Source organism: Colias philodice, chromosome 29 (genome assembly GCF_061535455.1).
Source record: "Colias philodice isolate Cphi_HAF_F1 chromosome 29, ilColPhil1 Martin Lab GWU primary, whole genome shotgun sequence".
NCBI classification, from domain to species: domain Eukaryota; kingdom Metazoa; phylum Arthropoda; class Insecta; order Lepidoptera; family Pieridae; genus Colias; species Colias philodice.
Window position 1 is genome coordinate 7,354,810 of NC_143114.1, and position 144,179 is coordinate 7,498,988.

The 144,179-nt window shown below is 37.2% G+C and overlaps 8 protein-coding genes across 11 annotated transcripts in view; 5 read left to right on the top strand and 3 right to left on the bottom strand.

Moving 5' to 3' along the window:
- Window positions 1-1,721: 1,721 nt before the first annotated feature.
- LOC149476096 (sorting nexin-7-like) lies at window positions 1,722-9,549 on the top strand. The gene is made up of 9 exons (XM_089712666.1): window positions 1,722-1,856; window positions 2,867-2,986; window positions 3,906-4,047; window positions 4,529-4,611; window positions 5,057-5,148; window positions 5,544-5,672; window positions 6,919-7,118; window positions 8,495-8,540; window positions 8,803-9,549. The coding sequence occupies exons 1-9, from the start codon at window positions 1,722-1,724 to the stop codon at window positions 9,332-9,334; spliced, it is 1,479 nt and encodes a 492-aa protein (XP_089568792.1). The 3' UTR covers window positions 9,335-9,549.
- Window positions 9,550-15,177: 5,628 nt separating this feature from the next.
- LOC149476097 (pyridoxal phosphate phosphatase PHOSPHO2-like) lies at window positions 15,178-25,066 on the bottom strand. The gene is made up of 4 exons (XM_089712684.1): window positions 24,722-25,066; window positions 18,573-18,761; window positions 16,919-17,137; window positions 15,178-16,246 (listed from the first exon to the last, which is right to left on the bottom strand). The coding sequence occupies exons 1-4, from the start codon at window positions 24,863-24,865 to the stop codon at window positions 16,103-16,105; spliced, it is 696 nt and encodes a 231-aa protein (XP_089568810.1). The 5' UTR covers window positions 24,866-25,066; the 3' UTR covers window positions 15,178-16,102.
- Window positions 25,067-25,486: 420 nt separating this feature from the next.
- On the top strand, window positions 25,487-40,522 carry Roe1 (grpE protein homolog, mitochondrial Roe1). The gene is made up of 6 exons (XM_089712687.1): window positions 25,487-25,653; window positions 26,331-26,496; window positions 27,075-27,188; window positions 28,651-28,779; window positions 37,779-37,862; window positions 38,208-40,522. Exons 1-6 carry the CDS (start codon window positions 25,565-25,567, stop codon window positions 38,310-38,312), a joined length of 687 nt encoding a protein of 228 aa, XP_089568813.1. The 5' UTR covers window positions 25,487-25,564; the 3' UTR covers window positions 38,313-40,522.
- On the bottom strand, window positions 29,845-35,265 carry LOC149476099 (uncharacterized). Its single transcript, XM_089712477.1, has 2 exons — window positions 32,071-35,265; window positions 29,845-31,983 (listed from the first exon to the last, which is right to left on the bottom strand). The coding sequence occupies exons 1-2, from the start codon at window positions 35,263-35,265 to the stop codon at window positions 29,845-29,847; spliced, it is 5,334 nt and encodes a 1,777-aa protein (XP_089568603.1).
- Window positions 40,523-44,064: 3,542 nt separating the features above from the next.
- Window positions 44,065-57,239, bottom strand: Dhx15 (DEAH-box helicase 15). Of its 2 annotated transcripts, none has more exons than XM_089713124.1 (10): window positions 56,928-57,049; window positions 55,910-56,037; window positions 53,402-54,554; window positions 52,868-53,004; window positions 51,950-52,087; window positions 50,484-50,606; window positions 49,672-49,771; window positions 48,926-49,016; window positions 45,086-45,248; window positions 44,065-44,234 (listed from the first exon to the last, which is right to left on the bottom strand). In XM_089713124.1, the coding sequence occupies exons 1-10, from the start codon at window positions 57,020-57,022 to the stop codon at window positions 44,107-44,109; spliced, it is 2,256 nt and encodes a 751-aa protein (XP_089569250.1). In that variant the 5' UTR covers window positions 57,023-57,049; the 3' UTR covers window positions 44,065-44,106. The 2 variants fall into 2 exon arrangements, with proteins under 2 accessions (XP_089569250.1, XP_089569251.1); XM_089713125.1 differs by lacking the exon at window positions 56,928-57,049 and adding an exon at window positions 57,068-57,239 and having other exon boundaries at window positions 44,066-44,234.
- A 7,764-nt stretch (window positions 57,240-65,003) lies between these two features.
- Window positions 65,004-77,554, top strand: LOC149476101 (suppressor of cytokine signaling 5-like). 3 transcript variants are annotated; one of them, XR_016317915.1, is made up of 13 exons: window positions 65,004-65,298; window positions 67,345-67,418; window positions 68,977-69,073; window positions 69,420-69,521; window positions 70,136-70,206; window positions 72,399-72,468; window positions 73,145-73,220; window positions 73,467-73,562; window positions 74,349-74,463; window positions 75,059-75,237; window positions 75,855-75,972; window positions 76,603-76,785; window positions 76,889-77,554. XR_016317915.1 is itself a non-coding variant. In XM_089712676.1 (12 exons), the coding sequence occupies exons 2-12, from the start codon at window positions 67,394-67,396 to the stop codon at window positions 76,707-76,709; spliced, it is 1,056 nt and encodes a 351-aa protein (XP_089568802.1). In that variant the 5' UTR covers window positions 65,004-65,298; window positions 67,345-67,393; the 3' UTR covers window positions 76,710-77,554. The 3 variants fall into 3 exon arrangements, 2 of the variants coding, with proteins under 2 accessions (XP_089568802.1, XP_089568804.1); XM_089712676.1 differs by having other exon boundaries at window positions 76,603-77,554; XM_089712678.1 differs by lacking the exon at window positions 65,004-65,298 and adding an exon at window positions 65,434-65,621 and having other exon boundaries at window positions 76,603-77,554.
- A 3,376-nt stretch (window positions 77,555-80,930) lies between these two features.
- On the top strand, window positions 80,931-105,468 carry Ide (Insulin degrading metalloproteinase). The gene is made up of 26 exons (XM_089712698.1): window positions 80,931-81,222; window positions 82,694-82,912; window positions 83,079-83,167; window positions 83,574-83,659; window positions 84,258-84,379; window positions 84,868-85,037; window positions 86,317-86,439; window positions 88,339-88,541; window positions 88,922-89,007; window positions 89,488-89,602; window positions 90,506-90,643; window positions 91,463-91,584; window positions 93,118-93,202; window positions 93,759-93,887; window positions 94,785-94,867; window positions 95,948-96,092; window positions 97,946-98,101; window positions 98,541-98,616; window positions 99,585-99,711; window positions 100,270-100,340; window positions 101,034-101,191; window positions 101,600-101,734; window positions 102,517-102,645; window positions 103,522-103,602; window positions 104,491-104,658; window positions 105,321-105,468. Exons 2-26 carry the CDS (start codon window positions 82,716-82,718, stop codon window positions 105,426-105,428), a joined length of 3,102 nt encoding a protein of 1,033 aa, XP_089568824.1. The 5' UTR covers window positions 80,931-81,222; window positions 82,694-82,715; the 3' UTR covers window positions 105,429-105,468.
- Window positions 105,469-131,564: 26,096 nt separating this feature from the next.
- The window catches only part of sli (slit guidance ligand), a 159,231-nt gene continuing 146,616 nt past the window's right edge, over window positions 131,565-144,179 (top strand). The window contains exon 1 of the mRNA XM_089712697.1: window positions 131,565-131,686. The gene's annotated coding sequence lies outside the window, so the exon portion shown is untranslated. The remainder of the gene's footprint in view (window positions 131,687-144,179) is intronic.

The following is a 144,179-nucleotide window of genomic DNA, read 5'->3' on the forward strand; positions in this document are numbered from 1 at the left end:
CAGGGACCACTGCTTTTTCAAAATCTGAGATGTAACTGTGAATATCCACGTTAAAATTAAGTCAGTTCCGCACACAATGCAGGAAGTGAAAACTTTTAATAAATTTTGATCACCAACGTAAAGTGTGTGTAAATTGTAGAAAAAATATAAAAATGCCATGATAAATTAAATTATTAGGACCTAAATGAATGTTAAGATGACCTTAATAAGACAACATTTAAAAAAAGTTAATAATCTTTTTGTAATCTATTTTTTTTCATAGGGGTACACTTGTACCCCTGGGTACCGTTAATGAAATTTTAATATGGGTACGGTTCTAGGGTTAAGAGATACTCTCTTAACATATTATAACCCCAACAGCCTTGGGGGTACAAATTACAACTACTGAACGAATTATTACGATCACGGACTGTCCGCTTGTGTCATTAGCATTTGTCAAATGTCAACTCAAATTGAGAATCGGATTTTGCATAAAAATGTACTTTGTTGCAAATTAATTCGTGTATTTTTACCAATTAATTAATAAGTTACGCGATAGCTTATCAAAATTAGTGTGTAAATAAGTAAGAGTGAGGTTTTTTGTCCGATAGTTTCAGTGTGGAAGTGTAACGCAATGCAAGTTGCAGTTATTGATCGAAAAATTTGCAAATTAGGTTGATCTACTTTTAATTTAGTGTGTTTTCCTTATCGGTGTAAATGATAACTGTTTAAATAAACTAGATAAACGGCTACGCCTCCTTTAAAGCAGTCGCTGCATTTGTACTTTCATTTCTACAACACTTTAAAAAGTAATCGTAAGTATTTTCTTTTTTGCTAATTAGAAATTGTACACTCCACCTTGACCATTAATACTTAAAACAGAAATATTTTTATTCTAAATACCCGTTTTTTTTCATGAGAAGTATTTGAAGTTTATAACATTTGATTCGAAAATAGTTTCACAAACTTAATTCAAAATTTATGATTTCATTTCCTGTAGTTAATTGTTAAGTATAATCAGTAGGTGTACCATGAATCATATTTAATCAGGCAATCATCCTTATAGTAATTATTAATGGAATGGCTTTACATCAATTTTAAACACTGTTTTTCTTTATACATTAGGGGTTACATACAGGAGGGTTTATTTGTGTGAACTCTATCAGTCATTGACTTCTAAATATGCCATTAGAGCAGTCATACACGGACTGCTTCAAGCAGTTGAAACAGCTTGAAGTTGCGACCGCGCGGTGACCTATAGTCATTCATTCACTTTCATACACATGACTGCTCAAGCAGTCGCGACCGTTTCAAGCTGTCAACTGTGTGGTTGGTAGCAACAGCTCTAGCCATAGTTTGTTGACCGCTGACAGCAGTCCGTCTATTGCTCAGCTGTTAATAGCTTGAGCTGCCCGTGTACGGCCACTCTTAATTCTAACAAATATCAACCACTTCATAAGCAAGCATTCCTTTCAAATCATAATATATCACATCAACCAACCCAAAATTTACACAAATTCAAATTAATCCATCAGTCCCCGGAATCACAGACACAATAGAAAATCTATTGTGTCGTGGCCCGATCGGGGCGCTCGGTGGTCAATGGGTTAAATAAATAATTCAATTAGACTTTTTTTAGAAGATTTTATCTGCTATTGTCACATATTATACTATATATTATAAGAATATATCATACCATTTACCACCAAATTTATTCCTTCCACTGCACATTTAACAGTAAAATGGCGAGCGAGACTAGTTCAGCAGTACTGGATCTCAACGATGTGGACACTACAGACACTGAGGTGTGCAGCGTGGCGGACGACAGGGAGGGGTCGCCGCTCATCATGGAACCGGGACTGGATATTGCTGTTAAGGTAAGGATTATTATTTCTTGAAGACTAGCGACGAGCAACAGTGTTAATATATTATGCTGTGCCACACAGTTTCACACACGGAAAAAGTCAAATTTTTCTTGTTTATGTGTTATTCTGATGTGACCTATGTTACTGTAGAGTTTCATCTAAGTTCATTCAATAATTTTTGAGTAACCAACATCCATCCATATTCACAAACTTTTGTATTTATAATATTAGCAGGATTCTGTGAAACATTTATTTATTCAATAATTAGATATATTGTTTTAGACACACTTTTGAATCATAGTATAAACAATTTAAATTAAATGATGATATGAAATTGTAGAAGATACATGTTGACCAAACTGGTGATAATATTAAATTGTAAGTATTTTGACAATGATTTGACACACACTCACACTCTATCACGAACACGCGTGCTGCAAACCGCAAAATAACGTACTTTGTTTTTCTTTTATTTTTTATTAATTGTATTAACTTCCATTACATTAGATTATTTACCTACTTGTTAACTTTTTACTGTCCATAACATAATATGTAATATTTATATAGTTAACCAAGAAACGCAACTCAGGGTCCCAAGACACAAGTATTTCATTTAGTTTGGGACCCACTGTCGTACATTAATTGTAAAACATATAATGGACAAATAAATTTATTTCATTTCATTTTATTTCTTCGTACATAAATGATAAAAATCTATTCACATTATTGATATTTAACTAAAAATTTCCGGAGCATTTAGCCTATAATAATTGATTATTATCCCTACTCCACGGTCGAACGTCACGCAACGTTTATTTTTGAAGTGAAACTTCTTTAGGCGTGTTGAGAGTAAAATTTCAAGTACGCGTCATGGTAATACCGTCACGTCATGGAGTAAGGCGACGATTCTGGTATCTTTGAATCTTGCCGAAGAAGTTTCACTTCTGACACGTATGCTCGGCTCACATGCTCTTTTTTAACTCGAAACATGTTTATTAAAGTATGTATAAACATATTTACAGGTCGACGCGCCCATGAAGCAGCTCTCAACACTAGAGACGTATGTGACTTATCGAGTGCGTTGCGTGTGCGCACGGTGGCCCACGCCGCCGTATGTCAGACGGAGGTTTAACCATTTTAAGGTTAGTTTGTATGTTTGTAAGTTGTTTTAGTATAAACATGCATAAAATACTAGTGAATTATGAACTTCATCAGGTTTTCATTCGTCAGGTTTTCATATAAAAAGTAGTTTATACAAACAAACAAAAAATGTTGCAAAAATTTTGAGGGGTACCCAACAAAATATTTTATCAGCATTCTTAAAAAACTTCTAGCTTATTTCAAATCAATTTATTCTACAAAATATTGTATGAAATCAATCAATCAATACATGAAAAATTAAATAATTTATCAATTGCGATATACAGGATGGATTTTTGAGACGGGTGATGGGAGATTTTTTTACGCATTAATTGAAATGCGAAAAAAAAAATGTTGCCCATTTTAGGTTTGAGTACTAGAAATGACAGGAATTGCCAAAATTTTTATTTGCCATACTATATTATAATACTTACTGCGGACGCCACGTGTTCTTGACATACAAAAAATCCCTTATAACAAGTCCCTTAACAAAAAAAAGTTCCCTTAACCAAAAAAAAAATATATTTTTGTTGTCAAATGCAAAATTACTAATTGGCTACCTAAAGTTTTGATTTGTCCTTTGCCTGAAGGTTGCCTGGCAGAGATGACTTTGAGCCATAAGGCCGCCATTTGTACATTTTGAATGGTTTTGTTGTACTTTTTATTTTATAAGACTTTTGTACAATTAAGAGTAAATAAATAAATCCATACTAATATTATAAATGCGAAAGTAACTCTGTCTGTCTGTTACTCAATCACGCCTAAACTACTGAACCAATTTGCATGAAATTTGGTATGGAGATATTTTGATACCCGAGAAAGGACATAGGCTACCTTTTTATTACGAAATATGTACCACGGGCGAAGCCGGGGCGGACCGCTAGTAAATAAATAAAGACAAAAAATGAGGGTACTCTCTAGCTGCTCCACAAGCGGCTGAGCGCGTGCCAGCCGCTCGTGACCACGCCGCCACTCCCGCCGCTGCACTCCGCGCGGCAACAACTCGATAGATACTCGCCGACATTCGTCGCAGTGCGGTCGCTGGCGTTGGACGCGTTTATGGGTGAGATTTGCGTTTTTTTATCGTTTTGTTATATTTTAATCGTTGTATTATGATTAATTGGAAAAAGATTCATATTAGGCGGGTAAAAACAGAGCCAGCAGCCTCGCGAAGCAATTTTTGTGCGAGGAAGCAAAGCTGCTCGCTCTGTATGTACCCGCGTATATAACATTTAATTTGTTATTCAAAAAAATCAAATTTGTTATTCAAAAAAATCAAATTTGTTATTCAAAAAAATCGTATTTGTAATTCAAACTTGGAACTTTTTTTTATTCGTGCGAATTTCAGTATTTTTTTTTAGTTAGTGTAAACTTCAACATGAATTGATAAAATGTCATTTCTTAAAACTATAAATGATTATTATTATTTCATTTATTGGTAATGTTATTGGTAATAATTGGTATTAAATTTATTGGTTATTTGTCACTGCGTCTAATATCCTGTATATTATGATTCATAAACGACTTTCTTAAACGATTTTCAGACCGAATCGCAAAACATCCGATACTGACACACTGTGAGGATTTTAAACTTTTCCTCATCACGCCTGACGAAGATTTTGATAAGGTAAGTGTCTAGCGTACTGCGAAAAAGAATTATAAATTTTGACATATCTGTTTGTTGATTTGTGGTAAATTATATGTCTTATAAATACAGGGTGTCCCACCGTCGGTGTACTTAACTCAAGAGGAATTATGTAGTAGTTTAGTAAAAAAAATTCCAGACGCATTTTTTAAATTAGATCTACTCGGGACACCCTGTATACACATCACTAGTCAAAGATTTTATCAAAAAGTTTATTTTTTCGGCTAATTTTCAGACACGGCAAGACCTGATCCCATACTAAGCTTTCGCTTGTATTATGGAAACCAGATGGCTGATAAACATACATATATATAATTTTAAATAAATACTTATATAGATAATCAACACCCAGACACAGAGCAAACATCTATGTTCATGTACCTATTATTAAACTCGCTATTCAATTTATTTTTTGTTAATTTTGCAGGTATTTAAAAGTGAAAACAGCGCATTGAATTTATGGGGCCTCAGCAGCGCCCTCTACGGGAATAATGAAGCGAAGAGTAACAATGGTGCCAGGTAAATATATTTCCCATAATTTTCGTTAGTATGTAGAATTTGAGGGTAGTTTTAAATTTTTCTTAAACGAAACTAAATATTTTTTTTTTGTATTTACACCAGCTACAACTATAATGTCACGTATCTAAGTATGTTTTATGAGTTGTAATGTAGGGTAGTTTAATATTTGCCAAAACTATAAATATGTCTATACCTAAACTATTTGTATAAAGACATTTTATATGTTATCTAACCGTTGTATCTTAGACCGTGCCTATATATCTAGAACGGCTAAGCTGATTTTTACGAAACACTCACTAGAAAGGAGAAGAATATTATACGACAACATTTAACACTACACAAATGTACCTCACAAATCATAAAAAAAATTAAACCCACGGCTCGTGGCTCCACAGAGTAAAAGACCCAGAGTTCACCGCGGCAGCGGACTACATGCAGTCTCTACAACAGAAGCTAACTACTCTGTGCACGCTCACCAACAAACTGTACAAGGGCTCTGTGTCGCTCAGCGGCGAATATGCTAGGTGAGTTTGATTATATTATACGTTTTTTTAGGAAAAACCACAGAAGAAAAATTGTTTTCCTTATACTTATAGGTCACATTGTTGTTCGTCTATCTGTAAAGGCCCTTTTTCTCAAGATCGCGTGGTATCAAGTTGAAATTTAAATTTATATTTTCGAATGGATATTGTTGTAATTGTCTGCAATGGTTGGTGGTAATGAAACACTTTACTCGACTGTAGGCTGTCCATACTTAAAATGACATTTCGATTTCATAAGTGTTACTAAAGACAGATCTAGTGTGTGAGTAAAGACGGAATGATAGAATAGTGCCACCATTTTAGATTCGTTTCTTTATTAACGCGTGTTATAATTGGGATTTACTCTCGCTCGAACCGCGCGTGCGATGCATGCATGGTGCCTACAGGTATTTTAAAAAGCAAATATGTTTGCATCTTTTTAGTAGTTTTTTTTTTAACCGACTTCCAAAAAAGGAGGAGGTTATCAATTCGGCCGGTATGTTTTTTTTTTTTTTTAATGTATGTACACCGATTACTCCGTGGTTTCTGAACCGATTTACGTGATTCTTTTTTTGTTCGATGCGGGATGGTGTCGAATTGGTCCCATAAAAATTTTATTCGGATAGGCCCAGTAGTTTTTATTTTATGAGCATTTTTATCTGTATTTGTAAATGTTGCAAGTGCAAGTTTGAAGTCGGTTGTTTTTAATACAGTTATTGACTTGTTCATATATAAGTAAGCGTATATTTTAAGCGCAGGGCAATCTTAACCTTATGTAAACCTTAGTTTGGTCCAAAGAAACTGAGTAGCTAATAATTGGGATTTACTATTTTTTAGCTTGCGTCGCGCATGCGATGCGTTGGTGGTGTGCACGAGTTGGGTATTTGGACCCGTATATAATAGAGCGGGGATTTAGTGTAGCGAGCCTGTTTGTTAATTAATAAATTACTAGCTGATACGATAGTCGTCAAATAATAGAAATAATAATTTGCAATAAAATAATTTTGGGACTATAAATTGAGATCTTACCTATCCTATCTTTCAAGTTAGATCAAACTGCACACGTGGGGCGAATCAAATTTAAAATCGATTCAGCAGTTTTGGAGTCTATCGCGGACAAACAAAGTGAGACGTACTTTTTATGTATAAAGATTTATTATTTTTACTAGTTTGCGTCGGGCGTGCATAATATCTTTGGATGGAGGGTTGTAAACTTTATTATTAAATAGGATTTTACTCTCATTATTAGTCTACGTCGCGCGTGTGACGCATGGGCAGTATGCGCGGGGGGGCGCTGCGCACGAGCCGCGGGGGCGCTGGGGGCGGGCGGGGGCTCCGCAGCCGCAGCCCGAGCGCGCGCCCCGCTGCGGCACCGCGCCGCACTGCCGCTGCTCGCCGCGTACGCGCGTGCGCACCTGGATAAGATCCGCGCGAGGGACGCGCTGCACGGTGAGTGGGGTTGGGGCACTGGGCCGGACTTGCTATTGATTGTGGACATTTCAAATGGGAAATGGGCCGGGGGGACACCTTCTTATAGTGGGGAGGGCTTTAAAAAGAAAAGGACCCGATACATAGTGAAATATCGGGAACGGAGAGGACAGAAATGGTCGCACTGCATGGTGAGTGGGGCTGGGCAATGGGCCGGACTTAGTAATAAATCTATACTTAATACAGTGAAACTTGGTTAAGTGGGACCTGGATAAGTAAGAAACCTCCATAACTGGAACTCATGCTGAGGTCCCAACACTTTGGCACTGAATTACCTCTGTTAGTGGGACGAGGTAAACCTCTATATCTGGGATTTGTTCTTTCGATTTATCATCATAGTTACCTCTATAACTGAGACAGCGAGTAAACTTTATATGCATAAACCTCTGTAACTGAGATAACATTGTTTGTTTACTCATTCTTATTCAACCCACAAATTCCACACGTAATTCCAAGTACGTAAGTACAAATTTTGAGCTTCAATTAACTTCAGTTTTAGTTTCGCTTTACTATCATACAGATGTTTATTTGAAAAATGTCAAAACGAAAGCTACAATCGTTTATGTAAATGAGACAGATATTTATTTATACCTGTATATCTGAGACACTGGGTAAGTGGAATACCTCTATAAGTAAAACGACATTGCAGGTCCCTTGATGTCTCACTTAACCAGGTTTCACTGTATTATAAAGCTGAAGAGTTTGTTTGATTGAACGCGCTAATCTCAAGAACTACTGGTCTGATTTGAAAAATTCTTTCAGTGTTAGATAGCCCATTTAACGAGGAAGGCTATAGGCTATATATCATCACGCTAAGATCAACAGGAGCGGAGCCACGCGGGTAAAATTATTCCGGCGCGGTTATTTCACCTTTAGATTATACAAAATTAAATATGAGGCTCTGGCTCTCTTGCTTGGCATAGCCTGTGTTAAGGCTATATTAAGGCTTAGTATTGAACGTGGGCGTTTCAAAAGGGAAATGGGCCGGGGGGGGCACCCACTTAGTGGGGATTTTGGACTTTAAAAAGGAAAGGGCCCGATACATAGTGAAATAAATATCGGGAACAGAAAGAGGGTCGTGCTGCACGGTGAGTGGGACTGGCCGGGGGGGGGGGGGGGGTTGGGCACTGGGCCAGTAATTATTCTGTTGTTTTACAACGTAGAATTCAGAGATGTGTTATAAAAATGACCACCCTCTGATGATGTTAAAAAAATTGTATTCAATCATATAATGCAATTCAAATTCATCTCAATTGTGAGAAATTAAATTTTAACATCTAATCGTTAGCAAAATTTATATAATTGTTCAAACAATTAATTAAAAAAATTGATTTCAGCTGCGTACGTCTCTGGCACCAACCAGTCGGATGAATGTCATAACAGGTATTTATTAGTTTTTACCATAATATCATCATCAACATATATTTGTTATGATTAGATATCATTGTAACCTCAATTAAATTAAAAAAATACAATCGACCATACCACAATTATTAAGGTATTTATTTATTTAAATTTTTCAATCATTTGTCATTTATTTCCTCTGTAAGTTTTAGTTGTAGAAATCAAATGTAATTTATTTATTTCTTTCTGATACCTTTCCTAAATTTACAATCAAATTCAAAATCACACAATGTCCTTACAGACTAGAGCAAGCCTCAGAAGCGTTAAGATCTGAACTATCAGATTGGATACCGAAAACGCGGTCAGAAATCAAATCTCTCCTACTAGACCTCGCTGACAGACAAGTGGCGATACATTCCCAATCTCTCATGGGCTGGGAAGCGGCTTTAAAACTATCAAATGAAACAGACATAAGCGAACTATTCAAAACAGTATCGAAAACGGCAGTACAAAATCTATCACCTTCAAAATGTCCTACAGACAACGATTTTGACAACAGTGAAATTGACAGCGACCTAGATACGGATAAAAAAGAAAGCTTCAACGGTTACGAGCAAGATCTGGGCATTAATGATGAAAATAATGATTCGGAAACGTATTCCAATTTTAATGATGTTAATGATAAAGATGAGGATAATGTCATTAATGATAATCATGAACAAAGTAATGATAATAAAAGCAATGAAGAAAGAAGTAATGAAGAAAGAAGTAATGATAAATCGACAGAATTTTCCGACCCATTGCAAAGTTTCACAGATGTGGAATTGTCCTGATTGTGCGATACGCTATTCTGTGATGTCTTCAGACAGATTACACATTGAACTGTATATATTGAATAAATTATTTTGAGTGTACAATAATTTATTTTTGTAGTGTAGTTATTTGACTGTAACGTCTTTAATTTTTAACCGACTTCAAAAAAAGAGGATATTCAATTCGGTAGGTATTTTTTTTTATTTGGTCTTTTTAATGTTGACGTAATAAGTATGCATAATAATAAAATAGAATTATTATTTTCTGAATCAGTTAAAATTTTATATTAGAAATCATACTCAAGTGAGAACAATTTTACATAAAGAATTTTCGATTAATATACTATGGGCATATAAACAAGACAATTTTAGAATTAAATCTATTACGAACTTGATGAAAATACCTTGTACATATAATAATTTATCACACAAATCTAATAGCAAATTTAAACAATAATATTAAAGGTTATAAAAATTAATAAATATTTTCCAATTAGGGGTTCCGCAAAGATCAATTCTCGGACCGATTTCATTTCTTATATAAACAATAAACAACTTATATACGTGTTAACATGGACGTATAAAAAAAGACGGACGGTATATCGCCTAAACATTGAGTGAAGCCTAGTAATGGCGGCGAAACATCCATGTGTGTATGCCATGTTGCCATGGCAACAGCTGTCCTGATGGCAATGGCGGCTGTATTTTTTTCTATAAATTTTGCCGTAATAATTTTGTCATTAAAACATAAAAGAAATAACTTGCTTCCCTGTGGAATGTAATCCCTTGTGTTTTGTTATTTAAAATTGTACTGTTGCGACACCATTTAACCACGCAAGACGGCATTTTAAATATTTTTTGTGAAACAGTGACGCAGTTAATCAGTCGGTAGTTCACGACGTAATGGCGGCCGACTAGCTTACTATTGTGAGAGTGTGTGCGTGTTTATTGTCTTTACACGATCGCTAGCTTACTATGGTGGCTTCACGTTGTTTGTTCGTAATACGGCGTCCGTCTTTTTTTATACGTCCATGCGTGTTAATATAATTTGTGAAACTTTAGCGTAGATTTTTTTATGAAACCAGCACCAATATTTAATTTAAATTTTGACCAAAAAAAGTGCCCGCTTTTAGTATGACGTACTAAAAAATATTTAATTCTCTATATTTCGAATGAAAGGTCATGGAATGCATTATAATAATACGCATTGTGAAGTTAACTTTGTGACCATCAAATACCTAGCTTTCGATTTTCGTAGTTACCATGGCAACGAGGTATATATCCCGCGCTTTTTGACAATATATTTGTTGACATTTGGACAGATAAAAAAAAACATTTTTTTATTTAAGTAACATATAAGCTCTTATCCATTAATTTTTCTTATTGTTTAAATAAAAGTACCTACTTACTGTAAAATAAATAGCAATAATCATAAATGTGAAAGAAATCCTTAAGTATGTACATGTTTTGTTGAAGCCGAACTGCTAGACCGATTGTAATAAATTTACATTTGATATTTTTGTGTATATATTGTTTTTGTAAATATCTTCCAGCAATAATAAATTCGTACTTAACTATATAATAAATTCACGAAACAAATAATCTTCTGCATAATTTATTTTAAGGCATATAACATAAGGTAAACATAAAGCATAATTGACAATATAAAAAACGTTTTCTAATATTTAAGACAATAAAAGTATAATGGGAATTAGAAAATGTACTGTAATATCATAAAATATAGATATCAATATAATAAATGGAAGTTGCCAAAAATCTAGTTGCAGTATTAAAATAATAAAATATGTTCTTTGTATAAAGTCTTCTAATAAAAAATGTATCCAACTTTTATCGTATTTAATGTAAGTTTTAAACATGTTTTTAAATATATATTTGAGTCATGGACGTATAAAAAAAGACGGACGCCGTATTACGAACAAACAACGTGAAGCCACCATAGTAAGCTAGCGATCGTGTAAAGACAATAAACACGCACACACTCTCACCATAGTAAGCTAGTCGGCCGCCATTACGTCGTGAACTACCGACTGATTAACTGCGTCACTGTTTCACAAAAAATATTTAAAATGCCGTCTTGCGTGGTTAAATGGTGTCGCAACAGTACAATTTTAAATAACAAAACACAAGGGATTACATTCCACAGGGAAGCAAGTTATTTCTTTTATGTTTTATTGACAAAATTATTACGGCAAAATTTATAGAAAAAAATACAGCCGCCATTGTCATCAACACAGCTGTTGCCATGGCAACATGGCACACACACATGGATGTTTCGCCGCCATTACTAAGCTTCACTCAATGTTTAGGCGATATACCGTCCGTCTTTTTTTATACGTCCATGATTTGAGTTATATTTTTTGGCGGTTGGTTTTTCATATCATAATAATTAAGTACCTTATTGTATAATTGTACAAAGCGTATTTATTTAAATAAAATTTCAACCTGTAATTTTGTTTTATTTTCATGCAAAGGAACACTTGCGGCCTCGCCCTATTTTCCAAAACCTAATCCATACTAATATTATAAATGTGAAAGTAACTCTGTCTGTCTGTCTGTTACTCAATCACGCCTTAACTACGGAACCAATTTGCATGAAATTTGGTATATAGAGATATTTTGATACCCGAGAAAGGACATAGGCTACTTTTTACCCCGGGAAATAGGTTAGGTCTTATCCCGGAAATCCCACGGGAACGGGAACTATACGGGTTTTTCTTTGACTGCGCGGGCGAAGCTGCGGGTGGAAAGCTATACTAAAACCTTCTCCTTGAATAAGCCTATCTATTAAAACATAGCATCAAAATCTGTTGCATTGCTTTTAAAGATTTAAGCATACATAGGGATAGAGAAAGCAACTTTGCTTCATACTTTGTAATGATAACATAAAATTACTCTAATTTCATGATACTAAAATTATACAGGTGAAAAGGAAAACCCGCATAGTTCCCGTTCCCGTTGGATTTCCGGGATAAAACCTATTCTATATGTTAACCCAAGTTTCCCTCTATATGTGTGCTAAATTTCATTGTAGGTAATCGGTTCAGTAGAATTTGCGTGAAAGAGTAACAAACACACACACATCCTCACAAACTTTCGCATTTATAATATTAGTAGGATAGGATGGTGTAGGCTTTTTCTTGAAGGTTCCCATGTCGGTTGGGGAACTCGGAAGGTAGGTTGATCTACAATACTGTGGGTCGAGGCAAGAAATGACAAGGATTTTGAAGATACCTGACATTGATGAAGCTTATGTACCAGAATTACATAGGCTACAGAAATATATATACTTGTTTTTGCCCGCGGTTGAAGCCGCGTTGTGCAGTTAGTATTTCAAAACAGGATTAAAACAAAACGACATTTATGAACATTATCTTTTTATTTAAAATAACATCACAATAATTAGACACAGTGTATTATTTTGTGCGTAATGGACTGTAAACAAATGTATAATTTTTTATTTATAAAAAAAAAATAGCACATAATTCGCACGTAATGGTAAAAATAATTTGGAAGACATAACTAGGTACATATAAATTAATTGAATATTATTTTTCATTGCGGTTCTTTGTTTGAATTTTGTTAAACGATTGATACAGCGCTTCCAGCGGTCTTTCAAGGAACTAAAAAAATAACTTTTTATTACAATACATTGTTTTTGTAAGCTCTGAATCGGTGGTAAATGTAAAAAAATATGTAATGACGATTCAAAAGTGCTTCTAGAAGAAGTCTAAATTGAATAAATAAATATTTGAGTTTAAGTAAGTACATGAATTCTTGTTGCTTTTTTCTAATAAAATACCATGGATAAAAACTAATCGTAGAAACTATGGCCGTTCATAAGATCTTTTAAAGTGAAAATTTTATTACATCGTCTCAAACTTTTTGGTCTGTGTAGCGCATGTCGCGTGTATGGCGGCTGCCGAGTAGGTATACCTACTCGGCAGCCGACCGACACGCGACATGCGCTACACAAAGCAGTGTTCGGAACCGTTCGAACAGTTTCACTTTTACCGTGGTTTCATAAAACCACACAACATTTTTTTTGCATTTTTTTACTTAAATAATACTGTTAGTAGGTAAACTGGGCGGAACGCGATAATAATAAACCTAACGATATATTTTCAAACAACGCGACGTAAGGATTTGTGCTATACAGGGTGTCCCAAAACTCAACGTCAAGCCAAAACAGGGCGATAGGATTGATTGTAACCATCATGAGAAAAATCTGAAAAAAAATCTATTCCATGCAGTTTGAAAAATATGGGCATTTAAGAAAAACCTAAAAATTTGGTCAACCTGTAACTATTTTTCGGTTATTTTGGTTAATTTTTATTATTTTTGTTCATTTAAACTTTGGAACCGTAACCCTAAATAACATTTCTAGAACCACAGTCAAAAATAATGACACAATTGCCCCAAGTTTCCTTGAATTGAAGACTATTTGTTAAACTATGAATTTAAAATTTTCAAAATTTGTCGACTTTGACGGCCCCTCCTTTAAAAAAAATGTACTAGAGTATCTTGGCAAGTGCCATTAAAAGTTGGCGCATTTAATCAGGATTGTAAAAAAGTACAATACTTGTTAGTTTCATACTAAAAAAAATGAATGAAAAAATAAAAACCTCAAGTAACCCGATTTTTGCTAACCCATTTTATTCAGTTAAAATGTTTTTTATTCGCACAAACTCTTGGTAGGTTCTTAGTTTTACGGCAAAATGATAAGAGAGATGGATAGTGGACATGTTTGCCATGAGTGAGCGAGACAGATAGTGACGCCACTTTTACCAAAGTCAACAAAAGTAAGTAAAATTAAAAAAATAATTAAAAATCTTGACCTAGTTTACTTTAGGTTTATTGAAATAAAAGTCAGATAGGGAAATAACATTTTTTATTACAATAAATGTTCAAATTGTTTACCATCAGCCTCAATACACGCCCTACATCTTCTTAAAAAAGATTTACTTATTAGCCGGGCATATCCTCGAGAGTTGGTGTCCTCAGCAGCTTGAGAAATTCGTTCACGCAGCTCGGCTACTCGCTCAATGGGCTTTGAATAAACTTTTTCTTGGAGAACGCCCCAATAAAAAAATCCAGGGGATTTAAATCTGGGGAACGGGCTGGCCACGAGATAGTGCCTGAACGTCCAATCCACCTTCCCGGATATTCCTGGTCAAGGAAATCTCTTACTTGCACTAAACACGATCGGAACGAAACGGCGTCACTATCTGTCTCGCTCACTCATGGCAAACATGTCCACTATCCATCTCTCTCATCATTTTGCCGTAAAACTAAGAACCTACAAAGAGTTTGTGCGAATGAAAAACATTTTAACTAAATAAAATGGGTTAGCAAAAATCGGGTTACTTGAGGTTTTTATTTTTTCATTCATTTTTTTTAGTATGAAACTAACAAGTATTGTACTATTTTACAATCCTGATTAAATGCGCCAACTTTTAATGGCACTTGCCAAGATACTCTAGTACATTTTTTTTAAAGGAGGGGCCGTCAAAGTCGACAAATTTTGAAAATTTTAAATTCATAGTTTAACAAATAGTCTTCAATTCAAGGAAACTTGGGGCAATTGTGTCATTATTTTTGACTGTGGTTCTAGAAATGTTATTTAGGGTTACGGTTCCAAAGTTTAAATGAACAAAAATAATAAAAATTAACCAAAATAACCGAAAAATAGTTACAGGTTGACCAAATTTTTAGGTTTTTCTTAAATGCCCATATTTTTCAAACTGCATGGAATAGATTTTTTTTCAGATTTTTCTCATGATGGTTACAATCAATCCTATCGCCCTGTTTTGGCTTGACGTTGAGTTTTGGGACACCCTGTATAACTACATAAATAATTATTATTTACTACATCCACAAGAATGATTCGTCGTTCGCAGCGGGAAAAATTACAGCTGGCAAAATTGACATAAATATCATAATTTATACTTAACTACTATTTTTTTATAGTTATATAAAAAAAATTGAATCAGACATATTTTTTTTTTAATGTGCCCCCTTTTTGTTTTGTGTAGACCGAATGGAACTTAAATAATAAAAAGTGGCATTTTTTAAGTTAGAATTGACTTTGTTACATTTTTTCACTGTGATTAATAAAATTGAAGACATTTCTTATTAAATAAAACTATTACACTAGCACATTCATGCAACATAATGAAGACACAGCCCACTTTATGGCAACGTTCCGATAAGAAAAAAAAAATTGCGTGTATTAGTCATTAGTGTACACACGTAAGAAGTGAAACTTCTTTATGACCTTATTTTTCAAAAAATAATTTACTATATGCAACTTTACAGAAATACGTCGAATCACGCGTGGTAGGGATAAGAAAAAGATGGCGCGTAACGGAAAAATGTCACGCGTAACGAAAAAATGTTACACTATTTTTTTTTCCAAACCCGATAAAGAAGTTTCACTTCAAAAATCATAACTCTTAGATTTTTTCAAATTATTTGAATTTTTACATGCATTGATTTACAACCACAATAGTTATTGCTATGAAACCATTTAAAACTTTTCACCTTACTGACATTGTGGTGAAAATTAAGTACTAAAGCAAATCATTTAAAAAAAGGACATTTCTGTATATCGTACTAAATGCATTTATATCATTTTAATTCTGTAAAAACAGTCATTTAATTTGATTATTTAAAATATAAGAAAAAAAAAATCAAACATCATCAAAAACGTTGCCATACACAAAAAATAAATAACAAAAAAACATATAAAACGTATATTTAATCTATAATTTAGCTAGTTGGGAATAATTCTGACAATATTGTGAACGCATCGACCCACGGGACCACTCTTGCTTTCACTTTTGGATCTGGTGTTGCCAGCGTCTTCCTGATTAGGTCATCGAGCGGGTAACCCTTGCGCGGGAACACTATTGCCTGTTAAAAAATATCACAATTAGTTATTTTTTTTTTATGGTAGAAGAAGGCAATTAATTATGTATCGTAAATTCGGGTGGAAATTGGAAATTAAAATGAAAGTTTCTTTGAATTTAGAGTTAATGCATTTTTTAGTTCGATCAATCCAAATTCTAGACATTCAAAGTTAAAAAATACGTATTTCAAAAATATTTTAGTACAATTAAGGTACTTTTCTTAAATTCTTGATAACATTTGGAACAAGGGAGGTGAAATTTCAGAAATATCGTGATTTTCACCTAAGTATATTGCAGTTTTTATCATACAACCTGGTAGCATCATATACTAGAACTAGCTTACCACCCGCGGCTTCGCCCGCTTTGTCTAAAACCTAATAAATTATATAGTATACATAAAGAGGAAGGCTCTTGAATCACTCTATCTATTAAAACAAACCACATCAAAATCCGTTGCGTAGTGTTAAAGATTTAAGCATACAAAGGGACATAGGGACAGAGAAAGCGACTTTCCCCCCTAGTCAAGTGGCTTTCTGTTAGCGTAGCGTTCAATAGAATAGACTACGAATGTATGAGATTGACGTAGGCTGTAGATACGTTTATCTTGACTAGGGGGGCTTGTTTTATACTATGTAGTGATAAGATAAAGAATACTCTATATACACTAAGAACTCACATCTTCCGACAGACTGCTAGCAGGACAGAAGTCGTTCCTTCCATCACCCGCGTATATAACCCTATTATACTGTTTCCCCGCACACCATTGCGCAAGCGCACGTGACTTGCACAAGTTGGACGGACAAGAACGACACGTGTTCTGGCGCATACACGGCTCGATGTATAGCCGCCCGTGCTGCCAGAACGCGCGGTTCGTGATCACGGTCGTGACCGCGTCCTGGTCGGGAAAACGTGGGCGGTAAAGTTGACATTCAATTTATAAAAGAAAAGAGCGTATGTGCCGAGCACAAGTGTCAGAAGTGAAACTTCTTTGGCAAGATTCAAAGATACCGAAATCGTCGCCTTACTCCATGACGTGTATTGCCATGACGCGACATTGAAATTTTAGTCTCAACGCGCCTAAAGAAGTTTCACTTCAAAAAAAAACACAAATTACAGATTTGAGCACTATATTGATATCTATGTGTATACTGTATAATAATCTAAAACTAAAACTTTCAAAGTCGTTTACGCTATAGAACGTGCCAAACAAATCAATTTATTATTATTTATTAAAACAATCCTTCACTATAACGCCGTCACATCAAATTGCGTCAGCAAATTAAAAATATCAAAAATCACGCCATTTTCTTTACCAGAAGCGTCATCAAAGTTTAAACCGGATAAATCTGGTCTCTAATTTTCGCCCACACGACCTTACGCTCTGTTTCAAATAGCATTTATTTCGATTTAGCAATTCCATGTTAATAGATCTATTAACAGATACATGCAAATTTTTGTTTTGTTTCGCGTATTGCACGAATGAATACAACACGCGTAATGCCCGTGTCCCTTTATGGGGACACAAATGATTTATTTTTATTGAATATATTATTAAAAAAAATAGATTAATTATTATCAGCTATGTAGTTAAAGCAGTCTGTTAAAGTTAAAAGTGGAAGAATTTGTTTTTTGTATGTAGATATATTGGCAATGTTTTCACACACACAAATACTTTTGAACCGAATTATTTTTTTCTTATTTTAATAGGTAACAGGAGGACTAAATATGACTTCATGTTTTTTAGGTAAAAGTTATTCACAAAAACGTTCATTTTTTCTAGTTAGCTGGTATTCAAGATGTTCGAGGATTTTTCGATACTATTTTTGGCACGCTTTCTAGCGTAGACGTCTTCGTGCATGTTAGTTTGAGGCGTGGTGCACAAAATAGCTCATTTTGTGGGTGGTGAGTGAGTGACACTTGATAAGAATAGGTACCACGTAAAACGGTGCATTTTTTATTTAAAATTTAGATTCATTCAATTCTTAAGGCCAAACCGGCCTTAAGAATTGAATGAATTGGAATTTATTTATGCCAGGTACAAGAAAATATTTTAGCAGCATTTAAGGATGGTTTGAGAAGTTTTTAACGACAAAAATACTCAATTCAGAAACCGGCCGTATGCTTTTTATATTTACTGTGTTCTATTCTTATGTGGTCACAAAAAAAATTGTGACATTAATTATTATTAAATAATAAAAAAGGTATTTTTTTCATACTTTTCTTCACAATTGACACAGATAATAATTAACTGGTATTTATATTACGTAAAAATAATTCTTCTATCGTATTTTTAATTTTTATACATTACCAAATAACCATTTTCTACATACCTCCAACCCATGCGTCTTGAGCCAATGTCCCACGAACACTGTATTGGCATCTGTTAACAACACTACGTCCCAGCCCCTATCCGATAGTGTTCTGATAAGCTGAGGCATGCCCCTCGTGGGGGGCATGGACGCTATGCTGTCTAGTATGTCATTGGGATGGAAACCCGCGGAGTACGCGTGTTCGAATACCTGGCAATATTAGAAATATATGTAGTTTATTTTCCACTAGCTGTGCCATGCGGTTTCACCCGCATTACTCTTCTCCTGTTGGTCTTAGCATGATGATATATGTATATTATATAGCCTATATTACTCGTGGATAATGTAGCTTTCGAATGGTGAAAGAATTTTTAAAATCGGTCCAGTAGTTTATGAGCCTATTCATTACAATGAAACAAACAAACAAAGTTTTTCTCTTTATAATATTAGTGTAGATTTCTAGTGTATATTCTTCCAAATTAGGAATCAAGTATTCAAGTATTTTTGCTGATGCGTATACACCTGCCAAATATCAACAAGGTCAAGTCCCTCTATTATGTGGGCTATAAACAAAGAAGAAGAAGAAACATTATAATGCACCGCCTTTGCCTTGGATATACTTTTTTGGATGCTACAATGACTGAAGCTAATTTTGAAGATCTTTACAAAACAGATAGATAAGACTTAGCTATTTGACCATGTTTACCGTACCAACTTCAACTACCCTCCAGTTTTTCAAAAAAAGACGGTACTAATCAATTTGTAGCCCATTTTTAAATAGTTAAAGTAACGTAACCCAGATAAAGTAATCTCTTATCACAAAGATCCCTTCCACACATACTCTCATCATTTCCAAACCAGTTAACTACCTTCAAATTTAACAAAAAATGACGGTAGTTTTGTATTATATTTTTTTACTTCATGGTCAACGTGAACCACTATTCACACAATTTTTACATTCATTTTGATAAACCCCCCCAATATAAATATTTCAGGACGATTTTCACACACGGCACGATCTGATCCTATAGGTACTAAGCTTTCGCTTGTGTTATGGAAACCAGATAGCTGATAAACGTACTTATATTATTTTAAATAAATACATACATAGACAATTAACATCCAGACACAGAACAAACATCTATATTCATCACACAAATATTTGCCCTGTGTGGGAATCGAACCCACATTGATTTTGATCAATATCACGCCATTCTTACTTATTGTGTAAATGCATCATCAAATACACTGTGAAAGTATTCACAAATCACTTCCACACATCACTTGAACATCTCTCCATGCTACGTGCCTTGGCACAGCACCAAGTGACCTTGGCCCCGACCATTGCCGCGGGACGATATCCGCACACTTACGTCATGGCCATGTAATCGGTGAACATGTGAGCTATATAAGTACATATCTATACTAATATTATAAAGCTGAAGCTGTTTGTTTGTTTGAACACGCTAATCTCAGGAACTACTGGTCCGATTTGAAAAATTATCTCGGTGTTAGATGGCTCATATGTCGAGGAAGGTTATAGGCTATCATCACGCTAAGCAGGAGCGGAGCAATGCGGGTGAAACCGCGGAACACAGCTAGTTATGTATACGAAGGAAAATCGTGAGATGATCGATCTCATCTCAGAATCTCGGAATCCAATTATTGGATCAAAAAGTAAGTCGGCAACGCATCTGCAGAGGCAGTGGACTCGCTTACAATCAGGCACTCCACAAACCTGTTTGCTCACTCTATAATATATATAAAAAATACTGGACGGATTTGGATGAAACTTTATAGCAATATAGGTCATCCGAATAACACGAGAGCTATATAAATTATAAATACATGGTTTTTTTCCCGCAGTTTTGACCGAGGGTGAAACCGCGCGGTACAGCTAGTAAATATGATGTAATGGAGAAGCGAATGCAGGTACTTGAGTAAATAAAAGATGTAATTATTATTGAAAAAAAATTAATGCATTGTCATGTTATTAATGATAAACACGTGATCTATATATAATGGTTAAGCGGAAAATGTATTTGAACAATTAATCCATCAAGACCATTTGTATAAGGTTCTACCAGGAAAAGTTCTATGCTGAAGCTGAAAAAAATCGTCTCCTATCCGAAAATAAAAATTTGTGAACATACATTCTAGCCTGAAACTTTCCTTTTTTGTGAAGTCGGTAAAAAACCGTAACTTGAATATTACTTAAGGAAATCGAAAATTAATTGTCGAGAAGTAATGAGATTGCTTTTCATAATGAGATACTGGTTTCAATTTGATCGCTCCAATAGCGATTTCAGCGGCTTATCAGTGAAACGGTAGTTGTTGATATAATCTAAATCTGATAAGAATTTAGTTATTAACGGCTTAGTGTTTAACACTTCTGACTCAAATAAAAAAGTTAAAATTTCAAGTAGACATGCATTTTTTCACTATATGTAAAGTGTTGCAATCAAGTAGTCAAAAATTGAAAAAAACACCTTATTTTATGCAATTTAAATTAAACATAAAAAATCATGCTACCCATTAAATTATATAAGGAAAAGTTAAATGTTTTTAATATCTAAAATTTTTATGGGAGGCAATATTAATTTTATTAATTATTTAATTTATAAATATTAAATGTCTGAACCAACAAAGGAAAATTTCTATTAAGGAAGAACAAATTCAAATTATGCAATGTTTGCTAATTGGAAAAACACAAAATAATACTCAATAATAAGTAAAACTATCCTCAATTGATACATCTATGACTTAATAATTATGTTTCTACAAGTCATTGCTGATGTAATATTTTAAAATAATAACTTTTATCACCTCTAAAATCATAAGGTGAAGAGTTATTAATATTTGTATTTAAACTTCGAATTTTTATTATATTGGCTATAACGAATAATTACATATATGTATTGGGCAAAAAAGGTGAAATGAAAATAAGATTTTCCGAGATGTTCAGCAGGGCTATTGCGTATCTCATTTGACATTTCATAGTGATGATAACTTTGCACGGTGCTCAACGATTTCTTGTCAAACCATGTTTTTCGTATTGGCTATTTTAGTTATCAACTGAAATGACGTCATGAGCACCAAATCAACTTGAAAGCCACCGTAACACATTTGACAGGTGTTTTTGTATCGATAGTTTATAAAGTGGTATTCCGTAAGCCAAGTGACCATCAAAAGGTTGATCACTATATTACTGTGAAAGGAACTAGTATTGAGCAGTGTTTTGTAAATTCTCAGTGATCGACACTATAATCCGGATAAGTTAAATATTAAAAATATATGAACAAAATATAGGAAGAATAGCACGTATATGATTTAACGTCTTATTTCAAGTGTTTCTATACTATAATCAACAAAAAATATAAAGATAACATTGAGTTAATATGTACTATCAACTATGATAGATAATAATTTTTTAAGTATAAATATATAGCCATTTTCTTTTTTCCAAAAGGTTTTTACTGAGCAATAGAAGCGTAGGTATCCATATAATTTATAAAGTATGGCCCGTGCTTTTTTACTTGGATTTGCGGAAGAAGAAAGAAAAGAGGAAAGCATTAAGAATTGAAAGGCGACGCTTACGTGATGCTAGTGATCCTGTGGTGATACTTTATAGCTGCCTGAAAGAGAATTTATAGCGAATTTTCGTTTGACAAAGGCTGGTTTTCAACTGGTGGTGGAGATGTTGAAATAGGAAACATTTTCCTTCATTGAATGTATTAATAGTAAGTCTAAAAATATCCATATCTTTTGTTTTTCCTTTTTTATGTGTAATTTATTACTGGTGACTTACAAATCAATAAAATTACTATTCAACATTCAACATTAATAATTATCTGTATTAGGTTTAAAAGACATTAATAACTCATTTATAAATACTTAGATATACCTACATAGAAAATAATACAATAATTAATGTATATCTTTTCAGTTATGTGATTCCAAATTAAACATAATGTATGTGGAACAATTATCATTAAATACTAAATCTTCATTTAATTTCTGTGAGCATCATATGAAGTATGCATAGAGTATAAAATATTATACCTGTTTTTAGGTGACTCAGGATATGCGCAATGGCCCTGGATGATGACAACAATATTAGGACCTGGGGACACCTGAAGAATACTATACCAACCTTCATTGCCTTGTCAGGAATACTGTTGAACGGTGTTTAGTGTTATTCAAAGCACGTTGGAGTTGTTTGTTGGCCCATAGAATACTTCATTATGATCCAGTTACTGCTGGTAAAATAGTGAATGCATGTGTTGTCCTGCACAACATTGCAAATATGCAGAATGCCAAAATACCCGAAATACAGGCATGTCTCAGGATTTAGAGGAGAGGATGCTATAGTTGAGGTTATACAAGATCTTACCAGAGAACAATATTAGTACAGAGACTATGTAATTCAAGAAGATGTTATGTTAAATAAATATTTATTGTGCTTATAAATGTATTAGTTTTAACTGAAAATTATTTATACTTGTATTTGTGATTAAACATATTTTCTTACTTAGATAATATTATAGCTTCTAATCGAATATGACAATATTTCTTGTATAATTTATAAATTATAATACATTGTTAATGCTCTGATATAAATGTGATGTAGTTGTCAATTAGGTAATAGTTAAGACAAGGTATTTAAGTAATTAAACTTTTGATATCTAAAAAAATATTTTTTATTTATTTTTAAAGAAATTTACACCATAAGGATTGTGTTAACTCAATAATTGTTATTTTTAGTTAAATCTAAACAGTTATTTATGAAAAACTCAGAATGGAGTTATAAATAATTAATAATAATAAATTACACTATTTAAAATCATTTTAATTTACTAATATATATATGTATATATCTTCCTGTATCTTGGTAACTAGGTAAGTGATGCAGCTAATTTTTCTATAGCAGCTGTATGCCTTTCCTCAACAGCCAATCGCTTGCTTTCCAACTCATAGGCCCAACGAGGCACTCTCTCATCTTGGCTTACTGAAATTACAATATAGCATAATAATTCACTTACATTTTCAAAATTAAATGTACTCAGTAGTTTCTTTGAGCAACTAGAGCAACTATTTTCGATTTCAATACATTAAAAAAAATTGTCACAATTAATTATATAAACTTGTTACTCAACTAACTATCTATAGTTTATAGAAAGGTAAAACACATTATTACAATAACAAGTATATTTAAAAATAATGGATAATTTAATGGGAATTAAATAATATTTACCTAATTCTCCTCAAGTACTGTTTTCCGACAAATCTATCTAATTTAGAAGCTCTCATGAATAGTCATTTTCAAAGAGATTAGTTAAAGATATAAAGACAATATAATTGTGCTTGAAATAAATAACTTACATTTTATTAGATGTAAGTACTATAAAATAGATTTTTGTTAAACATTTCATAAATCATACAAAGCAATATAAAGGATACAAATATTAAAAATTTTCAAATTTATATTTAAATTAATGTTAATATTGCTCTCAAAACAAGGGTTATAAGACTTACCTCAGTTTTATTCATTTGTTACTGTTTCTAACTTTCAAATACACTTGTGTACACAAGACGATGACCAAAATTGTAATTGTAGACAGACCAAAATTCAAAAGTGTTATGAATTTAGCGCCATATAAGAGTAAACATTTCAAATCCCAAGTGTTCCGGTTAATATAACACGTAAGATTTAAATATGCTCACGTATTTATGGAATATACGACCAAATGTATATATTTTTAATTTTGCTGCATAATGTCGATAAAAAATAGTGACGTTCGGTGTCATCGTTGATAAGCACCGTAATACACCGTGACATGATGTCCACTTATTAAGATACGCAATACCAAATCTTTAAATTTTTAGTGGACATCAAAGTTCAGTGATCATCAAAACTATGTTGATCACTTAATGTGTCAAAATTAGACAATAGCCCTGCTGGCTATGCATATGATTTTTTTAATAATCAACAAAAATATCAAGTTCTACAAAAAATCATTTATTAAATATATATTTTCTGATAATATTATAACAGAAGTATAGATAGAATTTCACAGGATAAATAAAAAAAAATATGATGCGGTCAAATGCATGAATAGTTTGAAAAATAAAACTTTAAACACAAGGTAAAAATATAAGCTTACACTTACATCACTCATATACGGAGTCCAGTCACAGTTACCCGAATCCCATTCGGGCGGAGGTTTCTTTTCTCTCAATCTATTGATAATAGTAGCATCAGAATCTTCATCAACTATTGTGCGATCAAAATCGAAAACCGCTAAATTTGCCATTTTTTTTTAAATCTCGCGCGCACATTCACACACTGGCACTCGATTGATACTGACTAGATGCTAGATGAATCTGACTGATCTGACTGAGTAATGCTATTTAAACATTTTCGCTTCGCGGAATTTTTCAGGTATTTTCCGCAAGCTCGCATTGTAAAAAAAATCGTGAGGGTGAGGAAGTTTCAAGTTGAGATTTTTGACAGTACGAGCAGATGAAGATGACAATGACAATGTCAATGACCCCATAATAAATCAATGTGAATTAATTTTAGGGCCGATTTTTCAATGCTTGGATAAAACTTATCCGTCCAATAAAGTATTACATGATAATATTAAAATATCACGTAAACTGTCAAATACGGGCAATTAGAATACGTTTTTAAAATGGTAGTTTTATACATTATTGGACGAATAAGTTTTAACCCAGGATTGAAAAATCAGCCCTTAGTCGGAAAAATTTGGAATTTGGTTTGTTAGTAATTTAGTGTATGATGTTAATGTTAAATCAAGTATAATAAATGCTACTCAATTAAATTATTCTCATTAGAGACAACTTTTTTAACACAAATATTTATATTATCTGTGTAAAATGACAAAAAATTAAAAGTGATAAACATTGACATATGTCATTTAAGAATTCCGAATTCCGATATAACCTATTACGTGCCGTTTAATTTCTCGTAATTTAGAAATAATTATATTATGGCGTCGCTAAAAGTGTATTCAGTGGGTAGATTAGCGAAATGCATAACAGATTCTACGTTAAGAAATTTACGAACGACTTATTACAGGTAAACGTTGCGCAACTTTTGCTCCAACCTCAAACTTGGTTATCGGCAGTTCTAAGCGAACTTTTTTAAATATTTCATTAGAAATATTATGAATTTTCCAAATTCGCATAATGTATTTTATATTTTCCCCCTCTTAACGTATTAAAATATGATTTTTATTCCTATAAGAAATTTCATCATCCACTTGTAGAAAGTAAATAAAACAGAAATCATTTAATAAATTGTGTTTATTCCTATAAAATTAATGTATAAAACATGATTTTCCGATTGAAAGTAACTGTACTATGAGTCTATAATGTTAAATACTTATGTGTAATTTTGAAATTATCCTTAAAATGTTAAAAGACCTATTACATAAAACAAAAAGAGTTAGAGTTCAAATCCTGACTCATTATCAATACATATTATCTATTCTATCCCATTCTTTAATCTTCAAATAAAAAATCGTGTTTACAATGATCTAGACTAATATTATAAAGCTGAACAGTTTGTTAGAACGCGCTAATCTCAGGAACTACTGGTCCGATTTGAAAAATTCTTTTGGTGCTAGATAGCTCATTTATCTATAAGCTATAGGCAATATATCAACATGCTAAGACCAACAGCAGTGGAGCCACGTGGGTGAAACCGCAGGGTGCAGCTAGTTATTAATAAAACTTATTTTCATGCACTTTCAGGAGTTCAGTCCGCTGCTACGGCACAGAAGAGAAGCCAATAGAGAAGGAGGCACTAGTTGACAAGGACGGCAAGCAGCTACCAAGCTCAGTGGAGGACTGTCATAAACAGATTGAGGCACTAAGCTCAGAGTTGAAGACCTTGAAGGATCAGGCAAAGGACTATGAAGTTAGTTTTTGTAGAAAAATTACTGCTCATATGCTTACTTCTAAGTACATAGGGAATGCTTAAAATTAAGATGGCGACTGCTTAAAGCCTACATGTGAAGATATTTTCTTTACTATATTATATCATGTGATAGTTATTGCATTACAACTATATTGTATACTAGCTGCGGTACGCGGTTTCACCCGCGTGGCTCTGCTCCTGTTAGCCTAAACATGATGATAATACATCCTATAGCCTTCCTTGATGAATGGGCTATCTAACACCGAAAGAATTTTTCAAATCGGTCCAGTAGTTCCCGAGATTAGAGCGTTCAAACAAACAAACATCAACTTGGTTGTTGTTTGTATTTTTGAACGCGAGGTGTTTTTTGAAGTGAAACATTTTTATTTTTTAGGCACGTTGAGATTTAAATTTCAAGGTCGCGTCATGTCAATAACACGTCATGATGTGACGGTACTTACTCCATAGAGTAAAGCGTCGATTTTGGCTTTACTTTAAAAGGCTTTGAATCTTGCCAAAGAAGTTTCACTTCTGACCCGTGTGCTTGTTCTTTTCTTAAAGTTATCATTTCTTTCCAGGACAAATATAAGAGAGCGCTCGCCGACGGTGAGAACGTGCGGCGCCGGATGATGAAGCAAGTTGAGGACGCCAAGTCGTTCGCTATTCAGAGCTTCTGTAAAGACCTGCTTGATGTGAGTTAGATTTGATATTTGTACCAATATGATGAAAAAATATTTTTGTTTTGTATTTTTAGTCATAGTTTTATGCTATGTTTTATCAGATTATTTGCTATTGTTTATACTTTTTAGTAGGGATGTAACGATACCGATACCGATACCGATATATCGGCCGATATAATCGGCAAGCCGATATATCGGTATCGCCGATTATAAAACAACCGATACCAATATCAAACAATTAAAAAAACCGCGCCCAATGAACGATGCGGGAGGCCGCCCGCGCGTGCGCACTTTGTTTTTTGAAAAAACTCTACCAATAGTAAACTTTTATTAGGAACTGATTGTATGTGTATAACTTAAAGTTTAACTGACTGCAAAATAATAATACTAAAATAAATGGTTTTCTTGTTTTTTGATTTGGCATTGTTATTTAAAAGAATACGATTTACAGTTGAGTCTCTGTTAAATGTTGGTAACTTTTATGCATAATTCACTATTTATTTTTCTACCAAGCCATCGATATCGGTATTGGTATCGGTATCGCCGATATTTGATTACAAATATCGGTATCGGTATCGTATCGGCAAAATCATGTATCGTTACATCCCTACTTTTTAGGTTGTATATTATTGTATTTTTAGCCATAATTTTGTATTTCGTGGGCTATCTATAGTCCTTTCCACCTAAGATGATTTCTGTGACACATCGATTTTTGACACGTGTAGAGATGTCGGTTACTGAAATCGTATCAATTGTTTCCGATAATCGATAATATTCTATATGGAAATGAAATCGATTTGAATAAAGCACCAAAATTAGTTTTTTCGGCATTTCGCCAACAATTAACTAAGGAAACTTAGCAAACAACAGCAACAAAAAGTCAACAATAACAATTAGTAAAAATAACAGAATACCACGTAAAGTATCAATATAAAAATGCAACTTGTATACAAGGCTGACGCTCTCGTACAGACGATTGACTCGATTGACAAACGATCACAAGATGGGCGCCGATTATATGATTTTCCAACTCTATGATTTTTCAACGATCCATTTCATGTACACGAATTGCGTAGATATTATATTTTTGTGTTATTTTATTTTATTTTTCATTATATTAAACTAAACAATACTGTTTTTGATTTATAAGCTTAAGATGCTTCATTTTTATATTTTTGGTAATAATGCCGCCATAAAATAAAAATATTATGCACTGAAATTATTTTGACTTTTTAAACATAAAATACGTAATTCGGAACACGATGAAGTGTCACAGGAATCATCCTAAATGAAAAGGACTATAGTTAGCGGACGGCGGCGAATTTTTACTACTACTGTTATCAATTTAAGTCGAAAATTACTGAACCGATTTGAAAAATTGTTTCACTATCAGAAAGCTACATTATTCCCTCATGTCATTAGCTATATTTTATTGTACTTCTAGCCATATTTCCTTATTTTGTGGGGTATCTAGGTAGCGGATACCCTCTCAGTGGCCGCTGAGAGCGTGCCGGCGGAGGGCGCGGGGAGCGGGGCGGAGGGCGGCGCCGCGCTGCGCTCGCTCGCCGACGGGCTGCGGCTCACACGCGCGCAGCTGCAGCAGGTGAGCGGGGGGAGGGGGGTTAATTATTTATTATTGAAGTGAAACTTCTTTATCGGGGTTTGGAAAAAAATTCAGTGTAACATTTTTCCGTTACGCGCCATCTTTTTCTTATCCCTACCACGCGTGATTCGGCGTATTTCTGTAAAGTTGAATATAGTAAATTATTTTTTGAAAAAAAAAGGTCATAAAGAAGTTTCACTTCTTACGTGTGTACACTAGTACACGCACAATTTTTTTTTATTTAACTCTTTAATAGTTGTACAAATAAGAAACCTTAGAACTACTTACAGATAGAACAGAGTACAACTCTTAATTCACCCATAGTCGGGTATAGGCCTCCTCATGTTTTTTCCATTTTTTGCGTTCTTTGGCCAGACGCATCCAAGATTTACCCGCTGTTTTAGAGATATCGTCGGACCACCGCGCTTTCGGTTTGCCTGGCTTACGAGTATAACTATTATGGCGGCCTTATCACTTCGTTTTGATCGGGGTTAGTGTGTGGGGGGGGGTACGTTGGGTCGTTCCATCACGTTGCGAAGGTTATGGAAATAGTTGTGGACTGTATAATTTTTGGGGGTTCGTGGTCGAAATAAAACCCTTCCTTCGACACACATAAGTACATATATTTTCTCTTTACAATTACAATTCCTAATCACTATTACTTATTAACTACTTGTCTGTAATAAGGACTTGCTCTAACTGATCACTATTAGAAAATTCGGGCTATTTATATGCGTCGCCGGCGGGGAGATTCAAAGCGGCGGCGGCATCCAAAAGGCGGCGAGACTCAAAGCGGCGGCGGCATCCAAAAGGCGGCGAGACTCAAAGCGGCGGCGGCATCCAAAAGCGGCGGCGGCTGTCTTGTATGTGCCGCCTAGGCCACGCCTCCTCCACGTGTAAACGCAATGCACGTGGCGTACTGAGTACAGCGCGATAGGCGAAACCGCGGTGCGCCTCGTCGAAACCGCGGTGCGCCTCTCTTCCACGTGCAGCGTTAATATTCCGCCCCATACACGTGGAGCCGCTGCGCGGGGAGCCCCGTTACCGCCTGCGTGTGCTCGTCCTTTACAGTCCTCCCCCCGGCGTAGCTTGCGTAGCCTCCTTCATCACGACGAGCTTGCTGACGGGGCGTCTGAAGATCCCGCTCTTTGTCTTCACTTCGGCTACCCGCACAGCGTCGTCCGGCCCGGCGTGAACGCGCACCACGACCCCCATGGGCCATGTGTTGCGCGGCAAGACGTGGTCCACGATGATGACCACGTCACCTTCCTCGAGGCGTCGCGTGTCCTTTCGCGCCTCCCCCCGTGGCACGAGCGTCGGTAGGTACTCCTTGATCCATCTGCGCCAGAAGTGGTCGGCGAGCGCCTGGCTGGCGCGCCAGGTCCGTCGGTCTGCTTCGTCGCACGGCCCCGTCGTCGGCAGTCCCGTTGAGGAGCCCAACAGGAAGTGGTTGGGCGTGAGGGCTTCGGGGTCGTCTGGGCTCACGCTTACGTGAGTCAGCGGCCTCGCGTTCACCGCGAACTCCGCCTCGGTGAGTAGAGTTCGCAGCACCTCTTCTGGCGGCGCCTTCTCCCGTAGTGTCGCGCCGAGCGCGGTTTTCACCGACCGCACCAGCCGCTCCCATGCACCGCCTTGATGCGGCGCACCCGGCGGTATGTAGCGCCACTCCATCCGATGGCGCAGAGCTTCTTCTTGTAGCGCCGGCGCCCACTCGTTGTACGCCTTCTTCAGTTCTTGATCAGCACCCCTGAAGTTTGTTCCGTTGTCCGAATACATCAGACGAGGCCACCCTCTGCGCGCTGCCATCCTTCTCAGCGCCATGATGGCTGAGTCCGTTGACAGAGATGCGACGAGCTCCAGGTGCACGGCGCGCGATGTCAGGCATGTGAACAGCGCGCCCCATCTCTTCTCTCTTCTTCGTCCGATCTTGACCATCATTGGCCCGAAGTAGTCGACCCCGCAGTTGGTGAAGGGTCGGTGGAACGGGTCGAGGCGAGCGCGCGGCAAGTCCCCTTTGGCTGGGACCTGCGGCATTGCTCGGCGTACTCGGCACAGCGCGCAGTTCTTCTCCACGGCGCGCACTGTAGGCCGCAGGTGGATGACCCAGTAGCGCTGCCTCAGGTCGTTGGTGATGCGCTCGCGGTTGGCGTGTCCGGCGGCACAATGTTCCTGTAACACTATTAGTCTGGTTATTCTGTGCCGGCCGTCGAGGATTACCGGCTTCTTCATTGTGTCGGGTGCCGTGGCTGCGTTTATGCGGCCCCTTACTCTCAGCACGCCGTCTTCCATTACCGGGTCCAATTTGTACAGTCTACTGGATCTGTTGATGGGGCGCGCGTCCTTGATTCGCTTTATGTCTTCTCCAAAGCTGTCGTTCTGTGCGCGCTGTACCAGCAGTCGTTCGGCTTGCTCCAGGTGGCGACATTCTAGTCTCGTCGCCGTGTGTCTGATGCGTATGTCAATGAATGCGAGCACCCTTGCTGTTGCTCCCACCAGTGTGCGGAATTTGGAGAAGCGCTCTGGATCCGGCAGCCATTCCATCTTCCGTGGCAGCTCGCTTACATGCAGTACATCAGCCTCGTCCGTAGTTTCTCGTAGTTCCTTCTCCGTGGGCCACTGGTCCTCCGTCTTTGTCAGGAATTCTGGACCCTGGAACCATCGATCATGTCCCGTGGTGAAACTTAGGCGGGTGGCGTCGTCGGCAACGTTTTCATGAGTCGGCAGCCACCGCCACTCTTCCCTTTGTGTTAGTTCTCCAATCTCACCGAGGCGATGCGCGACGAACGGCGTGTATCTCTTTGCATCGTTGCGCACCCAGTGCACCACCGTCGATGAGTCTGTCCAAAACCAAGTACGAGATATGTCATACCTGTGCTCTCTTCTTATCTGATCAGCGAGTCTGGCGCCGATCACCGCCGCCTGCAGCTCTAGGCGCGGGATTGTCTGCGCGCGCCGTGGTGCCACCTTTGCTTTCGCCGAGACGAGTTTCACTTGTATGCTGCCGTCCGTTCGCCGCATACGCCAGTACGCCACGGCTGCATACGCTTGTTCACTGGCGTCGCATAGCACGTGCAGCTCGATGTCTTCGACGTTGTTCGTTGCGTAGCATCGCGGCAAACGTAGCGCGCCGACTGCTTCCAGCTGCGCCAGCCAGCCCGCAAACTGCTCGCCCTCTTCCTCAGGTATTGGTTCGTCCCATGAAATCTGGAGGCGCCACAGGCTCTGCAATATGATTTTAGCACGGATGGTGAAATAACTTAAGAGGCCTAGTGGGTCATAAATTGACATTACCGCACTTAATGCTTCGCGCTTGGTCGGTGGGCGCTTGCGATCTCGCACCTCCACCGGTACCCTGTTCATTGCTGTGTTGAATCCTAGCGCGTCTTGCTCGGCGTCCCAAATTAGCCCGAGGATCTTCGGGGCTGGCTGCGCTCCTCCCAGCTGCGTTGGTGTGCTGGCGTGCAGTTCCCGTGGCACGTCCCTCAGCACGCTCCTGTGGTTGGCGTTCCATCCTCGTAGCTTGAAGCCTGCCGCCGCGTGCACCGTCCGTATTTCTTCGATTGCTTGTCTGGCTTCCTCTGCGTCGGCGTAGCTCACCACCAGATCGTCCATGTAGTGGCTCTTCGTTATCGCTTCCAACGCCATTGGATACTGTTCTGCGTGCTGCTGCGCATTATGATTACGGATGTAATGCGCCATAAACGGAGAGCTCGCTGCACCGAATATCATGGACGTCATCTTGTAGTGCTGTGGCGGCGTGTCGCGTCGGCTCCCCCTCCATAAAAACTGCTGCGCTGGCTGGTCTTCGGGTCTTATTTTTACTTGTAGGAACATCTCCTCTATATCTGCCGTGACTGCCACTGCCTTTTCCCTGAATCGAAATAATATACCCGGCAGTGATAGTAGCAAGTCTGGGCCCTCAAGCAGTTCGTCATTTAAACAAGTCCCGTGGCTTTTGGCTGCCGCATCGAAAACCAATCGCTGCTTCCCTGGCTTGTTGGGATTGGTCACAGCGAAATGTGGCAGGTACCAGCACACGCTGCTCTCGCCTTCACTGCCATCGCATGGAACCGCATACCTTTTCTCAAATAAGTTGTTCATCTGCTTGGTGTACTCGGCTGCGAATTCCGGCGCGGCGTCCATCTTGGCTTCAATCTTCAGAAGTCTCCGCAGCGCGGCATTGTAGCTCGGCGGCATGCGGACATTATCTCTCTTCCATGGCAGGCCGATTTCATACCCGCCCGGCGTCTTCTTCGTAGTCATCTCGACGATTGACGTTGCTCGTCGGTCGGCTTCACCTATGCGCGGTCTACTGGCTATGTTCAATGATTCTATCTTGAAGTGTTCTTCCACCAGGTTGTGTAGCCGTAGGTCCGCTTGCTGCTGTTCTCGGACGTGAAGCACGCAGTCCCTTTCGACGATCATTTGACGCGGCGTTGTTCCATGTATCACCCAGCCGAGATTTGTCTTGGAGGCGGCAGGTTCGTCGGCGCCGCCCGTCCGAAGTTCTCTTGTCACGATATGCTCCCAGTGGTCGGTACCCACCAGGACACCCGCGCGTGCTTGTTCGTAACATACCTCATGTTCCGGTATGTCGCGCAGGTGTCTGTACCGAAGCAGGGAACCCGGGATGGACTGCTGATGCAACTGTAGCTTCTTCATCGTGCGGGCGCGCAGGTCGTGTAGTGTCCCGTCGCTCTGCCCCCGCAGCTGCACATTCACCAGTCGACTTCCTTCTTCAATCTGCTCCATGTTCGCCCCGTGGATGCGGAGCGGCGTGGCGGGACCTTCGGCGCCGATCTGTCGCGCCAGGTCCTCATCAATGAGGGTGATGGTGGAGCCCTCATCGAGCAGTGCGTGCGTCGATACCTCCCCCCGTGGGCCGACGACGGTAACTGGACACATCTTCAGCAGGACGGCGCGGGGCGGTGCGGTTGCGCGGTCAGCAACCGCCATGACGGTTTCTTCGGTCGACGCAGCAGGCTCTTCTCTTCTTACGTCGTGCAGTGATGAATGATGCGGGCGGCGGCACTGGTTCACGCCGCATGGTTTCGCTCGACAGTAGATGCGCCGATGTCTCTTCGCGGCGCACTTGAAGCAGGCGCCCTTTTCCCTCACCAGCGCCCACCGCTCATCCACCGACAGCTTGGCGTAGCGCGGGCAGGCAACCATGGTGTGGTCGCGCCCGCAGCACAGGCAGAAGTCTTCTTTCTTCTCTTCTTTCTTCTCTTCTTTCTTCTCTTCTTTCTTCTCTTCTTTCTTCTCCTCTTCATCACCACTGCTGGAAACTATGGCGTATACTGCCGACTTCCTTCTTGGTGGAGCAGGTCGCACTGCCGCTGCTGCCGCTGCTGCCGTGGTGTCTCTGCGCGCTGGCGCAGTGCTGCTCGTCGGCGCGTATGTGTAGCGGAGCGCCTGGTCCGCCTCTCTCATCAGGAAGCGGGACAGCACCACAATTTCCGGATCTGCCGTACCTTCCTGTGAATATGCATAGTCGCACCATCTGGACCGCAGGTGCGGACTTAGTTTGTCCAATATCTCCCTTGCTAGCATAGGATTGTATAAATACCCTTTCCTATCTATGGTTTGAAGTATGCATACCACGTTCTGTACCTTCACAGCGAAGCTGTTGATGTCCTTGGCCGCTGCTCCAGGTCGCGGCAGCTTCCTCAGGTCCTCCATGGCCCTGTCGATAATTATCTCGGGCCTCCCGAAGCACTGCTCCAAGGTTTTCATGACTGCTTCAGGCGATGAAGCAGTGTGAAGCAGCGCTGCCACGGCGTCCCTTGCTTCCCCCTTCAGGCATGTACGCAGCCGCTGGATGTTTTCTGCGTCGGACACTTGGTACATGCTGCTTGTGTCCCGGTAGGCTGCTCGGAACGGCAGCCACTCTTCGATCGCACCTGAAAATATAGGAAGGTCCGCGTGGCGTAGGCGCGGTCGCGCCATCTTCTCTAGGGACGCCGCCAGCTGCTCTATTCCTGTTCGTCTGGTCGGCGTCGGCGATCTTCCTCTTCTCAGTTCGGATCTCTGGTGTCTGTCATCCTTCGGCACAGGATGTGACTGGAGCCACTCGTCCACCTTGTTTCGTTCTTCTGTCGCGGTGACGATATCTTCCGGCAGGTCCTCGTCTTCCTGTATGGCGGACACCTCGAACTGTAAGCGTTTATTTATTAGTTCTTTCTCAATTTGTAGTTCTTTTCTCTGGATAGCGGCGAGTCGCTCTGCCGCTTCTAATTCCGCCGCCTTAATCCGCCGCGCCGTACTCGCCGACGACCGCACCGATCTAGCGGATCTCGCTGGCGAATGCCGTCGCGGTTGCGGCGGGATCTCCATTGTTTCTGTGGCTGACGTCAAGCGTGCGTCAGACGGCGATGCTAACGGGTCCAGCACCAGCCGCCGCATTCGTTCTTGCCGCACACGCTCTGTCTCCTGGCTCCGGTCTTCAACTTCCACAGCGTCACCCTGGCTGCGGGTTACCACCATGCCTAAAGAGGTGACGCACCGCAGGCTTATACTGGCAGACTCGTTCCGCTGACCAGCACCCCTGATTCCCGGCGCGTACCACTAGGTCACCACTGGCGGCCCGTGTCTGCCCGTAAAAAACCTTACGACTCACCTTATTGGACTAGTACCAACAGCGCGGCCCCGTCGGTAGGTACCTGACTCGCCTGGTGACGATCAAAAACACCAGCAGGCTAGTACCAACGTTACCGGTTTGCCGATATTCGTCCCTCGAAGGTGAGCTCGTTGCCGATGTGTACCTCTCTTCGGCAGGATCTGGTCTTCCACGTGCAGCGTTTCTTCCTTGAAGTATCCGGCGCTCGTTGGATCACACGTTGTTATCCGGCGATCGAAGGGTCACACGTTGTTATCCGGCGATCGAAGGACCACACGTTGTTGTGGACTGTATAATTTTTGGGGGTTCGTGGTCGAAATAAAACCCTTCCTTCGACACACATAAGTACATATATTTTCTCTTTACAATTACAATTCCTAATCACTATTACTTATTAACTACTTGTCTGTAATAAGGACTTGCTCTAACTGATCACTATTAGAAAATTCGGGCTATTTATATGCGTCGCCGGCGGGGAGATTCAAAGCGGCGGCGGCATCCAAAAGGCGGCGAGACTCAAAGCGGCGGCGGCATCCAAAAGGCGGCGAGACTCAAAGCGGCGGCGGCATCCAAAAGCGGCGGCGGCTGTCTTGTATGTGCCGCCTAGGCCACGCCTCCTCCACGTGTAAACGCAATGCACGTGGCGTACTGAGTACAGCGCGATAGGCGAAACCGCGGTGCGCCTCGTCGAAACCGCGGTGCGCCTCTCTTCCACGTGCAGCGTTAATATTCCGCCCCATACACGTGGAGCCGCTGCGCGGGGAGCCCCGTTACCGCCTGCGTGTGCTCGTCCTTTACAATAGTCATGGTTATAGCGAGTATAGAAATGAGTTTTAAAATTGTTGTGAGTTTTGGAAATTAGGAGGCATTTTTTATAAAATGATTTATTGGCACATAATAATATGGAAACTGTTTTTTTTTTCTTATTTATTTATTTATTTATTTATTTAACACTTTATTGTGCAATAAACCAGATACATAAAATAAAAGTTTACAATAAACAAAAGCACAAAGGGCGGCCTTATCACTATGCAGTGATTTCTGCCAGGCAACCACGGGGAGAAGGCAAAGAAGCGAGATAATAAATTGAGAAACAGAAGAAAAAAAAAAAAAAAAATTATTGGATTGAGTAGAAGTAATTATATAATACAATAAAATGCATATACAAGATACACACAACATACTATACATTATAATAAACTAATTATATTAATACAACTAAAGACACACATACATACATATTATATAATATACTATATACAAATACATACAAAATAGTAGTAACTATATAATTAAAAATATATATAAATATACTAATACTAGGTACATAAATATAATATACTAATCCGAATTAAAAGCAGTTGAGAGATAATGGTTACGAACTTGATATTTAAAAGAGGATAGGGAAGGAGCAAGTCTAATTTTTAAAGGTAAAGAGTTCCATAACTTGACAGCAGAGACAGCGAACGAACCCGCGTAGAAATGAGTGCGTTGAGAGGGGATAGACAGAATACGTCTATCCACTGATCGAAGAGAGTAGTTTTCACAGTGTAGAAAAATGAAGTAGTTTTTAAGGTAGGAAGGAGAGGAGGGATCAAAGAGGATACGGTAGAGTAATTGAAGGCAGTGGAGGTTACGTCGGAGGCGAATAGGGAGCCACTTGAGCCGTTTGCGGTAGTCAGAGACGTGGTCGAATTTTCGAAGGCCAAATACAAAGCGAATTAAAAGATTTTGTAGACGCTCAAGTTTCTCCATATTCTCAACCGTAAGGACAGGAGAACACACATCCGCATAGTCGAGGATAGGGAAAAGAAGGGATTTAGCTAACATAATTTTAGTTGGGACAGGCAAAAAGTTACGTAGTCGCCGGAGAGTGCCAGAAGCCGCATACACCTTTCGACTGATATCTTGCAGGTGATGAGACCATGATAGCGTTTGGTCGAGTGAAATACCTAAATTTTTAACCACCTTACAATACGGAATTGTGACGCCACCAAGACAGACACTGGGCAACGCACCCCAGTCAATTTCAGAGACGAGATAAGGACTACCAATTATAATCGCATGACTCTTTGCGGGATTGATTTTAAGCCCGAATTCGTCACTCCAATTGACTAAGGTTGCTAGTTCGACATTGATATGGTGGATAGCACTGGGTAAGTTATTGAGTGATGCCTGGGTGTAGATCTGTAAGTCGTCCGCATACATATGGTAGAGAGAAGTGAGGCGCGAGGTTATTTGAAGGCTTATTTGAATTTTTAATGGCTATTCATAGCTTTAAATGAGATAGGATGAAATAGTGTCATACAATTAGAAAAAATATACAATTAAACGCAAAAAAAAAGAATCATACTCATCAACTGTATCAATTTGTGTTTAGGTGTTCGCGAGACACGGTCTGGTAGCGGTGTCGCCGCTCCGGGAGAAATTCGACCCCAACTTGCACGAAGCTTTATTCCAACAGGTAATATTACTTCAGCTTCCTTTTAGACCATTATTAACTAGACGACAACAAGAAACAAAAATATCTCATCAACCTAACCATTTCTTTAAATAGCCCTACTTAATATGATTATGATAACAAACATTAATTTTCTTTTCTATCAGTTTTTTTTAAACACTTGAAACTACCAGAGATCGACGATATGGAACTAAACAATAATAAAGAACATACCAATTTATTTTATTATATTTATTGTTTCCACAGATTTTGTATAAAACAAATAAATATATATTTCATCGTAAAATTTTGATAACTTTGCCACATGCAATATACTTTGACCTAACCTTTTTTTTCACTTCAATACAGGAAGTAGAAGGTGCGGAACCCGGCACAGTAGTAACAGTAAGCAAAGTGGGCTACAAGTTACACGAGCGCTGTGTTCGGCCCGCACTAGTCGGCGTGGCCAAGTGAGGGGTCCCTCGGGGCCCTGCGCTGGGACCGGTGCTGTTCCTTAGCTATAAAAATGGAAAAACAGCAGACACGCGACGAAAAAAACACGATTTTATATCTATAACGCTCCGGGATTTAGATTATATAAGATTTGAAGTTAAAGAAGGTATTTTAACGAGTTTAAGAGAGAAAAAAAGTTTTTTGGTGAATGGTCAGACCGTTTTGGTACTTTCTTTAATTTTAAAGTTGTAATAATGTTATATTATGTTTATTAAGTCCTTAAGTTTTCTATACTTCATAGTACATTCGGTGTGTTTGGTTTTAGTTTTTGTTCGTGTATCTGTATAATATCTTTACAATGTATTCACCACAATATATTTGCAATGTTTTATATAAAATAATAAAAATTTACGGTCTTACTAATAAAATGTTACCCATTCGCTTTGCAATGGATTAGTTATTGCAATAACCTGTCTTGTTTTTATGATTGACGTTTCATGTGAGCAAGAGCAGGACACAGCTTTGGTAGAAATTTATCCATTGTTTAACTTTTTATTAGTAAGGCCGTAAAAATATAGAAATTGCAATGCATTTATATCAAATATAGAATTGTATAAATTTGTAAAATTGTATATTCTTCTAAAGAAACATTTCGATTCATTAATTTCCTTTTTTTAGTTAAAATATGTTAAAAATAATTATTTGTGAACAATTTTAAAATACCAAAAGTAAAGAAACAATAAGACCAACAACAAAACAATAAATAACAAATACAATTATTAATTCTATAATATTATGTATTTATTGTTTCTCAAGATTTTGTATATAAAACATATAAATGTTTATTTTTACACATAAAATTTCATATCATCAGTAAATTTTAGAAAGCCTCACCTAATTTATGAGACCTTAAGTTTAGGCACAAGCCTGGAACCTCATTCGTACTGCATAATAATTTATAATGGCAAATACTTAATATTATTATTTTATATTTTAAAAATATTACAAAATAAATTTAGCTCAAGGGAAGTGGTTTTGTGCCTAGTCTGCCTAAAGCAGGTCTATAAATTTGTGATCACGAATATAAAGCCTCGTATACATGGTAAACATTTGTTGAGCAACAGTTGATCAACAATGTTGCTGGAAACTTTAATATTGTTGCTTATTAATTCTGCAACATACAATGAAGCTAGCAACACTGCAACATTAATCTTTGAAGAAATATCTTGTACATAGAGCTTTTGAGATTTAAGTACATATTGTGTTTGATTTAACGAGAGTATTGTTCATTTGGAAATAATAGGTTTTAACGGATATTAAACGCGATTTATTCGTTGCTAGCTGCTCCCCGCGGTTTCACTCCCGTGGCTCCACTCCTGTTGGTCGTAGCGTGATGATATATAGCCTATAACCTTCCTCGATAAATGGGCTATCTAACACCGAAAGAATTTTTCAAATCGGACCAGTGGTTCCCGAGATTAGCGCGTTCAAACAAACAAACTCTTCAGCTTTATAATATTAGTATAGATATTTAACCCGACGTTTCGAAAACTTACCCTGTGTTTAAGCTTGCTATAAAGTGTTCGAAACGTCAGTTAAAATAATGTAAAAGTCGCATTTAACATCCGTTCAAGGATGTTTTATCTCAAAAATTTTAAGGACATTTTTCTTACCAAGAGAAACACGCTAAAGAATGGGTATATCATGAATGTTGTATTAACTACACGCACAGTTTACAGAACAACAACTGCAAAATTTTGATCAACGTTGTTGCTAAATGTTAACTATAAAAACCATTGAGATAATATTAATATGGAGACGACACCGCCTACATCACTTATGTTCCACTCAACATACGTCATGTGACGTATGTTGAGCGGTATTTTTTAATGGTTTTAAAGTGAAACGCATCAAACATGCCTTCGTGTATGTTACGATATTGCACAAATAATACGGAAAAGTGCAAAGGAATAACTTTCACCGTTAAGTACCTAACTAGATAATAATTTTTAAAACTTAGTTAGAGCAAAAAAATGGCTCACAGATTTTGTTCGTGGTGTCTCCTCCATACGTAGTAATATTATCTCAATGATAAAAACGGGGTTTTGAACCCGCACATGTTGTGTAGGAAACTAATATTTTGTTTTATTCCAAATGAGTTAGATGTAGTTTAGTTTAGACTGTAATTGTGAGGGTGCGTGGATAATTGTTGAATAAAATATTGTTATGTATTTTTGTGTTTCATTTTCTACTAGCTCTCCGCCCGCGGTTTCGTCCGCTTTGTCTTAAACGTAATAAATTATATCCTATACCTTCCTCTTGAATCACTCCTGTCTATAAAAAACGGCATCAAAATCTACTGCCATCCGTTGTAGTTTTAAAGATTTAAGCATCCTGTATAAAGTATACAGGTGAGACCGACTCCTTGACAGTGGTTGACGCGTGAGCGTAGAACCGAGGGGTCCTGGGTTCGATTCCCGGTGGAGACGAAGAAAAAAAATGTCTCGGTCTAGCAGGACATAGAAGGCTGATCACCTATTTGTCCCTAAAGAAAATCGATCAGTGAAACAGATGTATGCATAATGCATCTACCCCTTACCCAAATTGGGGACATGAGACTTCACTTTATAAAGTACTAGAGGTCCGCCCCGGCTTCGCCCGTGGTACATATTTCGCAATAAAAGGTAGCCTATGTCCTTTCTCGGGTATCAAAATATCTCGATACCAAATTTCAAGCAAATTGGTTCAGTAATTTAGGCGTGATTGAGTAACAGACAGACAGACAGAGTTACTTTCGCATTTATAATATTAGTATGGATATCTCACTAATCTGTTTACCCGCATTGTTCCGCTCCTATTGGTCTTAGCGTGATAGCCTATTGCCTTCCTAGATAAATAGGCTATCTAACAGTGCATTTAGGTACACCAAATGAACTTAGAGCAAGAGATTTTTTCGTGATTTTTTGTGTTAACGAAAACTTGTATTCAGTGTTGTGCAGTATTAGAACATTGCATAGAATCTTTTCGAACGTAATAAGAACAACGAAAGAATGTTTTACCCCTGTTTACAGTAAAATAATTTGACACTATGTCATGCATACTTGGGGGTGATTCGGTTAGCCCTCTAGGTCCTCTACCTCCTGGCTTCATTATATCCATACTTCTTGGGACAGCCAATAATATATCGATATTTATGTATTTCATCGCCAAAAAGTAACAACTTTTACACTATTGCGCGTGCATGCTTATGCTAGTAAGTAGGTGGTGTTTTAACTTTTTTTGCATTTTATTAAAGTTATTACAAAAAACATAACTGGACAAGCTATGTGAATAAAAATAGTTATTAAAACAATAATATGCTTTTTGTGTTCGGAACGGCTCATGTAGGTATGGAATTTTTGTATTTACGCCGAGTAGTATTATTTCACAGAGTTGTTACTCTTCGTAACAAGATAAATAATGATCAAATAAAATGTTATTCCTAAGTTATCAGGGCCCTAAAAATTTAAGCTTCCATTGTGTTCTTTACACTTTATTATTAGTTTCCTTCCAATTGGATTTTGACAAAAATTTGAACACATTTTTAACAGACGGATTGTGTTACATCTAGATCTCTAGATGTTGTGCCAACCGGGAATCGAACCCTCTACATCCATTCTTAACCTAGAATTATATTATCTGTATCGTTACTTAATATTATAAATGCGAAAATGTTTTCATAAGTTCTATAATTATGTCTTTCTTTCACATCGAAGAGATTTTGTGGTGTGAAGGTAATATGTATTCGAGTTTCTTGACGATTTTTCTCGGTGATCGGTGTTTTAAAAATTACTTTTCTGTACTTGTAAAGGTTTACAAAAATAAACATTTTTGAGAGTAGATGCTCCTTTTAAGTGCAGTCAATCGGATTTTATAAATACAGAAATAGGACGCTAATAGATTCTGTTTTAGATAAAACATAATCTTTTAGCACCACCAGAGAGTAAGTATTTTTAGAGGGTGATTTTTAAAAATGTGGCATATGGTTAGTAACTCTGCAGTTACTGTTATTTAATTAACGACTAATTAGCTATATAGTTCTAGTTTTTTTTGTGTACGTTTTATTAACCAATAAACCTAAAATTAAAATCTGTTCAGTCGTTCTTGATCTATATATGGCGTTACTTTTAATTTTCTTTAAAATATAAAGCCAATCAGATAACAAGTAACATGCATATTTTGGAGAGAAATTTACTACTACAGTAGTTCAAGCAAGATCTACCATAGTAAATAATAAACATACAAATTTCAGTTCTTTTCTATACTAATATTATAAAGCTGAAGAGTTTGTTTGTTTGTTTGTTTGAACGTGCTAATCTCAGGTCTAACTACTGGTCCGATTTTAAAAATTCTTTCGGTGTTGGATAGCCCATTCATCGAGGAAGGCTATAGGCTATATATCACCACGCTAAGACCAACAGGAGCGGAGCACTGCGGGTGAAGCCGCGGAGCACAGCTAGTAATTAATAAAAAAGGAGGAGGATATAATAAAACACAGAAATTTCAATATTAAAGTATATTACGCACAATTTGTGTAACATTATTTCAGCTCTTACACAGATACACAAGTCACTGTCTGTTCACTTCACTTTTATCAAATATTTAACATTGGGGCCCCGTTTCGGGCCTCTTTTACCATTTAGAGCCTAAGTCGGGCCTTACCCTTATAGGGTATCGAAATACTGGGGCCTCTAACATCGCAATTTGGGGCCTCAATCTTATAGGGCCCTGCACTTCTCTTAAGAAAACGGTTTAAAACGAAGGCTTTATTTTTAAAAATCACATTATTTATACATTTTATTTTGTATATTTATACTAGCATATCCGTACCGCAAGTACTAGTAATTAGAATTAAATTAAAACTACACTCTGAGGCCCCATATATCTTCAATTACTCAAAACTCGACCATACTATAAACATCAGTTCCAATTAGCACAGTTATTCGACACAATAGAAAGCGGCACAGTCATTACACACAGCAGTCACAGTTCACAGCGGAAATTGGGGGCCCGGGCTCTAGTAAATATCAGTTTGGGGCCCCGAGGCGTTGTTACTCGAACAAGGGTGGAAAATATCACACTGTTAAGGATCATACATTCTCTTCTTTGTTATAACATATCTAGCTTCATATAAGTCATAATATTGCGAGTCCCGCAAGCCTCAGGATTCCCACACCTTCGAATCCTGCTGTACATTGCTTTGCACCCCCATTTCACTGTTTGTCAATCTAGAACCCCAATAGCCCACTGTTTGTATGTAGGGCCACAAACACATAATTCTCTTGAACTCCAATTACTCGCTATTTCCTAAATGGTCCATTTACAGGGTCACAACAACGCCAATACATGCATCATGGTTGCTGCCCTTGAAGGCCCACTGTCATATGTAGGGCCACAAACACATTCCTCATTTAATCGCTATTTGCAGAGCCCTAAACACACACTGCTTGTCACTTAGAGCCCTCATTGTCCGCTGTAGTCCCCACTCTTGCCACTTTACCCGCCACTATTCGCTTTTTTTTAGCCCCAATTATTTGCAGGGCCCCAAACACCACTGCTTGCCACTTTTCAAGCCCTTTTGGTTTTCTTCAAGGCCCGTCGTATGTAGGGCCCCAAACAGCACTTGCTGCTTGCCCGCTCTGGGGCTCGTACTCAACGCTCCGGCCCCCCGAAGCCCCAGGGCCCTAGAAGCCCTCCTGGTAGGGCCGAAGCCCCCGGGGCCCCCGGAGCCCTCCTGGTAGGGCCGAAGCCCCCGGAGCCCTACCCCATTGGGGCCCTAGAAGCCCTCCTGGTAGGGCTTGGAGTCGAGGCGGGCCTGCAGCAGCTCGAGTTGTCGCCGAGCTTCACACACGGGGAAATTGTTCAGCTCGTAGTACTGCGGGGCTATGCGCAGCAGCCACTCCGCTGCAAACATACAAATATATACTTTATATTGGGAAATAAACAATAAATAAAACGAAATAAACAATTAAACGGGCATTATAAATTATGTACACTTTATATCACTACATAGTATAAAACAAAGTCGCTTTTCTGTCCCTATGTCCCTATGTATGCTTAAATCTTTAAAACTACGCAACGGATTTTGATGCGATTTTGGAATAGATAGAGTGATTCAAGAGGAAGGTTTTAGTATATAATTTATTAGGTTTTAGACAAAGCGGGCGAAGCCGCAGGCGGTAAGCTAATAAACAATAAATAACGAAATAAACAATTAAACGGACATTAAAAATTGTGTACACTTTATATTAGAAATAAATGTAAAAAATTAATCCTACTAATATAATAAATTCGAAAGTTTATGAGGTTGTGTATGTGTGAAAATACTACTGAACCGATTACAATGAAATTTAGCACACTTATAGTTAAGTTCTATAAGTGTGCTGGATTTCATTGTAATCGGTTCAGAAGTATTTGCGTGAAAAAGTAACAAACACATACACATTCATCCATCCTCACAAACTTTCGCATTTATAATATTAGTAGGGTAAACTCGCTTTCGCCCACTTTATCTAAAGCCTAATAAGTTATAAATGTACTACAACTATACTCTTGAATCACTATCTATTAGAAAAGACCGAATCAAAATATGTTGCGTTATTTTAAAGATCTAATCATACAGACACACAAATAGCGACTATGTAATAAATTATATGTAGTAATACTGAAGTATGGACCATTTCTTCATACTGAGCGCAAACTCATCAACCCACCCACTCACTCACTCACTCACTCGCTCACTAAAACCAACTCACGCTTGATATCCGTGACGGTGCGTATATAATTCTTGGTGGTTAGCACAAACTCGTTGTATATGACCCAGTCGGGCTTGTGGTCTAAGCACGTGGACGGGTGCAGTTGTACTATCTGATTGTCTTTAACCGTTAGATAGTGACCGCTTCGCTCTAAGTGGGCCACCTGCAAGTTGTAGATACGAGTAGATTAATATTTATTTGAATTTATATTTTTGGTTTTATGGCATTCAAATGCTTTATAAATATAAATTTATAAAGAATAGAAAAAATTCGATCACGAGGCGGGACTCGAACCCGCATCCTTCGCGCCATTCCGGGGCGGATGCCTCACCAACTCAGCCACTCGTGACCCGCCCGAGTGATCGAATTTATTCTATTCTTTCAGTTTTATGTGTCTGAAGGGACACACCGCGCGCCATCTATTGAGATGATTAACAACCATTTCAACCAATATGAAGCACTTTTCAGTGAATACAATATTGTAACGATGGAACACGACCTTTTTTGTTGAATTTATATTTTTGGTTTTATGGCATTCAAATGCTTTATAAATATAAATTTATAAAGAATAGAAAAAATTCGATCACGAGGCGGGACTCGAACCCGCATCCTTCGCGCCATTCCGGGGCGGATGCCTCACCAACTCAGCCACTCGTGACCCGCCCGAGTGATCGAATTTATTCTATTCTTTCAGTTTTATGTGTCTGAAGGGACACACCGCGCGCCATCTATTGAGATGATTAACAACCATTTCAACCAATATGAAGCACTTTTCAGTGAATACAATATTGTAACGATGGAACACGACCTTTTTTGTTGAATTTATATTTTTGGTTTTATGGCATTCAAATGCTTTATAAATATAAATTTATAAAGAATAGAAAAAATTCGATCACGAGGCGGGACTCGAACCCGCATCCTTCGCGCCATTCCGGGGCGGATGCCTCACCAACTCAGCCACTCGTGACCCGCCCGAGTGATCGAATTTATTCTATTCTTTCAGTTTTATGTGTCTGAAGGGACACACCGCGCGCCATCTATTGAGATGATTAACAACCATTTCAACCAATATGAAGCACTTTTCAGTGAATACAATATTGTAACGATGGAACACGACCTTTTTTGTTGAATTTATATTTTTGGTTTTATGGCATTCAAATGCTTTATAAATATAAATTTATAAAGAATAGAAAAAATTCGATCACGAGGCGGGACTCGAACCCGCATCCTTCGCGCCATTCCGGGGCGGATGCCTCACCAACTCAGCCACTCGTGACCCGCCCGAGTGATCGAATTTATTCTATTCTTTCAGTTTTATGTGTCTGAAGGGACACACCGCGCGCCATCTATTGAGATGATTAACAACCATTTCAACCAATATGAAGCACTTTTCAGTGAATACAATATTGTAACGATGGAACACGACCTTTTTTGTTGAATTTATATTTTTGGTTTTATGGCATTCAAATGCTTTATAAATATAAATTTATAAAGAATAGAAAAAATTCGATCACGAGGCGGGACTCGAACCCGCATCCTTCGCGCCATTCCGGGGCGGATGCCTCACCAACTCAGCCACTCGTGACCCGCCCGAGTGATCGAATTTATTCTATTCTTTCAGTTTTATGTGTCTGAAGGGACACACCGCGCGCCATCTATTGAGATGATTAACAACCATTTCAACCAATATGAAGCACTTTTCAGTGAATACAATATTGTAACGATGGAACACGACCTTTTTTGTTGAATTTATATTTTTGGTTTTATGGCATTCAAATGCTTTATAAATATAAATTTATAAAGAATAGAAAAAATTCGATCACGAGGCGGGACTCGAACCCCCATTCCGGGGCGGATGCCTCACCAACTCAGCCACTCGTGACCCGCCCGAGTGATCGAATTTATTCTATTCTTTCAGTTTTATGTGTCTGAAGGGACACACCGCGCGCCATCTATTGAGATGATTAACAACCATTTCAACCAATATGAAGCACTTTTCAGTGAATACAATATTGTAACGATGGAACACGACCTTTTTTGTTGAATTTATATTTTTGGTTTTATGGCATTCAAATGCTTTATAAATATAAATTTATAAAGAATAGAAAAAATTCGATCACGAGGCGGGACTCGAATGGCGCGAAGGATGCGGGTTCGAGTCCCGCCTCGTGATCGAATTTTTTCTATTCTTTATAAATTTATATTTATAAAGCATTTGAATGCCATAAAACCAAAAATATAAATTCAACAAAAAAGGTCGTGTTCCATCGTTACAATATTGTATTCACTGAAAAGTGCTTCATATTGGTTGAAATGGTTGTTAATCATCTCAATAGATGGCGCGCGGTGTGTCCCTTCAGACACATAAAACTGAAAGAATAGAATAAATTCGATCACTCGGGCGGGTCACGAGTGGCTGAGTTGGTGAGGCATCCGCCCCGGAATGGCGCGAAGGATGCGGGTTCGAGTCCCGCCTCGTGATCGAATTTTTTCTATTCTTTATAAATTTATATTTATAAAGCATTTGAATGCCATAAAACCAAAAATATAAATTCAACAAAAAAGGTCGTGTTCCATCGTTACAATATTGTATTCACTGAAAAGTGCTTCATATTGGTTGAAATGGTTGTTAATCATCTCAATAGATGGCGCGCGGTGTGTCCCTTCAGACACATAAAACTGAAAGAATAGAATAAATTCGATCACTCGGGCGGGTCACGAGTGGCTGAGTTGGTGAGGCATCCGCCCCGGAATGGCGCGAAGGATGCGGGTTCGAGTCCCGCCTCGTGATCGAATTTTTTCTATTCTTTATAAATTTATATTTATAAAGCATTTGAATGCCATAAAACCAAAAATATAAATTCAACAAAAAAGGTCGTGTTCCATCGTTACAATATTGTATTCACTGAAAAGTGCTTCATATTGGTTGAAATGGTTGTTAATCATCTCAATAGATGGCGCGCGGTGTGTCCCTTCAGACACATAAAACTGAAAGAATAGAATAAATTCGATCACTCGGGCGGGTCACGAGTGGCTGAGTTGGTGAGGCATCCGCCCCGGAATGGCGCGAAGGATGCGGGTTCGAGTCCCGCCTCGTGATCGAATTTTTTCTATTCTTTATAAATTTATATTTATAAAGCATTTGAATGCCATAAAACCAAAAATATAAATTCAACAAAAAAGGTCGTGTTCCATCGTTACAATATTGTATTCACTGAAAAGTGCTTCATATTGGTTGAAATGGTTGTTAATCATCTCAATAGATGGCGCGCGGTGTGTCCCTTCAGACACATAAAACTGAAAGAATAGAATAAATTCGATCACTCGGGCGGGTCACGAGTGGCTGAGTTGGTGAGGCATCCGCCCCGGAATGGCGCGAAGGATGCGGGTTCGAGTCCCGCCTCGTGATCGAATTTTTTCTATTCTTTATAAATTTATATAATATTTATTTGACAAATAAATAAAAAATATAGTAATAGACGAGAAGCAGATGAGAATGAAGACAAGGAAGTATAAATGTTCAAAATATCAGCAAGTAAAAAAAAGTGTTTCCAAAGAGATTTCTTGAGAATTTACATTTGTCTAGTTTGATATGCTCATATTTAAAAATAAAACTGTATATTTGTGTATGCAAGGAATATAAAAACCTCCACATTTTGTTGGTTAAAAAGCAAAAACATACAGTATAAGGGTGGTTTTCCATCAACAATGTGCGAGGATGTGTTAGCGAGGAATGTTTGTTAAGAACCAATAGTATCGCTTCAAACTTCAAACTAAATGAAAATCCTCGCACATTATTGGTGGAAAAGCACTAAAAATTAAAATAAAAACAAACATCACCTGCATAAAGAATCCATTGACGAGCGCTTTCCTTATATTAATGTAATAGTCTTTACTCGTAAACTCCGTACTTGTCCTCTTCAAGCCGAATCTGGAAAATGAAACCATTCTATATTAATTAAAGTAAATAATAAAAAACGACTAGAGCATTTTTAACGGGACTTTTATCAATAAACAACTCAAAAAGTGTTTAAAACCACCCAAAACCTCCCCTCCTTTTAGCTTATCGCTAGTAAGCTTATTGGGACGCCAAAACAAAAGATAGATAGCATTTTCTATCTTTAGTAGGGTCAAACCGAAGATAGATACGATATTGAGGCCATAACTAAAATTAAATTGTATATTGACATGATTTTAAAAGAGCAACTATGGAGTTTCTTGCCGGTTCTTCTCCATAGATATTACTGCTTTACGAATCGGTGGTAAATGTTAAAAATATGCAATGACGATTCAAAAGTGCTTCTAGAAGAAGTCTTAGTCCATACTAATATTATAAATGCGAAAGTAACTCTGTCTGTCTGTCTGTTACTCAATCATGCCTTAACTACTGAACCAATTTGAAATTTGGTATAGAGATATTTTGATACCCGAGAAAGGACATAGGATAGGTTTTATCCCGGAAATCCCACGGGAACGGGTTTTTCTTTGAAAACGCGGGCGAAGCCGCGGGCGGAAAGCTAGTTATTGAATAAATAAATGTTTGAGTTTGTGTTCAAATGAATCTTTTTCTTTCTTTCTTATAATACCTGTCCATAATCCTACTGAGCTGTTGCCGCACGTTGTCGCCCGATTTCAGTGATCTGTAGTTGATGAAGTTGTCGTAGCACCAGTGTGGGTCCTCCATATCTGCGAATATTATATAAAAAATATTAACTAGTGGTCCACCCCGGCTTCGCCCGTCGTACATGTTAACGTTTTCTCTCCATAAGAACCATCCCCGTACTTCAAGGAATATTATAAAGAAAGAATTATCGAAATTGTTGCAATCGCACGTCTTGTTATAGTCAGACGTCTTGTTATAGTTACACGTCTTGTTACAGTTACGCGTCTTGTTACAATCACACGTCTTGTTATAGTTACACGTCTTGTTACAATCGCACGTCACGTGAAACTTAAATGTTACACGCCTACGTTTCCGTGGAAAAATCTTGCTTGCCTGAAGGAGCCGTGGGTTATGTTGCATAATGCATTCTCACCACAAAAACTCTACTGTATTCCGTCGACCCGTTTCAATGACGAAGACGCGGGTATTGGTTGAAATTATTCAGCTACGACCATAGATAACCTTTTGCGCCTACCCTTAGCGAAGTTATAAGTTTTATTTCTACCATATTATTATTTACTAGCTGTGCTGTGCGGTTTCACCCGTGACCCGCCTATAACCTTCTATCGGCTATCTAACACAGCACACAGGATCGCACCTTATTAACATTAATGTTTTATATCGTAATTTCAATGTGTTTTTCTATTTAATTTCTGTTTTATTTTTATTTGTCTTTGTGTGTGTGTTGAATTAAATGTCTTTTCTTTCTTTCTTTCTTTCTTTCAATGCACTCACTCTGCTTGAACGCGTGGTACACGTTGAGCAGCGTGAGGTGATCGCCGTCGATGTGTGCGAACCGCATCTTGGCTTCGTCTGCTGCTTTGCGGGCTTCGTTCGGCCGGACGAAGCATTGCGGTACTGGAATGTGTAACAATACATTATTATATAATACAATGACTATATAACATAAAATATTATTATATGTATTAAAGTCGAAATATTGGGAATGAGATTAAAATAGTGCTTCTAAAAGAAGTCTAATTGAATAAAAAAGACGGGTTGCACTGGGGGAGTGCCGGCAGAAGTGAAAACTTGATTATTAACGTTGAGCATGTTTGATATTTTGGAATGGTATCCATCTTACGCTTTTTCGATCAGGTCACGTGTCCTGACGCGAGTTTAAGATTTTATACCCATTACAGAAAAAGTGCTCAACACGCTTACGCGACTTATGCGCTTAAAACATTTTGCGATTCATTTTTATATTATTGAATAGGGTATAAAAAAAGCAAAAAATTCATGAAATTATTGTATTCTCACCGATCCTTGATATGTGTACAAAGTTTGGATTACATCTGTATGTTAATTGTGTTAATGGGATTAAACATTTAATCAGGCTCAGAACACGAAGAATGAAGAAACATCATTTCACGTTTTTGTATCTATGTTTGCAATGCTTTCACTCAAACACTATAGGACCAATTTTGAAAATGCCTTCACACGCAGAAAGCTACACTAATATTAATTATAAAAACTCAAACATTTATTTATTCAATTAGACTTCTTCTAGAAGCACTTTTGAAACGTTATTACATATTTTTAACATTTACCACCGATTCGGAAAGCAGTATCTATGGAGAACAGGCAAGGAACTCCATAGTTGCTCTTTTAAATCATGTCAGTTTTACAATTTAATTATACAGACATCCTCAAAAGCATAGACCAACTAAAATGGAGATGGACTGGACATATGCTCTGCTGCAAAAAGAAAAATGGAGCAAACAGGTCACTGTCTGGTACCCTAGGGATGGAGTAAGGAGCCGGGGTCGCAAAGCTAGGAGATGGGAGGACGAATTAAAAATGACCGCAGGGCCCTTTTGGACAAGAGTGGCAGCAGACAGGGTACAATGGAAAGAGTTGGAGGAGGCCTTTGCCGTAAGGCATACCGAAATAAGAGATATTTTATAGTGAAATTTTGTTTTTAGTTATAAGTAATTTTTATATTTATATATACTTATTTATGTCAACTTTTTTCGGAAATAAAGGCTTTATTATTATTATATACAAAATATGTAACATCATATATTATTACAATAATATGCCAAAGAACTGTCCTGTGGTTTTTACGCGACAACCCTCCATGGGTTTTTATCGTCCATATATATCCTTAATACTGTAGTAGGCTCTCTGAACTAGTACATTTTTATATAAGTTTTATATTTAGAACCTACAAACTCTCTATTATTGTATTAGATTCTCACCAGACAGCATAGCAGTGATGGACAGTATCTCATTGGAGCAGTTGTGATTGCACGAGGCTATTAACATCTTGGCGAGTTGTGGGTCAAGTGGGAATTCCGCCATTACAGCGCCCAGGTCCGTCAGGTTGCCGTCGTCGTCTGCAATGTGCGGTGATAACGTTATGTGTATAAATTTATAAAGAATAGAAAATTCGATAACTCAGCGGGACTCGAACCCGCATCCTTTCGCGCCATTCCGGGGCGGATGCCTGACCAACTCAGCCACTCGTGACCCGCCAGAGCGATCGAATATATTCTATTCTTTCAGTTTTATGTATCTTAGGGACACACCGCGCTATTCTTTATAAAATATTTATGAAGCATTTTAATGCCATAAAACCAAAATATCAATTACAACGTTATGTGTGTTGTTAAGTTAGATGTGTGTGTGTAAAAAAAAAACAATAAAAAAAATATTTCTAGTATTTTCTAGTGAAGTTTACGCGAGTATTATACATTTAGAAATTCAAGTTTTTTTTAACGGATTTTAAACGATTTATTCATTATATTATCTTGGGAGACACTCGTCTCAGTCACCCGTGACGCTCGCTGCAAAGTGTTCGAAACCTCGGGAAAATAACATAATGGATAAATCGCGTTTAAAATACGTTAAAAAATCTTTAATTTCTATTTAATTTCTTTAATTCTAATGTATTTATTTCATACACACTATTTTACAACGACAGAAAATTTATGGGATCTCTTAGTAAGTTTCAAAAACCTGTGTCAGGAGAACCCGCTCTTTGTTAACTAAAGTTAAAAGTTAAGTTTACAAATATAATAAGTGTGCATGTGTGTGTATGTGCGTGTGAGAGTGTGTGTGTGTTATTTATTTAAATAGTGTGAGGCGTTCATATATGTTTTCTGTGTGTATCTCACCGAGCGCTGCCAGGTAGTTGAGCAGCTCGAGCGCGCGCATGAGGGTCTCCGGGGCGGGCGGGTCCATGAAGTCAAAGTGCACGAGGTCATCGATGCCCAGCTTTTTCAACTGCAAAACTACAGATCCTAAGTTCGATCTGCAACGGTAAGGCGGGCGGCATTAGGTACGGCTACAGCGACGGAACGGGGCAGGCTTGTTCGTATGTTTGTCCGGTTTGTATATGTCATTTATTCGAAACGAAAGGACACGCTTTGAATTTACGTAGTAATTTGGTATATCATTAAAGTGAGAGGTCTATTTGTAAAATTATAGTAAAATGATTGTTTAATTATTGTATTCAGTTGCTAACTTACTAGGAACCAGCTTTAATTGTCAGTAAATAGAATTAGAGAGACCGTAAACATTCAAGTATTTCAAGAATTCTTGCAAGTGCGTTAAAAGGAATAAGATTATAAATATTGACTTAGAATGTGATTCCATAGTACAAAATACTAGATATTAAGATAAATAAACTAAACCACCACCCGAGTCACCTCAAAATCTCCGGATAAGTATTATCCTGCATCTCGTTCTTGTACGCCTTCTCGGTGTATAGCCTGAAGCACTTCCCCGGCCTGGTCCTCCCCGCACGACCGGCCCTTTGTTGCGCTGACGCCTTACTTATCGGCGACACTAGTAATGATTCCACACGAATACGCGGATTGTACACTTTTTGCTTCGCGAAACCGGGATCGATCACAAACACTACACCGTCTATTGTTAGCGACGTTTCCGCTATGTTAGTTGAGACAACCACTTTCCGTCCGATCGCGCCGTTTGCCCTATTCGGGGGCGCAGGCTCGAAGATACGCTGTTGCAAGTTCGGTGGTAACGTTGAATATAGAGGAATGCATTTTAATTCACCAGCATCCGGACCCAAATTATCAATTTCTCTCTTAATTCTCTTACACGCATCCTCAATTTCTTCTTGACCAGTAAGGAAGAGCAGTATATCACCCGCCACTTCTTCGCACAAATGTATCTGTATAACCGTCCGTATCGCCGCTTCCAAATAATCCTTCTCTGGTTGTGGCGTGTAGAAAATCTCCACGGGATGCGTTCTACCGGGCACATTCATTAATGGCGCGTTATCGAAGTACTGCTGAAACTTGCCTGCGTCCAACGTAGCAGACATAATAACTAGCTTCAAGTCCGGCCGCTGTTTGATCACTTCTTTCAAAACACCCATGAGTATATCCGTCGCTAGTGTTCTTTCATGAGCCTCGTCGAGTAGAATCACTCTGTATTGTTCCAACATCGGATCGGACATGGCCTCGCGCAGTAACATACCGTCCGTCATGTATTTCAACACTGTTTGGGGTCCGGAGCAGTCTTCGAAACGGATGCTGTAACCGACTTGCTGTCCGAGCGCTACGTCCATTTCTTCCGCGACTCTCTGAGCTACCGACATAGCGGCTACCCTCCTGGGCTGTGTACAGGCGACTCCCTTGGACTTGCCGGGTGTAGTAGATGCAAACTCGACACACCACTGCGGTATTTGTGTGGTTTTGCCGGAACCAGTCTCTCCAACAAGCACAACACACTGGTGCGTGTTCAGTTGCCGCATGAAGTCGTTCTTGTATTCCCACACGGGCAGGCCGAGCCGCCGTCGGAGCAATTCGTGGTATCGCGGCGAGTGTGGAAGACCTGTGACGAGTAAGGCGGCTTGTTAACGGTTATAACTTTAAAGGGGCTTTTAATTTATTAATATTTATTTGCAAAACGCGAATTTTTTACGATTTTTAGAAAGTTGTGACTCATGCTCTTTTTCATTTACAAACGAAGTGTATAAAAGTTTTCTTTGAGTTTTATCACTACAAAGTTAATCGATACAGAAAAGCTTTCGATTTATACTTTGAATAAAAAAGAGATACAGACAAATAAAATAAATGAAATGAAATAGAGCAATTTCAAACTAATTTACTTTAATAATTTACATTGTAGGGTGTTTATCTGCCTTAATCCCCATGTCAATTATTAAATTATATCATATATTTACACTATTTGTTATACAATTGATATCAAAAAAGTTAATTTAATACATAAAGTGTATTAACTAATTCAGCAGAAACATGCCATCATAATAGCAATTATAGTAAAAAAATTCATGCTAGAACTACTAAACATCAATCAACACTTCTAAGAAAGTATAGATGAAGAAAAAATGTTTTTTAAAGCTATTTAAGGACTTTGTCACACAAAAAAGATAACTGAAAAACATAATCGTCATTTTATTTAAATTGTGACATGAAAATTCATGTCCATGTAATTGTTAATGGAAGACACACGCTCCTGAAAACAGTTTTTTACTATCTAAGGAGCCCTTTGATTTGTAAAATTATTATGTCAAAATTAAATCGAATTGTTGGGAAACAGAATTGAGAAAACCAACCACAAAATTAATACAATCTTAAAATAGTCCGGGATACATCGTCCATTTTTGCAAGTGATTACTATCAAGCTAATTTTTCGTGAGTAGCTTTATTTTGATGAGATGCCCAATAATTTCATGTACGAAACTCTCGATTGTGGTAGCTACCAGAGGAAACAAGGATAAAATATTTTGATTTGATGGTTCTCAAATATTAATTACCAACTGAATGTTTTTTTTTTGTTCAATCTCAAGATAATTATCTAAATTATTCGAAAAAATATTTGTCCTACAAAATCTATGGTTTGATCAAAGAGTCCCCCTTTCCAATGTGCATCGATAACAAAGTCATCATAAATGATTACTAACCAGCTGATTTTTTTATTTTCACTTATTTAATACTTGTTTAATTCAACAGACATATTGTCCTACAAATTGCGTAATAAATATTTGAGAACCGTCAAATCAAAAATTTTTATCCTTGTTACCTCTGTAAGCTACCACAATCGAGAGTTTCGTACATGAAATTATTGGGCATCTCATCAAAATAAAGCTACTCACGAAAAATTAGCTTGATAGTAATCACTTGCAAAAATGGGCGATGTATCCCGGACTAAAAATGCTACATTACCAGTATATGGGTTGATCCCTGGTGAGCTCGTAGCCGTGGGCGCCATCGCAGTGCCGAGTGTGGCCACAGTGTCTGACGATGATTCCCCGCTGCTACCTGACTTCGCTGCAGCTGCTGCTTTCTCCTCTCTGTTGAATAGCATTAAATCATTTATTACTACTGTAATGTAGTAAAATTTACAAAGCTGTATGTAAAAGTTATACACTAATTGTAGACTTTTTCGCAGTTATTATTGTAATCCATCTAATTTTTGGACCGATTCTCATGAAATTTTTTGTGCATATCAGGTAGACCGTAGATCTGAGAATCGGCCAACATCTATTTTTCATACCCATAAATGATAAGAATAAGGAATAATAAATATAAAGTTGTTGTTCTCTACTCGCACAAACGCTGCCCATTGTGGAGAGGGCTCATTAAAGTTATATGTAGACATGAATGATTGAAGCAAACATTGTCAAAAGGACATGTTGTTTGACTGCTGGGTACTGCTCCTTTATTTCAATCTTACTTCTTACTAATATTATAAATGCGAAAGTTTGTGAGGATATGTGTGTGTTTGTTACTCTCACGCAAATACTACTGAACCGATTACAGTGAAATTAAGCACACATATAGATGGTAACTTGGATTAACACATCGGATAGGTTTTAAACCGGAAATCCCACGGGAACGGGAACTATGCGGGTTTTCCTTTGAAACCGCGGGCGAAGCCGCGGGCGGAAATCTAGTACCTAGGTATATAAAATATTAGGTTAAAAGTATAACACGCGTTTATTTAGTCACTAATTGGGTATATTATAGACAGATTACAAGCCCTAGCTTGTAAATAAACTTGCGTACATATTTAAATGAATGTATTCTAGTAAAATAAACTTAAAAAAGAGAAATTAATATTTAAAAACTTTAGTAGGTACAAGCCATGATAAATTTCGGGTTATTTATTATTGAATAAGTAAATAATTAATTGTATTGCCCTATAAAACATGGTTTCTTTTTTAAATCAAATTTTACATACAATTCACACGTTACGAATTTAAAACCATTCTTCTTTGTTATATTTGGAATGGAAAACACGCTGTACTGCCGGAAAACAATGTACCTCCAAAGCATGCTATGAAACTTCAGTTTTCAGCCAAATATTTCTATTTCACTCACCGTTTTTTCTTTATAAAAGGATCCATTACTTCAATCCTCCGTTTGGACATTTTATAATGCACACATAAAACACATAAATTAAACACACGAGAAAATTCCACGAATTTTCAATAATATACGATAACTTACAAGATGGCGTCGACAAAAACCATAGATTGACAATTGCTTTCTACAATAGAATATTGTCTTTCGTAGGTAGATTATAGAGACTGAAGTAGATAAAAGATAACAACTGTAATAAGTAATTATAATATGAAAAAGGAAAGAAAACAACATATAAACAGAAAAGTGCACACATAAACAGTAAACACCCACCTTTTGTTTTTTCAAAAAAAAGCGTCGACTGTGGCGTCGACCCTCGCTCAAAATTATTTAAGCAAAAGAACGGGGGTAGATAAAAAAATAAGTTTGAAAAATCAGATGTTTTGCGCGAAGTGACAGTAGTACCCACCTCAACGCTTCGCTTAAGAGGCGTGCAATAATGATTTTTTATTGCCAGTAAATCCGGCAATACCATTTGTAGCAATACAGGGCATTGTAGAATGTACAGGGGCTGTTTTCCAATTAGAGAGCTTAATGCGATACAGTGCCGCACAATGCCGAATTATGCTGATGCATAATTGGAACATGAAACGCACCAGCAGGTTGCGCTAATGTTATAAACAGACGTTCGAATTTGGTACGGACCGCACCGTGACCTTGGTGCGCTCCGGACCATATTCGATCATGTGTACAGTGGTCCGCCGGACATAATTATTATTATTGACGGTACGGTTGGTTCGATGGTTTTTTCATCCGAACTTGGTGCGGACCGTACCAAATTCGCGCGTGTGGACGGGCGATCGCACCGGACAGCGCATTAGTCATAGACTATAAACTTATTACAGCTTTAGTCATAGTTCTACCGCCAAACAAAACGGACGTCGGTCGATCGTTATCAATGGCGATGGCGTCGGATGACGTGGCTAATACTGAAAAAAGATTAATAATATAAATTTTAGAACTCTACAAAGATTTATGATATGACTGCATATATCTGAATGAATCCCTGTCTTTTAAATAAAATTTTGCCCATTCTTTTCTCTTCGTTTTCTTCTTTTCAATGGTTGTAACTTGTACTTGTACTTGTACCAAAAGAAGCCTTGAACTGAGGTCTACATGTGAAAAAAATACAATATTCTAACCACGAATTTATTACGAGAAATAGATTTTCAAGGAATTCGGTTTGACTTTTAATGAGATTACTATGATCAATGCTCGAAATATTCACAAAAAAAGGAGATTAATTTGTATTAAATTGATATTATTGAATTGTCTTATAAATCTAAGATATTTTTTTTGTTCAGTTAATTTATTACATATAAAGATTATGTACCTACATATAATAATATATTGAAATATCGACTATAACTAACGACTAAAACATAAACAAAAACTTGGTAATAGATAGATGATATTATATATAATTTTGTTTACTAGGGACAACCCTGACATTCTTTGAAAATCTATATCTCGTAATAACTTCGTGGCTAGAATGTGGTATTTTTGTCACATGTAGAACTCAGTTCAAGGTTTCTTTTGGTACTAAACAGAGCTTCTACTAACGCCTGCATATAATATAAAAAAATAAAAACGAAAATCAGTAAAAATTACAATACTTTCGCCTCTATCATCGACAATATCGAAAATTTCAAAAAGGGATAATTTGCGCCTTTAATCACTTCATATATTAGCAACGTAATAAATTATCTAGTCACTAGTGTATCTATTTTTTTATACGAATTTATTTAGCTCCGTCGGCCGCGAAAATTCCAATATTTTAAATGTTTTTTTAAAAATCGTAAATTTAATCATAATTTTTAAACAAAGAATATTTTCTTTGTGCGGCAATGCCTGGACGGATAGCCGAAACCGATTGAATATTGAAACTGTAAAGGCGAAGCTGCAAATTAATTAAATGTAATTTTAAATTATCGTGCAAAGATTTTTATACATTCGCTTTAGAAAATGAAGAGCTATTAAAAGCTGTTTCTTCCAACAGCAAATATAAATGCCAAAAATAAATTTTCTCTATTTAACATTGCTGTTTTAATTATCTCCCGTAAAAAATAACTAAAACTCGTATTTTTGATGCTGTTAACCCTTAAATCAAATACTGGCAACCCTTGGTGCGGTGCGGTCGTGTGGCGAGTCGATCGCACCGCACGAGTACGGTGGTCCGGTCGCACCAGTTCGAACGTCTGTTTATAATTTAAGTTCAGTGTTGAAAACACAGGTTGAAAAAAAAATATTCATAGAGTTAGCACACAGTTAGCAATATATAGTAGAGCCAATTTAATAGGCAACATTTGACGTCTATCAATTTTATCTTCATAGGGTGGTAACCTGCTTAAAAACATCGATTAAAGTGAATTAATCGATACGGACTTGAAACATTTGTCAATCGAACTTGAAACACATGTCAATAATTTATGATAATTTTTATTCCCAAGTAATCAATGCATTCGATTCTAGATGTCAGATTTCGATTTTTAGAGTAACGTCTCTGGTATTTAAAAAGATAAAAGGTTTATTGACACAAAATTGTAGCGACGTCAGTTCTTTAAATCAGAAATTGTTCATTATGTTTAGAATGGTTTATCAGTAAAATCAAGTCCTAAAATTACTTCTATCGGTCATTATTATTATAAATATGTAATCGTAATTGAAAAAAGTTAAACAAATGTGCAGTTCTAACAAAACGAAATATCATGTTATTCTATGTCGTGGTTACTAGGTTACGTTGTTGAATTTTGTTGAACTGTCAAATGTTGCCTATTAAAATGGCTCTACAATAATAACCTCATTATTGATGTGTAAATAAAGTGGTATACATAATAATTGGTTGAAAAATATTTAAAGTAATTTTGATTATTTCATTAACATTTTTTTCAATGTTTGTACCTTCATCCATACTTATATTTATTTTTTTACACAATTTGAATTCACTTTGATTATTTCAAAAAAACTACAATGAAACGAAAGATTAGGCATGACGACAGTATATGATCATATTAGTGTTTTTAAGGGTAAATGTATAATAAATAAATCAAATATAGTGACTTAGAAATCTTAAAAACATTAAGATTAATGAGATTATCAATAAAATAAAACATTGAAATTCTGCAGTTGGCCATTTTGACTAAAACACGCGTGACGTCACTCTTAAGTAAACAACTCACGTCAGATGTGTTTTGTTGTTATGAATATGTTGAGAATACGCACTTTTATTTATTTTCTATTGTTTCACGTATGCTTTATCGACTCAGAACAGAAATATAATTGCGAATTCACGAATACATGGTTCGGGGTTCTCCGCGCCAACTTTATACAATCATTTCTTATTATTTTTTCGCTTGAAATAATTTCTAACACATTTTTGAGCATTATTTTTATGTGGATTCACACTGCAATACTGCACACCACTTATAAACTTTGAAATTCCTTTCTATAACACATATTAAAAATTTTTTTTTTAATTTTCTTCGCAATGCGTACAAATAATTACGTATTTACTAAAAAGTGACGTCACGCCTACGCCATGACACCTGCGAGCTGTTTTGGCACAGTTAATAAATATTTTTTGAAAAATGGCTTTTATCTTCGTTAAATTTAAGTATATTACCGAAATATATGGTTTTTCTTGTAAAGGAAACGTATACACACATTATGGAAGAGGATTTCAAAATCTTTCGTCATGCCTTGCACGCATCAACACGCGCATTACTTTTTCTAGTGCTCGATTGTGCGAAGCGTTGCTGAAGTTGGAACATTCAACGTTAAGCATTATGCCGCATTATGCGCTCTAGTGCTGTAATTGGAAAACGGGGAGGGTGTCCAAAGATGAAAGAAGCATCTAGCGCAAAAATTCACGTCACCATAAATAAAAAATCTCATCGTACCTACTCGGAAATATGTGAAAAATTGAAATAAAAAATCATAACTTCGAATATAAAAATCGCATAACATACATGGGAATGAGTCGGATAGCCCCTAGGTCCTCTACCTCCCAGCTTCAGTATATCATCAATTTTTTGGACACCTGTATATAAATATGTAGGTACGTTTACATCTAAATTACTCCTGAAAATTTACTTCATATCAATTATTTCGTAATTTATGTACAAACTAGCGACCCGCCCCGGCTTCGCACGGGTGCAATGCTGATACTAAATACACTACAGAAAAACTGTGAACGTTGTATATAAAAAACATAGCGGCCCGCTCCGGCTTCGCACGGCTATAAAATAGATAGCCGGGCGAACGGCCTGTACCGCCGCAAACGCTACGTCCCGCAATTTTTAAATCTGTAATATGTATCTTCGAAAATATTCACTTAAATCATACGGTGTAAAGGGCCATATAGATCTATATTAAATGAACAATGTATTGAAGGTATTTAATTGGTTAAGGATTAATGCTGTATTGGTTAAAATCGCATCGAAAATTAGCCATTATTTTTCGTAAAAATTAAATGACAAAAAAAAGTTATTGTGGGTTATCCATAAGAGATAGACATATACCATCGCGGACTTTTCTGTAGACCTTTTCAATGTGCATAATACTTAGTACATTATTTTGATAAAACTCGTAGGGTTCAGCCTGCGTTTGCAATGTAAGCGGAAAAAATGTAATTTTTTACGACATCACATTAGAAACCTCAAAAATAACAGTACTTCTCTACTATTTAATGGGTGTTATTATACATATAAACCTTCCTCTTGAATCACTCTATCTATTAAAAAAAACCGCATCAAAATCCGTTGCGTACTTTCAAAGATTTAAGCGTACAAAGGGACATAGGGACATAGGGACATGGAAAGCGACTTTGTTTTATACTATGTAGTGATCACAGTATTACCATTATTTCCTACAGTAAGGAATCGCCTTTGATGTCGCGCGATGCCGCCGCCAGCGTAGGTAATGACGCTGCCACACGAAAATACGCTAGGGTTGCAACAAATGGGAAATAAAACAATTGTGATTATTAATATTATGATGAAATCTTTATTCATATGTACATTCAAAATAATTGCGATTATTAAATCTGATGTAATTATTTGTTCATAAATATATAATTACAGATATTGCACTGCTAAATATTATTTACGTGGACACTTTATTTTTGGATGTTCTTAATTGTATATTATAACATTTAACTAAGTAATGCATTCGCATTGGGATGTACAATCTGATTAGAAAATAATGAGGACAACATATATACATAGCTTTGATTTTAATTCAACAGATACAATTAATACAATCTTTCTGAAATATTGTTTCCTTCTGGGATTTCAATGTAGATTTACATCCGTAAACCGAACAGTTTGTGCGCGCCATAATAGAATATGTAAGTACCTATGTATAATAAAATTATTACACAAAAAATACGACTGCGTCATCCTTTCGCGCTAGGTAAAGCAAACTAAGCGTGTTTGCTTTACGCGGCCCGCGTCGCCCGACCCCCGCCAGTTCCCCTCCGTTTCTCTGCACAAGTACATTCGTCGCACTACTGTAGGAAATAATGGTAATACTGTGGTAGTGATAGTGATTGTCCCCGTTTTCCAATTACAAAGCATAATGCGACTCAGTGCCGCACAATGCCGAATTATGCTGATGTTTAATTGGAACATGAAACGCACCAGCAGGTTGCGCTAAGTTCAGTGTTGAAAAAAAAAATATTCATAGAGTTAGCAATAACCTCATTAATGTGTAAATAAAGTGGTATGGTTGAAAAATATTTACGGTTATTTTAAGTAATTTGGATTTTGATTATTTCATTAACATTTTTTTCAATGTTTGTACCTTCATCCATACTTATATTTATTTTTTTAACACAATTTGAATTAACTTTGATTATTTCGAAAAAACTACAATGAAACGAAAGCTTTAAAATTTTTTCCAATAATTAATAATTACTAACGATAAATCGATTGCACGCTCGGAGGAATTAACAAGCCTGGAGAAGTAACAATTAATTGAACGTTTCTTATATAGTGGCTCTCTTTTATTCAATACCCTAATTAGTGCGATAGAAAGAGACAACACACTGTTATCGGCTTGGCATTCAAATCCACATGTAGCCACTTTTTGTTCTAAAAAGGTAGTGCTTGCCACAAATTTATCGAATACTAAAATATCGATAAATAAAAAAATTGAGTTATAAAATTGCTTGAAGATAATTTACACGAATCTATTTGGAATTATTCATTTACGATGCGTACTGACTGCCTTGCATTGTATGGTAGTGGTATTTATAAAAAAATATTATTAGGTATTTCGGTTTAGGTTTTTTTTATGGTTTCGTAAAAAGGTACGTATTTTTTCCTGTTTTCATAGATTCATTCATAGAATTATACGGAACCCTTCGTGCGCGAATCTGACTTCCACCTGGTTGATCATTTTACAAATCAATAATCGTATCCTACTAATATTATAGAAGCGAAAATATATAAGAATGGACATTTGATACTCTTTCACGTAAAAACTACTGAATGAGTTTTTATGAAACTTTACAATTAAATTTTAATTTATAGTTTAAACATCAGAATAACATAATATAGGCTACAATTTACCGCGGGAAAATAACTCATTCCCACGGGAAAAAATTGTTTGTTTGTTCCCAGAGAACACGCGGGGCACCTCTAGTTTAAAATAAATTTCTTCAAATAAAACAAATAAACATTTAATTTTTTTTTACAACATTTTAATTCGATACTTAATTACCAAATTACAATATTTATTATTTAAAATAGATGCCACCGTAAACTTGTGGCACAGCATCTCTGCAAAGCACTTTACTTTTCTTCCCGTCTGATTCGAAATGATTTGAACAAAGCCGAGAATGTTTTGAAGGCTTCCAATTTTCCCTGTGCTATAGCTTTAACCCGAACATCTTTTAATTTTTCTCAAGCCAGAAACCTGCAAATAACAATAAAATCCATACTTAAATACCTTTTTTTCTCCTAACTTAAAGCAGTCATTATCAATGAAGTACTTCGTACCTACTCAAGTATCGATAATTGCACAACACTATGGAAGTTATATTTTGCATTTTTTCTAAAAACTAAGCTGATTATGATTTCATTTCAATGATTACGGTTAGATAAAAAATAGATGATTATGAAAATAACGTAAATTCACTTATTTATAACACAATTAACAAAATAATTGATCAAAACACTAACCTGTGAAATGACAAATTCCTATCTTCATCCGATTTCCCAGTACTACGGCTTTTACAGCCGTAAACAACACAAGCCATGTAATCTTTAGTCAATTGTCTTTTCATAAAATAAAAAATTAAACTAAAACACTCGTTTTTCACTTCAAAAAAAATAATTAAAATAACCAAGCGATGATCACCAGACTGGTGATCAAAACAAATTGAAATGGCTACATGTCATTTCAAACTGTCGAACTGACATATATCTGTCCTCTTTTTTCGCAAGACATTTTGCCATAAGCTAGAAAGGCCAAACTAGTGCGTTATTGTTCAATTAATTGTTACTTCTCCAGGCTAGTTAATTGCTCCGAGCGTAGACAGAGAAATTCTCTGTCTACGGCTCCGAGATTGCACGCATCAATTCACGCGCATTACTTTTTCTAGTGCTCGATTGTGCGAAGCGTTGCTGTAGTTGGAACATTCAACGTTAAGCATTATGCCGCATAATGCGCTCTAGTGCTGTAATTGGAAAACGGGGAGTGATAGTGATTGTACAAGTATCGCGCTAATATTAACCAGAATCTATAAATTATTATTTCTAAGCTTATAAATTTCTTTTTGATCTGTTTTATTATAAAATTAGAATTCAACATTAATTTATAATTTTCTATAGTGATTAGTAGCCTTATTTTACATACCGTAAAACGAAACTTCAGAAATCTGAAGACAGAATTGGACAGAATTGGACAGAATCAAAAACAAAATGTCACACCGACAAAGTAATTGCGTATTTTGGTTGTGTGATTTATATTAAAACTGAATATTTTGGTGTAAATAATTTATTTTAAGTGTTGTTTTTAAGTTTTGTAAATAACATTGCAATGTGGTGTGTGAACGTAAAGTTTTAATGTGCGGTGAACTTTTAAATATATACAGTGAAAGTTTATGTGTGTAGCCGAATATCGAAATAAATACAAGGGATAGTTGCGAAAACGACAAACGTTACTAAAATATAATTTTATTAGACGTGAGTACTTTTTTGAATGATTGAATCTAATAAATGTAGAAATTAGATCATGCATGGAACTTTTTCAAGATGGCGGACGCATAATTTGATTTGTTTATTTTTTCTATTTCATTTATACACCCCCGTGTTTCTCCGCTATAACCATTAGTGTTATTTATTTTTACTGTAAATGGTTATAAATTGAAGCCTGTTATTATTAATTTAGCCATCATGTATAAACTTTTTTGTTTACAAAAGGTTATTGAACTTGTCAAAACCTGTCGAAGTTTTCGTATTTCCTCCGAGGCTCACGACAGATAGATACTGATAAATAAAAAAATGAGGTAAATTTTTCAGATAAGGTATAATCTACCATTCATTCATTAATATGTAAATTGTATTGTTTTTACTATTTACATGCTCAATTAAATTTATTTGAGAACTGCTCTTACCTTCTTTTAATTACCTAATGGTTATTTTCTAACGAGAGAAGAACTTGCGAATTGGATCGACGATGAAAGTCGTTGTTAATACGCTAGAAATAGAGTACTAATCCTAGCTACAATTCTTCCAAAAGTTGGTAATATTATCTTCACAAATTGTCTACTCTCATCAATCAAATCAAATATATTTATTTGCTTATATATGGTCATATAAGAGTGTTATACAATATTTTTTTCTCACATACACTGCCATTTTAAATGGCGTGCATCACTAGCTATGTCCTGCGGTTTTAACCGCATTGCTCCGCTCATGTTGGTCCTGGCGTGATGATAAATAGCATATAGCCTTCCGTGATAAATGGGCTGTAACATGTACAGAATTTTTCAAATCAGACCGGTAGTTTCTGAGATTAGCCTGTTCAAACAAAAACTTCAGCTTTATAATATTAGTATAGATAAATTGTAAACTAAGTTTACTAGTGGTAATTCTTTATCACAATGAATGAGGAATGCATCTGTCCCATACCCTACAATTCAATTACTTGTCTAGCAATTAGTAACCGTTTAGTTAATGAAACATTGTCTCGTTGAATCACTTTAATTGATGCGTATAGTTTATGAGTCACATTTCAATGTGAGTAATTTGTGCGAGTTTGTATGTATGGTTGTGTATATAATTTGTATTAGTTATGTGTATGTGAATAACCTTTTTCTTTAAGTGTTTTGTAAGAGGGAGATTTTTGTGCAAGTAACAATAAGGCTGAATGGATTTATGTGATAACGTTGTAAAGAAATTGATTGAACAATATGATTACTAGATTATTAGATAGCCGTATAAAAAATCACCCCAACATACTTGTCTGGAACATGATGGAGCCCACTCGCACTTTTAAGCGCATAAAACGGAGAGCTCCACAAGACCTCCTTCAACCGTAGAATCAGACTCACCATGATCATAGAAAATATTATATGGAGACGCTACTGGGCGTTTGCCATGCATGCCAACATTAAAACTTTTAACCACCAGCTTAATGCTTAATAAGGCAGATTGCAGGTTTAGAAGAGATTAAAAAAAAAAAAAGATTATTAGATAGTAGTACATTATTCAATTTGCGCCGTACTGGCTCTGGCGCTGGGAAAAATGTTCTCATTGTAGATAGTCTTCTATGCTAGAAATTATCGAAAATTTAGCAAAATTATATACAAATAATAATTCATGTTGCATTTTGTCCTTTTAGAAGCATGCATGAAAAGCATGAGGTATTTTTAAGTGAGGGTTGGCAGATGATACGTAATGTTGTCGAACTTTTGATTCTTCCTTGATGGGTTTCCTTAATCGTTTGAGCAGTGGTGATGTAACAACATGCGCTGATAAATTGAAAAAATCAATTTATTTCCTGCGCGCTTGTATGGTCTCGAACTCCCGACTTATCGATTTGAAGTCCGAGGCCACACCACTGAGCCACCACTGCTATAGTATCTATAGATATAAGTTAAATAATTTAGAAGAAACAGTATTTATCATTTAAAATTCAATCAATATCAGGTCAATATGAATGAAATATGTATATTGCAAATTATTTCGTGAATAAATTTCTACAATGAATAACGGTTTTCCTTCCAGATGGTAGTTTGCTGGTCAAACTGCTCATAGTGCCTAGATCGCAGATACCATGGGGCAGCAGACATCAAGGAAGAGTGAGTAATTTTATAAATATGTATTGTTATAAAAGTGCATTTAGATCAACACATAGAATGCAACGAACAAACGAAAAAAAACGAACGAACGAATGAAAACTCGTATATAGTGCATAGTTTCGAAATTTGAATGCACTAAGAACAACTAAAGAATGCTCTACGGCTAGACCGGGAGATACTGACACAAAATTTCGAGTCATTTGTAACAGGATGGCGGTTCTACAGGGGTCTTAGTACGCAATGATAAAAAGAAAAATGATGGTGTGATCGCTGGTATCGGTGGTTTAGTCGCGTGGGCGTTAGCCGAACTCGTCGGAAAAATAGCGAAAGTCAAACGATTTGTAACACAAAAATTTTAGTATTTACCGATAGCCCATAAAAAAGAAGTAGGCGGTAGTGTCATGCCATACTTTTCCGGTGTGACTTACAGCCCGCCATACCGACGCGAATATGTTGATTTAAATAAAACAATTATTCAACCATTTGTACCAGGCTAACTTTTGCACAGGTAACCATCGTCGTGCAGCCATTTACGAAAATCGCCATGCCATACTTTTCGGACGATTCCAAATGGTCGCCATACCGCCGAAAATCTGCAAAAAAAAATTATTTCGCCAAACTTTTTGTACCAGTATTGCATTTGGATTTTTGGAGAGTATTTGATAAAATGTGACCATTATTATATTTGCCATACTTCTAGTAGGGGGAAAAAGTGCTGTCATACTTGAAAAATTAATTTAGTATTAATTTATATAAGTGAAGATTTCCAACACCTAGATCTTTGAAATTTTGTATTTATATTCTTTGATCCTCAAACTTCCAGGAAAAATAAGTGCCATACTGTTACAAATCGTTTGACTTTCGCTATTTTCCGACGAGTTCGACTAACGCCCACGCGACTAAGCCGCCGGTACCAGCGTTCACACCATCATTTTTCTTTTTGTCATTGCGTACTAAGAACCCTGTAGAACCGCCATCCTGTTACAAATGACTCGAAATTTTGTGTCAGTATCTCCCGGTCTAGGCTGTTTACACTAAAAGAATTTGACTTAGATGGTAAGAATGAGTATTCGCTTGTTTGATGTAAATGCACCGTTACATGCAAGATTTATTAACAAGTACTGATTTTTGCAAGTTTTTACTGACTTAAAATTGTATACAGTATTGTATGCAGTATATAAAACGCACATCTGGCATATGCTTCTATGATGTAAACATCTGCTAAGAAAGGATTAAAATAAATGTTTGTACTTTAAAATTTTATTTTGACCATCCAGACGAAATTATGTATAAGTATGTAGCCGCCTCCTTAGTACAGTAGTTGGCGCGTGAGCGTAACACCGAGGGGTCCTGGGTTCGATTCCCGATGGAGATGAAGAAAAAAAAATGCCTCGGCCTGGTAGGACACAGAAGGCTGATCACCTACTTGTCCCTAAAGAAAATCGATCAGTGAAACTGATGTATAATGCATCTGCCCCTTACCCATGAGGACATGGTACTTTATTATGTATTACAATGTTACATTATGGAATATTTATTATTTATGTATCGATTTAAGGCGGCGAATGCACGTGCGGCTGCGGCGCGTGGGAGCGGCGCCGCTACGTCGAGTCGCCGAGCAGCGTGCACAGATACGTCAGCGCTGTTACTGACAGGTACTTTTAATTGTATCCATTTTATTGTTATTATAAACGTATTGTGTGTGATATTTCCAGATTAAATGACGCCCTAACTTTAATAATTGTTTTTTACATTGACTACCTATCCTAGTAAATACATAAAAGCAGATACTGGGCAGATGCGTGCATCTGTTTCACTGATAGATTTTCATTAGGGACAAGTAGGTTATTAGCCTTCTGTGTCCTGCCAGACCGAGATATTTTTTTTCTTCGTCTCGACCGGGAATCGAATCCAGGACCTCTCGGTTTTACTTTGACGCGTCAACCACTGTACCAAAGAGGTGGCTTTATAATATTAGTATAGATTTATTGAACTTAACAGATGGAGCGGGCGGCAGTGCTCGTGCCGGCGGCGGCGGTGGCGCCGCGCCGCGTGCGTGTGCACCGCGTACCGCCGCGTTAGCGACGCGTGTAACGACGAGCGGTGAGTGGGGGCGGGGGGAAATTATATGTATAATTAAATAAATATTTTAATAAATATTTCATCACAATTTTCACAAACGGTATGATCTGATTCCATACTAAACTTTTCGCTTGTGTTATGGAAACCAGATGGCTGATAAACATACATATATAATTTTAAATAAATACTCATATAGATAATTAACACCCAGACACAAAAACAAAACACACAAACCTCTGGCTTTAAAAGCAGGGCCACTACCAACTTAGCCAACCGGTCAACCAATTGTTCGCCAATTGTCGAATATGGCTGTAAATGGGGGGGGGGGGGAGTGAGAAACATTAATCCTCTTTTTACCCTTGAGTGTGATACCCCCGGTGTATAGTATCGTGGTTGCTGAATTATTTAAGAAAAGATAGAAATATTCCAAGGGTTGTAAAACGAATAATACTTTAAAAAATAAATAACTGAAATTCACATGTAAACTTTTAAAGAATAAAAATCTCTCCGCCAATCACTGGAGACACCTTGACCAACTCGGGCAACACGTCATTCCGCCGGAGCAATCGAATTTATTCTACTGTTTCAGTTAAAATTCACATGTTTTGATATTTATTTTCAAATTCGTGTTTCAGATTGGCGGCAGTATTGACTCTGGGCGCGCGAGACCTGAGGCGGGAGTTGGAATCTATTGTCATAAATACTGGTAAATATTGTAATTATTGTAATTATTTAAAACTAACTTTCCGCCCGCGGCATCGCCCGCGCAGTCAAAGAAAAACCCGCATAGTTCCCGTTCCCGTGGGATTTCCGGGATAAAACCTATCCTATGTCCTTTCTCGGGTATCAAAATATCTCTATACCAAATTTCATGCAAATTGGTTCAGTTGTTTAGGCGTGATTGAGTAACAGACAGACAGACAGAGTTACTTTCGCATTTATAATATTAGTATGGATTAAATAGTTTTTAGAAGTAGCCTAGCTTCTAATCCAGATTGTAATAGATTTCCATACAAGTCTGAGGTGGTAAATATTAATTTATGCATTGTGACGATCAAAAATATGTCTAGTTGAGGAACTAATATTTTTGAGTTTTCATTTTAAAATTATGTTTAACTAGAAGTTGCCCGCAGCTTCGCTTGTGTGGAAAAGATAAATTTTCATGGTATAAGTTTTCATCCCCTATTTTACCCCTTTAGAGGATGAATTTTCTAAACTCCTTTCTTAGGGGACGCCTACGTTATGACATCTACCTGCATGCCAAATTTCAGCCCGATACGTCCAGTGGTTTGGGCAGTGCGTTGATAGATCACTATATCAGTCACCTTTGAGCTTTATATATATACAGGGTGTAATCGTTAAGTGTGCACAGGCGATTATTCCGTAACTATTACAGATATCAAAAAACTTTAAACTGATATCGAAAGTACTTAACCTAATGAGTAAAATGGCCATAATAAATTTTTAAAAATAATACGAGAAATATCTAAAAAATTAACTTTAAACCCTCCCATACATTTAGTATGAGATATGAATATCCCATGTACATGGGTTGATCCAAAAGTAATGATAATCAATATTAAACAAGGTCATTACAGTTAAAATAATTATGTATTTCTCTAGATAGTCTTCTAACTAGATAATATACTTCGATATTTTTTTTCCTTAACTTAGAAAAAAAACTTTGACTTCATCTACAAAAACCCCTCAAAATCGGCCATCACTTCGCTGTCGTCTTAAAATTTCTTGTATCGACGGTGTTTCTTGTGCCGAGGTAAGAGATAGAATTAACTAGGAGCTAGATCTTACAAACAGGGTGGGTGTTCAAGCATTTTCAATGCCGATTTTTGATTGGCAGCCATCGCAACTGACGCTTTGTGATCTGGTGCGTTGTCTTGGTGAACCAACATTCAAGACCGAAGTTTGCCATGTCTCTTTTTCTTACTAACCTACCCGCAATCTTTTAATTTGGTCTGTGTAGTAAGAGCCCTGTGTAGTAGTGGCTACCTTCTTAAAATATTCCACATTTCTTCAGCGTCTCAAAAAACTACGGCTTTAATCTATCCTACTAATTTTCACTTTGAAAATCTTCACCGTCACTTTGGAAGCTCGCATCCAGGCCATTGATTGTTTCTTGGTTTCAGCATAAACATGGTGAACCCAGGTAACGCCCATAGTCACAAATCGTGACAAAAAATTATCCTGATCTCATTAAAAATTTAGAAATTCACCCTCTAAATGTCGAATCGTTGTTTCTTCTTTTCGTCGGGAAACATTCTGGCTCGCACTGTTCACATTAAAATTAATGTTAATACTTGGAAACGTGGCCTGTAGATATAATTTTTTTGTGATAACTTAGTGATTACATGAGCAAGCATAAAACATTTATTTTATATTTTTATGTGCACAGGAAATACCCAATTATCATTACTTTTGGATCAACCTATACATTTAATATGAAAGATTTTAGCTTTTTTTTTGTTTTCTGCTTTAATTACTTCGCAAATTTGAAGGGAAGTTCATTTAGAAACTGTAAATAGACCTCCTCATTGTATTGCACAATAAGGACGTCACTTCGAAAATCTACTATGAATACAAAATGTATGGGAAATAAATTGTATGGGAGCGTTTAATGTAACATTTTTGGTTATTTCTCGTTTTATTTTTAAAAATTTATTATGGCCATTTTACTCATTAGGTTAAGTACTTTCGATATCAGTTTAAAGTTTTTTGATATCTGCAATAGTTACGGAATAATCGCTTGTGCACACTTAACGATTACACCCTGTATATAGATATCAAACCGTTCACATGTCTGTTCACAAAAAAATTGACAATTTTTCAAACATTTTTTTATCGGCAAATTTTCAATTTATTTAAGTATATCATTATTTTCAGATGGTGATACAAATATAGAGGATGTGGAACCCACGGCTGAGGTTTACGTGCTCTCTGTTGCGCCGCGCACGTGAGTTTTCATTTTAAACTAACTTAAGTTATTTAAGTTAAATATGTCACTTAAACTTAGTTTATGATTTGTATTAGTGATGCAACGAATACTACTTTAACGAATACGAATACGAATAACAAACTTACTATTCGGCGAATACGAATACGAATATTTCGCCTTGGTAATAAAAGACTTATTTATTTAATGAATGTTTAGTCTTCCTATAATTAAAATTTATAATAGGAATAATTTTTATTTAAAAAACATAAAATTTGTAGATTTTCTGGTTTTAGGCGATATTTTTTTTCAGTCTGGATGTTTCCAGCCGTTGAAAAAAGTCTTTCCGAAGCGACTGTACATGGCTGACTGTTCGTTTTTAAATATTCGTACGAATATTCGGTAAATGTCTACTATTCGGCGAATACGAATATTCGTAGTATTCGTAGTTTATAAAATAGTATTCGTTGCATCACTAATTTGTATGTGTGCATTTGATATGTGTAAAATAACTATAATATGTAATGTACTAACTTAAGTTTAAAGTTTTTTATATTAATAAGTGTTTTTTTTGGGCTAAAAATAAATATTCTTTTCTAATCCATTACATTCTTAGTACATCAAGTTTAATTTTTATTTTTGTGTGTGATTTTTCTTATTTTTTATCACTAAATGTCTTTTTTACGCTCAATTTCAGTGAAGGCGATCTCCCCCCAGATGCGAGGGGCAATGAATTGGTGCAGAGCAATGATGGATCCATCAGGCGGTTTCAGGTTCGATTCCTGTGTTTTCTTTTGTGATTAAAATAAAAATAAATGTTGTTTGTATATTTGGAAGAGTTTTTTTTTATTTATTATTGGTCAGAAAATTATTCAACCGATAATTTTACAAGGGCAATTATTGTACTTTTGAAAAATAATTGTGGTAAGGTAGGAGCCATGAAAAAGTATAACATTTTTTTGAAATAACTAACATGAAAAATTAATAAATTATATATATTTATTTATGAATAATTGCAGGTGGTATGTGGCAGTGAACTACGCGCTCTGCTCTTACGGGCCCCGTCGTTACAGCACTCGTTGCCTGCAAACGCACACACTAAAGTTCATACACAGGTAATATATGTCGGGGAATTTAAACAAATCTCCATTAATAATAATTACATAGGTATGTGAAATAATACATATTAAATAATGATAAATAATGACTCAGTGCGCACACCTTGCGCGGTCGATGGTAGTACCGAGACTATCATCGAGCTACTGACTCAAGGAATATAAACCATAGCATGGCCCGTAACCCCATGCATTTCATATCAATTCAATATCGACATTATGTTGTACACCATAGAGTACATTGTAATAGGAAGGTATAGCCACATAACAACTACTCTGTTATAATTGCGGGTCAAACTGCGGGGCACAGCTAGTTTGTAGTAAACAGCTTACTTAAAATTCTATTTTTCTAACTTTTACATTGGAAATTTGAAATAGATTGTCACTGTCTACTTTAAACAGGGTTTATCTTTAAGCGCGGTTTCTCTTTAATCTGGTTTTGTCGTATTTCACATAGACAAGTATTAAAGTGACAGATCCCTGGTTTAAAGTTAGACTGTGTTTAAATTGTTTTGTGGTAAGACCGTTATATTTTAATAAAAAAAAATGTGTGCGTGTAATAGTGTACACACGTAAGAAGTGAAACTTCTTTATGACCTTATTTTTCAAAAAATAATTTACTATATGCAACTTTACAGAAATACATCGAATCACGCGTGGTAGGGATAAGAAAAAGATGGCGCGTAACGGAAAAATGTCACGCGTAACGAAAAAATGTTACACTAAATTTTTTTCCAACCCCGATAAAGAAGTTTCACTTCAATAAATGATATTTGTCTCTTGCAGGTGGACTACAAGCACTGTCTAGTGCCGGACCTGCAAGAGATCACCGCCTGCTCATTCTACTGGGGCAAGATGGACCGCTACGAGGCTGAACGCTTGCTCGATAATAAACCCGAAGGTATGATTATGATTGTAATAACACTTTATTCTTTATTTTGTAAATAAAAATACTTGTCGATTTCTTCATAAATTTTGCGGTTCGTCATTCCGAGTTTTAGAAGCGCTTCTTGGAAGGACGGGTGTATCGCTCCTCGTGCCAAAAATAAAAACGAAATAGAAAATGACTGTTGTGTAAAATAAAGAACCGTCGTTTTCGTTATTTACTAAAGTAAACTGTAATCCGGTATGAGACACAGCCAAATTCTGGTATTGTAAATAAATATTTACAAATAAAGTTCATATCGACTTTTGCAACAACTTATTTGTTGGCTAGCATTTGAACGATTGGGGGGGGGGGCATGGCCCTAATATTCTTTGGCTGGCACTTTGATTTGACGAGAACGTTTCGGGGTATTGTTCCCCGTGACATTTGCTAGTATCTTTATGGGGGGGAGGGGGTTATGTCTCTGGCTTGGCTAGTATCTCACACTATATCCACCTGTGGGCACTTGTTTTGACGAGAACGATTTGGGAGGGGGGGGTTAGCTTTCTTAGGGGAGGGGGGGTTATGTATCCGGCCTGACTAGTATCTCACACCACATCCTCCTTTACAGGCACGTTCCTCCTACGCGACTCAGCGCAAGAGGAGCACCTGTTCTCGGTGTCGTTCCGCAAGTACGGTCGCTCGCTACACGCGCGCATAGAACACTATCGGCACCGGTTCAGCTTCGACTGCCACGACCCGGCCGTGTTCGCGGCGCCCACCGTCACCGGCCTCATTGAGCACTACAAGGTGATTATTTACTTACTTACTTACACAATATACAGATACTAGTTCAAATTCAAATTCAAATCCTTTATTTGTAAGAATTTTCCGCGAGTACATCGAGCACTACCGGCACCAGCCTTTCCCAACTTGGGGCCCGCAAACCACTGGGGGTCCGCAGACAAATCAAGAAAGTTAAAAAAGTCTTAGTGACCAGACGATTCTGACGGCCGGACTGTGTATTTTTCAGTTTTAAGATAGAATAATCTGTCGAGTGATGGGTGGCTAAGCTATTACAAAAACACTGCGAGATTTCAATCAATTCTTATTTGCTTAAAATTATTCGCAGTATTCAATTAATTTATATCACTGACCGGTTGGATTGGTTGGTAGGTGCCCTGCCTTCCAAGTCAGAGGTCGTGGGTTCGATTCCCACCCGGAGCAAATATTTGTGTGATGAACGTAGATGTTTGCTCTGTGTCTAGGTGTTAATTATCTATATAAGTATTTATTTAAAATTATATATGTATGTTTATCAGCCATCTGGTTTCCATAACACAAACGAAAGCTTAGTATGGGATCGGATCGCGCCGTGTGTGAAAATTGTCCCGATTTATTTTATTATTTATCACATATGTGTGTAGGACCCCGCGTGCGTGATGTTCTTCGAGCCGATGCTAACGGCGCCCTTACCGCGAACCGCGCCCTTCTCGCTGCAGCAGCTCGCGCGGGCTGTCATCGTGTCGCACACCAACTATGACGGTGAGTTGTACACTCACACACACACACACATGCACACACAGACACATAGAATAATATATATAGCCGTACGCACGCGCACACACAGAGAAAAGCTATGCTGTAAAAGCTGTGATGTATATGCTCTTCTTTATGTGTGTATACACATAAAGAAGAGCATATACATAAAGCCGTACGCACATACACACACACTCATGCACAGAGAAAAGCAAATACATATAGCTGTAAGCCGTACTCACGCACACACAGAGAAGAGCATATACATGTAGCCGTACGCACACACGCACACACACACACAGAAAAATACACCCACAGAGAAAAGTATATAATATATTATACACATAGCCGCATGCAAAAATAGAGGAATGTTTCCTTTCAACAAAATTTGGTATCTCTTAAGTATATTATAGGTACTCTCCATCTTGCCCCATTGAAAATTCCCACCCTGTTACAAGGGTTGTAATGATCACCTTATAGCCTTCCTCGATAAATGGGCTATATAACACCGAAAGAATTTTTCAAATGGGACCAATAGTTCTCGACATTAGCGCGTTAAAACAAACAAATAAACAAATTCTTCAGCTTTATAATATTAGTATACATTAGTACTAACCGCGTCCCCTCCCCCCACAGGTGTAGAACAGCTCCCCCTCCCCGGGCGTCTCCGCGCGTACCTCAAGGAGTACCACTACCGGCAGCGCGTGCGCGTGCGACGCCTCGAGCGCGACCTGTACCACTGACTAACGGTGACTATACGTGACTAACGGTGACTATATGTGACTATACGTGACTGTAAGTGACTATATGTGACTACACGTGACTATATGTAACTAGCGGTGACTATGAGTGACTATATGTGACTATACGTGACTAACGATGACTATACGTGACTATAAGTGACTATGAGTGACTATATGAGCATATAATATGTGTAGCATATATGTGACTATACTTGACTATACGTGACTATATGGGGCTGGTATCGCATTATAGTCCTTTGGTACGTGTCTAATTGTCCAGCAATACTAAATACTGACACTCACTGACGGTACTTCGTTTCTTTCTCAGTATTCTCCTTGGAATGATAGCCGCTTATAAACTGACTATAATTGACCATTTCTGACTATTTTAAAAAAAAATTACCATAATATTACAGACTTCATACTTAAAATGACTACTTAATACTAAACTACGTCTCTAACTTGTAATAAGACACGCAAATAAAACTAAAAAATTGATTTAAATATGAAAAACTATGATTACAAGAAAACCAGTTGATCTATTCATAAATTAGCATATAGTGATACTACAATTTCGCGTGATACTAAACTTATAATGTCGTTTTATTGTTACTCTGTGCGTATTTCTACTGAATTCTACTAATAAATGGTAGAAATTTGAACATTTTCCGGAATCTTATGAAAATAGTTTTCTTTTTCTCTCATGATACATTTGTGTATTGCATTTTTTGATACTTCGATGTTATGCAAAGTGTTTTAAAGTTAGTGACACTTAGAGTTAGAGTTTTAGTGTACATTAAAGTGTAAAAGTACACTTTAATTAACACAATAATATGCACTCTTAAGTTTCACTTCAAAAAGTTAAATATGGAGAACTTAAATAAGGATTTCTAAAATAAGGATTTATTGTATTTCAATGTCAAAAGTGTTATTACAATACTTAGTGTAAAAAGAACACTTTAAACTTTATAAGTGTAACACCAAACGACTGTAAGTGTCACTAAAATTGAAACATGTGTTTTCTCTAGAATAATATTAGTATACAGTGTATTTATATATGAAATTATTTATAGGCTATAAGGTGCAGTGCAGGGCATAATAATTGGTACAATCGTATTTGTGTTTGAAAATTTCTAGTTTTTCGGTGGAGAAATTTAACTGATTTCTGAAAAAAACAGCATTGAAATGGTCCTGATATTTAGAAATTAATGATTTTAACGTATTTTAAACGCGATTTATTCATTATATTATTTATATTATTTTCCCGACGTTTCGCACACTTTGCAGCGAGCATGCTCGCTAAGATAATATGTATAAATCGCGTTTAGAATCCGTTAAAATGTTTAATTTCTAAATGGAAAATACTATGGTCCTGTTAAGATAATGATACAGACGTTAAAAAATGTACTTTTTTCTTTTCGATGCGCCAATTATTATGTCACTCACTGTAATATTGTTAATAATGCTGTAAATATATTATGTTTAAGATGAGATGCGTGGGCTGTTTATTAAAGAAACATAATAAAAAAATCTATCATTCAATAAAAAAAACATGGTCTTGAAGTATGTCTACAAAAATTATAGTTTTTAATTGGCTTTTTGGTAGTGACCCTGCCTTCCAAGCCAGAGGTCGATTCGGGTTCGATTCCCACCCGTGGCAAATATTTGTGTCATGAACATAGATGTTTGCTCTGTGTCTGGGTGTTAATTATCTATATAAGTATTTATTTAAAACTAGAGGTCCGCCCCGGCTTCGCCCGTGGTACATATTTCGCAATAAAAGGTAGCCTATGTCCTTTCTCGGTTATCAAAATATCTCCATACCAAATTTCATGCAAATTGGTTCAGTAGTTTAGGCGTGATTGAGTAACAGACAGACAGACAGAGTTACTTTCGCATTTATAATATTAGTATGGATTATATATTTTCCATATCACAAGCGAAAGTTCAGTATGGGATCAGATCGTGCCGTGTGTGAAAATTGTCCTGAAATATATTTTTTTTATAAACAGCCCAAGTAGAATTAGTATTGTATATTTTTTTTGTAATTTAAATCGAAACGTAAAAATAAATCTTGTTATATTGGATATTTACTATTTTTTTAATTATTTGTGCTCGTAATAAAAATGTCTAATTTGTGTAATAATAGCGTAAATGTAACTGGTTTTGAAATCTACGGAAATTGGGAGTTATGTCTGATGCAACACAATTATTAATAAAAACTTGAAAAAAGTAAAAATATTTTCTCGTACAATATTCTTGGTATGAAAAACTTTACAAATGAAAATCTTATGTTATTTAAACGATTTATATAAAATTAGTTATTTAATAAAGGCGCTAGTCATTCAATCTAATAGCAAATTCAACGAAATGACTGTGACATAATTTACCAATCATACAATATAAAATTCGTGATACATACCGTAGTAAATGTTTTTGTTTCCAAATAAAAATAAAAAAAAAATAATTTGAAACAATTTTTATTACGCTGTTTTTTTTACTTATAATTGTGTTGTATCTCCGTCTCTTTTGCACTTATTGTTGTTCACTCGCGCCAGACAGAGACGGATGCAGTCTCCCGCCAAAAGTTGGATGTGTATGTAATTACAATTAGGTATGTATAGATTGTATTGTAATATTAATAATTTGTATTAATGTGTAATCAGCGCGAAGCGTACAAATTTTATGGATAATAGATTTATTTTAAACATTTTTGTGTTTTATTTCTTTTTCCTGGTGCAAACTCAAACATTTATTTATCCAACTAGCGGTCCGCCCCGGCTTCGCCCGTGGTACATAATATTTACGTTTTCTCTACATAAGAACCATCCTCGTACTTCAAGGAATATAATAAAAAAAGAATTATCGAAATCGGTTCAGCCGTTCTCGAGTTATGCGCTTACCAACACATTTTGCGATTCATTTTTATATATAAGAAGATAAGATTAGACTTCTTCTAGAAGAACTTTTGAATCGTCATTACATATTTTTAACATTTACCAACGATTCGGAAAGCTGTATCTATGGAGAAGAACCGGCAAGAAACTCCATAGTTGCTCTTTTAAACTTTTTGCAAAAACTTATGTTATATACTTAGGCCGCCTGTCCATCTGCAAGAAAACTTAAAAGGATGTAGGATAAGATAGGCAAGCCCTGGAGTGGACTCCGCAAGGAAAAAGAAAGCGTGGCCGACCTAGACAATCCTGGCGTCGTTCCGTGGCAGCGGAGGCTAAGAGCTAGCGCGCACGAGCAACTTTGTCTCCGCAACTATTTTGTCTCCGCAACTATTTTGTCTCTCCCACCTATGGCTAGTTCGCGCACGTAGCGACGCAACTCCCCATTCAATTTATGGGAGAGACAAAATAGTTGCGGAGACAAAGTTGCTCGTGCGCGCTAGCTCGGCGATTGGTTTGACGTGGCCGGAGCTGAAGAGCGTAGCCCAGGACCGAACGCGATGGCGGCGCACTGTGGACGCTCTCTGCCCCACATAGGGGCCATAGGACCTTAAGTCAAGTCAAGTAAGTCAGGATAAGATAGAATAATAGAGAGTATAGTCGTTAACTTGTTTACCTAAAATCACATTTTAAAATAATAACCGAAACAAGTATTTATTTTCTACATCTTATAAATTGATTTACGACAGGGTGGCGATAACCCAGAAGATCTTCGAAAAGTTTCTGGCACTGGTGGCGAAGTTATAAAAGGCTTTACCGTATATTAATATTATGAACATAGAGTTTAAGGATTTTGTGTGAAGCAAAAAATACATAGGAAAAAATAGGAAATAAAGGCCCTGTTTCCATAAACGATATATTTACAAGATATTTACTAATATTAAAGGTGTGGAGGCACTGAGGCATATACATATGTATAAGCGCTTATATACAATAGGTCTACCAGTTAAGTCCGCTGTCCGCGACGTAAAATATCGCAGTACGGACACAGCCTAAAGGCAGAATCATAGGATTTGGATCACATTTGGATGTATCTTAATAGATTCATCGCTATAATTAGTGTGTTTTTTTTAATACATAAAAAATACTCTGGAACGCTCTATATTGGGTCAAAGCAAGGAAAAAAATAGGAAATTTTTGAACAAAAATATAACTTGGCTTAAAGGTCTCGTAGCTAAGCTATTGCGTCTTCATATAAATAAAAAATAAAACGTCAAGTCATTCCTAATGACACTGAATGACACTTGACAGATGTTAATACGTCGATGTGACAGTATTTCGAATCGAAGTGAACACAAGTGATCGGAATATATAGAATTGATTATTAATTATTGATATAATTTCATTCAAGCTGGCATCGCGACGGTTGCTCCTCGTTGGTTTCCACAGTTATTCACCAACGCTACACTACCGTGCTTTTTCCAATAGGTTATATTTTTTCCCATAATACTAGTTCTGTTTTGACTAACTATATTAGATCACTGTTTTGTGCGATTGATTATTTGTGTGTGACCGTGTGTTTGTCTACTTGCTACGCGAACCTCGCGAACGGTTGGACGGTAAATTTTTCATTTAATATTTCGCATTGTTATATATTGGCGACGCGACTGCGTAGTTAAAATCGAAGTCGCATTATTACACAATTTTTTTACAAAAATAAGTACATAATGTGCTAAAAATTAGAGATAATAAAAGAGTTGTATTTTCCTCAAATTGTCGAGTGTTTTTGTGATTAAACAACCAAATCTTTTGTAGTACTCCTATATGTTATGTGACTGGAAAATTGCAATGCAGTTCATATATTAAGGTTGAAATGTTGAATTTCTTACATTCTTATTAGAATGCATATAAGTTTTGTATATAATGCGGCATATGACTAACAACATAATTAAGTAAATTACTTATTATTCCATAATAACACATCCATATGTGTAAATATTTGTGGAATTCATCTAATCTGAGTAGTTACAAGATTAATATGAAGATTGATTTAAGAAATATCTGAATAAATATGAAAGTTCTTTGATTCATGAAGTCCCATGTCCCCTTGTGGGGTATGGGGCAGATGCATTATACATCTGTTTTACCAATCTATTTTATAGACAAGTAGGTAATCAGTCTGTTGTCATTTTTTTGTTGGACTACCTGGGCCGCCTCTTTGGTACAGAAGTTATCATATGAGCATAGTTCAGAGGGGTCCTGGGTTCGATTCCCAGTGGAGACAAAGAAAAAAAAATATCTCGGTCTGGCAGGAAACAGAAGGCTGATCACCTACTTGTCCCTAAAGAAAATGATTAGTGAAGCAGATTTATGCATATGAAGAAAAACCCTCATAGTTCCTGATCCCCTGGGATTTCCGGGATAAAACCTATCCTATATGTTAATCCAAGTTACCCTCTATATGTTTGCAAAATTTCATTGTAATCGGTTCAGTTGTATTTGCGTGAAAGAGTAACAAACACACACACACACATTTATAATATTAGTAGGAAGGATAGGATGTATCTGCCCCTTACCCCACTAGGGGACACGGGACTTCACTTTACTGGGAACTGAATCTCTCTTTGTGCTAAACTTATGCAGTAATCAATGTACAAAGGATATCCTAATTCAATAGTTACTCCTTTAATTATAAGTTAATCTAAACAATGCACTTTAGGTACGTTTATTTATTTTGATAATTAACCTTGCACTAAATGTGTCGATAACAGTAATTACAGTCCTTGAACATTTGCTTTTGTTTCACTTAACTGTATGTTGGGAAGAATAAATATAATATTGTATACTATAATTAACATATATTTACTATTTATTTAGCACTAGCACAGCAAAAAAGTGCGTGTGTGTCGAGCACAGGTGTCAGAAGTGAAACTTCTTTGGTAAGATTAAAAGATACCAAAATTGTCACTCTATGACGTGTCGGTATTGCCATGATGCGACCTTGAAATTTTACACTTCAAATTTTCTTTTCTTTTTTTTATTGAGTATGTACTGCAATCAGTCACAAGACTTTAACCACGTTCTATGCAGCCGATCGCTGCAGCACAGCAGCATGCCGGCGGGCGGTTGCGCTCGGTCGCCGGGCGCTGCGCCCCCCGCCCCCGCGAGCCCCGCGACCCCCGGGGCTCCTGCGTCCCCCGGGGCTCCAGCCCCCGGGGCCCCAGTGACCCCCACAGCACCAGCTAGTGCCGCGGTGCTCAAGCGGTTCGATGATATCGTCAAGAGTCCGGAGGATCGCCGCGTTTATAGGTGAGCGTCATTTATTAGTTTTTTTATTATTTATTACATTTAATTCAGGTGACAGACAATAAATTGTACAGACCCATAGAATAAATACCTTACAGACTAACATACATTTAATATTTTTATATGTAGATATACTTGACTTCAATTAAAATTTATGTTACCATTCCAGAGGTCTCCAACTGTCGAACAATCTTAAAGTGTTGCTGGTCAGTGACCCCAGCACCGACAAGTCGGCCGCTGCTATGGACGTCAATGTTGGTATGTTGTTAATCTATCTTTAGACATTAGTAGTTATTTGCATGTCTATAAAAGTAGCTCTTATTCATTCAGAGAATTTGGCTCGTTAATTTAATTTTTATTATATCGTACCCTTATTCCTTATTTTCTACAATCCTACTGTACAAACGCTCATCAAAAATTATTGTCATACAATAATTAATATAAGAAAATTATACAAAATTTCGTGACCACATTCTGACAAATAAAAATGTATATTTTTTGAAGTGAAACTTCTTTAGGCGCGTTGAGAGTAAAATTTCAAGGTAGTGGCAATAACGTCATGTCATGGATTTTGGTATCTCTGAATCTTGCCAAAGAAGTTTCACTTCTGACACGTGTGCTGAGCACACACGCTCTTTTTTATTTTTGTATTTAATTCCTCCAGGTTATTTGAGCGATCCCGATGAGTTGCCCGGGCTGGCGCACTTCTGCGAGCACATGCTGTTCCTCGGTACTGAGAAATATCCAGAGGTGATGTTTTATTGGCTTTTTATTGACTGTGAAACAAAATTATGGACATAAAAAAAATTACCAAATATTTTACATCTTTTAGTAATGAAGTCTCTGACTCTAGGTAAAAAGGACTAGGTAAAAAGCTGTATAATGTTTTATAGCAGTATTATTTCCAGTTTGGGATAGTGATAGCGTTTAATATTTCAAAGTATTCAATAAAGAGGCGTGTCCTTTAAGCACATAAAACCGAAAGAGTAGAGGACATTCCATTGCTGAGATTGATTCACAGGTAGCTGAAAAGCTAGGCGTTGCTCCGGTATACCAAAAAGTAGTTCGAATGTTTTGACGTGACAACGTCTTATAATTCGATAGAGCCGGCTGCACTCACGAAAAAACATGACTCATGCGGCGTTACCTCGCTCTGAGGCGTTCCATGAAAGGCTTGAAGTGCAAGCGAGAGCGCGGAACGAGCGACAAAGAAGCACAATCGGACGTTGTCACGTTCAACTATCGTCAGTAAACCGACTTAACAGACAACCAATTTTTTTCTATTCTTTATTGTCATATAAAAATACCTTTATTTCGAGCCATTGGAAAAACTTATATCATCCAACAGGAGAACGAATACAACAAGTTCCTCTCGGAGCACGGCGGCTCGTCCAACGCGTCCACATCGTCCGACCACACGACGTTCTACTTCGACGTGCTGCCGCAGCACCTGCCCAAGGCGCTCGACATGTGAGTGTACACACACACACGTACACGCACGTACACACACGTACACGCACGTACTTACACGTACACGCACTTACAACGCTCTTATAGTAAAAACTTGCATTAAAAATTACAAAAACACGCCTCACGATATTAATGGACGCCCCCTTCTTATTCTCAACACTAGCTGCGCTTCGCCGTTTCACCCCCGTGGCTCCACTCCTGTTGGTCTTAGCGTAATGATATATAGCCTTCGATAAATGGGCTACCTAACACCGGAAGAATTTTTCAAATCGGACCAGTAGTTCCTGAGATTAGCGCGTTCAAACAAACAAACAAATTCTTCAACTTTATAATGTTAAGTATAGATTACGCAACCAATTTACGCTAAATTCATATACAATCCTTTCTCACCACACATTTTCGTCGGTCCTTCTAGTCGTACAGGTTACTCTACAGGTAATCTACAGGTTACTCTACAGGTAATCTACAGGTTTCCATATCTCTTCCAGTTTCGCGCAGTTCTTCATATCCCCACTCTTCACGGAGTCAGCCACAGGGCGGGAGCTGAGCGCAGTGAACTCGGAGCACGAGAAGAACCGCTCGAGCGACACGTGGCGTTTGGAGCAGTTGCACAAGGGCACAGCCGACCCTAAGCACCCGTACCGCAAGTTCGGCACCGGTGAGTGAGTGGGTGGGTGAGTGAGTGGGTGAGTGAGTGAGTGAGTGGGTGGGTGAGTGGGTGAGTGAGTGAGTGGGTTAGTGAGTGGGTGAGTGAGTGGGTTAGTGGGTGAGCGAGTGAGCACGAGAAGAACCGCTCGAGCGACACGTGGCGTTTGGAACAGCTGCACAAGGGCACAGCCGACCCTAAGCACCCGTACCGCAAGTTCGGCACCGGTGAGTGAGTGGGTGGGTGAGTGAGTGGGTGAGTGAGTGAGTGAGTGGGTGGGTGAGTGGGTGAGTGAGTGAGTGGGTGAGTGAGTGGGTTAGTGGGTGAGCGAGTGAGCACGAGAAGAACCGCTCGAGCGACACGTGGCGTTTGGAACAGCTGCACAAGGGCACAGCCGACCCTAAGCATCCGTACCGCAAGTTCGGCACCGGTGAGTGAGTGAGTGAGTGGGTGGGTGAGTGAGTGAGTGAGTGGGTGGGTGAGTGAGTGGGTGAGTGAGTGGGTGAGTGAGGGGGTGAGTGAGTGAGTGGGTGAGTGAGTGGGTGAGTGAGTGGGTGAGTGAGAGGGTGAGTGGGTGAGTGAGAGGGTGAGTGAGTAGGTGAGCGAGTGAGTGGGTGAGTGGGTGAGTGAGTGGGTGAGTGAGTGGGTGAGTGAGAGGGTGAGTGTGTGGGTGAGTGAGTGAGTGAGTGGGTGAGTGAGTGGGTGAGAGAGGGAGTGTGTGTGGGTGTGTGAGTGAACCAGTGGGTGGGTTAGTGAGTGAGTGTGTGATCGAGTGAGTGAGTGAGCTAGTGAGTGAGTGAGTGGGTGGGTGGGTGAGAGAGGGAGTGGGTGAGTGAGTGAGTGGGTGAGTGAGTGAGTGGGTGAGTGAGCGAGTGAGTTAGTGAGTGAGTGGGTGGGTGGGTGAGCGAGTGAGCGAGTGGGTGGGTGAGTGGGTGGGTGAGTGAGCGAGTGAGTTAGTGAGTGAGTGGGTGGGTGGGTGAGCGAGTGAGCGAGTGGGTGGGTGAGTGAGTGATTGAGAGAGAGTGAGTGATTGAGTGAGCGAGTGAGTGAGTGAGCGAGTGGGTGGTTGAGTGAGCGAGTGGGTGGGTGAGTGAGTGAGTGGGTAGTGACACGTGGCGGTTTAATAACTCATTCATTGAAATTAGCGCTTAATTTCTTGACAGTAAAATGTTGAATTGCATTGTTCTAAACTCTGCCCAATAAACGCGAAGGCTAAGTTTTACTTCTGTTTTATTTCAGTTAAAATAAAATATATTATTAATGTAATCTATTTATTTCACCATTATCACAGGTAACCGCGAGACGCTGGAAACGATCCCGGCGCAGCGAGGTATAGACGTGCGCGCGGCGTTGCTCGACTTCCACAAGCGGTGGTACTCTGCTAATATCATGGCGCTCGTTGTTGTGGGCCGTGGTGAGTGACACACACACACTAACTCATAGTAACGCTTAACATACAGAAAAAAAAACTATTTTTTTATATTCATCCTATAGTCGCATTTTTAATTAGACAGTTTTGATGAAATAAAAAAAAATTGGTTTGTAAAGTAGGTTTACGATCAAGATGTTTACGTGATAACGTCTTATTGGTGGCAGCGCTCGAGATGAGACGGGAGATCGGTCCGTCTCTCTCTCGTTATACCTGCGATCGCGCTCGTGAGGTTTTGGTGTGACACAAGTTTCTGAACATGTCACCCGACTAAAACGATTTTAAAAACGTTATCACGTCAATAGCGTTGTGACAGAGTGAAAGATTTATAAAATCCAGGATGGATTAGATTGCCTCGATCGTCTAGTGAATATTTAGTGTGTAACAATATAACACCAAATAAACACAACAATAACAACAAACACAACGTAACGGAACAATTAACAAAAAAATTTACAACAACAATAATTTTTATACAGATTGTAATTACATTTTACTAGTCTTAATAAAAATGAATCGCAAAATGTGTTGGTAAGCGCATAACTCGAGAACGGCTGAACCGATTTCGATAATTCTTTTTTTATTATATTCCTTGAAGTACGAGGATGGTTCTTATGTAGAGAAAACGTAATTATGTACCACGGGCGAAGCCGGGGCGGACCGCTAGTACTATTATAAAGGCGAAAGTTTGTAAGTATGGATGCATGGATGTTTGTTACTCTTTCACGTAAAAACTACTGATCCGATTACAATTAAATTTAGCACACATATAGAGGGTAACTTGGATTAACACATAGGATAGGTTTTATCCCGGAAATCCCACGGGAACGGGAACTATGCGGGTTTTCCTTTGAAAACGCGGGTGAAGCCGCGGGAGGAAATCTAGTAACTTATATATCTTACTAGCGGTCCACCCCGGCTTCGCCCGTGGTACATATTTATGTTTTCTCTGCATAAGTACCATCCTCGTACTTCAAGGAATATAATAAAAAAAGAATTATCGAAATCGGTCCACCCGTTCACACGTGATGCCGTAATAACGCGAAACGGGTTTCATTTTTATATAGATATAGCTTCATATATGTATTTTAAATAGAAATAATGTTATTTTATAGTTTGAAATGATGAACTATTCACACTTTTCATTCATCTGATTGAATGAGAACTGAATTTCTCACTATTACTTTAAATATGGCAACATTATTTTACAAAGTGACATTAGCTGCTGTCAGATAGCTTCGTCTAATAAAAAATACGACTCTAGAGTTCAGTTATTTCAGATACTAGAACTACCTAAACCATCCAGTAATATTCTTATATAGCTGTGTTCGTGAAGCAGAATGACTTTATCTATATTACTAGATTTCCGCCCGCGGCTTCGCCCGCGTTTTCAAAGGAAAACCCGCATAGTTCCCGTTCCCGTGGGATTTTCGGGATAAAACCTATCCTATGTGTTAATTCAAGTTACCCTCTATCTGTGTGCTAAATTTCATTGTAATCGGTTCAATAGTTTTTACGTGAAAGAGTAACAAACATCCATACATCCATACAAACTTTCGCCTTTATAATAGTATTAAGAAAGATCTCATAACCCCCCTATTCAGCGCAGTCCGAGACACGTAGGTCTCCGCCCCGCGCTGGGCGGAGCACCCTCTTTATTTAGGTTCTTTGGTTACCTGAAATGTCTGTTTGACCTTTACTAGTTGACAATGAGTCACTATCAAAAGCATTTTTTATTTATTTATCCCAGATCAGTTATTTCAGATACTAGAACTACCTAAAATTTCCAGTAATTTTCTTCTTTAGCTGTGTTTGTGAAGCAGAATTACAGTGTGATATAGGAGTTAGTAGTTTTTTTGCTCATTCCAGTTTTTTCGGTTCCAGAATCCCTGGACGACCTAGAAAATCTCGTAACCCCACTATTCAGCGCAGTCCGAGATACCTCGGTCTCCGCCCCGCGCTGGGCGGAGCACCCCCTGCCCCCGGAGAGACTCCGCAAGCGAGCTTACTGTCTGCCCGTGAAAGATCTCAGGTCACTGTCCATTGACTTCCCCGTGCCAGATACAAGGCATCATTATAAGAGTGGGGTGAGTTCGTTTTAAAGGTCTTTATGGTGTTCATTTATTAATTTATTATACTTTATTACAGAAAACAATATAAGTTAACAATAGGCGGCCTTATTGCCAAACAGCAATCTCTGCAAGTATTTTTAATGAATTTTTTGACATATTAAGATCATTGGTCCTTTGATTTGGATTTGAACCCATAGTGAAATGTGGCATGGTAGAGATGGCTTTTGGCAACTAGACCGTATTTGTGCATTTTGATCGGTTTTGTATATTTTCGAGTACAATAAAGAATATATATACCGATAAAAGTTACGTTATATATGTTCGTTAACAACACTAGATTAAACTAAAATGTCAATATTTCTTTATGTATAATTATTATTTATCGCATATTACAGCCGGGCCACTATCTCTCCCATCTCCTGGGGCACGAGGGCCCGGGCAGTTTGCTCGCTGAGCTCAAAGCACGCGGATGGTGTAATAGGTATGTTTATTTATTTATTTATTTATTAACTTGGAGCACTTTATTCGGGCGAGAGATATACAGTGTGGAAATCGATGGGCCCTGCCCCCCTAGTCAAGTGGCTTTCTGTTAGCGTAGCGTTCAATAGAATAGACTACGAATGTATGAGATTGACGTAGGCTGTAGATAAACGTATCTACGGGTTACGTCAATCTCATACATTCGTAGTCTATTCTATTGAACGCTACGCTAACAGAAAGCCACTTGACTAGGGGGGCTGGATGGAAAGTACTTAAAATACTGGAGATAGCAAATATTGTTGAAAGGAAACATTCCTTTATCATTAAAAAGAAATAGAACTGCATACAAAGATCTTCGAAAATTCACTTGCATCGACCGGGAATCGAACTAAATGAAAATGAAAAAAAAATAATTCTTATTTTATTAAATGCTTACGTACGAATCTCGTATTAAATTATTATTTTTTTTATTTCCCTACAGTTTAGTGGGTGGCACTCGTCTCGGGGCACGCGGGTTCGGTTTCTTCGGCGTTCAAGTGGACCTCACTGAGGATGGGGTTAAACATGTGGACGATATCGTCACACTTGTGTTTCAGGTGAGAGGGACGGAGAGAGGGAGGGAGAGTGGGAGGGAGAGTGGGAGGGAGAGAGGGAGGGAGAGAGGGAGGGAGAGAGGGAGGGAGAGAGGGAGGGAGAGTGGGAGGGAGAGAGGGAGGAAGAGAGGGAGGGACAGAGGGAGGGATAGAGGGAGGGAGAGTGGGAGGGAGAGTGGGAGGGAGAGTGGGAGGGAGAGAGGGAGGGAGAGAGGGAGGGAGGGAGGGAGGGAGAGAGGGAGGAGGGAGGGAGATAGAGGGGGAGAGAGTGAGTGAGAGTGAGGGAATGAGGGAGGAGAGAGGGTGGGTAGAGAGGGAGGGAGAGAGGGAGGGAGAGTGGGAGGGAGAGAGAGGGAGAGAGTGTGTGAGAGGGAGGGAGAGAGGGAGGAGGGAGGGAGGGTAGAGAGTGAGTGAGAGGGAGGTAGAGAGAGTGAGTGAGAGGGAGGGAGAGAGGGAGGGGGAGGGTGGGAGAGAGAGTGAGTGAGAGGGAGGGAGATGGTGGGAGAGAGAGGGAGAGTGGGAGGAGAGAGGGAGGGAGAGGGAGGGAGGGTGGGAGGAGGGTGGGAGAGAGAGTGAGTGAGATGGAGGGAGAGAGGGAGGAGAGAGGGAGGGAGAGAGGGAGGAGAGAGTGAGTGAGAGGGAGGGAGAGAGAGAGGGAGAGGGAGGGAGATGGTGGGAGAGAGATTTATTTAGAATAACTATTTAGTAAATAGTACATCTAAATAATATGTAGTAATTAATATCATTTTTTTTACTTTTCTATTTTTGAAGTCCGTTTTTTTAACGTAATTATTTTCATAATCTGTATGTATGTCTGTCAGTTTATACAGTACAGAGCACTTGTACGATTGTGTGTGTATGTGTGACTATCCCACTGTACGACTGTATGTCTGTCTGTCTGCACAGTACATATCGCTGCTCCGCACGTCGGGCCCGGTGCGCTGGGTGTGGGACGAGCAGCGCGAGCTCATGGCGCTCGACTTCCGCTTCCGAGATACACTTGAGCCGCGAACACTTGCGCTTGCACACGTGCATCAGCTGCAGGTGAACACCTACACTTACACTTACACCTACACTTACACCCTAAACTAATTCTTATACAAACACTGTATGTAAGATTGATACACTAACAGTTCTTGCTAAAGTGACACTATCACTAAGTCGTATTGACACGTAATATTTATCGTGTCAATACAACTTACACGTAAAATTGATCTGGCGGATCACGAGTGACTGAGTTGGTCAGGCATCCGCCCCGGAATGGCGCGAAAGGATGCGGGTTCGAGTCCCGCTGAGCGATCGAATTTTTTCTATTCTTTATAAATTTATATTTATAAAGCATTTGAATGCCATAAAACCAAAAATATAAATTCACGTAAAGTTGTATTGTCACTTTAAACTAATTCTCATTTAAGCAAGTAAAATAATAAAAGTTACACTTATATTTAATTAAATTGACATGTAAATTGCACTCATTTAAATAAAATAATTAAACTTACACTAATATTTAAAGTGGACAAAAATCTAAAAAAGTTGTACTTACAAGGTGAACGGACACTAACACAAAAAGATGTATGATATCATTAACATACAAACTTAAATAATCAACATTGTTGCCAGTTCTGTAATAAATGCACAAAAAACTTGAAGTGAACTTGATTGAAGTGAAACTTATTTATCGGGGTTGGAAAAAAATTTAGTGTAACATTATTTCTGTAAAGTTGCATATAGCAAATTATTTATAGAAAAATAAGGTCATAAAGAAATTTCACTTATGTGTGTACACTCGTACACACGCACACATTTTTTTATACAATAATTAATTTGTTTGTGTAAAATGTAATAAAATACGACTTTTAACAGGAGTTCCCAATGCAAGATGTGCTAAGTGCTTACTATCTCCTATCGGAATGGCGTCCAGATCTCATCAGCGACATGCTTGAACTGCTCGTGCCGGATCGAGTGAGGATCGCTGTTGTTGCCAAGTGAGTATAATACATATAGGTAAACCAGAATCTGATGGCAATTAGGGAAATCAAAATTTAGAGTGTGCAACCCTAGGGAAAATAGACAGAACGATCTTGATACTGCGTATTTTTTATTTTGTCCTCAATATCATTAGTCACATTACACAAGTGGATAATACTGTATGAGTAATGAGATATCCACGTATTATTATGTAGGTACTTATTACATGTATAATATATTACTTTTCTAAAGGTATGGTAATAATATTATGTATTTACACATACCTATATTTGAATATATATAATTATGGCACGTAAAACTATGGATGTAATGATAATGCAGATCAAAACTTATTTACTATATTTAACGATTGTTTAAAATTTTTTATAAAATAAAACAATAATAAAATAAAATCATGTTTATTTTCGTAAGTATTAACACATTATAAAATAAACTTGTACACCTTGGACTTGACAAATAGCCGAATTGGAAACTCCTGTAATAAGTTTTCATAAAATTATATTATTTTAATCAACAAACAATATTATAGTTACCTATTTATAACATTTTTAAATTAAAGTATCAAAATGGGTAAATCCAACTTAGCAATAAAATCTTTCACGCGCTTTAAAATTGAAAATTGTGATGTGTTTGACCCTTCTTCATCGAATATTTTTCTATACACATTGTAAACAACACCTCTTGCTTGTGATCGCAGCGGTTTTATCGACATTTCGAAGATTTTGAAGACAAAATCCTAAAAATTAATCATCAACACAAATAATTGGCAACCAATTTGATAGTTGTCAAATTAAGTTGCCACATGAAAATCTCGTATTTTTTAAATATAAATATGCCATCAGATTCTGGTAGACCTATACATACATACATACAAACATGAAGGAAGATGATATATACAGGTACGCACGCACACACTAGAATAGCAGATACACACATGCACGAACACGTTACGAAAACGGTGGTACTTAGTTTGAATTTTTAATAATTGAAAAAAGGATGATATAATTTTTTAGCAAAGAAAATTAACTATGACCACTCCTCTAAAATGTCACAGAACATGTTACATAAATAAAATTGGTGATCAAACTCAAACTCAAACATTTATTTATTCAATTAGACTTCTATTAGAAGCACTTTTGAATCGTCATTACATATTTTTAACATTTACCACCGATTCGGAAAGCAGTATCTATGGAGAAGAACCGGCAAGAAAGTCCATAGTTGCTCTTTTAAATCATGTCAGTTTTAAAATTTAATTTTACGAAATATATAAGTATAAATAAAGTATAAAAAATAATAAGATGATGATCCAAATAGAAAACGATTTCTATATTTTAGGCACTCTACACATATGTGTATGTGAGTGCGATCATAGACAAACAGACATAACTATATACATACAAAAAAAATCTCACACGCACTTTCTAACAAAAATTCTAAGGCACCTTCCATCACAAAAAATCCACAAGTAGAGCATGCATCCGAAATCCTATGAACGGCTATATCAAATTTGATGGCGCTATTTGCAGGTGTTTCGCGGAGAGATGCACACAGACAGAGCCGTGGTACGGAACTAAATATTTGCAAGAGGACATAGAAGAAGAGAAACTTAAGGTTTGGTCCTTTTTCTTCTTTACATTTGTTACAATATGTTTTTTTTTTGTTATTTTGTGGTCATTTTTTATAGGGCAAATATATGATTTGTCAAGTTTGAATAAATCCATACTTATAATCCATACTAATATTATAAATGCGAAAGTAACTCTGTCTGTCTGTCTGTCTGTTACTCAATCACGCCTAAACTACTGAACCAATTTTTATGAAATTTGGTATGGAGATATTTTGATACCCGAGAAAGGACATAGGCTACTTTTTATCCCGGCAAAATAACGCAATCCCGGAAATCCCATGGGAACGGGAACTATGCGGGTTTTTCTTTGACTGCGCGGACGAAGCCGCGGGTGGAAACCTAGTTGTTAATATTTCGGATAAAAAAGATCGGAAATTTTGGATTTTTTTCCTTCAATTTAATTTCCACCAGCCAGCTACAAAAAAAGGCAAATAGGATGATATATGATTTTCATTGATTAAAGTAAAATTTTGTTATTACTTTAGAAGCTAATTAGTTCCATAAAATGTATTAATGAAAAAACGTTACCTACATCCCCAGGAATGGAGGGAAGCCAAACCACCCCCCACTCTACACTTACCACCCCCCAATGAGTTTATTCCAAGCCGCCTTGAGTTGGAGACCGAACCTGATCCCACCGCGGAGGCTGTTGCACCTATTATTATAAGGGTGAGATGTACACACACACAAACATACATATACAGAGCTACACAAACACACATAAACAACACACGATGTAATATGTGTTAGACTGAATCGTTGGATGGTCATACATACAAAATTAGGCTGTAGATTTAGATTGTTACCATAATTTATCGTAATTACGGTGATATGTTACGAATAAATAATCCAAACTACTGTAAAACATCTAAAGTACTGATTTAAGGGGCTGTTAAGAGCAAATTTAACAGTGATTGCGCTCTCGTTTACTCCCATACAATTGGACAGTGTGCGCAAACGAGAGCGCAATATCACTGTTACTGGGCGGGGCCAGGTCGTAGGAGAAAATAATAAGAAAATATGTGATTTAAGGAAAAGTGTGGGTCATATGCGAAATGTGACTCGTTAGAGTTTCAGGTATGAATATGTTGACTTCGTGTTTTAAATTGCAGACCCGTACGTCAAAAAAATAAAGATATAGAATCGTTTAATGATGATTTTAAGACCAATATTTGCAATTATTTTCTATCGAGCCGATTTCGTCCAATTATGTATCGAGTCCGTCCACGTTCTTCGAAATATGATGAATATTAACACATATTTTTTTGATGGGCTAGAATAAATATCTTTTCTTAAAAAACTGCTCAAATAACTTCAATTTGGTGTTGTCAGCCCCTTAATACGCCATCTATTCCCAGTAGACCCGTTCTTGCCTCTATTTTGACGTATAAGATTATTGCTCTGTTCGTTATTTTCATTCAATAAATAGTTCTCGATCGACAGGAGGACTCATTAAAAACATTGAAAAAGGTAATTATTTGGATTTAAACCCGTCGCAAATCTATGATACAGTATAAGATAAAACATAATACAATACAATAAATCTGATTTTTTCGTATATTACAGGACACACCACTAATGCGCGCGTGGTTCAAGCGAGACAACGAGTTCAAATTGCCCAAAGCCTTCATTACGCTGGATTTGGTCAGGTAAATATTGTATTAAATTAAGCATTTTGCCTTATAAATAAATTAAACTAGCATCGGCCTTTATCTTTTGAAAAAAAAAACCGCATCAAAATCCGTTTGGCAGTTTTAAAGCGATATTGTTTTTGAAGTGAAAATTTTTAAGGCGCGTTGAGAGTAATATTTCAAGGTCGCGTCATGTCAATACCGTCACGCCATTGAAAAAGGCGACGATTTTGGTTCTTTGAATCTTGTTAAAGTAGTTTCACTTCTGACACGTATGCTAGGTATAAATTCTTTTTATACAATTTAGTAGGCTGCTTCGTGAGGAATAATTTGTATTCACTGATGCTGCTGTGTTCTCCTAAAATATGTATATAAATGAAGCTTGGAGACATCAATAAAATGCAAAAGTTATGGTTTGTGATCTTTCTAAAGCTTTCGATTACGTGCACATATTATTTTTTATGGAAACTACCTATTTATCTATCCAACGCCGTTCATCATTTTTGGCGATCTTTTCTATCAGGTGGTTGTGAGTTCAGTTGTTTATTATACGTCCATGGCCAAGGGCTATAAATAAAAGGCTATAAATATTAGAGATCTGCTTTTACCAGATGAATAGACGTTGCATATTTTGTGATAACACATGTATCGTCGATCTATTAACATCAGCTCAACGCACTGTGGCGATTTGTCGTACAATTTGATAGTACTACCGAAATCATAGCACTATCTTTAGCGAGTCGTGTTTGTAGCCCACCACGGCAAGTGACGATACATATTTTGTAGTCCGCTGTGCTACCCACGCGTTGTTAGTACTACAACATAGTACTAGCTACGCTATATCACGTCTGTTGCCCATTACAGCAAGTAACTTTACCTTTGTAGCATTGTAGTCCGCTGTGCTATTCACGCATGTGGTGATTTGTGGAACAATTAAGTAGTACTAACAACAACATATCACTAGCTTTAGCGAGTCGTGTTTGGAGCCCAATACAACAAGTATCGTTACTTTTATTACTCATGACATTTGTAGCCCGCTGTGCTAGCTGTAGCCAGTTATTTTGTAGTCCATTACTACAAATGGCGTTACATTCGTAGCCCACTGTGCTACGCGTCGCCCGCGCAGTGCAACCTGTGCACGCTGTGGGCGGCGCTGGCCCGCGACGCGCTGCAGCAGCTCGCGTACGCGGCCGACCTCGCCTCGCTGCGCGCCAGCCTCGCCAACGGGAAGCACGGCCTGAGCGTGAGTACACTACACTACACTGCACTACACTGCACTACAGTACACTGCACTATCGTACACTACACTACAGTACAGTACACTACAGTACAGTACACTACAGTACAGCACACTACAGTACAGTACACTACAGTACAGCACACTACAGTACGGTACAGTACAGCACACTACAGTACAGTACGGTACACTACAGTACGGTACACTACAGTACGGTACACTACAGTACGGTACACTACAGTACGGTACACTACAGTACGGTACACTACAGTACGGTACACTACAGTACAGTACACTACAGTACGGTACACTACAGTACGGTACACTACAGTACGGTACACTACAGTACGGTACACTACAGTACGGTACACTACAGTACGGTACACTACAGTACGGTACACTACAGTACGGTACACTACAGTACGGTACACTACAGTACGGTACACTACAGTACGGTACACTACAGTACGGTACACTACAGTACGGTACACTACAGTGCAGTATTTATTTATTTATTTATTTATTTATATGATTTTCCAACAAAGGATACAGTCTATACTATTTAACATAGATTACAATTAAATACAATATGGTCTACTGCACCTTCAATAACAGGAAAATACAACATTACATTAAATTAAATTCAATATGTCAATTTACTGAAAATAAAATATAATTTTAAACTAATTTTTTTATATAATACACTACAATATATAGTACACATATATTGTACACTACAATGCAGTACACTACAGTACGGTACACTACAGTACGGTACACTACAGTACAGTACACTACACTACAGTACAGTACACTACAGTACGGTACACTACAGTACGGTACACTACAGTACGGTACACTACAGTACAGTACACTACACTACAGTACGGTACACTACAGTACAGTACGGTACAGTACAGTACACTACGGTACAGTACACTACACTACAGTACGGTACACTACAGTACAGTACGGTACAGTACAGTACACTACGGTACAGTACACTACAGTACAGTACGGTACAGTACAGTACACTACGGTACAGTACACTACAGTACAGTACACTACAGTTCAGTACACTACAGTACGGTACACTACAGTACGGTACACTACAGTACGGTACACTACAGTACGGTACACTACAGTACGGTACACTACAGTACGGTACACTACAGTACGGTACACTACAGTACGGTACACTACAGTACGGTACACTACAGTACGGTACACTACAGTACGGTACACTACAGTACGGTACATTACAGTACAGTTACACTACACTACAGTACACTTCAGTACACTACACTACAGTACAGTACACTACAGTACAGTACACTACAGTACACTACACTACAGTACACTTCACTTCAATACACTACAGTACACTACACTGCACTGCACTGCACTATACTACACAACACAACACACACCATTAGTCTGCAGTGTTGTTCAGTATAAGAACATTGCATAGAATCTATTCGAATGCACTAAGAACAATAAGAATGAAAGAATGCTCTACGCCTGTTTACACTAAAATAACTTGTCAAAGTGGAGTTAGAATGAGCGTTCGCTTGTTTGATGTAAATGCACTGAAGTTACTGACCTACCAAACTAAATGTCCAATATATTACTGAGCTATCACATACATAAAAGAGCAACCATTTAGTTTCATGCCGGTTCTTCTCCGTAGATACTGTTTTCCGAATCGGTGGTAAATGTTAAAAATGTAATGACGATTCGAAAGTGCTTCTAGAAGAAGTCTAATTGAATGAATAAATGTTTGAATTTGAGTTTATAGAACTTAATGTCAAATATGTTATTCCTATAAATAAATGTATTTTCTTTCTTTCTTAAAACAGATAACAATAGAAGGCTACGACGACAAGCAAGCGGTGCTATTGGAGAAAGTTCTCTCTCGTGTGATCGACTTCACGGCGGATCCCAAACGGTTCGAAATCATGAAAGAGAACCACATTAGAGCGATCAAGAACTTTGAGGCGGAACAGCCGTATCAGGTACTAACTGTGTCCCGCGGTTTTACCCGCAGTACTCCGCTTCTGTCAGCGAGATGATAGCCTATAGCCTTCCTCGATAAATGGGCTATATAACACCGAAAGAATTTTCCAAATCGGACCAGTAGTTCCCGAGATTAGCGCGTTCAAACAAACAAACTCTTCAGCTTTATAATATTAGTATAGATGTGAGCGTATGTTTTGGGGTTTTTGACGTGAAATTTCTTCAGGCGCGTTGAGAGTAAAATTTCAAGGTCAATTTCAATTTCAAGGCAATAACGTCACGTCATGGAGTAAGGCGATTTGGTATCTTTGCATCTTGCCAAAGAACGTTTCACTTCAGACACGTGTGCTCGGCACACACACTTTTGATTTTTCATCGACTATTTATGCATAATACGGATTTTTTTAAATTTTTTAATATAATATATTTGAATTTCAGCACGCAGTGTACCAACAGGCGCTATGTCTTTCCGAATTTGTGTGGACAAGAAGCGAATTACTAGAAGCTGCTCAAGGTATGTTTACCTTTATGTATCAAAGTAGATAAAACGTCATGCAATTAATTTAATTACTGAAGGGTTTATGACATGTTATTTCAACCCTTCCGAAATTATTGATTTTAATTTCTTCCTTCTTCCGAAGAAGGACAAAAATAATCGAAGAAGTTCTTCGATTATTTTTGTCTGAAGGCGTTTTAATTTTCAACCGACTTTAAAAGAACGGAAAAGATTTCTCAAATCGACTGTACTAAGTGTATTTTATTCCTTTGTTATTTCAGAACTTATTGAGTGAACCGATTTGATTCCGATTTTCGACTGGAAACTAATTTTTAACCGACTTCAAAAAAAAACGAGGAGGTTATCAATTCGGCCGGTATAATTTTTTTTTATGTATGTACACCGATTACTCTTAGATTTCTTAACCGATTTACGTGATTCTTTTTTTGTTCGATGCTGGATGGTGTCGAATTGGTCCCATAAAAATTTTATTCGGATAGGCCCAGTAGTTTTATTTTATGAGCATTTTTGTCTGTACTTGAAATGTAGCAAGTAACTTTGATTCACTTCCCGGTAACCGATTGAGCTGAAATTTCGTATACGTATGTAAATTTGATAGCGATGAAACATTATCATGACATAGAGCTGATTTGATGATGGAATCGGAAGGTGGCCTTAGGAACTTAGTGATATATTGACTCATTTTTATCGAGTTTGGGCTCGTTTGATTCGTGTTGAAAAATACACTAAAAAGTATTAAATAAAAAAAATTGGTTGTTTGTAAAGTAGGTTTACGATCGAGATGTTTACGTGATAACGTCTTATTGGTGGCAGCGCTTGAGATGAGACGGGAGATCGGTCCGTCTCTCTCTCGTTATACCTGCGATCGCGCTCGTGAGGTTTTGGTGTGACACAAGTTTCTGAACATGTCACCCGACTACAACGCTTTTAAAAACGTTCTCACGTCAATAAATGATGTCCCCTAGACCTGACCCCCGCGATGTTAGACGAGTTCGTGCGTCGCGTGTGCCGCGCGCTGCACGTGGAGGCGCTGCTCGTGGGGAACCTCACCAGATACAGAGCCGATAGGATTGTGGACATGGTGCATGACAAGTTAGTGGCTAACATTTATTTATTAAAAAGTTTCAACAGTTGTTACAAACGCATCTTTCGCGTTAAACAGTTACAACAGGATTTATACAATCAAAATGGAACTTTGGTATATGATTTATTGGGTCTTTTTCTTGACAGTTATGAAATTGTAACATTTTCGCTTGATTCATTTTATATTCAAAAATTATGCCTTTTTTATGGATTTACTTGGACTTTGTCTAAAATAAATGTTAACAGTAAGAAAATATAGTTGACTATCCAATCCCAAGATATTTAAATCTAGATCAATTATTACTTTAGTTATAAATGAAATAAGAATTGAGACTTACGAGATTTAGTTTCGAGCTCGAACGCGATCAAAGAGCGCACGCGATATTCAACTTTATTACGTCTGTGTTAGCGTCTAGTACCGTAGCGATCTAACCGGTCTCTCAGTGCCAGAAATTATGTTAGGGAGCCTCCTCTTAACAACAAAACTAAAACATTTGGCAACAATTTTGTTTCAAAATTGACTGACAATAATGATGTCGTCACCTATGTAAAAATTAAAATTTGCAGGCTCCCAAAGGATGCGGTGCCTCTACTTGCCCAGCAGTTACTGCTGTGTCGAGAGGTAGAGTTGGATAAGGGTGAGTAGTACTTAAAATATAATTTAGAGGCATTTAATTATGTCATATTGTATGTTTAAAGGTTTTTAAAGTTTTGGATCTTTTTTAAACATTACTAAGTGTTAGGTTGTGGAATAAAACGCCTTCGTCACAATTGATATTTTATTATTCCTCCTTGTTACATTCATCACTATAATATTCACACTTTATAGTTTTATTTAAATTATTAAATCTTAAATAATGGATATAAATAACCTTAAATAAAGCACGAGGCACGGCTGTGGCACTTATAGACCGCGCTGGTCAGCTGTTAGAGATCAATTGGCTTGCTGATCGTCTCTTCAAAAAATGTAAGCGATCGACGACAACTAACCGACTGGAGGGGATGTTAAGTTGTCAGGCGGTAGATTGTAAATAACAGAAAACCTTGTCTTTGGAAATGTACTATGTATAATTTTAAGATTTGTGACATAAGTTTTAATCAACGATTGAAAAATCAGCCCTAAAAGAACTAGTTATAACGCGAACTGTTTCTCTTTAGTCTTTTTCCATCCACTGCTTTGATTATTCTCCTAAGTCCTAATTCATTGAAAATTCTCATTTCGCATTTTCACGAACCGATTTATATAAACATCATTCATCATTCATTCATTCATTCATTCATTCATAAACAGTTCGAGAATTCCTAGTTCTCAATATATCAATATTACACAGGGGCGTGGTACTTACGCGAGACACAGAACAAAGTGCACGCGTCGTCTTGCGCGTCTCTATACCTAGCGTGCGGGTCACGTGCCGCCCGACCGAACGTCACGTTAGAACTGCTCGCACATGCGCTCAGTGAGCCGTGCTTCCATGTGCTGAGGACACAGGTCTGTATACCGACACACATACACACACATACATACACAGACACATACACACCTCCGTCCGACGGAAGGAAGCGCAACTAAAATAAACCGGCCAAGTGCGAATCAGACTCGCGCACGAAGGACCCCCTTTTTTTTTCAATTTTTAGTATTTGTTGTTATAGCGGCAACGGAAATACACTATTTGTGAACATTTTAGCTTTGTAGCTATCACGGTTTGTGAGGTACAGCCTGGAGACAGACAGATAGACAGCGGAGTCTTAATAGGGTCTCGTTTTACCCTTTTGGTACGGAACCTTAAAAAGAACTCCATTTTGACGCACTTTAAGCGAAAAGATTGAATTCAAACTTAGCACACTTATCAAGGATCGGTGACAATACAATAATGTCGTAAATTGAAACGTGTGACAGGAGCAGCTCGGCTACATAGTGTTCAGCGGAGTGCGCCGAGCCAACGGAGCGCAGGGACTGCGCGTGCTCGTGCAGAGCGATAGACATCCGCAGTACTTGGAGACCAGGGTCGATGCCTTCCTGCACTCTGCGCTGGTGAGAGACAGACAGATATACAGACAAACAGACCAAAACATAAATAAAATATAATTTTTCAGGACAATTTTCACACACGGCACGATCTGATCCCATACTAACACTACTAAACATAGGATATATCATTTAAATAAATACTTATATAGATAACTAACACTCAGACACAGAGCAAACATCTATGTTCATCACACAAATATTTGCCCCGGGTGGGAATCGAGCCCACGACCTCTGACTTGGAAGGCAGGGCCACTACCAACCAAGCCAACCTATCAGTCAGAAAACGAAAGACGGGCAGACAACTGCAACTAAAAAAAAGGTGGGAGTGACGAACAGACAGGTACGAAAATAGATTAAATGGACAGCTAAATAAAATATATAAAGAAATGCAACTACATACCTACATTATAGATTTAATTGATATTTGAAGTGAAACTTCTTTATCGGGGTTGGAAAAAAAAATTAGTGCAACATTTTTTTGTAACGCTTGACATTTTTCCGTTACGCGTCATCTTTTTCTTATCCCTACCACGCGTGATTCTACGTATTTGCATATAATAAATTATTTTTTGAAAAATAAGGTCATAAAAAAGTTTCACTTCTTACGTGTGTACACTAGTACACGCACACATTTTTTTTTAATTACAATAATTTACACTTGATTTTGGAATTTTCGTTTCAATAGATTATAGAACGGAGTTTGTTCTAAGAAAATATAGACTATTGAATTATTTCTCAGAAAATTTCAAATATATTTCAAGTAAAATCCTTTTTTCCTATTCCAGGATTATTTAGAGAAAATGTCAGAGGAAGAATTCCTAAAACATCGGTCAGCGCTCGCGGCGCAGCGACTCGAGCGACCGAAGCGACTTGCGGGTAAAGCGTCACAGTTGTGGAGCGAGATTACTTCACAGGTAAGATATAATTATAATAACAAATGATGCCTTTTTGTGATTTTGTTCTTTTTTTTCTGCTTTGTCCATTCATGTTTGTACAATGAAGTATAATAAATAAATAAATAAATAAATAATTCGTTACCGATCCGATACCGATACCGATCTATAGGTATTATAACCCCTTTTTCAATTTATTCGACACTAGCTGTGCTCCGCGGTATTACCCGCAGTGCTCCGCTCCTGTTGGTCTCAGCGAGATGATATATAGCCTATAGCCTTCCTCGATAAATGGGCTATCTAACACCGAAAGAATTTGTCAAATCCGACCAGTAGTTCCCGAGATTAGCGCGTTCAAACAAACTCTTCAGCTTTATAATATTAGTATAGATATAGATGACTTTTTTTGAAAAAAAAGCGCAGGTGTGGTTTGTATTTACCTAACAGGTGAACTATAGGTTACTTGATATTCGATTGAGTGATGAAATTTTCGTCCATATTAACTTAAAAATATTAAAAAAATAAAATGATGCAGCTCTGAAATAACAACTCCTCGAAAATGGACTATTATAATTTGTACTGTCCTACATATTGCATTTACTCGCTGCCCAAATGTTTTGCCAAACCTAACATTTTAATACATATTTTCTTGTGTTTTAATATTCAAAAGCTACAGGACTGTTAACGGATTTTAAATGCGATTTTCTGATTAATTTATTTTTCCTGACGGTTGGAACACATTACAACGAATGTGTTACGTGTCGACGTCTCGACGTTGACGATAAAATTATTATTGATGAACTATCCTGACATAGTTCTAAATATAATATAATATATAAATCGCGTTTAAAATCCGTTGAAAGTATTAATTTTCCAAATATTAAATTCACATTCCAGATGTATAACTTTGACCGCGCGCGTCTCGAAGTGGAGGAACTCAACACTGTCAATAAAGAAGAGCTTATCGAGTTCTTTAAGGTATTCATTTATTTTATAACACGCATTGCTATTTATAATAAACGTATTTATTAGGAACTAGCTTCCGCCCGCGACTCCGTCCGCGTGGAAAAATTAAGATTTATTTATTTCTACGTATTTTTCCGGGATAAAAAGTATCCTATTTTATGCCCAGGATAATAAGGTATAATTATACCAAGTTTCATCGAAATCGAGCGGTTAGTTTTCGCGTGATGTCTTCACATACAGACAGACAGACAGACAGACAGACAGACAAAAATTTTTTTAATCACATAATATTTGGGTTAGGTATCGATCCAGTAACACCCCCTGCTATTTATTTTTTCAATATTTTCAATGTACAGAATTGACCCTTCTACAGATTTATTATATGTATAGATATTGAATATTGGGCAGATTTTTAACCGACTTCAAAAAAAGGAGGTTTTTTTATGTAATTATGTACACCTATTACTCCGAGGTTTCTGAACCGATTTACGTAATTCTTTTTTTGTTTGATGTGGAATAGTGTCGAATTGGTCCCATAAAAACTTTATTCGGATAGGCCCAGTGCTTTTTATTTTATGAGCGTTTTTGTCTGATCTTGATGACTTAATTGAAATGTAGCAAGTAACTTTGATTCATTCGGAAGTCGGTGCAAGCACTAAGCACTTAGTACTAAGTAATTAATACTAAGTGCTTAGTGCTTGGCACCCAGTTTCTTGCCGGTTCTTCTCCATAGATACTGCTTTCCGAATCGGTGGTAAATGTTAAAAATAAATAGCACATCATTATTCTGATGTCTATATTATTGTAAAGTTTCATCCAATACCGTCCAGTTATTAGAAATTACATACATACATCCATACATACGAATTTTCGCGTTTTTAATGTGGTTACGAATTACAGAAGCACATCCACGATTCATCACCGACTCGCCGCAAGCTGTCCGTGCATGTCGTGTCGGTAGCACCCGGTGGGGCGGGCAAAACCGACACTAATACCGACACTACTACCGACACTAATACCGACACCGGTACCGACAACAAGGATAAGGAAGGGGAGGGGGAGAGACAGGTGAGGATCGAATTATTTTACCTTAAAAACGCAATAATGTGGTAAAAATTATCAGTATAAGGATGTTTTTACACTAATAATGTGACACATTATTATTGTCAGAAATGATACCAAATCAAGACCTTTTCAAACTCAAATTTATTTATTCAATTACACTTCTTTTAGAAGCACTTTTGAATCGTCATAACAGTTATAACATTTAACGGTATATTTTGTGATAAAAGTTTATAGTATTATTAGTAACGTTTCATATAATTTTATAACTTCATAAAATACATGCAAAAAGTAATAAATAACGGGAAAAATTAGGTTTATAATGTAGATTGATGTCGTTAAAACGTTTTACTTCGTTCAGAATTAAAAAAAATATTCATTGTTTTGACTTTCCTATGATTTTATTGAACTGAAACTTCTTTATCGGTTTTGGAAAAAAATTTAGTGTAACATTTTTTCGTTACGCATGGCATTTTTCCGTTACGCGCCATCTTTTTCTTATCCCTACCACGCGTGATTCGGCGTATTTCTGTAAAGTTGCATATAGAAAGTAATTTTTTTTTTGAAAAATAAGGTCATAAAGAAGTTTCACTTCTTACGTGTGTACACTAGTACACGCACACATTTTTTATATGTATAGATAATAAACAGCATCGTTTTCGTTCCAGCCGGTGCGTATAACGGAGCTAGTGGAATGGAAGGCCCGTCGTCGTTTACTCCCACTTCCCGCACCGGCCAACCATTATGCAAGAAAGGGAAGGTGCTGTAAACTGTAGGGGGGAAATAAAGGAGGGGGGAGATAGGGGAAATAGAAGGAGGGGGGCAGAGAAAGGGGGGATAACTGAGAGAGTCGCATAAGGGCCATTCCTGCAAGATGTAAGGGCGGCCGTACACGGACCGCTTGAAGCAGTTGAGATAGACGGCTCAAAAAAAAAACTCAAACATTTATTTATTCAATTAGGCTTCTACGAGAAGCACTTTTGAAACGTCAATACATATTTTTAACATTTACCACCGATTCGGAAAGCAGTATCTATGGAGAAGAATCGGCAAGAAACTCCATAGTTGCTTGAAGCCGCGATCGCGCGGTGAACTATGGACATTCATGGACGGCTCGAGCAGTCGCGACAGCTTCAAGCACTCGAGCAGTCCGTGTACGTCGCTCAGCCGTTAACTGCTCGAGCAGTCCGTGTACGGCTGCTCAAAGAGAAGGAAATGAAAAGGATGGAAACACAAATAAAACACACACACACACAGACACATGTAGATATACTACTTGATACCTCTTTAAAGTGAGATTTCAATTGTGAGAAAGAGGGGGGGGGGGGGGCATAAATGCAATGATACGAGGCTTTCGCTTCTGTAAACGCATGATGAAATGGGGAGAGACAAAGCAAGAGCTTTGCAAGCTTTAGGGAGTTGGGGGAAATATACGTGCAAATATTTGTGTGATGAACATAGATGTTTGCTCTGTGTCGGTGTTAATTATCTATATAAATATTTATTTAAAATTATATATGTATGTTTATCAGCCATCTGGTTTCCATAACACAAGCGAAAAGCTTAGTATGGGATCAGATCGTGCCGTGTGTGAAAATTGTCCTGAAATATTTATTTATTTATTTGAATAGAGAAAGGAAGAGACATATACACATGCGTAATAGACGAAGTTGGAAGCTGTAGTAAGACAGACATACACACTGACAGATATAGAAACCAAGAACATACACACAGAAATATGAAACACAGTAGGAAAAATTTACGCAAACAGTTGTAACAACATAATACATATAAAGTAGAAGCTAGATAGAATATGAAATGTTTCAATAAGTATTTTATACCAGAATAGATTGTTAGAGAACATTGAGTTACTGTACTGCGTACTGGAGAGGCCATCGCTACTACACTATTTGTAACACTAGTTAGAGTCAATCGTCGCAAACTTTTTTTTTTGTTACATTGTTTGGTTTTAATTGATAAGTTTATTCATATTTTTATAAGATAAAAAATATTTATTTGTTACATTGATTGGTTTTAATTGATAAGTAATAAGAGGCAGAATATCTACAAAGTGTATGACTCACGCCGGCCCGCGCGCTGCCATCAGATTTTGTTCGTGGTGTCCTCTCTATACGTAGTAATAATACCTCAATGCTAACATTAAAAAATTACAATATGGATGTTTTTACTTTGCAACGCAAATTAAATATCTAAATTACGATTCCCGTGTGTTAATAATTTATAGCGAATCGTAAAATATAAAGAAAAACATTTACATATTTAGGGCCGATTTTTCAATGCTTGGATAAAACTTATTCGTTGAATAATGAATAAAACTACCATTTTAAAAACGTATTCTAATTGCCCATATTTGACAGTTTACGTGACATTTTAATATTATCGTGTAATACTTTATTGGACGGATAAGTTTTATCCAAGCATTGAAAAATCGGCCCTTAAAGGAATAATAAATAGTATAACGTTTACAATAAGAAATGTTTTATTTTTAACATGTTACCGTAAAAAGAAATGTACAAAATTTAAATTATTAACATTTAAAAGTATATAATACTAGCTTTCCGCCCGCGGCTTCTCCCGCGTTTTGAAAGGAAAACCTGCATGGAGATACCGGTGGGATTTCCGGGTTAATTGTTAATTCCGGTTTTCCGGGGTAATTATACTTTGTGTTAATTCAAGTTACCCCCTATATGTGTGCTAAATTTCATTGTAATCGGTTCAGTAGTACATATTTGTTTGAAAGAGTAACATACACATCCATGATCACAAATTTTGAGTACATGAAAAATTTCCGAAATTTTTTATTTTTACCGAAGCTTGCCATAAAGTAAAATTACTTCAACTTAGTAAATAAATACGATTTTAAGAAAACTAGGCCATTTAAATAATTTGACAAAAATGTGTTGATTATGGCTTTTTAACACTTTGTGATCAATATATTATTTATTACAAGAAAATGTTTTTGAAGTGAAACTTCTTTAGGCGCGTTGAGAGTAAGATTTCAAGGTCGCGTCATGGCAATACCATCACGTCATGGAGTTAGACGTTTTTGGTATCTTTGAATCTTGCCAAAGTTTCACTTCTGACACGTGTGATCAGCATACGCGTTTTATTTTTGACAAATTCAAACAATTTACGAATCGAACAATAAATTAAAATCAAATAAAAATTATGTGCCAATGGTTTCTATACTCCATTTAAAAGATTAGGATAGAGAAATCGAAACGATTCAATACACAATATTTTTTACACAGTACACAATATAAGTTTTAATATTGTATTTAAAAACAAGTAAACACGCGGTATAAAGACAGAAAATTCAGTATAAATAGTAGGTAATTAATTTTTAATTTAATAAAATGACTTTTCAAAGCAACGAACATTAATTATAAATATAATATACATATATCCATAAGATATAGAAAAAATCAAAATATAAATTTCTTCAACTATTATATCTTATTTATTTAAATTATGTCAATACTCTTATATAATTAATTTTTATTATATGTCGCCATTTTCAAAAATACGTATAGAAAAAAATTGGTTGTCTGTAAAGTCGGTTTACTGACGATAGTTGAACGTGACAACGTCCGATTGTGCTTCTTTGTCGCTCGTTCCGCGCTCTCGCTTGCACTTCAAGCCTTACATGGAACGCCTCAGAGCGAGGTAACGCCGCATGAGTCATGCTTTTTCGTGCGTGCAGCCGGCTCTATCGAATTATAAGACGTTGTCACGTCAAAAAGCATGCTTAAGTTATTTTTAAGTACATAGTTTAAAAAATAAATGTATACTTTCTTTCAAGTACTTTTAATAGAAAAAAAGACAAAATGGCGGACTACATTTTTCAGACCTATTGATGTAAGTTATTATTGTAAGCACAAAGAGTTTTTTCAGTTATTTTAAATTAAATTTATCGATGTAGTTTTAGTAATTTGAATTTGAAACACTCTTTTTGGTAATAGAATTATGTTTTAATAAATATTAATTTAAATTAAATTAAATAATAATTAAAAAATCATCAAGTTCTGTTATATTTAAACTTGTTTTAAATCGGTTAGTTTTTTAACGAAAATATTGTAATATTTTCAAGCGTGTTGTGTTTTGTTTTATTTCAAAAGGTGCTTTTTCGTAATTTCAGTCATAATGTACTTGTATATAAAGAGATATACTATATTTTGTTTGTTTGTACATTTTTTGTGTTCGATTGTTTTAAGGATATTGAATAAAATAATTCATGAATTTTATGTGTTTTATTTTTTATAACCTCCTTTAGCTCCTTTTATCATTATAAATTATATTATTACTAGCTGTGCACTGCGGTTTTAACCGCATTGCTCCGCTCCTATTGGTCTTAGCGACTAGCGTAGTGATATATAGGCTACAGTCTTCCTCGATAAATGGGCTATCTAACACTGAAATAATTTTTCAAATAGGTAATAAAACACACATCACAATTCGCAGCTTTGATAAATTATTCACAGTTTACCAATTACCTTCCCTTACGTTATGAGAAAGAATGAGACTTACGAATGAAATGTTTTACCGTGGTAAAACGTAGCTAAACTGTAATAAAAATCATGTCATAAAATCGCTCCGACAGTTTCAGACAGTTTTTCATGCCCGTGTACCTACTCGTATAGTCAAAGGAAATGAGAATGAGAATAAAAGTAGCCTAGGTATATCATTCTCTAGCTTCCCAATTATAATATCATAACACGCCTTTGATGCGACGTGAAAAATGGACACATGGACACACACAAATAAAATTCCTCAAAATCTGTCTTCGCTATCCATCTCCATTAATTTGTCAGTTTGTCACTTCAATTACGCTAACCACAAAAACAAAGCACATTTTACATCAAATATTCAATACTCCTACAAAATATATTAACGCTAAAAAATTACAACAAAAAGTGCAGTAATAAAACTTGAATTGTTTGTCACAGTAAATCTGCCAGAAACGCATTTTTACTGTGCCAATAAATACGTACAAAATGGCCGACTCTCGTCAGCTGTCGCGCGCACTGTTCTGTCGCTGATTTATTTAATGTGAAACACTATTACGTTTTTATTTTGCGAGTGATTTAAAAGTAAATCTTCTTTCTTTCTTTCAAGCCTTAATTCACCCATAGTCGGGTATAGGCCTCCTCATGGTTTTTCCATTCTTTTCGGTCTTTGGCCAGACGCATCCAAGATTTACCCGCTGCTTTAGAAATATCGTCTGACCACCGTGCTTTCGGTTTGCCTGGCTTACGTCTACCACTCCATGGTCTCCATTCCGCCACTTTCAACGCCCATCGTCCGTCGCTCCTTCGGCACATGTGGCCTGCCCATCTCCACTTGAGTTGGCATACTTTGAGAACAATATCAGTAACCTTTGTACGTTTTCTGATAGTTCTATTTGGTATGTGGTCTAAAAGGGAGATTCCGAGCATGGCACGTTCCATTGACCGTTGAGCTACTTGCAGTTTGTGAGTAACTTTTTTAGTCAATGTCCACGTTTCTGCACCGTATGTGATAGAAGGTGTGACGCATTGATCGAACATTCGCCGCCTGAGAAATAGTGGGATCTTCTGGTTTTTAAGGATATCGGCAAGTTTACTGAAAGCCGCCCAACCTAGTTGTATTCTTCTGTCTATTTCATCTGTCTGCCCATCCCCTTCCAGTTGTATGGTTTGGCCTAGGTATATGTATGTTGTTACTCTTTGTATTGTGTGTTCCCTAACGGCTAAGCTGTTCAAGTTAGGGTATTCTCTGCACATGAATTGGGTTTTTTGTGTATTCATTTTTAATCCAACAGCAAGCGAAGCGCTATACAATTGCTCGATCATCATTTGTAAGGCATCGGGTGTGTGTGCGAATAGGATGATATCATCAGCAAAGCGTAGGTGGGATAAAAATTCTCCGTTGATATTCACACCTGTTGATGACCAATCCAATGTTCTAAATACGTCCTCTAAGGCCGCTGTGAATAATTTTGGCGATATTGTATCTCCTTGTCGAACGCCTCGCTGAATAGGGATAGGTTGGGTAAGTTGATGAAGTTTGACCTGGAGAGTAGCACCGCGGTAGATTTCTTTCAAAATTTCCACATATCTCGTGTCAATTTGACAGCGTTGTAGAGCATGGAATACTGCCCAGTGTTCCAAGGTGTCGAAAGCCTTTTCATAATCAATAAAAGCTACACATAATGACTGACAGTATTCTGCGCATTTTTCTATGACCTGGCGTACGGTAAATATGTGATCAATTGTTGAGAAATTGCGTCTAAATCCCGCTTGCTCCACTGGTTGTTCAGCGTCAAGTTTACTAGCAAGTCTATTTGTCAGTAGTCTGGTAAAAACTTTATAGATGTGAAGAAGGATCGATATAGGCCTATAGTTGGCAAGATTGGCCTTGTCACCTTTCTTGTACAATAATGTGACTATGGCATTTTTCCATTTTTCAGGAGCTCGCCCTTGTATTAGCACACTATTGTAAAGTTGTTGGAGTTCTTTAAGAAATACTGGGCCTGATTTTTTGAGCAGTTCAACTGGAATATTGTCTTCACCGGGCACTTTATCACATTTCATTTGCTTTAAGGCAGTTTTTATTTCGTAGAGACTGAAGTCAGGTAAGTCTTCCGTGTAGTGTCTCGTTAATTTAGCTCTGCAGTCTCCCGGTATAGAAGTAGGTTGTGATGATGAGGTGTATAGGTCGGAATAGAATTTTTCAACAATCTCCATAATCTTTTCTAGATCGTTGGTCTCTTTCCCATTTTCTGACTTCAGTCTACAAATATGCTGGCTACCAATTGACAACTTTTTTCTGAATACTTTGGGGCCTCGGTTCTTAGTAATAGTATCCATTATAGTGTCGTGGATATGATTCCTGCAGTCCCGCCGTATAGCTCTTTTGACTGTTTTGTTAAATCCTGATATGTCGCTTGAGTGATTAGAGAGTAGGGTGCGTCTTTGATCGATCAGGTTTTGGGTGGTCACTGTTAATATATGTAATTTCTTGCCGGCTTTTGGTTTGCTAAACTCCATTGCAGCCGTTTTGAGTGCATTTGAGAGATGATCATTTATGTTGTCAATGTCTTCGTCTACACTTTTCTCTCTAAGCAGATCTTGAACACGCTGTTGAAATTGGTCGGTATTGGCGGATATAGCATTTAAATTATATTTAACATTTCTTCTTTGTATGAGTTTTGAGCGTTCAGACTTTGTATTCAACCGGATTTTGGCTCTAACTATCCTGTGGTCACTGCCCATGTTAATGCAGTTTAAAGTACTGACGTCAGTTATTACGTATTTCTTGTTTGTTAGAATGTAATCTATTTGATTTTTAGTAGTACCATCTGGACTAGCCCAGGTCCACTTCCGGTTATTCTTTTTTTGGAAAAATGTATTCATTGCATACAATTTATGTTTGATTAGAAAGTTTACCAATAATTGACCTCTACTATTTCTGGTACCCAACCCATGCCTTCCTATGTATTCGTCATTTATTGTAGATCCTTCTCCAATCTTTGAATTAAAATCACCCATAACAATAGTATAGTAGCAAGGCGAAGTGTTAAGAGCGTCCTCTAGGTGACCATAGAATTCATCGACAACCAAGTCGGGGCAGGAGCTCGTTGGTGCGTACACCTGCACAACTTTTAATTTTAGACGACTATTAACGTTAAAAATAGCGTAAATTACCCTAGATGAAACAGGGGTCACGCTCTTTAGAAGATGTGCAAAGGATTTATTAATTAAAATTCCAACACCACCCTGCGAGTTCTCATTTCCTTTGTGGTATAGAAGGTGGCCAGACGGTAGTCTTGTGAGACCTTCACCCTGTCGGCGTGTTTCGCAAAGACCCATAACTGTCCAATTGATTTTGTTCAGGACGCTGTTTTCAAGTTCCACAAGATGTTCATTTTTAAGAAGACTTCTCACATTAAACGTAGCAAAATTTACAGTGTTTTTATGGCAGCCGGATCCCGTCCAGAGATTTTTAGCACCCCCTGTCCTGTCGGATCCCCGACCGCTGCCGTAGTCAGGCCTAACAGGACCGCTGGGAACTGGGGGCCGTGGTTTATTGGCTTTATTCATATTAATCATGAGGGGTTTTAGCCGTGAAACGCCGTGCTGGCTACTGCAAGTTGGCGAGTCCACTCTTTTAGAGGGTATTTACTCCTCTGGGCTTGTGGTAGCCCTCTCTGCCGGTATGCAGAGTGTTCGGGTTATTTAACCGCCGCCCGATACTCGGCGTTGACGGTTTTACGGTTTGCTAGGTCGAATACGCAAGAACCAACCTTCCTCCTTTCTCACCCGGGCTTAGGACCGGCCATGGCGGAGTTAAAAGTAAATATTAAGTCAATTTTAAAGGAAAATATTGTTCTACTGTTTATGATGACTTTTTTATTTATGTTCTAGCGCCCACAGTTTCGCACCCTTTGTTTAAAACTTAATGAATTTGTTGAGGAGCGACGAGCGGCAGGACAACGAGGCGTCCGGCTCGCGTTGAACGAACGGGAGCGGGGCTATACTTAGTAGTCGACGACGCGCGCGTAGGCGACGGCGGGGTGCTTTCGCCCCGCAACATCCGGTCCCCGTCTGTTTAACTACACATGTTTTGTACCCTTTGTAAATTGTATAAATATAGAAAGATTTTATTGTAAATAGTAGTAAGAGATCAAGCTTGGAGGAATAAAGAGCTATCAAGGAAGAAACTGAGTTTTCAATCAACATACAGTCCACAATATTCAGTGGTCCATCGAGCGCCGGATCAAGAGTACGAGCGAGCTGAAACCCTACTGGAAGAAGAAGCCATCGATATCTACGGGATAATATCGAAGCATGGTCGTCACACGCAGCCAGGGCGAAGCCGCGGACACGGAAGACCGGGCTATGGAGCAAGTGCGGCTGGAGAGGGCTCGACGTTTAATACTCGACCCTCCGGCCTCACCGTCGGAGTTGAGGACTACCACAGCCACCGAGTCGGCTGACGTAGCGCAACTACGGCGGCGATCACCTACAAGGTCCGTCAGATCGGCACGGTCCACGGGGAGCACGGCCACACGAATTAAAATGGCGGAATTAGAGGCGGCGGAAAAACTCGCGGCCATTCACCGCAAGGAACTCGAGCTTGAAAAAGAGCTCGTAAAGAAGCGTCTGCAAGTCGAGGTGTCGGCAATAGAGGAAGAAAATCTACAAGAAGACATCATCACCGCACAAGACGAACATCAGAAGGTGGACGACTGGCTGCAGGCGAACCCCGTAAACACACGGGGGGAGCCGAGCAAAGACGACAGACAACTACGGTTCGGCGTGCAACGAGGGCGATCTCCCACGCCGACTAAGTCCCGAACGGGCATCGAACAGTTAGCAGCGTCGTTAGAGAAAATGGCACGACCGCGGCTGCGCCACGTAGAGCTCCCAGTATACGCGGGCGCTATTGAAGAGTGGCTGCCGTTTCGCGCTGCATTTAAAGACACGACAGAAATGTACAACGTCTCAGACGCGGAAAATATTCAACGACTACGCTCGTGTCTAAGAGGCGAAGCAAGAGACGCCGTGGCGGCATTACTACACACCGCGACGTCGCCTGCACTGATAATCCGAACACTCGAACAATGTTTCGGACGGCCGGAGATACTCGTCGATAGAGCATTGGACGAATTAAAGAAAATGCCGAGGCCGGGGACATCGGCGAAAGAATTGAATAGCTTCGCCGTTAAGCTGCAAAATATAGTCTGCACAATACAAACGATCGACCGCAAAGGATACCTTTTCAATCCGATGCTGGCGAGAGAGGTTTTGGACAAGCTAAGTCCACATATTCGATCACGTTGGTGCGACTACGCGCTCACACAAGAGGGAACGATAGACCCGGAAATCATCGTGCTATCTCGCTTCCTTATGCGAGAGGCCGATCAGGCGCTGCGATACACGTACGCGCCTGTGAGCGACGCTACTACAACAACATCGAAGCCAGCGTCACGAAGGAAAACTGCAGTCTTCAATATTGTATCAACAAATGAAGAAAAGAAAGAAAAAACATGTCCGTGTTGTGGGCGTGACCACGAACTCACTGCGTGCCCGCAATACACAAAACTCAGCGTAAACGAGCGATGGGCGCTAGTAAAACAAAAAGGAATTTGTTTTAAATGTGCTACAAGGAAGCACAGACGCAATTTCTGTAAGGCGAAGTTGTGCGGCGTAAACGAATGCCAGCGCTCACATCATTCGTCATTGCATAACGAAGCACCGAGGGAGGAGCCATCGACGTCAGCGGAAGAAACCGTTATGTCAGTTGCGGACCGCGCGACCACACATCGACGCAACGTTTTATTGAAGATGTGTCCCGTCACCGTGTTTGGTCCACGGGGGGAGATCAAAACTCACGCGCTACTGGATGAGGGATCAACTATATCTCTCATAGACGAAGATATCGCTCGTCAAATCGGCGCAGAGGGCCCCACATTGCCTCTTTGCATACACGGGGCGAACATGAGACAAAGTGAGAAAAACAGCAAATTAGTTTCCATTCAACTAAAAGGAAACAACGAAGGCATCACACACACGGTGAAAGCGCGAACGATGAAAAATCTAACACTTCATCAACAAGCCATACCGAACTCGCTTCTGCGTTACGAACACTTGCGCGATATACCCACTACTGAAGTGTGCTACGAACGAGCGCACGCGGGCCTGCTAATTGGTACAGATCACTGGGAATGCATTGTATCGCGTGAGCTGCGCACGGGCGGTCCCAACGAACCGGCCGCGTCAAGAACACAACTCGGCTGGGTGGTGCACGGAACCGCACCTCAGAGAGCACTTATAAACAAAAATAATGTGCTACACGTTCACGATAGCGAGCATCAACAACAACTCGACGAGCGACTGCACGACATGGTCGCCGAACATTTCAAAATAGAAGCCTTATGCATCGCTAACAAACCACGCATTAGCGACGCCGACGCAAGAGCCACAGAGATAGTTCAACAAACTATAAAACAAATAGAAAATGGTTATGAAGTCGGACTACCGTGGAAAAGAGACAACACTATCATGCCTCTCAGCTACAACAACGCGCTTCGTCGCCTAACAAACATCGAAAGGAAAATGGACGCGTCACCGGAGTTTGCCGACGAGTACACGCGACAAATAAATAATTTATTTGCAAAAGGATACGCGGTACCGTGCGACGGATCGGAAGCAAAAAGCAACGTGTGTTGGTACTTGCCGCATTTTGCCGTTACTAACCCAAACAAGCCCGGCAAACACAGACTCGTATTCGATGCGGCGGCGAAAAGCTACGGAGTTTGTCTCAACGACGAGTTGTTAGAGGGACCCGACATGTTGCTATCTCTACCGGGCATACTCTTCCGGTTTAGAGAAGGAAGCGTGGCAGTAACAGCGGACGTGCAAGAAATGTTCTTACGAATTAAGATTCGCTCCGAAGATCAGCCTGCACAACAATTCTTGTGGAGAGGTGATAAGCGTGATTCACCACCGCAACAATACAAGATGACATCGATGATCTTCGGCGCAGCGAGCTCGCCATTCATGGCACACTACGTGCGTAATCATAACGCACAAACCCACGCCGAAAAGTATCCGTTGGCGTGGGAGGCTATCACAAACGGCCATTATATGGACGACATGGTCGTTAGCTACGACAATGTAGAAGAGGCGTGCAGAGTCGTAGAAGAAACAAGAAAAGTGCACGCTGTGGCAGGCTTCACATTGCGTGGGTGGAGCGCGAGCAACGAGTGCATATTGCGAAATATACCGCAAGAGCTGCTCGCCACCGCGCCGACTCAGCTAGGCGGCTCACAACCAACGCCTAAGATACTCGGCCTCATATGGGATGCCGTACGAGACGAATTGGGATTCAATACATCTATGAATCGCGTGCCGGCGGAGGTGCGAGAGCGAGAGCGACCGCCGACAAAGAGGGAAGCACTCAGCGCTGTCATGTCTATCTACGACCCGCTGGGACTTCTAAGCCACTTCACTATACGGGCGAAGATTATACTACAAAGCTTGTGGCGCCTTCAGATATCGTGGGACGAAGCGATACCGGCAGAGGAAGGCGAGTTATTTGCGGATTGGCTTGCACAATTAAAACAAGTCAGCAAGCTACGCCTACGACGGTGCTACGACGCTACGAAGGCACGGGGCGTCGAGCTACATGTTTTCTGTGACGCGAGCGAACAGGCCTACGCGGCAGTCGCGTATTGGCGTACGCTCAAGGACGACGGCAGCTACAACATCAAATTGATTGCGGCTAAAGCAAAGGTAGCTCCCCGACGCACACAAACCATACCGCGTCTGGAGCTACAAGCGGCGGTTATCGGCGCGAGACTCGCTGATACGATAAAGCGGGAACATCGATACGAGATCGAACGTACGGTCTATTGGACGGACTCCTCAACCGTCGTTCAATGGGTGAGGAACGACGCGAAACGCTACACTCCGTTCGTCGCACACAGGCTCGGTGAGATAGCCGAGCTAACCAACAAGACCGAGTGGCGATGGCTGCCTACGCAGCATAACGTCGCGGACGACGCTACAAGACTTTCCAACGTCGACGTAGACGTACGTAGATGGTTTTACGGACCGGATTTCTTAAACGAAGACGAAGAACGGTGGCCCACGGAACGAGAAGCGTACGAAGAGGACGACGTGGACGTACTACACATCGACGAGCAGCCTACCTTGTACGACTGGCTGCCGGACCCCGCACGTTTCTCAAAATACGAAACGTTAGTGCGTACGATAGCGCGTGTGTTAACCTTCGTAGACGTGCGTATTAAACGCACCGCTACAAAAATGGAGTATCGCCACATTCAAAGCGCAGAGCGAATGCTCATTCAGCGCGCACAGCACGATAGCTTTGGTGACGATATAAAGAGACTACAGGAAGCGCGCTCAGTCACCAAATCGAGCAAATTATTCAAGTTAGACCCAGTATTAGAAGAAGGAATCGTGCGAGTGAGAGGTCGCATCGACGCGGCTACGGCGCCGGTCGAGACAAAGCGACCGATTATTCTAGACGGCCGACATCGAGTCACACGCCTGCTAGTTCTAAAAGAACACTGCGCAGCAGGACACGCAAATAGGGAGCGTGTGACCAACGACCTAAGACAATTGTATTGGATCATACACTTGCGACCAACAGTGCGTGCCGTCGCGAGAAGCTGCGCGTTGTGTCAAGTGCGACGTACGAAACCACAAGTCCCAGCCAAAGGGGACTTGCCTCGCGCACGATTAGACGCATTTCACAGACCTTTCACTAACTGTGGAGTGGACTACTTCGGACCAATGCAAGTGAAAATTGGAAGACGGCGTGAAAAGCGGTGGGGCGCGTTATTTACGTGTCTCACGTCACGCGCCGTACACATCGAAATCGTCGCATCGCTGTCTACCGACTCCGCAATCATGGCGCTAAGGCGTATGGCGGCGCGTAGAGGCTGGCCGCGTCTCATCTACTCGGACAATGGGACTAATTTCAAAGGCGCGAGTGAGGAGTTGAAGAAGGCACACGGCGAGTGGGCGGCGGCGCTGAGCGAAGAGGCGCTGCGACACCGCACCGAGTGGCGTTTCATACCGCCGGGCGCGCCGAATCAAGGCGGCGCGTGGGAGCGGCTAGTACGCTCTATCAAGACGGCGCTCGGCGCTACGCTTCACGAGAGGGCCCCCAGCGAAGAATTACTACACACGCTACTTACGGAGGCCGAGTTTTCCGTCAACGCACGACCGTTGACGCATGTGAGCGTCGACCCGCACGACCCGGAGGCGCTCACGCCTAATCACTTCCTGTTGGGCTCATCGGCGGGCCTACCTACGACGACACAATGCGACATGCAAGATCGGCAGATGTGGCGAGCGAGTCAAGCGCTCGCGAATCATTTCTGGCACCGCTGGGTGAAAGAATATTTACCCACGCTGGTGCCACGCGGCGAGCCGCGAAACACAGCAAGGCGCGTATTGGAAGGCGACGTGGTAGTGATCGTGGATCACACGTTGCCCCGCAACACATGGCCGATGGGTGTCGTAGTGCGCACTCATGCCGGCCCCGATGGCGCTGTACGGGTGGCAGAGGTGCGAACAAGGAGCGGCGTGTTTAGAAGGCCAGTAAGCAAGCTCGTCGTCGTGGCCAAGGAGGCTACGCATGCTACGCCGGGGGGAGAGCTGTTGAGGAGCGACGAGCGGCAGGACAACGAGGCGTCCGGCTCGCGTTGAACGAACGGGAGCGGGGCTATACTTAGTAGTCGACGACGCGCGCGTAGGCGACGGCGGGGTGCTTTCGCCCCGCAACATCCGGTCCCCGTCTGTTTAACTACACATGTTTTGTACCCTTTGTAAATTGTATAAATATAGAAAGATTTTATTGTAAATAGTAGTAAGAGATCAAGCTTGGAGGAATAAAGAGCTATCAAGGAAGAAACTGAGTTTTCAATCAACATACAGTCCACAATAGAATTCTTAAACCTTTATTAAAAATCACTCTATTAAGGGCCGATTTTTCAATCCATGGTTAAAACTTATCCGCCCAATAAAGTATTACACGATAATATTAAAATGTCACCCGTAAACTGTCAAAGACGGGCAAAGAATACATTTTTGAACATTTTTGAAATGGTAGTTTAATACGTTATTCGACGAATAAGTACTAACCAAGGATTGAAAAATCAGCCCTAATTAAACCAAATCGCATCAAAAACCGTTGCGTAGATCTAAGCATCAAGGGCGGATCCAGCTTTAGTGCCAGGGGGGGGTCACATAGACGTGGTCAATTTTCAAAAGCTATATTTTGGTAATTTAATTGATACGTAGATTTAAAAAAAATGGTCAAGTGCGAGTCGGATTGGCGAACCAAGAGTTCCGTACAAACATTTTTATATGTTTTAATATTAAATTTATGCTTTTTGCGATTTTTCCTTTATCTGTGCTATAAGACGTAAGTTTCTATTAAATAAAGATTAAATATCAAGATTCTGTGTTCACGGGAAGTACCCTGTAGGTTTTGATTCCTGGCAACACTTGCGAATGTTGATAAGCATGAAATGTATGTTTTAGCAATTTTTTCTCCATCTGTGCTGACATTGCTTTTAACCAAATTTCAGAACTCTGTGTTCACAGGAAGTAGTACAATACCTATAGATTTTGATTCCCTTGCGATAATGTCGAAATTTGCGATAATTTACGGCATAAATGGCTGTATCTTTTGATTGCGTTGGCTTATAAGTTTGATTTTTACACAGCTATAAGGAACCGTAGATTTGAGTATTCCGTATGAATTTCAGATTGATACCTCCACGCGTTCCTGAGTAAAAGGGTCTTCACAGGCAGACAAACTTGAAAAATATATTTTTTTTGCAATTATTCCTGTATCTGTACTATAAGATGTTGCTTTGTACCGAATTTCAAGATTCTGAGTTTACGGAAAGTACCCTGTAGGTTTTGAATTTTGATTCCCTTGCGAATGTCGAAATTTGCGAAATTTTTCGGCATTTACGGCTGTATCTTCTGATTCGTTGACATAGAAATTTGATTTTATTCATTTTATTATAGCGTAAAGGTATTTTAGACTTGAGTTTTTGGTATGAATATCAAGTTAATACATGTCAGCGTTCGTGAGTAACAGGGTTGTAAGTTAAAATTTTTTTTATATATTTTTTTATATTATAATCTAAGGAAAAATTCATGCTTTTCGCAATTAGTAAACAAAGTCGTTGTCTCTGTGCCTATGTCCCTATGTATGATTAAATCTTTAAAACTACGCAACGAATTTCGATGCAATTTTTTTAAAGATAGAGTGATTCAAGAGGAATAGTATATAATTTATAAGGTTTTAGAGAAAGCGGGCGAAGCCGCGGGCGGTAAGCTAGTCTGCGTTATAAGACGTTTGATTGTACTAAATTTCATGACTCTGTGTACTCGGGAACTACCCTGTAGGTTTTGATTTCTTAGGGAGTGTCGAAAAATTTCAGCAATTACAGCTGCATCTTTTGATTGCGTTGGCTAAAACATTTGAATTTTTCACAGCATCAAGGGACCTAGACCGTAGGATTTCGACATTAGCAAGGGAATCAATACCTGCAGGGAGCACCCTGTCCCGTAAACACAGTCTTGAAATTGAGTAAAAAGTATCGTGTTATAGCACAGATGTAATAATAACTGCGAAAACCCTAATTATTAAATTAAATTAAATAAAAATATATTTTTAAATAATTTTAAACTTACAATCCCTTTACTCATGAACGTCTACATATATTTAATTGATATTCACATCAGAACTCAGGTCTATAATAACTTAAATCTGTTATTTAATTCAAATTATATGTCAATGCAATCTGACGAAAAAGCAATTAGAGCCGCATATTCTTTATTTCGCAACTACTTGCATTGCAAGGGAATCATCAATCAAAACCTACAAGGTACTTCCCGTGAACACAGTCTTGAAATTGGGTTAAAAGCAACGACTTAAGCACTTACAAGCACAGATAAAGAAAAAAATCCTTTAAACAAAATTGTAAGATACAACATAATATGTTTGCTCGGAGTCCGCGGTGCGCGAGTCCGACGCGCACTTGGCCGATTTTTGTTGTAATTTGACTGTATTTTATAGTGTTCATTTGAAAAAAAAATTTGCTATTTTATGTCTTGTCCACGAACTGGGATATTTCGATATTTGAGGTTTTGTGTGAAAAGTGTAACAGCAAAAGTTGTAGAAAAAAAATTAATTACATACAACTTTACCATTACACTTTATTCCGCAGTTATAACCTGTTATTTGTCCTTAAATTACGACCACAGGTCGACCTTAATAAACTTTTTCTATAATTTTTGTTATATTCTCTTCCGTTACCGTTTGTAATTGATTTCATTGTTCTATATTACTTTTATGTCTCAAAATTCAATAAAAACATCATATTGAACAGTATTAATTTGTTAATTTAAAAAAGTTAATATTAAATTAGTGGTCCACTTAGGTCGTGGACCTAGCCCAGGGGGGGGTCATGACCCCGTGACCCCCCCCCTGGATCCGCGCTTGCTAAGCATACATAAGTAAAGGACAGACAGACATCGAGGAACAACTTTGTTTTATATTAAGTATGTATCTAGTGATGATATATTGCATTATTTTTATACAGTGCTGTATTCTTTTGGATAAATAGCAAATATTTTGCCTCCAAAAATCCACACTTTAACTTTTTTATAAAGCCACACATACAGGGTGTTATTTTCACAATAAAGACGAACATAACGACACCTCTGAATCTATAAAACCCAATAGTGCGTGCCAAAAAATCTGCATACATACTCGTAGGGAACATTTTCTTGGTGCATTCGTGCAATAAAGTTAAAAATTCAAGGGATTACATTACGTATGCATATGATATGCATATCGCTATTCACACTTCATGTTATACAAGTGTGTACCCTAGTGGGGTATGGGGCAAATGTATGTATGTATGTGTGTTATTATACATCGTTTTATTGATAGATTTTCTTTAGGAATAAGCTGTTACATTTTTTTCCCACCGAGAGTTTGTTGCTAGCTTTTCTCTGTAGAAACTGCTGTCCGAACCGGTGCTAAATGTAAAAAAAAATATTGTCTTTAATCAAAAGCTCTTCTGAAAAAATCTAGTTCAAAGAATAGATATTTGAGCTGGTTTTAGTTTTTAAATTATATTATTATGGGGAATAATAAAACGAGCGACTGAAAATAAAGTGAGCGACTGATTATGATTATGACTGATTTAATAACTTGAGCGGTATGAATTTGAGTAGGTAATAGACAAATAAACTAAACAAGCAACGAATATTAGTTGATAATAAAATACAGATTGAGTGTACTAAAGGAGGATTGTGATTAATCCATTTGATATATTAGAATTCTTACTGTGTGATTACATTACTATATGAGCGACTAAATTACGCTCATCTAGAGCGACTAAAAATACTAGAATAAATTGTTCAAGTAGTTTTTTGATAAAACTTTCAAAAACAAATAGAACTGATAGTACTCTCTCCATTATAGTATTTTTCAAAGTGATTTTTCTATTCGAAATACCTTGATAAAGATAAAATGCTACTCAGTATATATGCCAAATAATGAATATAATACAAGACGTAATTTTGTCACTCAAACAATTAATATTAGGTCGCTCAAATATTATGAAGCTGCTCATTTTGTATTTTATGTAACGCAAATTAATGTTTGTTAGTTGCTGATCTTGATCTATTAATTTTTCATCGCTCGCAGTCAGTCGCTCACTTAGTAGGTAATTCTGTTACACCAATTAATTATTTTTGATAACTAAAACTTTCATTTACAGTCACTCGTTTAAATACTACCCAATTATTATTAGGGTAATCGAACTTGATTCTACGGTCAAGCGTTTACTGTACCGAAGAGACTTTTCATTTTACAAAAAAATGTGTGTAGGTATTTTCTATTAAATAGTGAAACCGCGCGGTCCAACCCGCAGGCAAATGCAAGTATTTCTACTTATAGTATTAGTATTCTGGTACATAAGCTACATCACTCCCAAGTATCATCAAAATCCGTTCAGTGGTTTTCCCGAGCAAGAGGACATCCATCCATACATGCAAACTTTCACGTTCATAATCCGTACTAATATTATAAATGCGAAAGTATCTCTGTCTGTCTGTCTGTTACTCAATCACGCCTTAACTACTGAACCAATTTGCATGAAATTTGGTATATAGATATTTTGATACCCGAGAAAGGACATAGGATAGGTTTTATCCTGGAAATCCTACGGGAACGGGTTTTTCCTTGAAAACGCGGGCGAAGCCGCGGGCAGAAAGCTAGTAATGTATATATTAGTATTATGATATACTGCATTGACACTAGGATATTATAATTTTTCAAACCTATTAATTTTCTATTTTCTTTGTATCATCACTACATAGTATAAAACAAAGTCGCTTTTTCTGTCCCTATGTATGCTTAAATCTTTAAAAATACGCAACGGATTTTGATGCGGTTTTTTGTAATAGATAGAGTGATTCAAGAGGAAGGTTTTGGTATATAATTTATTAGGTTTTAGACAAAGCGGGCGAAGCCGCGGGCGGAAAACTAGTTGTTTATAATGGTACTTCCGTGCACTATATCAAAAATAATTACCTATTTCTTTAAATCATATGCATTTAGGTTAAAGATTAACGGTCATCAATTTGTAATAAATCAATGAACTCAATACATACACAGTATTGGCACTGAGAAGCTTGTTCTGTAACTTTTCGACGGGCAAATAATTAAAAATTAATTAAATTAATTATTTATTATTTCTTACTAATGTTATAAGTAGTGAATTATTTTCAAATCGGTTAAGAAATTATCTAATACAAACTTGTAATAAAAAACAAAAACAAAATAATACCTTTCTTTTATAATTTAGAGTGTACATACAGAGTGTGTACATCAGGCTATACTTAATATTATAAAGATAGAGTTTGTTTGTTTGTACTAGCTCGATCTCGATAACTATTGGTCCGATTTGAAAAATTCTTTCGGTGTTAGATAGCCCATTTATCAAGGTAGGCTATAGGCTAGATATATATCGTCACGCTAAGACCAACAGGTGCGGAGTAATGCGGGTAAAACCGCGGAGCACAGCTAGTATTATCTATACTAATATTATAAAGCTGAAAAGTTTGTTTGTTTGTTTGAACATGCTAATCTCAGAAACTACTGGTCCAATTTGAAAAATTCTTTCGGTGTTAGATAGCCCATTTATCGAGGAAGGCTATATATAGGCTTTATATCATCACGCTAAGAAAAACAGGAGCGGAGTAATGCGGGTAAAACCGCGGGGCACAGATAGTATCCTATATAGATGGCTAGTCTCAATAAAAATTTTACTACAAAAATAATTAATCCTCTTTTATAATTATTCGCAGGCGCCATCATAAATTTCCCGACGCAAATTATCTTAATTGATGAGTAATTAATATTGTTGTATGTTTATCGAGAGTCAAATTGTGTCAGCGTCTTGTTACATATCTTTAGTATACATACATATATATAAATTAAATTGGAGTGTATTATAGTGTATTATATATAGTGTATTATAGTGTTATATTTAGAGTATACATACATATAAATTAAATTGGAGTGTCTGTTTGTAATATTAAAATAAAATAAAATAAATAAATATTTCAGGACATATGTGTGAACACACGGCACAATCTGATCCCATACTAAGCTTTCGCTTGTGTTATGGAAACCAGATGGCTGATAAACATACATATATAGATATATATAATTTTTAAATAAATACTTATATAGATAATTAACACCCAGACACAGAGCAAACATCTATGTTCATCACACAAATATTTGCCCCGGGTGGGAATCGAACCCACGACCTCTGGCTTGGAAGGCAGGGCCACTACCAACCGCAAGCTAACCGGTCAGTCAAATGACCGCTTTTTACGAAACGCATCGATATGTATAAGTATATACACCAAAATATCATTTTTTACAATTTTTGTCTGCCTGTATATTACAATAATTAATTGATAATCTCTGAAACGGCTGGACCGATTTTGACGGGACTTTCACTGAGAGATAAAAACGTTACGCAAACGCACATCCGATTAGAGCTCAAAATAAGATGTCATGATTCAAAGTTCGCGAGCGAAAAAGAGACAACCGATAATTCTGGCTAATTAGCCACATTTCGATGTTCTCCTTGAATGGGAACCCTTTTTACCAATCTACAGTGTACACCTATTACGTAGTAATGAGATAACCTATTTTAAAAGGAAAATAAGAAAGTTCATTGTTCGTTTGAATGTCTTGTTTGGTGTAGTGGTGAGTATATTAGTCTATGAAAATTAAGCCTGAGTTCTTACAGACGAACGGCACCTGTCGACGGCTGTCGTCGAAGCTGCAGTCTACGTCGACGGAGATAATTCCGTCAGCGAAAATAATTCGTGTACTTTTGAAAATCGCTACAACTATTCCTTAACATGTCCAGATTATCTACAGATTTTCAAAACCACGATTTATTTCCGCTCATTTTATCTACTTCTTTTCTCGGACTATAATATTATTATGATCAAAAAGGAAACCCACACCGGTTTCCTTTTTACGAATAAGTAAATTTTCATAATAATATTTTATACTAGCAGTCCGCCCCGGCTTCGCCCGTGGTACATATTTACGTTTTCTCTACATAAGAACCATCCTCGTACTTCAAGGAATATAATAAAAAAAGAATTATCGAAATCGGTTCAGCCGTTCTCGAGTTATGCGCTTACCAACACATTTTGCGATTCATTTTTATATATAAGAAGAAGATGTAAATTCTTTTATATGTAATGTTTGTTTCTTTTTAATTAAAATTGATAATCTGTGTTTATCAGTTGTTTACAATTTCGCACATAATAAGCTTTTGCTGAGTTTTTTCCTATTTATCCATGGTTACGCTTTTGTAACCATTTATTTTTGAATAATAAAGTTGAGTTAAATATGTAGTTATCTATCCATGACTTTATTCTTCCAAAACTTGTAAACGCCTGAACAGATTTTGATAAATTGTACATTATTTCTCCATACTCCTTAATTATTATGTATGGTTTAAAGATTGTAATATTTTACCACGATTTTAGGTCGATCTGTAACAAGCTGTAACTGGCAGCTTAACTTCATCCGCTTGTAACTACATTATATCATGAAAATTGCAAATTATTGGACACTTATAGCTGCTCGCCGCGGCTTCGCCTATACCGCCGGCTCACACTACAGCCCGAGCCTTATCACCAATTCCACGCGCTCTCACTGTGCTCAATGCTCTCCTCAATAACAACCCCGAATGCGATCTGTTCGCGGATGGATGGGGCTCGTTGTTGTCGGCGTGCTTGAGCTTTTCTGAAAAGTTTTGAATGGTTTTTGTTTTTAATACTAGCAATCAATTTCTCATATTGATTGCTAGTGTTGGGAACGGAAACCATTCATTATATAAATTTATTGTTTTTCTTTTTATATATAATTTGTAATTTGATTTGATTTTATTTTTTTGTTCATATTGTAATATAATTTATGTAATTTTTATAATTAATGTAATTGGTGCAATACCGTTTAATTGTAATAAATAAATAAGTATTTTTAATATTTCTTTTAAGAGATAAAAAATTGTTTGAATTATCAATTTTCGTACGTAACGTAATTAAGGAATAAGTACAAAAATATTAAAATCATGCAGTGACCATATTTGCGAACCGTTGTCTTTTCTTGTAAATTTATCGATGGAACAGGGAACTTTTCCACACGCGCTGAAAACATCAGTGATAAAACCATTATTTAAAAAAGACGATCCGAAAGATATTAAGAATTACAGACCGATAGCGTTAATACCAGTGATATCTAAAATATTTGAAAAAGTAATCTTAGAAAGAATTAGAAATTATATTGATAGAAACAAGATCTTATGTAAAGAACAGTTTGGATTTAGGAAAAATAGTTCCACTTCATTAGCATGCTTTGATATGGTGAAAGAAATAATTCAAGCCTTCATCGAAAAAAAACCCGTAAGCGCTATATTTCTAGATATGAGCAAGGCATTTGATTTTGTAGACCATGAATTACTCTTGCTTAAGTTAGATAAATATGGTATAAGAGGAATTGCCAAAGAATGGATTGCTAGTTATTTAAAGGATAGAAATCAGTTTGTGGAAATACAACAAATAGTAAATCAATCAAGAAACGTATATAGATCAGTAAAAAAAACTAATAGATCAGGTGTACCACAAGGAAGTGTGCTCGGCCCGTTTTTATTTCTCTTGTATATTAATGACCTACCGAAATCAGTGAAACACAAATCAGTTTTATTCGCAGACGACACTACCCTAATTGTTAAATGTACTGAAAAGGAAACGTACGAGAGAGATATAAATGAAGCAGTTAAAAATATTGTAAAATGGTTAGAAGACAACAATCTTAAAATTAACTTATTAAAAACAAAAATAATTCAATTTTATACAAAGAATTGCTCCAAAATAAACCTAAATATAAAGTGTGATAACCAAGTAATAGAACAAGTAGATCATCATAAATTCTTGGGTGTTTTGTTGGATGAAGGTCTAAAATGGAACAAACATATTGATTACGTTTGTGACAGAATTAATCGTTTCGTTTACGTATTACGGCGTTTAAGAGATACTGTTTCTATGAATGCAGCAATAAATGCTTATCATGCCTACGTTTCCTCTGTACTTTCGTATGGAATCATTCTTTGGGGACAATCTTGTGATGTGCGGAAGGTATTTGTCTCACAAAAAAAATGTATCAGAGCTCTGTGCGGTTTGAACCAAAGAGACAGTTGTAGACCTCTGTTTAGTAAATTACGGATCCTTACTTTAACTTGCATGTACATAAGAGAAGTATGTTTATTTGTAAAATATCACCCGGAATACTTTAAGAAGAAAGGAGAAGTAAATTCGCATATGTTGACAAGATACCAAAACAAATTACATTTCCCAACGTGTAGAATTAACAAAGCTAAAAACAGTGTAATATTTATGGCTATTAAAATATATAATAAAATACCGGACAATTTCAAGGAACTACCAGTAAATTTTTTCAAAAATAAACTGACGAACTGGTTGATGGTGAAACAATTTTATGACATTGAAGAATTTATGACTTTTAAGTAGTGTAAACTGAATTGTGTGTGATAAGTGTGTGATATAATCGTGTTAATCGTAGTGCGTTCGCGTAATTGTGAAAATTGAATTGTGTGGACATTTAAATAATTAGACTAATCAACTTTCTTTTCAATATTTGCACACCCAATCAATGGGTAGAATGTATTAGCCACATAATATTGTAATTAAAAACATCTATAATTTGTAACTACATTCTTGCAAATAAATATAATTTGAATTTGAATTTGAATTTTTAACGTAAGTAACATAATTTAAAATTTCTCCATATAAGAGCCTTTACTTCCTCGTGCCTTAGGTAACAAAAATATGAAAAAGGAAGGATTTGGTCGATTTGATACATCTTTATATAATTATACATATAATACCTATTGGTATAGTATATTAGTAGGAAACGCAGCCCTAGGATACCTATTCTTAAATCCATCGAGTAATTTATAAATAATTATTATAATAAGTTTTAAAATTCTGTTTATGCGATGTATTTGTCTACCAGTAACTTGTTTGCTGCGGTACAGACTGACAAAAAATTTAAGGAAAACAAGGCGCTAGAGTTTCTACGAACTCAGGTATAGTATTTTGATCACTTTGTATATTAAGTTCCGAGACTTTTGCCAAACTGTATTTTCTGAATTATTTCAATTACTAACCTACTTAACACATTGTTCACATTACATAAGATTTTAGCACGCATCATTTATTATTTATTTTTTAATCCAAGCCTAAAATTCTCCACATGTTATAAAGAAAAAAGTAAAGCATACATACTACGCTCTACAAAATGCTCTACCATTTTACATTTTACGTGTGGAAAGCTTACTAAAAAGTTAAAAACTAGCTGTGCCACGCGGTTTCAGCCGTATTGCTTCGCTCCTGTTGGTCTTAGGGTGATGATATACCTATAGCCTATAACCTTCCACCGAAAGAATTTTTCAAATCGGACCAGTAGTTCCTGAGATTAGCGCGTTCAAACAAACAAACAAACAAACAGCTTAATAATATTATAGTATAGATGTGGTGATATTTAGAGCCTGTGTGTGTGCCATACATTGATTCGGAGTAGGCACTATGAATGTACACAATATAGAGCATCAAATAGAACATATAAAGGAGCTTGCGGCTCTACAAGATATATTAAAAGTTTTAAGCAGCAAAAGCTTTTTAAGCTTTTGGCTATTAACAACACAACACAAGTCTATAGGACTATATCTACACTTAATAATATAATATTATAAAGAGGAAAACTTTGTTTGTTTGTTTGTTTGATTGTAATGAATAGGCTCATAAACTACTGGACCGATTTTAAAAATTCTTTCACCATTCGAAAGCTACATTATCCACGAGTAACATAGGCTAGGTTTTATCCCGGAAATCCCACGGGAACGGGAACTATGCGGGTTTTTCTTTGAAAATGCGGGCGAAGCCGCAGGCGGAAAGCTAGTATTATATAATATAATTACTATGGTGTAAATAGGTTAAAAGCTCTTCGAGAGTGGTACGGCGAAATGTGGCTAGTTAGCCAAATTTTAATTAATTGAATCATGTCATCTCACTTTGACGCCTAATCGTGTGTGCGTTAGTGTGCCATTTTTGAAGATATGTTGTGTCTTTGGTAATCACTACATAGTATAAAACAAAGTCGCTTTTTTTGTCCCTATGTCCCTTTGTATGCTTAAATCTTTAAAACTCCGCAACGGATTTTGATGCGGTTTTTTTAAATGTTAGAGTGGTTCTTGAGAAGGTTTTAGTATAATTTATTAAGATTTGTACAAAGCGGGCAATGCCGCGCGCGGAAAGCTAGTAATATATAATACTCAATGTAGAACCTACACTTTATGAAGTCGGTTAAAACTAACCTTGAGTTAGTTAAATTAATCAAAATCCCATAATCATGTAAATCCATTGCAACAATCAAATAAATCATTCGAAATTGGAAAATAATTAAAATTCCACATTCTGAAATTACATAAGAAACTCGCGGGAATCGAACCCGGAACCAGTTTTGTGAGAGAGACGGATGTAGCCCCGTCTCTGTCTGATCATGTGTGTGTGCCACCCCTTGTATGAACACGCAGCCCTGTGAAAGGCGCGCGCATGTGTGCGTGGATACAGGTATCGCAAAAAGGGATACCGTTGAAAAAATATACCCATATTTTGTTGAAAATATATCTTCTATTTTTCTTTTACTAGTATTTTTTTATTTGGCAGTAATATCATTAATTCAGCATCAGTGTTTAGAAATTATAAGTATATTTGAAATAGGCTGTTAAGAAATAAAATGTACATATGTGTTTATATATTAAAAAAAAACAAACAATAAGATATTTAATGTACATATGTATTTGTAAAAATATATTGTTTTCTTGGTCAAAGGTGACCTAGGACAATAAACTAGTAAATTAAATATAATGATTTAAATAACTAGCCTTTTTTCCCGGTTTCACTCGAGTTGATCCGGGATAAAAGATAGAGCTCATTTCATTAGGAAAAGATGTAGCTTTCTTATGCTATATTTTTTTATTTAAAAGGTTGAGTAATTCGTAACAAAAAGCTATCATTTATTTCTTATTAAAAGTAATGTTCATCATTTTATTTGAAACAATACAATTATATAAAGAAAAAAGCAGTTAATAAGTCTGGAAACCAATATTTGTTTTATTACGTAGCCTTAATGGTTTTTTTAAACAGGCAGTTAAAATGACTAATCGGTAATCATAAAAAGCATGCTAATATTTTTATTACATCATAAAATTCTTATAATACCGTTACCTGAACGTACCAAATACTTAGAACTCTACAATTTTGCTCTTACAGTATTTACTAACAAAATTTTGTATTTTAAGGTATTCTTAATTCTTATAAAACAACCAACGAAAATATTCTTATAATAACTAAAAGCTCTAAAATGATAGTTTTCATATTCACACTAAAAATAACAACAACAGAGCTACATAACTCAATTTAGTAGAATCTAACCGTGTGTGCTGAGCACACGTGTCAGAAGTGAAACTTCTTTGGCCAGATTCAAAGATACCAAAATCTTCGCCTTCTTCCATGACGTGACGGTATTGCCATGACGTGATCTCGAAATTTTACTCGCGCCCAAAGAAGTTTCACTGGAAAAAAACGGGAGATTATAATTCGTCACTCGGCAACACACAGCGATCATTTGCTACCAAACAAAATTCCCAACGAACCACGATCAGTCCGCGCTTTACCGTTGTGAGCAAGTGTTGTGTCACACAGTTTCTGCCAAATAAATTTCTGTGTTTCTGTTTCTGTGTTTTGCATCTGTGTGTTGTTTATTTGTTTACTTGTGGACAAGGGTGAGTTGGGTTTTTTTGTTTATTAGTTATCTATAATAGGTATTGAAAAAGCTTACGTAGAAAGCTCGTATCGATAAATTGATTGTTAAGAAATATTATTTATATTTATTTAAAAAAATTTATAGATAATATTTTACTAAATAAATTACTATATACTAACATAAAAATGAATATCGTAATGTGTAGAGTCATATTAGAGTAGAGTAGAGTCATATAGAGTTAATCAATGTTATTTTTGTTTAAATACAAAAAGCAATTAGGTTGTAATGTATTCCGTTAGACAAGGGCAGTCTTATCTCTAACGAGCGATCTCTGCCAGAATACCTGTGGGTAATTTAATTTTAACAATAAAAAAGGATTTGCTCTATTTTTTTCAATTCATAAAAAATCACTGTTTTTTTATTTTAGGCGTAATTCTATTCCATTTTATGGTTTTGTAGCACTTTCTTTTATCTTTGAAGATATTTTTAAAGACCGTCTTTTCGTTTAATTGGTTTCTTCTAGAAATCATATGAGAGACAAATTAAATTATGAGACATGAAGAAGAATTTATTTATTGTATAGAAATACAATTTTAAATAATACTTATTTAATAAGTATTTTTAATTTAAACATATTTTTATACACGGAAAGAACTTCATTTTTTAAACGCTCATAAAAATGAAGTCGTCTTTTTAATTTCTACGGAAAGTTATAATTCTTGGGATGTAATAGTTATTTAAAAAACATAATTTTAATACAATAAAATATCTATAAATATTAAAATGAACAACAACACGTAAAATATAATATAATAATTATATTATATAAATTCTCATATGAAATGTGAAAGCTTGTGAACCTGTTTGTATACTTGTATATTGAAAACGCATGAACAAATTGGGATGGAATTTGACACAGAGGTTTAGAAGAACAAAAAAGAAAGACGAGACGTTAGAAAGAATTGTCAAAATTCATCCAAAATTATTCATCGATTTATGATATTTGTATGATGGGAAATAGATGTTATACCTAGCTTGCATTTAAACATAATAATTATTTTATTTTTAAATACTACCTATATAAGTAAATATCTCTGTCTCTCTTTTACGTTTAATTGCTGAATCGATTATGATGAAATTTCGCATTGAGATAACCTTTTGCTAAATATAGACTCTACAAACATAACAGAAAAATAATAACTTATTTTTAGCTTTCAAACGACAAGTTCATAATATAAGCCTAAGTTTAAGTGAGTGTTAAGTATGCGGGCGGATTCGGTTCAAGTGCTTTACTAAAAATAAAGATAAAAATGTTTGTTTATATGGTTGGAAATAGAATCTCTGGAACTAACGTATCGATTTTGAAGGAACTTTTTTGTTTGGCAGCTTTTTAGGTAGAGCTATATCAATTGTCAATATGGAGATTAAGTTAAAACAAAAATTGATGAACTAATTTTGATGAACTTGCAATTTAATCATAGTTAAAAACTCATGACACGCTGTATCGAAATTCCCCCGAAACGGTTTGATCGATTTTATGATTTTTTTTTATATTTCTGTTAAGTATTTGAGAATACATAATTTGTCGAAAATTATCTATATCCATATCTGTGGTATTTGGTACGTACCACTTAAGTGCAAAATGGTGATTTTTGGGTATGAGCGTTTGAAAGTTTTCACGGTTGCTACCCTGTCGCTACAGATCGGAATAAACACTTGAGTAAAACAAATTTATGATATTTAAATGTCTATTATGTTCAAGTTTTGAACACTTACAAAAAAAATAAAAAAAATGTTCTAGTTCAAGAGTAATTGTTACTTAACATGTTTGTACCAAAAGAAAAAATGTGAAAATGATGTGAAAATGTCTAAAACGTGTGTACTTAAGTGGATTAGAGCATATTTATTTGTACTCTTAATTAGTATTTATTCCTATTTTTACCTTAATGGAAAGGATTTTTCTTTTTTTTTTCGACGGAGACATAAACAGACATTAAAAAACAAATATTATGGGGAAACGTCTTCCATACAAATAGATTTAACCATATATAAAAACAAAAACGAATAGGAGTGTGATTTGCCACAAATAAGTACTCATAAAAAAGCCAGGAAATATTGTGATTTTCGTGCAATATGCAATTCTCTGATACTCTCTCTACAAAGTAAAATCCTAAAAGTAGTGTGTGTGTGTGTGTGTGGTTCAGAAGTCACGGTAGTTCGCTTGCCTGCCGTGCTAGATGCTGCGGGATCGATCCCATCAACCGACATGTACCAATGTGTCTTTTTCGGATGCATAAGTAGATTCTCTAATAACCAGAGATACATCTATACATCTATACAAATATTATAAAGAGGAAAGGTTTGATTTTTTGTTTGTTTGTTTGTTTGTATGAATTGAATAGGCTCCGAAACTACTTGGCAGATTTGAAAAATTCTTTCACTGTTGGAAAGCTACATCATTTCTGAGTGACATAGGCTAGGTTTTATCCCGGAAATCCCACGGGAACGGGAACTATGCGGGTTTTTTTTTGAAAACGCGGGCGAAGCCGCAGGCGGACAGCTAGTCTTCTATAACAAGAAAACATAATCATTTCTAATAACAGGAAAACATCGTGATGGCAACCGGGTTTTTGGTCTGAAATCACCAACCAGCAGTGAGCAAGCGTGGTGATTACTGCTCATGTCTTCTCCTTGTGAGAAGATGTCTTTACCCTGCAAATAGTTACAAGCTGGATCAAGTCAAATAAAATTTGTTTGTAAAACGTACCACTACAACATTCATTCATAGTCGTCATCACTGTCACTGAAAGTCATAAGATTGTTTCTAGTCGGACCATGAGACAATGATTTGAAATAATCATCATAAATTGGATCATTTATTGGCAGGAGATCTAAGATATCTTTGAATTTCAGAGCATCGATATTGATAGGCTCATTAGAGGCCAATGGCAAAGCCACTTCGGAGAATTCTATCTTTTCTCAGTTCTCTTAAACCAGAAATACAGAAACTCTTCATTTTCACTCAGAGTATTTAAAATCTACGTCATTAGACTTTTCATACATCAACCAGAAAATACAGTTCTAACCAAATGTAGTTTTGTCTGTTGCAGTATTTCTTTTGATAAAATGAGTAGGTAGTCAATAGTTTCGAAAATGGAAAGAAGTCAGATTCATTCATTAATTTTACATCATGGCGATTGCTGGTCATTTTCATTTATCTCGGGGAACGGAGATGGTGCTGTTTCTTTTTTGAATGAATCTTTCAATATCTGCTTAACACTTACAAGATATTATACCGTTTTTGACCTGGAAAACACTGAATATAAAATAAGCTACTCTACTTCTTCTGCCAAACGGTTAATAAAATGCCATAAGCATGATGCGATTTCATCCGCACCTCTTTGAGCTATTCCTTCATACATAACATAATGGAATGTTCGTTTAGTAGTAACTTTGCGGATTTTTAAATTAAAAGTCCAAAGTTTCTTTTATAAAAGGCTACAGATGCAGTTAAATTTGGAATCTGTAAACAAACAGCTTTTATCTTTTAGTTTCATAGTGAAATGTTGCCTTATGCTCCGATTTTTCTAAATCTATTCTAATCTGACATGAAAGAATGAATTTGAAGAGACAAAGAATCAAACCTTGTGCATGTAGGTATCGTTATTTGGCTTTTTAAACGTTTACCAATCTTTAAATCGATTTAAAGATTGGTAAACGTTTCTGAACACACTAAGTCTAAGAGATCTTGCATCACATGCATGTTTCTTTATAGATAATAGGCTTGAGACCTAATGTCTGAAGATTTAAATTATGTGCCAAATAACGTTATATTTAAGTAAGGGAGAACCCGGAGAAGACCTGTTAAGTTCACAAATAATTTTATTTGATTTGGTACAATTAAGTTAAGTGATGATAATAATTATTCAAGTTTGGTCTAATTATGTTAAGTGCTCTTACGTTGTAAATTGCCGTTCGTTGATTGAGTATTCGTTTTACAAGTCTATGTTAAGTTATATTAATATATTTGTATCAAATAAAAATATTTTTTTTTGTACTTAAGGGGTTTTGATACAACCTATTTAAGGTATTTCTACTATCAATAGGCTTATGTGACATAGACCAAACGAAAGAGGACGTTTTTATCAGTATAGATGGCCAAAAAACAAAAAATGGCCATTTTTGCACTTACGAGGTATATACCAAACACCACAGATATGTAATAAGGTATTCTGGCAGAACAACTAGTGTTCAGTACATTTTAAAAAATAATATAAAGATTTTGTTTGTTTGACGCGTTAAGCTCAGGAACTGCTGAACGGAATTTCATAATTTATTTCACCTTTGTATAGTTACCTGAGTGTGAAAATCACACTATCTATGTGTCTGTTTCTTCGTTACACCTAAACCACGGAATCGATTTGGATAAAATATTGTTTAAGATCTGGGAAAGGACATAATATAATAGATTTATCCCGGATATCCCATTGGAACGGGAACTATGCAAGTTTTTTCGTCTGGATGTATGTATATGTGTAGGTATGTATGTTTGTTACTCTTTCACGTAAATACAACTGAATCGATTACAATGAAATTTAGCACACATGATATAGAGGGTAACTTGAATTAACACATAGGATAGGTTTTATCCCGGAAATCCCACGGGAACGGGAACTACGCGGGATTTTCTTTGAAAACGCGGACGAAGCCGCGGGCGGAGAGCTATTGTATGTTATATTAGGTATTTCATCGACATTGACATTGTTTGAAGGAAAACAAGATTTACGCGAAGTTATATTAATAAATTAAATATGGAAGCCGCACAAGAAACTCGGATTATATTTGGCATAATCCGTTTACAGACAGACCTGCACTCCCATTTTATAGGTTTCCTTAAACATACATAAATTCATCTATTATAAATATTCCAGCACAATTTTCACACACGGCACGATCCCACACTAAGCTTTCGCTTGTGTTATGCAAACCAGATGGCTGATAAACATACATATAATTTTAAGTAAATACTTATATAGATAATTAACACCCAGACACAGGGCAAACATCTATGTTCATCACTCAAATATTTGCCCCGGGTGGGAATCGAACCCACGACCTCTGGCTTGGAAGGCAGGGTCACTACCAACCAAGCCAACCGGTCAGTCAATGTGTTTTCTTTCCATAAGGACCTTCCTTGTTCCTTAACAAAAACGTTAATTTTTTATTATTTATAAATATGTAGACATAGACGGAAATAAAATTCTAGATATTTCGCTCTATCTAATCTCTGAAATGGCTGGAACGATTTTAATGAGGTCTTTACATAACGATAGCTTATGTTTTGTCTGTTTTCTTGCTCAGCTTTTCGTCGATACCGTTCATATCAACATATTTATTTTATTAGGGTATATTTAACAAAAAGGATCATTTGCTAAACCCTTTTTCATCACCTTTTACATAATATAAAACAAAGTCGCTTTCTCTGTCCCTATGTCCCCTATGTATACTTAAATCTTTAAAACTGCGCAACGGATTTTGATGCGGTTTTTTTAATATATAGAGCGGTTCTCGAGGAAGGTTTTAGACATAGCGGGCGAAGCCGCGGGCAGAAAGTTAATTTGAAAATAAATAACTTATAATCACATTAAACAAACATATCACACCAAATAACAAGAAAAACACCTAATTATTAAACCTCACCAAACTTTACCACGCTTCTCAAAACAAAGCTAGGTTCAAGTTTTCTCACTTAGTACACAAGTATTTGGAAGTAATCAAAAAGTCATTTACAAACGTCTGGAACAAAATATGGAAAGTGATAGAAAAAACATTGATTTTCAATTTTTCACATTTCCCGTCTAGACTCTGTGTTATCATAAATATTGTATTGTGTCGACATTGGTACTCAAACTCAATTTCACACTCATGCTTAAACCTAACTTAAGCTTAACTTAACGATAACTTAACGATTAAGCTTCTTAAGGTACTTATTATGAAATACTTAGATAATGCAATAATTTGTGCTATCGATATCGTTACTCAATTTCATACTCAAACTTAAACATAACTTAAGCTTCTAGTTAATTTTGACACTAATAATAATCATAACATAACATTGCATAGTATATACCTTAGTACTATGCAACGCTAAAGTAATGAAATAATTAGTAGACCGTATTTTTGACATCGCTTAAACTCAAACTCAATTTAACTTAAAGCTAACTTAAGCTGAACTTAACGATAAAGCATTCTAAGATGAATGTAATTGTAAAATTAGTTTATAAAATTTTGTTATAGTTTCTTAAGAAAAAAAATGTGTGCGTGTACTAGTGTACACACGTAAGAAGTGAAACTTCTTTATGACCTTATTTTTCAAAAAAATAATTAACTATACGCAACTTTACAGAAATACGTCGAATCACGCGTGGTAGGGATAAGAAAAAAATGGCGCGTAACGGAAAAAATGTCACGCGTAACGAAAAAATATTACACTAAATTTTTTTCCAACCCCGACAAAGAAGTTTCACTTCAATGATAACAGAAAACTTTGCTAAACCAAAGCGTAAAAAACTACGATTTCCAACGAGTGAGCTTTAAAAAGATTAAAAATTCACAAAAGATATACATTATTTGATATTCCCACGATATCAATGAGTTATCAAATTGTTGAATAACGGCATAAGATTCGGGGATCTTCGCAAATTATAAAAGATAAGATAGCAGAATAACTCATCAATTGTATTTTAAAGATAAGCTTTTGAACCGACTTCAAAAAAAAGGAGGAGGTTATCAATTCGGCCGGTATCCATACTAATATTATAAATGCGAAAGTAACTCTGTCTGTCTGTCTGTTACTCAATCACGCCTTAACTACTGAACCAATTTGCATGAAATTTGGTATAGAGATATTTTGATACCCGAGAAAGGACATAGGCTACTTTTTATCCCGGGAAATAGGATAGGTTTTATCCCGGAAATCCCACGGGAACGGGAACTATGCGGGTTTTTCTTTGACTGCGCGGGCGAAGCTGCGGGTGGAAAGCTAGTATTTTATATGTACACAATACATATACATATCTAGTTATGGCTGTGCCAAGAGGTTTTACTCGGGTTGAATAGGTATAAATAAAAAATCATTTAATAAATTAATAATAATTTATTTTTCTCAAAACATATTACTACAGTTACAAAAAAGTACATCTAAACATAAATCAAGAGGACTGTTTTCTGTACGTCGTGGCCATTTCATGAAATGAGCAAATCCACGATATGGCCACGACATATACACTTATACTAGCTGTGTCAAGCGGCTTTACTCGCATTGCTCCGCTCCTGTTGATCTTAGTGTGATGATATATACGTATAGCTCGTAGCCTTCTTCCATAAAGGGACTATCCAATACTGAAAGAATTTTTCAAATCGCACCCGTAGTTCCCGAGATACCTTGTTCAACCAAACAAACAAACAAATTTTTTAGCTCTATAATATTTTATTTTACCATAGAGTATAGACTTTTAAAATGAAAAACAGAGCGTGTGTACGAGCACACGTGTCAGAATTGAAACTTCTTTAGTAAGATTCAAACATACTATAATCGTCGTCTTTCTCCATGACGTGACGGTATTGTCATGACGCAACATTGAAATTTAACTCTCAACGCGCATAAAGAAGTTGTGGTATCTTTGAATCTTGCCAAAGAAGTTTCACTTCTGACACGTGTTCTGCACACACGCTCTTTTTTATTATTTATATTGTCTAAGTTATTTTTTTAAACATTACCATCAACGAGACAAATCCATCATCTCTTATCTTCTAAAGCAATAAGAAAAACAATATTTTCATTTCATCGCATCTGCTCCATGGATTTGCACAGTATCGATAATGTATGCAAATTGTATGCATCACTATTTGAGCGGCTTATCGCGGTGTTGCAGCGCGCGGCTAGAGTTGTACTATGACTATCGATATTTTTTTTTAATAACTTGATATGTTACATCTTGAAATCAGTTATTTTTTGTTTTAGTGATGAGTACATGAGTACACATTTTTGTATTAGTGATCTAATAAAATATAAGTCAAGCTATCTAAGCTTCTACGCTGGTAAATAAAGTACATTTAAAGCGTGTAAGTAAGTTATTTTACCGGTATATGAATAAATTGAAATGGTTAAAAATAAAGTCCTGAGACTACTCCGTAAGGACTACAGTTTTAGTGATGTATCAAGCAATTTAAATCGATATTTCTATCGATATTCCCACACCACTAATGAAGTTATCTGCAGTTCAGAGTATGTTAATAAGCCATCAGTCATGTTGTCCGTGTATTGCAATTTGCAATATACTGCTGGTTGTATACGATCTGGCGGATTGCTTATAAGTTATAATCAAAATCAAACTAAAAAAAATAATCACTATTATCTTTATAAATAAATATTTTTTTCAAAACCACTGATGTAGACAGAGAAATGTAAATTTTACCGAGAAAAAGTAGCAAGACAGTCGAAAGATACTGTTTTAAAAAGATGTGCATAATCAAATAAAAATTTTAGTCTACTTTCAAAAATATCAAATAACTAGGTATTACTATCGATTTTTTTCGGTACAATTTCGGTATCCAATTTTATCATATCAGCATAATTTTGTTCCACTGCAGGGACATTGGTGAACCATTCACAGTTCCACCACGCTGGCCAAGTGCTGGCAGATGTCACATGTCTGACATTTTAGTTCTAAAACATAATATTTTCATCATAATGCTTTCTAGTTTAGAACTATATATTTTTCACAATGTATTCCTTCACCGATTCAACGTGTAGACGTATATTAATTTATAATGAAAACATCAATTTTTGAAACATCGAAATTTCAATTGAATCCAGAGTCAATACAAGCATTGTTTTGTATCAAGCTCATGCAAATTGAATGGTGTGTCATCACCACGCAAACTGTAATTAACTGATAAATTTATTAATTATTGTTTGTGTTCGCTTTACATATGTTATTGAATTTACATTTATAATTGTGATCAAATATATCTTTTGTAGTTCTTGGGGTAGGTATTAGTATGTAGATTTTTAAAAATGAAATATGGTCAGTTTTAATTAAAAATTATTCTGTCGATGAGTTCAAGTTTAGTATAAATAAAGTATTATATACACTTTTTGTTTCTTTTAAACATGCTTAAATATGAGCTTCACCTTTATGATTGTATGTAAAGGGCTTTAGACTCGATTTTGACCCACTTAAAATGGTCAGATTTTATTCAAAGTGTACAAACACTCATCAAGGATCGGTGATAATACAATAATTTCATCAGTTTATCGTATTAAAGTGTGTTTTTAAACTATATTTATATTTTATTGGCCGCTTTACTGAAATAAAACTGCTCGCTCAAAGAAAGTAGGAAAGGATAAAGGTTATTATCAAAACAAACAATTTTCGACCATGACTAAATTAAAATACGCCAAATTCGTAATTCGTAATTGAAGTATATCTTTAAGAGACAGTCCTTTTAGATTTAAAATTAAATAGAGCTGTTATTTGTGTGAAAGTATTCTTTATGATAATGAGCGACCCCAAGCCGCGGGACTGAATATAAGACACCAATTATTATTATTTTATGTTTATTAGAACTGTTTCTTCGTTTATTCTGTAGATTTTAGTTGGATATTTTATTTGGACTGATGATGATGATATTCCATCACATATTCTAACAAAGTTCGAGGAAGGCTATAGGCTATATATCATTACGATTAAACCTGCAACAAGAGCTCGAGCGGAGCCACGCGGGTGAAACCGCGAAAGGCAGCTAGTACTAAATATAGCTTAATTGCACCCTTAATTAGCCTCTTAATTGTGACATGTATTAATAGGCAAGCAGGGACAATTTTGAGAACAGCTGAAATTGCTCCGACTACCGACCAACCGAGATTGTTCCAATATTGCCCCTGCGGCAGGGACGTGTGTAGCCGGCATGAATTGGCTCTTTAATTGTGATGTGTATAGGTAAGCACGGGAAATTTTGAGAACATCAGAAATTGCTCCGACCAACCGAGATTGTTCCAATATTGCCCCTGCGGTACGTGAGTTGCCGGCTTTATGATGAAACACTGCATCTACAGGCATAGTTTTATTTAATTTTAACTCGTACCGGCCACGATACGGGCGGTTGTTCACGGAACGCTCAAACAAACAACCTAACAGACCGATCGATACGTCAATATTTGTCGATAGTGGTGTGCTGTGTCGATACTTTCTTTTTGGATATTTTTATATCGATAATTTTATTAAAATTTTCCGTATCTAGATAATTATACTTGTATTTTTAAGGGATATAAATTGATTGTGTTTAGTGTTTGTAAGATTGATTATTTAAATACTTTCACCAGGAAGCTATTTTCCATCCAGCCAGGCTTTTTGCTTTAGAGCCTTAATGCTTGATCGCCGTAAAAAGTTTGTAAATTTTAAAATTTTTCTAATTTAATAAGTTCCATTGCGTTGTCTACACGTTTGTTTTCTTCCTAAAATTTATTTCTTATATTATTGTAAAAATATATTTTGCTCTAGACCTAGAGCAATCACAACTGTCGATAAAAACTATCGATACATCCACGTGTGTCACATCACTAGTCAAGTGAAGAGCCAATAAACGCCGTGACAAGCTTATTAGCGCGACACTCGTGAGCTAACAAAAGTGGGCTGCTTTCAACATGGCCTACACTTTATTAAAATCCTATCAATTATAATACTGCTGATATGTCCGTCATTGAGTTAATAAACTATTAAATTATCAATTAAGCTGTGCACCCGCGGCTTTGCCCAAAACTTAACTAATTATATACCTACTAAAACATTTCTCTTGAACCACTCTATCTATTAAAAAACGCATCAAAGTCCGTTGCGTAGTTTAAAATATACATACAAACATACATACAGTGTAAAGCGACATATATAATGGTTTCATTATAACCTTGTTAATTATCAAATTACCTATCTATGAGTGAGAGTTATGTTAAAATTAGAACAGCATCACAGTTGCATATATTATGCATTTTATTTAGAACCAATTAAAGTGCAATAGCAAGTGTTACATAAAATACAAGAATAAACATTTATTGAGCCATTTTTGAAATAGATATTTCGATTTATGTAAAGTTATAGTTTATTTTGAATTGGCGTGAAGTTAGTTCGTCTGTCGGGTCAGCTAATAATATGAATTTCTATATTCTACTAGCTGCGCTCCGCGGTTTTACCCGCAGTGGTCCGCTCCTGTTGGTCTTAGCGATAATACATTCCTCGATGAATGGGCTATCTAACACCGAAAGAATTTTTCAAATCGGACCAGACGTTCCGGAGATTATCGCGTTCAAAGAAACAAACAAATTCTTCAGCTTTATAATATTAGTATAGATACTATAAGCACAGAATATATAAAAGTCTGTAAGCTCAAAGCTATAGTAAGCGTGGCTTTTGAAACCGGTCGCTCGTTGCGAAATTGTGTTCGTGACCCGACTCTGTACTTCATATTGAATATTATATTTCCCTTCCTAACTCATTGTTAAGTTATTTAATTTATCTATATTCTATACTAATATTATAACGCTGAGTCGTTTGTTTGTTTGAACGTGCTAATCTCAGGAACTACTGGTTCGATTTGAAAAATTCTTTTGGTGTTAGATAGCCCCTTTATCGAGGAAGGCTATAGGCTATATATCATCACGCTAAGACCAATAGGAGCGGAGCAATGCGGGTAAAACCGCGTGGCACAGCTAGTTAATAATATTACTAAGACTTTAGCTCATGGCTAAAATAGTTTTAACCTTTGTTGGATTTGTATAATAAACTATAGGAAATAATAACTTTCACATTTATTACATTACTATTGTGGGAAAATTTAAAAATAAATATTTTCTGACATACTTACGCATGTTCAAATAAATCATAAAATTTCACACAATTAGTTATTTGTTTTAAGCATCACACATTAGCGGTTATGTGCTAAAAATATACTAGCTATCCGCCCGCGGTTTCGCCCGCGTAGTTAAAGGAAATTCCTACAGGAATGAGCTGTTTTGTTATTGTAAAAAGTAGGTTATAGCACTCTCTAGCCGCTTATTTTCAGACATATAAATCATATAAATTTATAAAGAATAGAAAAAATTCGATAGAGCGGCCACCCGCCAGCGAGTAGCTGAGTTGGTTAGGCATCCGCCCCGGAATGGCGCGAAAGTCCGGGGAAAATGCGGGTTCAAGTCCCGCCTCGTGATCGAATTTTTTTCTATTCTGTATAAATTTATATTTATGAAGCATTTGAATGCCGTAAAACCAAAAATATCAAATTCATATAAATCATATCAAAAATTGCCGTTGCGACGTGAAAGAAAGACTATTCGTACCGCTTCCGTCCGCGCTGCTAACGCTTGTCCGGTTTATGGGATAAAAATAATTGAAAATTATATCCTATGTCATTCAGGAATAATGGAGCTTTCTGCATGTGAAATAATGTTCCTCAAA

Coding starts and splice junctions, on each gene's coding strand:
- Ide (XM_089712698.1), top strand. CDS start 82,716: ATGCCGGCGGGCGGTTGCGCTCGGTCGCCGGGCGCTGCGCCCCCCGCC. Junction 83,168..83,573: donor TGCTATGGACGTCAATGTTG/GTATGTTGTTAA, acceptor TAATTCCTCCAG/GTTATTTGAGCGATCCCGAT. Junction 85,038..86,316: donor GTACCGCAAGTTCGGCACCG/GTGAGTGAGTGG, acceptor CCATTATCACAG/GTAACCGCGAGACGCTGGAA.
- LOC149476101 (XM_089712676.1), top strand. CDS start 67,394: ATGGGGCAGCAGACATCAAGGAAGA. Junction 70,207..72,398: donor ATCTATTGTCATAAATACTG/GTAAATATTGTA, acceptor CATTATTTTCAG/ATGGTGATACAAATATAGAG. Junction 73,563..74,348: donor ACACTAAAGTTCATACACAG/GTAATATATGTC, acceptor TGTCTCTTGCAG/GTGGACTACAAGCACTGTCT.
- LOC149476099 (XM_089712477.1), bottom strand. CDS start 35,265: ATGGTGGTAACCCGCAGCCAGGGTGACGCTGTGGAAGTTGAAGACCGG. Junction 31,984..32,070: donor AGCGCGAAGCATTAAGTGCG/GTAATGTCAATT, acceptor TGGCGCCTCCAG/ATTTCATGGGACGAACCAAT.
- LOC149476097 (XM_089712684.1), bottom strand. CDS start 24,865: ATGGCAAATTTAGCGGTTTTCGATTTTGATCGCACAATAGTTGATGAA. Junction 17,138..18,572: donor TCAAGACGCATGGGTTGGAG/GTATGTAGAAAA, acceptor TTTCCCGACCAG/GACGCGGTCACGACCGTGAT. Junction 16,247..16,918: donor CTAGCAGTCTGTCGGAAGAT/GTGAGTTCTTAG, acceptor ATTTTTTAACAG/GCAATAGTGTTCCCGCGCAA.
- Dhx15 (XM_089713124.1), bottom strand. CDS start 57,022: ATGCTTTGGAGGTACATTGTTTTCCGGCAGTACAGCGTGTTTTCCATT. Junction 53,005..53,401: donor ACTTATCCGGAGATTTTGAG/GTGACTCGGGTG, acceptor TTACCGTTGCAG/ATCGAACTTAGGATCTGTAG. Junction 49,017..49,671: donor CTCAGTAGGATTATGGACAG/GTATTATAAGAA, acceptor TTCATTTTCCAG/ATTCGGCTTGAAGAGGACAA.
- LOC149476096 (XM_089712666.1), top strand. CDS start 1,722: ATGGCGAGCGAGACTAGTTCAGCAGTACTGGATCTCAACGATGTGGAC. Junction 1,857..2,866: donor GACTGGATATTGCTGTTAAG/GTAAGGATTATT, acceptor ACATATTTACAG/GTCGACGCGCCCATGAAGCA. Junction 2,987..3,905: donor GGAGGTTTAACCATTTTAAG/GTTAGTTTGTAT, acceptor GGTACTCTCTAG/CTGCTCCACAAGCGGCTGAG.
- Roe1 (XM_089712687.1), top strand. CDS start 25,565: ATGGCGTCGCTAAAAGTGTATTCAGTGGGTAGATTAGCGAAATGCATA. Junction 26,497..27,074: donor ATCAGGCAAAGGACTATGAA/GTTAGTTTTTGT, acceptor ATTTCTTTCCAG/GACAAATATAAGAGAGCGCT. Junction 37,863..38,207: donor ACGAAGCTTTATTCCAACAG/GTAATATTACTT, acceptor ACTTCAATACAG/GAAGTAGAAGGTGCGGAACC.